Here is a 144,179-nt window from a genome sequence, read left to right as displayed (position 1 = left end):
CATTTTACAAAAGAGGTTTAGGGAAGTTTTTAGAGGAAAAGCCCTTTATCATCGTTTCCATTTGGGGATAACACTCCCTACCTCACTGGTTTGTCCCTGCTCTCCAATACCCTCGTACTGGGTTGAATAGCATCCCCCTCAAAATTCATGTCCTCCCAGGACTTCAGAATGTGATTTATTTGGAAATAGGGTCTTTGTAGATAGAATTAGTTAAGGTGACATCATACTGGATTAGGGTGGACCCTAAATCCAATGACTGGCATTGTTAAAAGAAGGCCATGGGGACCAGGCACGGTGGCTCATACTTTTAACCTCAGCACTTTGGGAGGCCAAGACAGGCAGATCGCTTGAGGCCAGGAGTTCAAGACCAGCCTGGCCAATATGGTGAAATCCTGTCTGTACTAAAAATACAAAAAAATTAGCCGGGCGTGGTGGTACTCACCTGTGGTCCCAGCTGCTTGAAAGGCTGACATGGAAGAATCCCCTGGGCCCGGGAGGTTGAGGCTGCAATGAGATTGCACCACTGCACTCCAGCCTGGACAAGAAGAGTAAAACTCTGTCTCAAAAAAAAAAAAAAATTTTCACTTACTATACTACTAGATGCTGTGGTCAATGCCGATGTGCTATGGACATGGTCCAAGACCTCGCAGAGATCACCTTTTAGAAGGGCAAGCAAACATGAGTTAGAAAACAAGTGCAGCATTGCCACTATGAGAAGTACTGCTGCAGAACATTAACATGGAATTTCGACTGTGCTTTGGCTGAGGACACAAGACAGTAGTTGGCAAGTGCTCCCTTATCCCAGAGTGAATTGCTAGATCAGCTGTACAGGCCTTGCAAAGGAGGCTATGAACTGATTTTGAGACCTTAGCTGACTGTCCTCTCCAGCCTAGGAAAGGGGTTGGAGTTTCTGAGAGGAAGGCTAGAAACACAGAAGGAGGATTTGATGGGTGGACAGTGTGTGGTTCACCCCACCTCCCTACAATGCAGAAGAGGCCATGGGCCTGCAGGAGACCTTCTAGAGCCATTGAATGTGTCGCTGGAGGTGGAGTTTTGATTGGTATCTGTTTTGTGACTGGGAAATCTAAAGGCCAGGAGTCTGACTGAAGCTGCCCACGGCAACAGTGCAGAGGGTACAATTTGGGAAGTTTACTCCCCTGACAACAGGTCAGAGGTGCATTTTGCCATGAAACAGAAGTGCAGATATCCAAAGGATGAGCTGTGAGTTGACCAGGAGGCTCCTTAAAGGGGCTTTGCCCCAAAGGGCCACTTTTAAAGTTATCGCAACAGAAAGCATTAAATCCTTGAGAACAGGGGCTTCAGGGGGAGATTCGAATGGGCACCTGACCCTCTGAGATTTGGGTGAGGGATCACCCGAATCAGGGAAGTACAGGTGAGAGATCCCGGGAGCGGGGTTGCCAAAGAATCTCAGAGCAGCCCATGGGAGAATTCGGAACACCTGCCAGCCCAGAGAGCACAGAGCGCAAGCACTCAGCAGAAGATTTTCAGCCCCTTATCCTACCTCCCCTCTAACGCTGCAGGAGTCAGAAGTTGCACCTGGTGGCGGAACGGGTGTGGAGGTGGAAGGAGAAACTGGAGCGGTAGTGAGAGAAGCTGACCACATCCCCATTTCCTGCTGCAGGTTTCCTGCCCACAATGGGCCAACATTGAATGATTCATAGTTTTTATTATTCCTCCGGACTGGACACAATTAACTACCAAGAGCTAAAGTGACAGAGCACTTTTCATGACCAGATAATCTATGGTGGCTGCTAGAGGAAACTGTCCCATCAGGGTGGTTTACAGGGGTAATCATGGGGAAAAATTAGTTTGTTTTATGACTGGGCTCTTCAAATTCTACACTTTCAATTACACCATGAAAGGGAGGCACATGGCGCTGTAAGTGCATATAACAGAGGGTTGGACCTGAAAGGAGGAGGTGAGGGGAACACAGACAGGACCTCGGGTAGTGGGAAATCTTGAAGGATTGCAGCAGCAGCAGCAGCAAAGGGGGTGTGAAGAGCAAATAAGAAGGAAGGGTAGGAATTGAGCTCAGGGTGGGCTTTCTGAATTACCCTATGGGAGATGGAATGGTTTGGGGTGACTTTCAGGTAGAGACCATGGTCATACAAAGTGGTATGTGGGTAAAAGTGAGAAGAAGGTGAACTGGAGAGAGAGAACTAAAGAGGCCGGGGGTGGGAGCCACTCATGAGATGTGAACTCTAGCCAAGATGATGGCAGGGCTGGAGACAGACAGGAGGGCTATGACTGTAGTCATCAATGAGCAGGGAGGAGCAGATCGGGAAGTCTGCATGAACCACAAAGGAACAGGGCTTCACCGACATGAGCAAGAGTTGGGAAGATAGGAGATTCAGATGGCTCAGTGGAAGGGTTTGGGAAAGAGGAAGTGAGTGGGAAACTGGGAGGAGGAGAGGGAGCACCACGTTTTGTGGGGGTGAGATCATAGAGTGGGGGTTACAACTGTAGGTCAGCCAATGAATATAGGAATGTGAGGGGAGATGGTTGAGTCCCTGATGGTCTTCTATAGCCTTGCTGCTCAAAGGGTGCTCTGAGGATCAGCAGCATCAACATCACCTGAGAAGTTGATGTCAGGCCCCACTGTGGACAAATGGGATCAGATTCCGCATATGACAAGCCACCTAAGTGGTTCTACGCACATGGAGGTTTGACAGCTCTGCTCTAGAGTTTGACAAGCAATCCTGGGAGGAGCACTGTGAGGTTACCATTTGTAGCTGGATATTCCTTATTTTTTAGTCCATAGGAGGCTGTTTACTGGCCTCCTGGTGCAACATCTATAGGAAAATTGATTTTAGGAGGCATTACCAATAAGCCATTTGGCACGTGGCCACTTACAGGCTGCTGTGATGGTTTCAGTTTTGGGTTTTTTGTTTTGTTTTGTTTTGTTTTGTTTTGTTTTGTTTTGTTTGAGACGAAATCTCACTCTGTCACCCAGGCTGGAGGGCAGTGGCATGATCTCAGCACAATGCAACCTCCGCCTCCTGGGTTCAAGCGATTCTCCCACCTCAGTCTCCCAAGTAACTGGGATTACAGGTGCCTACCACCACGCCTGGCTGATTTTTGTATTTTTAGTAGAGACAGGGTTTCACCATGTTGGCCAGGCTGGTCTTGAACTCCTGACCTCAGGTGGTCTGCCCATATCAGCCTCCCAATGTGCTGGGATTACAGGCATGTGCCACCATGCCCAGCCCTGCTGTGATGGTTTTTAGAGACTGATCTATGGCCCAGTCTGTGGATGCTGTTTGATGGGGATACTGTAGCTGAGTGGAATTGAAGTCAGTTTCACATATGAACAGAGTAAATGATTGGAGGGAGTAGGCAAAGATAAAGCCCCCATGTATCTCCCCATCAGTTTGCTTGATTTAGGCCTAACATAACCACATCTCCCACTCCTGTAGCCAAATCCATAGGTATTTACTGGATGTGCACCAAGGGCCAGGCAGGCACGCTTAAATATCCCCTTCAATTTCCACAGCCTTTGCATAAACCAGCTCACATTTTAATTTTTATTCTCATAACTACCTTTTGAAGGTAGAAGATACTTTCTCTATTTACAGTCCTGGAGGATTTACCCTAAAAAACAGAGCTGATCAGTGGCTGAGCTGGGATTTGAATCTAGATTCTCTAACTTCAGCAGATTTCTGCAGAAAAGGCAGGTTTGTTTATGAAGGGGCTTATTATTTATGTCATAGATACTAGAGTTTGGTGGACCTTGACCTGTTACAAAGTGTTTGGTTTCCTAATTACATAAGCAAGAGGATTTAAAATGCAGAAAGAGGCCCTTTCAGTGACAATCTCCTCTCTGGTCCTCTCTGACCCATCTCATGGGATATCACAAAGCAAGAAGCGCCACAGAAAGCAGAGAGGCCCATTTCAATGGGCTTATTTGGGACAATGTGCAAAGAGGCCCTGATGCCCTTTGTGGAGAGGGAGCACTTAGGAAAGCTTGGACATGGCTTTTCTGCTTCCTCACCTGGTGGAGTGGTGGCTTGGCAGCTGCATGGCTGTAAAACACCACTGTCTGGTCACTCTGCTTCTAATTGAATGCACATCACACTAAACATATTGCTTGCAGGAGTCTTAATTTTTAAAAACAAGACAAATGTGGGAGGAATGAGCCGGCTTGTTCCATCACTTTCCAACTCTCTGCACCTGTTCTTCCACGTGATTCTCATTGTCCTCCTCGAGGGACTCCTGTGTAGTCAGGGAGACCGGGCTAGGAAAGAAGTGGAGGGAGGCCCAGAGCTGCTTTTGTCTGTATTGTTTGGCAACCTGAGCTCTCCCTTTCTGTTACACAGCTTGAACATGAGAGTTGTTTTTCAAAAGCCAGGGGAAATAGCACTGGACGGAAGCTGCCACTGTTGATATGGAAGTACCTCTCCCATCAGCCCTCTAAATGCTTTTGAGATAAGGTGCCAGCTAGCTCCCATGGGTCATTTGCCTCAGTTGCTTACACAAGTCTACCAGAGATGGAAGGGATGGCTGTGCAATCGAAGTGAACCAGCCTATTTAAATCTTCATTACTCAGTCCCAGCAGCACCTACCAGAGCCCACAGCTTTTTGCTCTAGCAATGGGCTCAGAGCATCTCACTGGGCTTCCAGCTGTGTTTTGTTTTTATTTTTAAATTGTATGATGTGATGCCCTCAACCAGAGTTGAGGACCCAGCGACGAGGAAAGGCTGTCCTGCCACTGGTCCTAATGTTTAGTCTTTACTTGGCAGAGCACAGGGGCCTATGCTGGGTAAGCCGGTGCCAGCTCTGTGAGCACCATGGTCCCGCAGACAGAGAATTCCAAATCCAGAGAATCTAGATATTGGGAGCTTTTTGTATAATCACCCTGTTTTTGTAGCACTGGCCTCTTAAATCAATTAGGATATTGAATTTCTGAGTTGGCTATTTAAGTACCTTACCAGGAAAACCTCTAAAGAAAGCATGTACCTTAACCTGCCATTCTTACACAGTCTGAAGCCTTCTGATGACTTTCCCATTAACATAACACATTCCTAGAATTAAGGACGTGAGATAAAAGCAGGTCTAAAAAGAATTACAGGCCGGGCCCGGTGACTCATGCCTGTAATCTCAGAGATCTGGGAGGCCAAGGCAGGAGGATGGCTTGAGGCCAAGAGTTTGAGACCAGCCTAGGAAACATGGCAAGACCCCATCTCTACAAAAAATTTTAAAAATTACCTTGCTATACTGATGCATACCTGTAGTCCCAGACACTCAGGAGGCGGAAGCAAGAGGATAGCTTGAACCCAGGAACTAGAGGCTACAGTGAGCTATGAATGTGCCACTGCACTCCAGCGTCAGTGCTAGAGCAAGACCTTGTTCCTAAATAAATAAATAAGATTCCATAAAAGGTTCTAGGAATGAAGTTTTGATGAAATGAAAAATCATTTAACTTTTTTCCTTAGCTACTTTACCCATTAAGAGCTAGAATAAAATTGATTAGAGAAAAATAATAGCACCCATATATTGATCTCTTACTCTGCGCCATGCCCTGTGTTAAGCCCTTTCGTATATTTCTTATTTAATCCCCACGACAATGTTGAGTTCTCTTCCTGTTAATGGAAAGATGGCTTAGATTCACCTAAATTTACAGAAGCCACTAACCAGTGGGACTGGGAATAAAATTCACATAAGTCTATGTTTAAAGTCCTTAATTGCCACACGTCATTCGTAAAAAGATGACTGGAAGGGGTCTTTATTTTATTTTGAGACAGAGTCTCGCTCTGTTACCCAGGCTGGAGTACAATGGCCTGATCTTGGCTCACTGCAACCTCTGCCTCCCCAGTTCAAGCAATTCTCCTGCCTCAGCCTCCTCAGCAGCTGGAACTACAGGCATGTGCCACCATGCCCAACAAATTTTGTATATTAGTAGAGACAGGGTTTCACCATGTTGGCCAGGATGGTCTTGAACTCCTGACTTCAGCTGATCTGCCCGCCTCAGCATCCCAGAGTGCTGGGATTATCACAGGCATGAGCCACTGCAGCCGGCCAAGGTCTTTATTTTTGAACCTTGCATTTTCTATAGCACTTTGTAATTTTCAAAGTATTTTGTGAACAGTATCTTTTTTCGAATCTCTTAATAATTCTGTGAATAAGGCCGAGAAGGCCTTTTTCCCATTTTGCAGATGAGGAAACTAAGACCCAGACAGGTTAAATGATTGACCAAGTTTCCAGAACTAGTAAATATTGGAACACCAATAAAAATGTAGGTCTTCTGACTCTTGTCCCAGTGTGAGATCCGTTCCTCTCACCACCTCTCCATATAAGCAAAGAACCATGTGCTGGAAGAGACCTGAGTGATCATGGAGTCTACAGATCTAATTTTTAATTTTCAGAAACTAAGATCCAGAATGGGGCATTCCTTAACCAAGGTCACCCAACTAGCCAATAACAGAACTGGCCCCAGAAATCAGACCCAATATTTGCCACTCTTCAAAAAAAAAAAAAGAAAAAGAAGCGATTTGTAAGCAAAATCGTCATCATTAAAAAACATTTGAGGGAAACATTTTGCCAGTTGCTTTGGAAGCGTGAAAGTGGAAACTTCAGGATGAAGCATCGTTGGTTCCTGAGTTCTATCCTCAACCTGCACGGTATTTACCAAAAGATTTTGTTTCAAGAATAAATTTGTTCATCAGTCATTAATATTATGCCTGTAAAGTCACAAAGTAATTTTTCCTCGGTGTTGATGTGTAACTTGCTATTAAAGATGGTTTTATGTAGGCTACAAGAGCCTTCAAAGGACAGTGTGCCTTAAATTAGAAACTTGACCTGTTCAGACAGAATGAGTCATTACAGCATCGGACACTAGAGGGCGCTCCGTGAGAAGGCTGGCTACACAAACAGGAAGCCGTCTGGAGCAGCTGGAGACCCAAAAGGGAAGCCAAGAAGAGAAAAAATAAACAGTAAAAAGATACAGTAGTATCAATGGATCCGATGTCACAAGCCACACGATGGGCAATGAAAATGGCTGTGTCTGTGCGTGTCTCTGTATTTTGGTTTTGGTTTTGTTTTAATATAGCCTTAGTCTAGAATAGGATTTTCATGTGGATACCATTAAATCCTCACAACCTTGAAAAGTAGGTATTACTAATCTCCACTTTATAGGTTAAGAAATCAAAGTTCAGTGAAATTAAGTGATGTGCCCAGGGTCATAAATACAAAAGTAGTGTACTATTAACTCCTACCAATAGCATTTTCAAAGCAATAAGTCTTTGATTACTGAAGAATATGTAATAATACCCTATTGTCTAATTAAATGCCTTTCATTTGCAGAATTCCTTAGAATTTCTTTAGTTAAAACTGCTATTCCACATCCTTGTCCTTCCACTCTAGCCAGCACAGTAATTTTTTTTTGTCCATAAATATTTCATTCTGGATTCTCTTAGTGACTTTATTCCAACCTCTTACTAGAAACATCCTCTTTTCTTCCTCCTCCTCTGAGACCACCTAACCTTCATGCCCTAGGGTCTGAATTGGCACCTCCTGTGGCCCTTACACCTCTCCTCTCTGATCCTGACTGAAGAGACTTCTTGAACCGTAGTAGGTGCCTGACAAATACTGGCTAACAATGGTTCTCAAACCTTAATAGGCATCAGAATCACCAAGGGTGCTTGTCAAACTTGAAGATATTCAGACCTTACCCTAAGAAATTATGATTCTCAAATTCTGGGATAGTATCCTTGCATATTTAACAAGCATCTTGGCTGATTCTGACATAGGTAGTCTGTGAACCTCATCTTGGCAAAATACTTCTTGTTGCATTCTTCTAATGATATGATTTGCCATTTGTTACTACTACTTGAAACATTTTCTCAAGCTGCCACACTTCTATACATTTTGTTTCTGAAGGGTAGAAGCTCTTAGAGGGCAGAGACCTCATTTTCTGTTCTTTCCTATTCCTCCCTTTCATAGCCATCAGATCCCCATTGTGTTGGCATTTCCCAGGCACTTCTCTTCACCTACACCATAACTCTCTCCCCATGCCCTTTACCTGTGTAGCTCCCACCCCACTTCATGGCTCAGTCTGGATGGCTCCAAGTGATCTTATTGCTCAAGTCCAGGAATGCACTGCTGCTACATGTTCCCAAGGCACCCTCCACCTCTCCCACCAGGGCATGGCACACGATGCACACGTCTTTGCCTTCCCTTAGAAACTTTATTCCAACCTCACCCACTAGATGCTTGCTGTACCCTCTTTGTGAGGACAGGAGCTTTGATTTTCTTATCCCAACTCTAGGAACAGAGTTCCTAGACATTATCTTATCCCAACTCTAGGAACAGAGCCTGATATTGGAAAAGCCCTTAATGATTGTTTATAGATAAGTGAATGAGCAAACTGAGAAGAATGATTAAAAAGAGAGAAATACAGGAGAAATACACTTTTTTAACTTCTCCTTTCTTTTAAAAAATCACACCAGAGGAGCTTAATGAGCCCCACTTAACTTTTTGTAGAAAAAGAGAAATACACTTTAAAAATTACCTTATTTCATAAAGAGCATGTGAAGTGTGGGGACAATGCCTTTGGGGTCAGAACAGGGCACCCAGGGATGGCCAGGGGGAGCTGAGGAGCCCTGTTTACTTCACTAACTTCAGTTTCCCTGTGAATCTAATACAGTTCAACTTCATACATATTTATTGGGAGTCTTTGATGTGAAAGCCACTATGCTGGACACTGGGGAGTCAAAAATGTGTTAAGATATAGTCCCTGAACTTGAGGGTATGATGTTTAAAGTGAAACCATTTTGTGATGTATACGCCAGTGTGCTTAACTATTAATAGGAAACAAGAGATGACGCTATTCTGCTCTGAGGACAGTTCAAATGATTCTGGGTCTTATAATTGCTACATGATGTAAGGTGAGTCTTAAGAAGCAATGAAGCACAACGGGAAAAAAAAAAAGCCAGGCTTTAAAGACCCACAAACCCATGTTTAATACTGTAGCTCCCTCCTCTTACTAGTTATGCTACCAGCAGCCTGGGCTGCCTGTGTAACGTAGGTCTAATAATAATATCACCACTTCTGGCACATATTAGCGGTGGTCAGCATGATTTAGCACTGTGACAGGCACTCTGCTAAGCACTTTCCATGCGTTATCATATTTAATCCTCTCAGCTATCTAAGTGCCACTTTTATTCACATTTTATTACTGAGGAAACTGGCTATCATAGACTGAAGGTTTGTGAACCCCCAAAATTCGTATGTTGAAGCTCTAAACCCTGCTGTGGCTGTATTTGGAGATGGGACCTCAAAGGACATATTTAAGATTAAATAAGGTCATAAGAGTGGGGCCCTGATCAAATAGGTTTAGTGTCCTTATTAGAAGAGACACCAGAAGGCCAAGCACAGTGGCACACACCTATAATCCCAGCACTTTGGGCGGCTGAGGTGGGAGGATCACCTGAGCCCAGGAGTTTGAGACCAGCCTGGACAATATAGTGAGACCTCGTCTCTACAAAAAAAATTAAAAATTAGTTGGGTGTGATGGTGCACCTGTAGTCCCACCTACTCGAGAGGCTGGGGTGGGAGGATTGCTTGCGCCTGGGAGTAGAGACTGCAGAGTCATGATTGTGCCACTGCACTCCAATCTGGGAGACAGGGCAAGACCCTGTCTCAAAAACAAAAAAAGAGACCCAGAGAAAACTCTCTCTCTTCACCCCCTCCCCTCCAAGAAAGAACATGTGAGGTTTTTGCACCAAAGAAAGGCCTCATGAAGACACAGTGAGAAGGCAGCCAGGTGCAACTTAAAGACAGACCACTCACCAGACACCCAGACACCAACCCTGCTGGCATCTTGATCTTAGACTTCCAGTCTTCAGAACTATGAGAAAATAAATTTCTGTTGTTTAAACCACCCTGTTTATGGTATTCTGCTATGGCAGCCCGAGTTGACTAATACAGCTCAGAGAGGTTAAGTAATTTGCCTAAAGTGACCCAGATATCAAATAGTACAGTCAGGATTTGAACCTGAACCTGGCTGATTAATAAATTAGATAATGTAGGTAAAATTCCTGCATGGTACTGGCAAATAGTAATCCCTTAATAAATGGTTTATAATATTCATATTGCACTCCAGAAGTCAGGCCCACAGAATTATTGCTGTTAGGGTGAGTTACTAGGAGGACGGCTCAGCAAGAGAGCAAGGAGGGCTGGGCTCCAGAGCCTGTGGCATGAGCCAGACACAAGAAAGGAGGCACCTCAGCCACCACCAGTGCTTGTGCAACTCCTCCTGCACTGAGCTTCCTTGGACTCAGGAGCTATCACCCAGATCTGTGGAACTCTAACATCATAGGGTTACAAAGGCCTCACAGGTCACCCAGGTCCACTGGTGCCTGCATACCCCTACCACATCTCTGCCAAGTGACAGCTGCTGCTTTAATCTCTCATCTGATGGCCTCTCAGTATGGTTCTCAGGCAGGGAAGGCGGGGGATAGAGCCCAAGTCCCAGAAGTCATCCCTGGATGACACTTTCAAGATCTTCTAAGTCAACCCCATGTGTTCCACATGGCCTGCCTGGAGGGGGAACAGCAGGGACTTAACCTAGGGAGAGGCTGGAGCTTTTCCCTCCCTCCTGTAGAATGAGTCATTCCTTCTCAACCCACTTTTCTCATTGTCCTTCCAGAAGGCAGTGAAAAGGTTCACATATCGGAAATCCAAATTAACACTGATGCAAACAAAAGGGCCCCTAAGTCATTGGGAACTGGTGTGGTCGGCATCACCACGGAGACCTGGGAGGCGGTTGTCAGAAGAGAGCTGGCTCAGATGTCAGAGATGCACAAACTTGCATATGCTCAGTCCACAAGCAACACCCCCACAGCTGGCATCTAAACCCTGATGAAGCTCTTGGCTACAGAGTGCTCGTTGATGATTACATTTCATCTCCCAGGCTCTCCTTGACTTTCCTTTCACTAATACAATGTACTGCAGCTTGAAGCCTCCTACTTTAGCTTTCAGCACAGGGGGTCATTAGTGAGGGGTAATGCTGTATTCACATGCTGGTTACCTGTTTGTCTTGTCTTCTCTTTTCTGATAACACACAGCAGGCAAGGCCTTATCATCCTTTGATGAGTACGGACAGCTATCTTCTTCAAAGGGCTGGAGTCTCAAAATGAGATGGTCCTTTAGATTTTTTTTTTTTTTGAGACAGAGTCTCGCTCTGTCGCCCAGGCTGGAGTGCAGTGGCGCAATCTCGGCTCACTGCAAGCTCCGCCTCCCGGGTTCATGCCATTCTCCTGCCTCAGCCTCTCCGAGTAGGTGGGACTACCAGGCGCCCGCCACCACGCCCGGCTAATTTTTTGTATTTTTAGTAGAGACGGGGTTTCACCGTGGTCTCGATCTCCTGACCTCGTGATCCGCCCGCCTCGGCCTCCCAAAGTGCTGGGATTACGAGCGTGAGCCACCGCGCCCGGCCCGGTCCTTTAGATTTTACAGTCCCAACTCTTTCATGAAATTGTACCAAGATCCTGATTTCCTAAGCAGGCATGGGTCAGGAACTTCATTATTACCGTTTAATAGCTTATATGTTAGTAGGTGCTTGATAAAATTCACATTGAACAGGACCTGTATGTGAGTCCATCCTTGGAGCCACTGCTCTGCCCCTGAAGCTTTCTCTCTCCTAGCCCTCCAGCTTTCCCTTCCTGCTGGAGTTCTGCCACTCCTGCAGGGCTATGAAATTCAATTGTGAAAACATCTCTCCAGACCTCATCGTCAGTTCTTCCTAACAACTCTAAGCCTCTAATACTTGTGCTTAGACTATTTTTAACTTCTCCTTTCTTTTAAAAAATTACACCAGAGGAGCTTAATGAGCCCCACTTAACTTTTTGTAGAAAAAGAAAATTTGCAGACATTAACCAATAAGTGCTACTGAACACCACGGTTAGCTGGCACGCCTCTGAAAACCTGCCTTCTCTCTGTGCAATATAATAGTTTATTTTTGGACAGCAGCCTCCACACAACATCATGAACACGCAACGCTGGGGTTTATAATGAACTTAAAAGAAAGTGAAGATTTACGTGAGAGGTTTAGAGAAGGAACTCAGGGTTGCAGAGGGCAGGGTGTGGGAAGGAGGGATGAGTTCCTGGGCAATGAGAAGTCCTGGCTGCCCAAAGCAGCTTCCAGCATCTTGCACCTCCAGATTCTTTATCTTTGCTTTGAATCAGCCAGGAGTATGAATGATATGAAGCAAGTGGGAGAAAATAAGCAATATTTCAGATTTTTGTTCATTATCATGTAAAACTAACACACACAGAGACACGCACACACCACCACCACCACCACCAAAACCAGCAACTAGCCAAACAAAAAAGAGCTTGAGCTCTTACAAAGAATAAAACACTGTGGCAATAAACATTTTCGTCACCCATCCATCCAAACTCAAGAGTCCCTTTGGGTCAAAGCTGATTCTAGGGAAAGGTTCTCAGCTGTCCTGTAAGGCAAGAGGTCCAAGTCACAAATTACAGGACTGCCCCCATTCGTGTCATAGCAGTTAGGACATGACCATTTGCCCTCTGGATTTTAGCTGAAGTATCACGGAGGTCTTTCCAGGCATGAAAGTAAAGCCCTATTCTTATTGGTGCTCATACCCAACTGTGCTGGTTGTTCTAAAGTCATCTGATTACTTTCCCTATTATCACCATGACCTTCTAAATTGGGGCTCAGCTATGCCTTTACCTAATGGGGTTACAATAAACCCTCTCTGACCTGGGGTTTGTGAACGCAGTGTGAGGCATGCAAACACAGCTTTATTTAATGGCTACTGGTGTGTCTAAGGTCTGGGGACAAGAGAGGGAGGAAGTTAGACATCATCAGAGGAAGACCTTCCTCTCTGGGTAATTAGCCCATTCTCTCTGAACAGTGTTAGTGTTATAATGTACCATTCTTTAGAATTTTTCTTTAGAATCCATATTATTTCAAGCATTCCATGATAACTCAGAAGATAAAAGTGCTTGCTCAAAGCAGGACAAAGTACTGTCTGGCTGTGTTGGCTAAAAGAAAAGATTTTTAAGATGCTAAGAAATAAAGGAGAAATTTGCACATGACAGGAATAATTTTTAAGTTTATTACCATAGCAAATTACTTGTGATCAAAATGAGTGTGAAGTATTTATTCATGATGTATACAACTTTGATTAATTAATCAAAAGGAGACAGGATAAGAAGAGCAATTCTTTTGAGTTGCCACTCAAGTCTAGTGCTCATAATGAAAAAGGCAAAGAGTTTCGTGTTTAGACTCTTTTTTTTTTTTTTTTTTTTTTTTGAGATGGAGTCTCGCCTTTTCACCCAGGCTGGAGTGCAGTGGCTCAATCTCGGCTCACTGCAAGCTCCGCCTCCCGGGTTCACGCCATTCTCCTGCCTCAGCCTCTCCAAGTAGCTGGGACTACAGGTGCCCGCCACCATGCCCGGCTAATTTTTTGTATTTTTGGTAGAGACGAGGTTTCACCGTGGTCTCGATCTCCTGACCTCGTGATCCGCCCGCCTCGGCCTCCCAAAGTGCTGGGATTACAAGCGTGAGCCACCGCGCCCGGCCTCATGTTTAGACTCTTGATGAGAGGTTAAAAAGTCAACAAACCTCCATCAAAAAAAGCAATTTTCTGAGTTCTTTACTTGCATGTTCGCTAATGAGGCAAAAGCAGCCAAGGCTTTTGCTTTATGCCCAATGTAAACAGAAATTGTGTAATCCTTATTCAATGGCTCATTGAATTTAGGTTTAGAATGGGCCTCATTGCTTGTCCCAGGCTACATGATAGAATGGAGATGAAGACAAGCTCTGTGCCTGTGCTCATACTGTTCCCTCTGTTGGTAGAACCTTCCCTGTTTTATCTGCTAGGTGAACTTCTGTTCATCTTTTGGGACCCAGCAAAAAATACTATCTCCTGTCTGAAGGTTCCCTTGATGCACCCAAGGCGAAGTATAATCTTTCTATCTGAATTTCTGTCTCTCCTCACAGACTGTGGGCTCATAAAGATGCAAGAATATGCTTTATTGATATGTGCATTTCGAGCACAATTGTTGGCTCACAGTAAGCAAGTACTCAACAAAGTTTATCGATCATGTATGTAAATAAATGCTTTTTGAAGGCATGCATATATGGCAATGACAAGGAGAACAAATAATAAAAAGAATTGAATATAGGCATTATTTCATAAATTAATCACTGATTCATCACTGTGCAAGGCAGTGGGGGAGACTGAAGAAACTTAAGACAGAGTCTAGGTCCTAGTTGGGAGAGTTAAATGAAACCTACATGAAATAGCAGGGAACACAAAAAGCAATATGTGATTGCATCTTACAGCTAATGGTTCAGAGTAGTGAGGGTAGGTGTCAGAGCTTTGAGTTCTACCCCTCTCCAAGAGGATTACCCGAATCCAATGTTCACCACTCAAACAGCTGTCAGAATCCTTTTCTGGGTTGTTCCTCACCCTACTTTGCACTTTGTTCTGGATGGTAAAAGGTGCTGGAAATCTAGGCATTTATGTGAAATCTCCTGATTACTAAATATCAGCAACTAATTTTAAAAATCTTAGAACACCGTGTAGTGAAAACACATTTGTAGGCTTTGGGTCTACAGCTTGTCAGCCAGGTGTCACACAAGAAGAGAAGAAAGACTAACATAGTTAACTCATAAAACTCTTACTCCATTTAAAGAGAAGAAAGATCAGATTTTAGGAGACAGGTAAATGTTACTGAGGAAAGTGTCGGGAGAACTATCTGTGGATATGCTGGAGATAAGCTTCCAGGGGATATAATAGAGGCTCAGGAATGGGAGGTAGCTGGGCAACTAGTCTCAAGAATGGATGATTTAGACTCATAGTCTCAGCTCCCTGTATGAGTAAGGGTTTTCTCAAGAAATGGATCTAATACTGTATCTATATAGAGAGATATGTAAAAGAGGATTTATGATGGGAATTCGCTCATGTGATTATGGAGGCTAAGCAGTCCCACGATCTGCAAACTGGAGAACTGGGCAAACCAGCGGTGTAATTCAGTCTGAGGCCAGAGGCCTGAGAACCAGGGGAGCCAATGGCATAATTCTCAGTCTGAGGCTGCAGGCCTGACATCCTAGGGGGGCCATTAGTGCAAGGCCGGGAGTCTGAAGGTCTGAGAGCCTGGAGTTCTGGTGTCCAAGGACAGGAGAAGATGGCTGTCCCAGCTCCAGGAAGGAATTTGAATTTGCATTTCCTTTGCCTTTTTGTTCTATCTGGACTCTCAGCTGATTGGATGGTGCTGGCTTTCACTGGGTGAAGATGGATCTTCCTTACTCAGTCCACTGACTCAAACGCCGGTGTCTTCTGGAAACATCCTCAGACATACCCAGGAATAATGCCTTGCCAGCAATCTGGGTATCTCTTAACCTAATCAAATTGACACTTAAATGTAAGCATCACACTCCCCTTTGGCTTAGGTTCCCTGCCTGAGCTGAGCAAGGGCACCAACTTCGAGAATGATCAGCAACAGGAGACAGGACTGCTGCCTTCTTCTGTGCATCTGTGTTGCCCAGGGAGCCACTCACGTTAGGATAACACTGACTTTTAGTGCCATGGCTACAACCTTTCAGTCCGAACTTTATTTTCAAATCATCTCCAGGTTTTGCTGCTTTGAGAAGCTGTCAGGTGAAATTTCAAACCATGCTCAGATATATTAATCTTTCAAAGCCAGAATGCTAGAATTTCACTCATGAGTAAGAAAACCTCACAAGCTGGCTTCTCTCTTCCTGTTCCTACATTCCTCTCTCTAGCGCAGGCACTGCTCAGCCTCATCTTGACATTTAAGGTTTCTGGCTGTGCTCATCTTCTCTTCCCACAGACAAGAGCTATGAGGAGACATACTAACAAAGTAATTTCCATGTGGATTTCTAAACATTCAACTCACCATTTAGAAACAGCAATAACTCTTCCTCTTTTCGAGTGACCATACAAATCAGTTTGCTTTGGGAGCTTTTTAATTTTTTAAGAATTGCTCAATTCTTTTCTTATGGTGATTTTCTCAAGGATTTTTTTTTTTTTTTTTTTGCCATTTCAACTTTCAATTAGAAAAACTTAGATTCCCACTTGCTATTTTATGTCACATCTGTGTTCTCTTATTCTCACTTAAACCTTTTATTTTAGCCAATTAGAATACATAGCAGCCTTACTGCACATGACAGTTTTAAAGTAAATAATATGTTACAGGAAAATGAATGTTTAATCTGCTCTTATTCTTTTCACTATTGTGTTACTTTGTTTAAATGTTTTCCTTAATTAGAATATAATTTCGGACTTTGGAATTACTATTTAGCAATTTTGTTTACTTGTTAAGTCAGATCAGATTGTTTTTTCTTATAAGAGATTAGCAAAAAGTGGCTAGGCCTGGTGGCTCACGCCTGTAATCCCAGCACTTTGGGAGGCCGAGGCGGGTGGATCACCTGAGGCCAGGAGTTCCAGACCAGCCTGACCAACATGGAGAAACCCCATCTCTACTAAAAATACAAAATTAGCTGGGCGTGGTGGCGCATGCCTGTAATCCCAGCTACTCAGGAGGTGGAGGCAGGAGAATCTCTTGAACCCGGGGAGGCAAAGGTTGCGGTGAGCTGAGATCGTGCTATTGCATTCTAGCCTGGGCAATGAGAGCGAAATTCCATCTCAAAAAAAAAAAAAAAAGGGAGATTAGCAAAAATGGTAATGTTTTCCACTAAGTTTCATCTCCTGCCATGTAAACTACTAGGTGTTGTTTTAGTAATAGGTAGGTATGAATTGGAAACTCTGAATATGAATGCCTTTTTTCAATTAACAAGACTCAGAGAACAGCATGATGTGGAAAAATCTCTTCCTGGGAAAAATTTTCCTGCATTTACTATTGATTAGAAATCTGAAATAAATTCATTAATTCATTATAAAATAATTATTCAGTGTGTACTATGTGCCAGATACTATTCTAAATACATGTGGGCAAAATAGACAAAATTTCCTATCGCAAAAAGCTTATATTCTAGCAGGAAGAGATAGATAATAAACAAAAAATATAATAAGCAAGTGATAAGTGCCCAAGGGAAAGTAATGAAGCAGGGTGATGGAAACAGAAGCAGGCAGGGAGTGGATTCCAATTTTAGATATGGCTGTCTGGGTATGCTTCTCTGAGTGATGTTTGGGTGTGTGATACGCAGATCATGTAAGAACCTCACAAGTCGCCGTAAGGACTTTGGCTTTACTCTGAGTAAAATGGGGAGTGATCACAGGGTTTGGGCAAAGGAGTGAGACAATCAGACATATGTTAAAATGATCACTGGCTGCTGCTGAGAATAGACTGTGGGGAGGAATAGGATAGAAGCAGAACTACATAGACTAATTAGATGACTAATGAGTTAATCGAGGAGAGAGATGATGGTGAATGGGACCAAGGTGGTAGCCGTGAAAGTGCATAGTTGGAAAGTAGAGCAAACAGAATTTCCTATTTCAATATGAGTTGCCTGAGATAAAGAGTCAAGGATAACTTGGGGCTTTTAGCCCAGGCAACTGGAAGAATGGAATTGCCATTTAGTAAGGGGGTAAAGCTGTGTGGGATGCCAAAGTTTTGGGGAGAAATCAGGAGTTCAGTTTTGAACATGTGGAGTTTGAGGTGTCTATTAGACGTGAAAGTAGGAAACCCAACTAGGCAGTCAGAAACACAAGCTGGAGCTCAGGAAAGAGAACTGAGTAAGAAACATAAATGCAAAGTTGTTGGCGTAGAAGGGGAATTCAAGGCTATATAACTGGATGAACTCATTGAAGGGAGTGAGTTTGGCGTCCTGAAAGGCAAGAGAAGTCCACTTGAAGAGGCAGTAGTATTCAATGGTGTTCAGTGCTGCTGAGAGGTCAAGTAAGGACCAAGAATTGTTGACTGCATTTAGCAGTGTGGAAGTCATTGTTTTCCTTGGCAAGATCAGTTCTACTGATGCTTTGGGTGTAAAACCCTGATTCAATGAAGTTTAAGATGGGGGTGGGGGATGAATTGGAGACAATGAGTAGAGACAATTATTTTGAGATCCATTCATAGTAGAAGCAGGCAGGAAGGTGGAGTATATGGGTACAAATTCATAGGCAGTTGAATTTGGTATATTTTCTTTTTTTACAATTTAGTGAAGGGAACACTTATTTCATGGTTACCCATTAAGATGCACCCACTCACTTAGATAGATAACCCTAATTTTACCACTCTCCGAATACATTTTTTATTTTTATTTAAATAGAGACAGGGGTCTTGCTATGTTGACCAGTCTGGTCTCAAACTCCTGGCCTCAAGCGATCTTCCCATCTCAGCCTCCCAAAGCACTGGGATTACAGAGGTGAGCCACCACACCCGGCCCTATGAATCCATTTTAGAAGGCGTAGATCCACTTCTCTCTTCTTTTTGTGGTTAAGACATGTACCCTTAGTTTTTCTAGTTTCCATTTCGCCATGTTATTTCTAACTATAGCAGTCTGGCAATTTCCCTTCCTCTTTGGACTTGATGTTGTGTCATACTCGCGGAGGGTTATCCCCCACACCCTGCCCAGCTCCATTTCCTCCACAGTGCTTCTCCCCTTTCAACCTGTTCATTGCTAGTCTAGTCATTTCAATTTCCTTAGCTGTGAGGAATGGAGACAGTTTGCCTCTTTAGCTACCTATAAGGCTAAGAGTTTTTAAGCCTGGGCAACATAGTGAGGCCCCATCTCTACAAAATTTTTTGTTTTAAAATAGCTGGGCATGGTGGTGCATGCTGTGGTCCTAGCTCTTGGGAGGCTGAGGTGGGAGGATTGCTTGAGCCAAGAGGTTTAGGCTACAGAGAGTGGTGATGGCGCCACTGCACTCCAGGCTGGGTGACAGGGCAGGAACCTGTCTCAGAAAACAAACAAACAGACAAAAAATCTGCAAGAGTTTAAATAAGTCTGAAAAGTGAAATGGGTTTAACCCATATAAAGAAAGTTTGAAATGGGTCTAACCCATATAAAGAATAGAAAGAACATTAAAGTAGTAGGTAGCACAGGGGAGGAAAGAAAATGAGAAAACATTTGTTTTACCATTTACTTAGGCTGAACTCCTACCATGTAATTTTAAAGCATCATATGTATTGAGTTCCTGTCTTTTAACAATAAGGTGCTCTAGATGTTGCATATTATGTTAGTTATGTTATTAAGAGACACACTGGATTGAGAAATTTGGTCACACTTATAATATGTGGTTGTACTTAGGTAACATTTACTGAGCAATGCCTATTAAGCACTTGGCTAAGCCCTTTCCACATATTATGTCACTTAATTCTTTCCCTCATAATCAACTGAGGTACGTATTAGTATTCCCATTTCAGAGATGAGGAAACCGAGAGGGGTGAGAGAGAGGCTCAAATAATTTGAAACTCTTCAGCATTACTACCACTTTCAAGCAAATATACTGCACATTTATTTGTGTATGACTATGCAGGTATATCCACATTTAGCCCTTCCCCCCAGGGCTATTTTTCATTTTACAACGAATTCATCATGACATTACTCACAAGCCACCTCAGTGCAATTTGAGATCAATTTATAAAGTTTGATTGCTGCACGATTTTTCAAAAACATGTTTACAGACTATTGAAACCCATATTGCCTACCATATGTTCGGCACTCTACTAGGTGATAAAATGGAAGAATGCAAAATCACTCCTCCAAGGAGCTCAGATTCTTCTTTTGTAGGAAAGTCAATTATTCATTCCCTCATTCAAAAGTATTATTGAGTGTCTTGGAGCATGCTATAGTTTAGGTAAGAACAAATCAAGTTAGAATCATCATACTTGGTAAGAGGAGATGCACAAATAATGCCCTTTATCTTACATGGTCCTTTTAGGCAGTACTGCGATTAAGTGCTTGGCCCTCTAGAGCCAGGCCACCTGACTTAAAAATCTAGCTCTGTCAGTTTAAAGCTATGTGGTATTGAGCTAGTCACAGAGCCTCTTTAAAGCCTTCTGTTTCCCATCTATTAGATGAGGATAGTATCTCATAGGGCTGCTGTGAAGACTAAAGGTATGCGTAAAGTATTTGGAAGAGGACCTATGTAAGTATTAGTTGTTATTGTTGATACAGATTTACCATGTGCTGAAACAGTTGCCAATTCTCATAACAAGTAGCAAAGGATAGTAAGTGCTCTATTAAGTTTTTGTTGAATGGAACTTCCTAGGAGCCGTGTGTTTCTCTGTAGATATGTCTAGAGTAGCCTCAGATTCCCTTTCCATCATATTTCTTCATTCTGAACCCAATGTCAAATCAGTTATTGTCCTTTGCTGCCTCCGTTCTGTTTTTTTGTGGAAAAGGGGAAACTGATGGGCTGATTTTTTTTGTTTCTGTTTTTACATCGTAGATAATCAGAGTTATTTTTCATTACTTATCATTGGTAGACTTCTTACTAGTTTGATCCATGCTATAGGCTGAATATTGTGTCCCCCGTGCCTCCATTTTATATGTTGAAATCCTAACCCCTAAACTGATGGTATTAGGAGGTCGTTCCTTTGGGAGGCGATTAGGTCATGATGGCAGAGCCTTCATGAATGGGATTAGTGGCCTTTAAAAGGAGGCCTGAGAGAGACCCTCACTCCTTCCACTATATGAAGACACAGCAAGAAGTCACCCTCTCTGAACTAGAAAGAAGGCACACACACACAGACGTGGGATCTGCTGTTGCCTTGAACTTCCTAGCCCCCGGACTGTAAGAAATAATTTTTTTTTTTTTTTTTTTGAGACAGAGCCTCACTCTGTCACCCAGGCTGGAGTGCAGTGGCATGATCTTGGCTCATTGCAACCTCCACCTCCTGGGTTCAAGTGATTCTCCTGCCTCAGCCTCCCGAGTAGCTGGGATTACAGGTGCCTGCCACCACTCATAGCTAATTTTTTTATTTTTAGTAGAGACAGGGTTTCACCATGTTGGCCAGGCTGGTCTCAAACTCCTGACCTCAGGTGATCCTCCAGCCTAGGTCTCCCAAAGTGCTGGGATTACAGGCATAAGCCACCACGCCCAGCCAATTTCTGTTGCTTATAAGCCACCCAGCTTATGGTATTTTGTTATAATAGCCTGAATATACTCTAAAACAATCCTTTCAATTTTTAAAATTATTATTCTGATTATCAGAGTAATATGTGCTCAATACAAAAACAACTCAAACATACAGAACTTGATGAAAGGCCCTAGTAATCCCACACCCAGAGATAATCACCATTAACAGCTTGTTATATATGCTTCCAGATTTCTTCTGAAGCATACATTTAATAACATGTATATCTTAATGCAAAAAAAATACAAAAAAATGGAATCATACTATTCATATTGTTCTGCAGCCTCCTTTTTTTTTCCTTATAGATTTTGGACATCTTTCCATGTAGGTACAAATAGATCTAGCTTATTTTTATTAATGGCTGCTTATGGTTTCCTTCTACAGATCTGGCAAAATTTGCTGAAACAGTTTCCTATTGGGACTTTATTATTTGATGTTTACACCATTACATGTTCCCACTATTACAAACAATGTTGCAATAAGACACACACACACATACATATATATATATATAGTACATGTGTAAATATTTCTGACATAATTTTTGCACAAATACGCTTAAAGTACAAACTCTTAGACATGGAATTACCTATTCAAAGGGAACACACCTATTAATCAAAGATTTCCAAATTGTCCTCCAAAGGGGTTTGTCCAATTTCCTCTTACTTTTACAGTGTGTGAGAGTGTCTATTTCTCGACATTTGACTGTTTTCTGAATATCACTTTTTTCTTTTCTCAATTTATACCAATCTTGAAATCATGTTTTTCAAGTCTAGAATCACAATTTAAAACCCAGGGAAGATCAAAAGAACAAAGTACAGAAGATTGGTTTTTTTGGTTTTTTGGTTTTGAGACGGAGTCTCACTCTGTCACCCAGGATAGAGTGTGGTGGCACCATCTCAGCTCACTGCAACCTCCGCCTCCCAGGTTCAAGCGATTCTCCTGCGTTAGCCTCCTGAGTAGCTGGGATTACAGGTGCGTGCCACCATGCCCAGCTAATTTTTGTATTTTTAGTAGAGACAGGTTTTCACCATGTTGGTCAGGCTGGTCTCTTAACTCCTGACCTCGTGATCCTCCTGCCTCGGCCTCCCAAAGTACCAGGATTACAGGCATGAGCCACTGCACCCGGCCTATAATTTTTTTTTTTTTTTACAAACAGCCGAACATTCCATATTCATTACAATAGTGGGCTGTTTTCAATAAAAATATCCCACCACTAGTTGTTAAGTTTTAAAAGACCTCTCATCTCTTAGATCAGCAAATCTGACACTGATTAGATCACTTACACATACTCCCTGCCCATACACCTCCTTCTTGGCAGTGTGTGGAACAGGAGTGGCTGCTGGCAAGGAGGGTCAGGGAAGGAAAGTGAGAGCAAAAGGGCCGAGGGCTCAGAATCTGGTGTCATCTTGTAACGGGTCTCGGGCGGTCCCTTGAGTGTATTCTGGACCTCTCTGTTCATGTTCCTGTTTGGGCTGCTCTTCTTCACATCCAATGCCTGATGGCCAAGTGCTCACCATCCAAGGGTCAATTCTATCACCTCTCTGAATCCTTTTCTGAAACCCTGGACAATCATTCTCTTTAATGTCTCACTGTCTCTGAACCGACACCTTCCTGAGTACTTGTAACATTTGTGCAGCATGCTTATTAAGAATATTTAGATGCTGGGTAAACGTTGATTGAACATTTGCTGACATGGAGAAATACTGGTAGAAGACAGATTATACTTCCCATGGTTTACAGAAACACATGGATTCAGATAAAAGAAGATACTAAAGCACTGGGTTGAACCACGTATTTTGTTACAAGCAAATAACTCCAAATAGCCCTCCTTAATTTATTTATTGGCCCCTGCCTCTGCTCACCCACAAAAAAGACTGCAAACGAACCCTGATCCTACAGCAACAACAAAAAACAGTGACACTATCGGGCTGCAAAACCCTCTTAGCATATAAGAATCTTTCCATCTGTCTCTTTCAGATGTAACATATTTTTGAAGAAAAGAATGGGATGAAAGGGGCGGACTCAGATAAAAAACAAGAACCGACTTTCCAATACAGCTTCAATAGCAGACGGAACACACGAAGCTGAGAAACTCTCCATGCCAAGAAGTAGTTGTGTGTGCCCCAAAGCTCAGATAAGTACTTTCTCCTTAGAGCTGGAAGGTGCTTAAGTGACTTTTTAACGTAGTTCAACTCCGCACCCACAGCGCCAAGTCTTAATATCAGAGTTTTAGTCGACGGGACAGACTCCTTCGCCCAGGACGGGTGAAGGTTCCTGACCATGCCTCGCAGCTACATGGCAGCTGCGCCTGCCCGGCACCGAGCCCTGCCCAGGTGGACGCTTGAGAGAGCATTACGGCGATGGTTATGAGGCTGCCGTTCTTCCCCTCCCAAGCACCTGCTCGGCATCTAGCAATCGCTCGCCGCCAGTCTCCAACCCCAGGCCCCCTCCCTCGCCACGCAGACCCAGTCTGGTCAGGCACTGCAGGGCGACTGGAGAAAAGTGCTCGCAATCACATGGAGGCCCGGGCCCGCCCCATTGGCTACGGCCGGGCCAGTCGCGGCGCTCGCCGGCTGCGGTTGGTCCCAGAGCTGCAGCGCCTGCACGGGCCCGGAGTCCATGTTACGCTTTGTCTAATTCCCCTCGTTACAGAGTCATGTGCTGCTGCTCTCGTCGCCGCTGCTGCCGCTGCCGCCGCCCGTGGTGCCCCGGCTCCTCCGCCGCGCTTCGAGGTGGCAGCCGCGGGCGGCGCCGCGGGAGCAGGGTCCAGGGCGCAGCGCGCCTTCGCCGCCCCGGCGCGTCCCGGTGCAGCCGCCGCCCGCCGCGGGTGATGCCGCCACCTCCGGCCTCAGCATAAGCCGTGGCTCGGCGGCCGAGCTGCCCCCCAAGGTTGGTGCGCACCTTTCCCGGCAGGGGCCGGGGGCTGCGAGGGAAGGCGACGCGCAGGTGGAGCCGCGCCGAGCCGAAGCGCGCAACCCTGGCGCAGGCGCCGCGGCCCGAGGTGCGGTTGCGACCGGGAACTCATTCGGGGACGTCCGGGGGTCGGGAGGAGGTGGCGGCGAGCGGAGTGGGCTTCCGTTTGCTGCCGCCAGGGCCTGGGAGATTGTTCCGCTTTCTGCAGTCTGAGCGTCGGCCGCTTGGGCCCCGGGCGGCCGGCCCTGCGGGAGGGGAGTGCGGCTGCCAGGCTCCTGGACCCCTCGCGCGCGCTCCCATCTCTCGCCTCCCTCCGCCCTATCGGAAAGGCGGGGAGAGCCGGTTTCGGCTCTGCTGGTTCCTCCCGGAGGTGGGTGTTTGGTGTCTGGCCTTGCTGGCCCGGTGTCCGTAAGGTGAGCCCTTTAACTTCTCCAGAATCTCCTCCCCTCCGCTTCCTTCCTGTGCCAGGTGGGCTGCGCTGGGAGTCCGGCGGGCGGGGGCGGGGAGGTGAAGGCCCGCGCCCCGCCCCCCGCGCCTGTGGGAGGGAGCTGGGGACCCGCAGGTGCACCCAGCCGGCCGCGGGCCATCTCCGGGTTGGGTACCGGTATAATCCGCTTCTAGCTTGTTTGGAGGCGTGGGCTCTTGGGAGCGGGACTTCTGCTCAAATCCTGTCCAGGGGCTTGAAAAGGAGGAGAATTGGGAGTGGTTGCGGGGAGGACCAGCACCTCCGGTTACTGGAGGGTTGATAGGGGCCTTCTCCTTTCCGTCTCCCTTTACTAGGGGGTATCCTTTGCAGATAAATGAGATTTTTTGATTTCTTAAAAAGCCAGCTGCAGTGAAGAAGAACTGCTGCAGGTCGAGGGGAAGAGAGGTAGGTCCTTGCTGGAAAGGGAGAGGTGGGCTGTGAGGTCCCAAGAGCACGCAGTTGGGGTGTGTGTGGCCGAAAGTATAGAGGTAGGGTTGTGGGAAAGAAACAGCCGAGATGAGAGGGAGGGCGCACTCAGGATGTAGGCGGAGAGATGGGGAATAGGTACTGGGGAGTCCTAGCAGAATGTGGGGCCCAGCCGGAGCCGCTTGGCTTATATTTGGCTCCTCGTTGCCTCGCAGATTTCCTGCTCTTGGATCTTGAAAAATATTTTTTGTTGGACAAAGAAAACTCTGAGGACATATTTTGGAAGACAGGACTAAAGAGCTGACTTCTGGAAACTTTCCTTGGCAGCTTTGATAGTAAAATTACGTACAGGCAGCGTTTATTGAGCACCTATTACGTGGTTTGTACCGGACTTTGGAAGAGTCTGGACAGGCAGGGAATCCCCGTTTGCAGTAATGATGAGAGCTGTCTACCTTATAAACAACCAAGGGGCCCCTCCCAGTGCCAAGAATGAGAGTGATCAGACCTTCCTCGCCATAGCATCTGGGGCCTCTGCTTCTTACAGACCTGTGGGAAGAACCCTGCACCATATCCCGTAAATGGGGTCTTCAGGCAGCATTTATTTTTACAGTCCAAAAATAGTGACCAAACACCTACTGTCAGCTAGTTGAGAGTTGGGGTTCTTGCTTCATCTGTCTTGACACCAACTAACTAAATCCCTGTTAAAATCCGAGTGCAAGATGGGGAAGAATCTGAGATGAAAATTAGGTGGTTGAAACAGGGGTCACGAAAAGTTGATTTGAGGTGTTTGGTCTCTGTAGGTTACTTATGGAGCCCCCCCATAAAATGATTAGGTAATCTGTGGAGCCAGGGAAAAATTCCAAAATCTTGAATTGGCACAGTTTATTTATATATTTGAACACTATGTTAGATTTGTCTCGTTTTTATTGAGGGTGTATGTGTGCGTGTTGATTAAAACCTAACAGATTAGAAGGTTGGAGAAGAAACTGTCCTTAGATGACCCAGCCTTCCATTACCATGTGGAGTAGCATATGATGCAACAGTTGAAGTATTGAGCCATATTCATATCATTTTCTCCCTGCTGTGTTTTCCAGCATTTAAAAAACATGGTCAAAACTTGGCCCTTTTTTTTTTTCTCAAAATCGCTAAAGTTTAATGGAAAGAAAAAAAAGAAAAAAACTAGGCCCCCTTTTCCCTTAATTTTTATATTATGCAGCGTTTTTAAAAATTAGTTTTAGAAAATTCTGATGTGTTTGTCATGTCCAAGTAGTTAAATTGTTTTGGTAGCTATAGTTTGGAAACTAGACTTGATTCTGTTCTCAGTACTGTAGACAAAATAGCTATTAAAGTCAAAAGTTTGTCAAAACTTTGTAATCATAATTATTATGTTGTTGAAGTGGTAGCTTGTAAGAGATTTCAGTTATTTTTAATTGGAGCTGGTGTTTGACATTCTAAGAAACACCAGTTAATATTTGTTGAGTGCCAGCAGGAAGCAGAGAACTGGAGTGGGTGCTGTGGGATCTTAACAAGGCAGGAGAGGATTCTCGTAGTAATCACAGAGAGCAGAGAAGACAGGTACACATGAGGATGCCAGCAGAAGCAGACAGTAATAGTTGTCTAAGAATCCAGGGTGTGTGGAACCAGATAAAAGTGTATGAAGTGTGCTGAGGGAGGAGTGGAAATCTGAATTGACTTTTGACAGTGGTCACGGATGTAGAACAGAATATACGACTAATAAAGGAGGGTAGAGGGAACCTAGTTAGTGAAAAACTTAACCACAAGTCAGTGGTGTTAATCATTTGCCTCAAGACCAGTGGCTCTCAGAAGTAGGCAATTTTGCTTCTCAGCAGACATTGAGGAATGTCGGAGACATTTATGGTTATCATAGCTGGGCGGCAGGTGCTGCTGTCATCTAGTGGCTAGAGGACAGAGATGCTACATAAGCATCCTACTGTGCACAGGACATCAACCCCCTTCCTCCTAAACAAACAATGATCCTGTCCGAAATGGCGATAGTGCCTGCCCTTAGATCTCAGAATAGGTCTTGAAGGGAGGTGGTTCTTGACTTGGGAGGAATAATAACACTGAGCTTAGGAAGCTGGTGTAGAAGACTTTTGTGCTCAGATCTGATGTGATTAGGGTCTGGGCAAATCCTTATTGAACGAAAGGGGCAGTTTGGAGGGAGATCATAGCAGACGAGCACAGTATGATAGTAGAGTAAGTTGGGGATCATAGAATCAGAATTGGCATTTTAGAGGGGCCTTATCCAATTTATTTATTTTAGTAAATTCTTACTCTTTCTGGGTAACCTTTCTTTAACCCCAGGAACCGTGAACTTCTCCTGAAGACAGGTTGTTACACCTTTGGACTGTTTGTTGTATTATTACTTGAGCTGAAGACTGTCTCCTTGAATTTTTTTTCCCAATGATTTTATTCTTTTGGAGCTGCCTACTCTCTTTGAATGCACCAAGACAATATGATATCCCCTTGTTAGGGGACAACATGATGTCCCCTTGTCAACCCGCAGTTGACTTTCCTAATGCAAACTAGTCCCAATTCTTTTCACAGTCTTTTATTGGGATGTGGTTTCTTGATGTCTTCTCAGTTTATCAGCATCTCACCTGGAGAATCTGGAATTGAATATGTAATTGAGATGTGATCTGGCCAACAGAGAGTACGGTAAGACAGCTGTTTGCTGAGACCTAAGCATAAATGTCTACTTACTGCACCTTAAGCTTACAACTGCCTATGATTTTCTTAGGCAGTGCCAAGCACAAACTTCTTTATTAGATAATCATGTTTTGGATAGTCAAAACCCCCAGATATTTGCTCTGTGAGCTGCTGCATCCTGTATTTCATGTGCAGATTTTTTTGGAGAAGTTTTTGTTGTTGTTGTCGTTCCTTCTCAATGTTATCCTATTTATTTTGATCCAGTCTTCTAGCCTTTGACATGTTTGAATTTATGTCTTCTAATTATATCAGAGAGGAATGGAGGATGACTTTGTTGAAAACTGTAGTCAGTACTATGTAAAACTCAGTAGTTTGGGGGGCAGTGTTGGTCCTATGTGAGAGCTGGGATCACTGAGTGATGGAGGTGAGTTCTAGGGCTAATTAGCCCTTATTTTGGGGGCTTCTGAGAAATCTAAATGCCAAGCTACATGGCATTTAGCTCTTGAAATGTTTGTACCTGGGGTACCATTTTGAAATTGTTCGAGTCTGTTGCAAGCTTCTGAAATCTGAATTCCTCTGGGTCTTTGTAGTTCTGTTTATGTATCTGGAAGAGAGTTTCTAATGTTTTTTGCAAATCTGAAGCTTGCAGGGTTAGAGTTGCTTCTGAAATTTGTGAGAAGGTAGGATAACTGGCAAAAATCAACTATGGACTTGGTTCCCACTCAGGCTAAGCTTTGTTTTCTTTTTTGCTAATATGCCTCAAATATTTAGTGACAGCCTTATATTTAGGGAAGGAGAGAGGATTGAGGTTTAGAAACAAACCTTTTTCTCAGAGCTTGGCTTTAACTTGTCATTGATGTAAGTTCATACTTAACTTGAATTTTACAGTCTTCACTGCAAAGACATTAGGAAATTACCATTCCCAGATGTCTTCTGAAGCTGGCAGGTAAGAAATCCCAGGTACCTTAGTGCCAAGTTCTCCAAATACTCTAGATCTATCCAGTGAACTAGATTTAATAAATTACTTGATTTGGGTGATAGCTATCTCACAGTGTTGAAGGAGAGCTAGAGGAAAATTTCAAATCTGATGGCCAAATGTGTGTGACCTCTTTGTGATGAATGTCCATTGTGCCCCAATCCTTTGTTAGTGTGTTGGCTGTCCAGATGGTGCAGTCTACTTGGTTTCCCTTCTCTGCCAGTCCTCATGGGAAGCCTCTTTATATCCTCTGGAGATGAAGGATATTCCAATGAAAAGAAGGGTTGCCTTCTGAATATTTGAAATTTCTTGAGGGGCAAAGTGTTGCTGTCCTTTTATATTTTCAAAGGCTGTGTCGAAGTTGAAGTCTTAGAATTAAGGACGCAGTTGTGTCATTTTGAATAGAAGAATATTATAGCTGGAAGGGATCAACCCTTAAATTTTATTTCATTTTATTTTATTTTTTTAGACGGAGTCTCGCTCTGTCGCCCAGGCTGGAGTGCAGTGGCACTATCTCGGCTCACTGCAAGCTCCACCTCCTGGGTTCACGCCATTCTCCTGCCTCAGCCTCCCGAGTAGCTGGGACTACAGCTGCCCGCCACTGTGCCCAGCTAATTTTTTGTATTTTTAGTAGAGACTGGGTTTCACTGTGATCTCAATCTCCTGACCTCATGATCCGCCCGCCTTGGCCTCCCAAAGTGCTGGGATTACAGGCGTGAACCACCGCGCCTGGCTACCCTTAAATTTTATAGTTGAGTGTATCCAGGCACAGGGAGGTGATGTGATTAGCGTAAGTTTACACATGTAGTGACAGAGTAGGCATTAGAATCTATCTGCCTTAAAGACCACAATAAAGGCTAAGGATCAGGATTTCTTCTCTGCTTAGAGGTGTGTAAACAGTGGGGTCCCTCGGGTCTTATTTACATAATTGATCTAAAAGAAGGAGCACACAGTGGAATTTCTAGGTTTGCAGATGACAGCTTTTCTGGATTATGAAATGTCTAACCACTGGGGATTTGCTCCAGGGAAACCACACTAGGATGTATTAGTCATCAGAAGATTTGCAGGTGAGTTTCTTGTGGGCAAATAGGCGGTTGGGTGTGAAGGGGAAATTACAGAATTTTCATAGGATGGTGTTTTGTTGGATAAACTCAGGGAAGGGCTCTGAAAATACCTTCGTGTTGTTGTCCTGACTTGCTGTTGCAGAAAAACAAAAACCACGAAATGCCAGGCTTCATCAAAAAGATTTTGGGGCTGGGCATGGTAGCTCAGGCCTGTAATCCCAGAAGTTTGGGAGGCCGAAGTGGGCGGATCACCTAAGGTCAGGAATTCGAGACCAGCCTGGCCAACATGGTGAAACCCTGTCTCTACTAAAAATAACAAAATTAGCCAGATGTGGTGGTGGTGCCTGCAATCCCAGCTACTCGGGAAGTTGAGGTAGGAGAATCAGTTGAACTCGGGAGGTGGAGTTTGCAGTGAGCTGAGATCGCGCCATTGCACTCTAGCCTGGGCAACAGAGTGAGACTCTGTCTCAAAAAAAAAAAAAAAAAAAAAAAGATTTTGGGAAAAAAAACCCCAGAAAATATAGTCTTAATTGAGTTTTTACTGACTGTGTTTTTTCCCCCAAAGTCGTGGGCACTTAACCTTCAGAAAGACACTAGAGCTGGAATGACCATTGTAATGATACCTAGAATGTTTGAACATTGCTGCTAGAATGTAAGCTTCGTGAGGACAGGGTCCTTGCTCATCTGTTTCTCTGATAAAAATATTAGGATTTCTAGCACCTGGAAAGAGTCATCTGAGAGGAGATGGCATGGAGGCCTATGAAACCACAAGGATAGGGCTGTAGGCAGCCTTGATGGTTCACTTTATTCTAATAAGCCCGAGTGTGCTATTTTAATTGCCTCCTTGTCTTCATGCTCCGGTACTCTTTCAGTGTGGTGAGGGTAGGGATTTATCTCTCTTGTTCTCTGCTGATTTTCTAGTGCCTTGCACATGGCAGGCCCTCTATTAGTATTTGTCACCCAGAGAAATGAATGAAGAGGTATACCTTAAAACTTTACAAGATATAAATTCAGGATGAATGCCAAAAAATAAGGTTTTTCTTAACCCTGGCTGGCATCAGAATCAGTCTGGGGAATATTTTTTAAATACATATATTCAGATCCTTCCCCATGCCTATTGAATCAGAATCTCTGGATATGGAGTTTAGTTTTGAAAAGAGCCCTCCCTGCCTCCAAGTAATTCTAATGGGCAGCTCAGCTCAGAACCACCATCTTAGTAGTTGTGCACGAAGGCTGGGTACTGACTGAAGACACCTTCAAATGGGTTTGAAACATTTGTGGCCAGCAAGCCCATCATTGGTTATTAAGACAAAAGAGAAGCTTTAAGGATATGTCAGTCTTCTTGGAAGGTATAGTGACCCGAACAGCACATGGTCCACCATGGCCCTTGGTGCCTCCATGAGATAGTGCATCCTGGGCTGGATGGATGATGGGACCAACTCCCAGTCCATCCTTGAGCAGTCATTTCCAGAGTGGGTCCCTGATGACAGTTTCACCAGCCCATGAAAAAATGAGAAGAGTAAAGACAATGCAACAAACTTTTCTGTTTCAACTTTAGTGCTAAGTTTATTCAATTACAAGAGTCTGGTTTTTGTTTTGTTTGTTTTGTTTTTGTTTTTGTTTTGTTTAATCTTGGGTTGTCCTTCCTACTGGAGGGTTGGCTTGTTTTTTCATTTTATGAAAGGATGGTGATGCTTTTCTGGTGTCATTTCTAGATCCAGTTTTAAGCTGGCAATTTTGTGATAGTCTTTCTTTTGACATTTTACTGGCCTGTGAAATCAAAAGTCTAGGAACTACCACTCCTCTGAGGTTTTCAAGATGTCTGTGTCTACCCCTTGACACCTCCTTTTGGGGAACGCTCATAAATATGGTGTTAGATTCCATTACAAGCATTTTTTTTCCTTAAAACATTTTTTTTCTTTCCTCTTATGCTTGCTGGTAATAGGAACATTGCCAGAGAAAGCTTCACTTCCCCAACAACGCATAAATCCAGTTGCTACATCTTAGCATCAACAGATAGCCAGCACTGCAATGAGTTCTACAGAACAAGGAGAAGAAAGGATGTACAAGACAACACCTTTTTCTCTGATGGTCATTGGCTGCCAGAAAGCTGTCTCTCAAAATCTCTCATGCTGTAGAGACAGGACAGAACTCTTCAGATTGGGTATTAAATGCCGTCAGTCAAAATTCTCTTCACTGATTGCTTACAACCCAATTTTAAGAAATATTAGAAAATTTAAATGCTTGGAAAAATGGTCCCCGTGATGCTTGCAATGGCACTCTACTGAGTAGGCTTTTAAAATCAGTGTATTCTCAGATATGGCTGCTTTTTTCTTTTCGTATTTAACTTAGCTGGTTAAGAAGTACTTGGACAGCGTATGGAACACCTAAAGTTATTAATAATAACAGCTATTAGGCACTTATTGATTGTCCAAACCTATGCCCTGGAATTTACATGCATTCTCATATAATCCTCAAAACGATTCTTAGTGAAAGATAGACTTATTCCCACTCTACAGGTGAGGTCGTAAGGCTGGAGAGGTTATGTAATTTGCAACAACGTCACATAGACGTGGCGGAGGTGGAATTTGAAACCAGACTCATTTTATACCAGGCTTTTATATTTTAAACCAGACTTTTTAATATTTTATAATATATACCTATTCTCTTATCTACTGTACCCTTTCTCATTTCTGCACGTTTCTTTGTATTTATTTTATAATACCTAGTGATATTTCTGTTACATGAAAAAGAGAATGAGGTTTTGAGGTGTGAAGGTGCCTGATAACTCCTCTGGTTCATGCTGCGTGTTCGAAGAGCAGAGCCGTGGTGGCATCCCGGCGTTTAGGCTTCCAGGCCAATGCTCTTGTCACCCTAAGTTGGTCTTAGAAGTATCAGCCTATTGGTAAAACTACTTGAATGAAAATTTATCCTGGAATTGAGAGGATAACTTTAAATCACTTAATTATTCTGGTGTTTTCTCTAGCCCTGTTCTCTTTTGTCACCCATATTGGTGATAGAATGCCACTTGTAAAGTACATCTTAAGCACCCTCCTCCTAGTTAGATCTCAGCCACAATAACTACTGTACGTAAACATATCATGTAAAGATATATCTAATATTTGCTAAGGTGTTATGTCTTAGCTGGAAAAAACTGCTATAACAAATGTTTGCTGAATAAATGCCATAAATATATTCAATAAAAAATCTATATCCTCAAAGCAAATGAATGAATAAATATCCATATATCTACGTCATATTCATAGGCTGTTTCATTCGTGCCTTTATTTTTTAAATACAAGAAAATTATACTTCATTATACTCAAGTATAATCTCTTTGCTGGAGTGAATTTATTCTGTTCAAGTTTTACTTTAACTATTGAATTATTTATCTTAACATTTAGCCAGTAATAAAGTACAATTTGGGAACTGGGCTGCAGTTTTATACGTCTTGCACAAAACACCCCCTTCCTACAAACACACACACTCAGAGAGAGAGAGAGATGCACTTGTTCTTTAACTTAGCTCTCAAGATATTTTTCGATTCCAAAATAGTTTCTCTTTCACCTGTTCTAAATTCTTTTCCTTGTAACTTATTTACACCTGCTAAGTTCTGTACCAAGCAGAAATTAGATCTGTAATTTCTGTGCTAATCAGAGTTGGATACTAGCAGTAGCTTGGGGGTCTTGAGCAAATAGTGTGCCTCAGAGATGATTTGTGGCAGCAGGCATTCGCCCTCAGGGTGGGGTCATCAGGAGTGGGAGGCCCGTCAGAAGTGGGCCTGTTGAGCAGTGCATTGTTGCCACGTGGGAATGTGGGCCGGTGTTGCCAGTTCTTCTGATTTTTCACTGTAAGCCAGAAATCTGGATTATTGTGTAAAATCTGATTTGAAAGATTGGTTAATTCAACATTTTAGAACTTCCTGTAACCAAACAAAATAGCTTTGTGGGCTGGAAACAGCCTCTTTAGGCCCTTAGAGATAGCCCTTTAGTGGCCAGATAAATGGAAGCATAGGGTTTGAATAAAAAGCACAATACGGCCAGGCGCGGTGGCTCAAGCCTGTAATCCCAGCACTTTGGGAGGCCAAGGCGGGCGGATCACGAGGTCAGGAGATCGAGACCATCCTGGCTAACACGGTGAAGCCCCGTCTCTACTAAAAATACAAAAAATTAGCCGGGTGAGGTGGTGGGCGCCTGTAGTCCCAGCTAAGCAGGAGGCTGAGGCAGGAGAATGGCGTGAACCCTGGGGGTCGGAGCCTGCAGTGAGCCAAGATTGTGCCACTGCACTCCAGCCTGGGTTAAAGAGTGAGACTCCCGTCTCAAACACTTGTTTGTTTTTTTTTTTGAGATGGATCTCACTCTGTGGCCCAGGCTGGATCATCTGTGACTTGGCTTGCTGCAACTCTGCCTCCGTTAGGAGAGCGGGGGTTTCACTATGTTGGCCAGGCTGGTCTCGAACTCCTGACCTCATGTGATCCACCTGCTTCAGCCTCCCAAAGTGCTGGGATTATAGGCATGAGCCACCACGCCTGGCCCACAATACACTTTTAAACATTAATTTAAATTGACATAAATTGAAACTTGATTTCATTCTTTTCTCTCCCAACCCCAGACACAAAGCAGAGCAAAGCAAACCCCAAGCCCCGTACTTTTAATGATAACAATTTCTGACCTTTAAATGTGGCGTATTACATCTGGAGTGGTTGCATTTGAACAGGTTGTCTGGCCTGGGGAGGAATAGGTTTAGGGAGAAATAGGTAGAGTATGAATATAAAAGAGGAGAGGACAGGTGTGACATGCAGAGAGAAGGAAGGGTAAGAGCCACTTGGAGTTGAGTAAAGAGATCATCTACCCCAGGAGATACGGGAAGATTTGTTCATATCTTAAAATTGATTTGGGGTAAATGGGGAAGAAAGAGAAAGAAAGAAAAAATGTCAATATTTAGAAATAGTGCAGAATCTATATTGGTGGGGGGTAAAGAGTGCTATTATTTTGCAATTCCTAGTGTATCATGTTAATGTATACGGTGGCTTCTCCAAAAGGGGAATTGGAATGAAAAGGAAGGGAAAGAGTTTATGTCAGAAAGAAGACTAGGGAGTGAGATAAAGAAGAGGGGTCCAGAGAACAGCTGATAGCAAAAAGTAAACCAAGAATGCTGGAAAATGTTTGCATAGGGGAAAGTTGGCTATGTTAGAGTACAAAGCATCGTTTTTTTTCCCCCACCCAAACGATGACATTGAGGGGATATACACAGCAGTCCCTAGGAAAAAGATGGTTTGGAACACCAGCTTGTTTTGCTTTTGAAGGGCCAGCCTCCAGGGTCCCTTTGTGTGAAGCAGTGTCAGCAGGGCTGCGTCTGCCCTGTCAGGGCACACTGCCGGGAGGATATTGTCTAGTGGGTTTTAGCCCCTCTCCACCATCTGGGTATCCTGGTGCAGGACAGGACCTCAGACCTTTACTGTGACCCCAATAGTGCTCCTGTCTTTAGTTTTATTTGCTTTTCTGGGGAAAATCTAACATTGTTTGTGTAATTTGTTGTATATACACCCTTTTTGAAAGAGAAGAGAGTAATATTTGAACAGATTTCTGCTACTAGCAGAATCCTAGTCTGAGAGGATTTTTAAAAGCATTTTGCTCTTAATCATCCCAAGTATATAGTACCTTGTTCCTGGAATTACAGCATTTTCTGGGGGGCGGGGAACAACGTCTTTTGATCCATCTGCAGGTTTTATTCCAGTCCTAGGACTATCATCCCTGTGTGATCTGAACTACGTCTTTCTAGACTGGAATAACTTTAAATTTCTAATACTTTGGTTGCTTTTTAGAATAAATTCATTTAAAAATGTTCCCTTCTATTTGTTACCTTAATGCAGTAAGGATCTTTATGGATTTCTTTTCCCCCTTATGGAAACCATTTGTAGTATTGAGAGAATGGGTTCAGGTTTTCTTGCACTGTTGGGAAGAAGAAAAATTCTTCAAATTCCACTGCTCAGCCTTCTAGGGACTCTACAGATGGAAATCCTGGAAGATCCTATCAGGAAGTGAAACTTGTAAATAATCTTTGTGCTCATTTGGGGCATTATGCATTAACAAGTTGTACAAGAAGTCTTCTTTAACCTTCTTATAAAATACACTTAAAAAAGAATCCAGTCCTAGTGACGAATCTGGAAATAAGACTAGGAAACACTTCACCATGTACCAGGCACTGTTTGCAGCACTTTACATATATTAGCTCATTTACTTCTGACAACAGCCCCATTTTGTAGCAGAGGAAACCAAGGCTGGGTTCTCTAGCCTGGCTGCTCCTCCCAGTCACCATGAGCAGCCAAGGTCATTACAGGAAGTGGCAGAACTGTGATTTGAATCCAAGCTGCCATGGCTTCAGGAGCTGTGCTTTTTAGGACTGCTTCATTGCCCCCTGAACTCTCTCACAACAATGACGAACACAAATTTGCTTTAGAAACTTCTTTTGCCTTCCACATTACCTCAGCCTTAAAGTCAGCATCAGAGTTTGGTTGAAAAAAGAAATAAAATTATATTCCTTCCCTGATACTCCCTCTCCAAACCAAATGAACAAATGAAATCATGGAGACAGTTTCCATCTAGGAACAGAAACCTGACTAAAGGATCTTCCTGGAACACCATACTAAAACGCTGGACTGATCATTACAAAGGCTGTAGTTGGAGCCTTGTTGCTGTGACAACCCGCATCCTTGGCACCAGAGTCGTTTTTAACAGCACAAAACCCATCTCGTTTTACCTTTACCTTTACAACTGGTAGATTTGGTGAGCTTCTGAGAGCACTTTTTAAATTGCTTTTTGCAACCTATACGGAGGCAGTGGGAAGGACCTAGGATTTGGAGCTTAAAAGACTTGAGTTCTAGTCCCAGCAGTCTCTTCTGTGGACTTGCGTGACCTTAGGTTTCATCTCCTGTAAATGGGGGAGGGGACAGTAACGGCAATAGGATTGGTTTGGTGAGGATAAGAAGCTGTTATATATGACAGTATTTTTTTCACAACAATAGCCATGTGTGTCAGGCAGTGAGCTGACCAGCAAGTCCTTTGTGAGTCTTGGAATGCATTTTCCATGGGTGGGTGGTGAGGTAGGTTGTTGGGGAAGGTTTGTGTTGATCTGAACCCCTTTTCTTTCCTGTTCTCTCCTTACCTGTATTCTAGTGTGAATGATAGTGTGGGTGTCAACTCAGTTTTTGGCCCAAATTCCTTTTCCTTGGTTTTCCCCCCTCCTACTTTGGGCTCTCTTCCAGTTTGCCTACAAAGTGCTATTTGTTGCAAGGGTGAAGCAGGCAATTCTCTGGGCAGCGACACTGTGGCTGCAGGCAGTTACTGTAGTTCAAAGCAAACAGCCAAGCTAGAGTAGGAGGGACACTGACAGGGCTTGTTCATTAGAATTTTGAACATTAATTTTTGAAGGAAAGAAAGGGGAGTACAAATAGAATAGGAATAGAAATATTATGAAATGTTCTTTATAACAGAACAAAATTGGGTCAGGAGAAAGGACTTTAAGAAATCACTTAACATTTATCATTACTTTGAAAGCAAATGCTTTTTTTGAGTAAAAGCAAATGCTTTTTGAGCATTTACTTTGTCTGCAATGCACTCTAGTGGGATGGGAAACAAAAGTTAGCACTAAATATTAACGGCTATCATGTTAGTGCATTTCAGGTGGTCCACCGTGGGCCACTTTTCTGTTTTATACTTATATCAGCCATGAAGGTTGGTGTCATTGGTGTTCCATTTCAAAGATTACAAAACTGAGGCTCAGTGTGTTTAAATAACCCACTCAAGGATACACTGCTAGTAACTAGCAGAGAGAGCTAAACTTTGACCTAGGTCTCTTTCTCATCCACAATATGAAAGATGAGTAGGATATGCCCCTGCTTTGAAGAGAAGACCTGCATGTAAACAGTTTAGTATAATTCAGCACAGTTTGCAGTATGTGTTGTAATTCTTGTGAGAGCTACATTTTTTGGACATTTGCTCAGAAGGAGAGACTGATTTTGACTGGAAAGATCAGGGGAGGTCTCACAAGGAAAAATACCTTGAATAGGGCCTTGAAGGATGACAAAGATGGTGACAGGTAGAGAACTGATGGGAAAGCTGAGGGAACGTTGGAGCAGCAAAGCATGGAGATGTAGAAGTATAGAATGTGTTTGGGGAATGCTGCTGGGGTGGAGTGAGGGATAGAGGAGGAAAAGAAGCCAGAGAAGTAGTTTGGGACAGATTACAGAGGGCCTAGAGTGTCCTGCTGAGGAATTTAGACTTCACTTGGTTGCCTTTGAATAAAGGCTATTCCATTGAAGGTTCTTGAGAAGGGAAATAATTTTGCCTTGATCTCTGCCTTCAGCAATTCTGGTGGTAGCATGGGCTTTCGCCAACTAGGCTGCATCTAAGGATCACTTGGGAGTTTCCTAAATGTGCAAATTCCAGGAGCACCTCTCCACCCCCATGATTTCAATGGTTCACATCTTGGGTGGGGCCCGGGAAAGTGTGTTTTGAAGGCTCTGCAGGTGGTTCTGAGGGCAGCCTGGTGAGGGAAGGGTTCTAGAGGGCATTGGGGCATTCTAGAGAAAGGTCTGAGCTGAAGCTAATTTTGAGTTTGTCATTGTATGGATGATTTTTTAAACCATGGGAGGGGGCTAGTCATCAAACTTTGTGGAAGATCTGTCTGTGTAGGTTCTATGGTTTGCTTTTTGTCCTCTGTGAATATTAAACAGTAATCTCTCAGAGCATTGTCATTTGGCTGAAGTTTTTCACATATATTTCCTGTTCAAATCTAGAATGTGGGGTGGCTCTAATCCTTATGTCTCTGTGCTACATTTCTCCTTTTTTGTTACTGTTTCTTTTAGAAGGCAGAGGAATATATGGGATTATATTGTGGGCTGTACCTGTCTTCAGTGACAATCTCTTGGAGAGCATGAGCTCTGGAGTCTACTGCCTAGGTTTTTACTCTGCCTTTCTAGCCATGGAAACATGGGAAAGTTACTTAACTTTCTATAAAATGAAGATATAACAATATTTACCTCCTAGGGTTAGTTGTGAGGATAGTTTATATAAAATGCTTAGAACAGTTCCTGGCACATAGTTAACATGCAGGTGTTAGCTGCTGTTGCTGTTATTATTGTCATTAATTCTGCAGATACCCGAAGGTATTCCTTGCCTGCATTGTTCACATATTGAGGGCTTCACCTTAAAAAATAACCGTACAAATTATGATTGAGAGTAGTAAGGGTGACGTATTAGAAAGTTTTAATTATTCAGTGACCCTCTTTCCTTTCAGAGCCTTTTATTTTCTAGAAACATATGCTTTCCTCCCATAAACAAGCCTGCTAAGATATACTTAAAACCCATATCTGGTCAAGAATCTCTTCCTGCATATTGGCTACAGAGCTAATAGTGCAGTTCTTCAGTCTCTTGGGAGCTGCATGAAATGATGCTCACTTTTACGTTTCCTAGGACCCAGCCTGAATATAGGTCATTTTTTTTTTTTCAAATGTTTCAGAGCTCTCTTACTCTCATTTGTGAGTTCTAAATCAACTGCTAACATTTAAAATACAATTTTTGCTGGGAGGACAGATAGTTCTACCAAGGGATAAGCTATTTCTCAACATTAAAGCAATTAGAAATTATAATTTATGCTTAAAAAAATAATGTTAGTTCAAGTTTTAGCTTGCTTCTCTCTCCCTTCTCTGCTGTTCTTCGTCCTGCTATGTGTTTGCAAACCATTCTCATGACCTTCTGCCTGTGCGGCATATTTGTAGTGGGGCCAGATTATACATACGCTACTGACTTTTTCATCTGACTTCCTAAACTCAGCCTTTGAGCCCCTTCTTTCCTCTGGGTTTTCCTAACGAAGTCTTGCTGAAAGGAATATTATTTCCCATGGAACTTTACTGATAGTGTATGGAATAATGCAATCCTGCTCTGTGAAGTTCAGACCTGAAGTCTTAACATTTTAAACATGTATCTATGTGCTATTGCTTACTTAGTTCAGTCTTGGCATTTTAGGTCTAGAGGTGGTTACTACCCATTGGACATCCATAGCCACTCCCTGCAAATTAAAGGGGACACAAAAATGAAACTGCACTTCTGTTTTTTCTTCACCTCTCTGCTAATTTAACTAAGTCAATTGGCTCGCCCTCATTTGCCCTCTTCACACCTCCCAAATTAATGTTATGTGCACATTTGATTAAAACAGCGTGAGTAATTTCTAAGTTACTTTTGAATACGGATTGAATTCCGTTCCTTGTGGCTTTTTTCTTCATCATATTAGTAGATGTGGCCAGTGTTTTTCTTTCTAGCCTGCTTAACTTGTGTGGTTCTTGGAACCACACAAGTTTTAGTTGATTTAGGATCCTGATTTCACAGGACACTGTATCAACTGCTTTACCAAGATCAAAGTACATGGGTTCACTGCATTCCTTTCAGTTGCTAATTCAGTTGTGCTGTAGCCAGGCAATCCTGGAGCCTTGAAATCCAGGATTCTGGTCAAGGTGAGGAAGCAGCCCTTCCTCCTGGCTTTTTCATTCTGCAAATATCTTTTTTTCCTTTTTAATATTTATTTATTCAGCAATGTGGCCCAGGCTCTGCATCCCTGACTCCCTAAAGCTTTCAGCCTAGTGCCCCTAGACTAGTGGTTACATTCTTGCTACAAACTGGAAAGTCTCTGAGCCCCTCACCCCACTCCTCTGCACTTCTTTTCTTCTGCTGTACTTATGGCACTGTACCTCATGAACTTTCACACTAGGGAAAGCAAACTCAATCCAATTGGGTCTTATGGGTAAGAAAATGTGTTGGTTAAAATAGATTCTGGTCAGCCAGGCTATTGAAGTTTTAGTATTTACTAGCAGTGTGACTTTGGGCAAATTACTTAACATCTCCATGTCCATGTCTGTTTTCTCATCTGTAATATGGAGGTAATGACAACTCCTACCTCATAGAGTTGTTGTCAGGAATCATTGAGTTAATACATGTAAAGTGCTTGGCATTTATTAAACTAGGGTTAGTTTAAAAATTGATGAATAAGCTATTAAAAGTTCATAATAAAGTTTCTGGAGTTTTCAGGTATGCCGTTTCTCTTTCGTGCCTTTTGCCTTGGCTATTCCACTACAGGCAAAGGAAAGGAGATGAAATTTAAAGTATCTAATTTTGTAACCTTAAATTATTCATGAATTGTTTTTCTTCATGTAGACTCCACTATAATGTATAATGGAGAATTGTATTCAAGATATGATGTGTGTGACTTATTCCTTATGAACTCCGAAAGTCATTTTTAAGAGCACTTCTTAATAATGAACATTATGTTTATTTGACTTTTAAGGATCCAACCCTTTTACATTGTTGGGCTTTTTAATATGTTATTTAAAAAACAAGATTGCCCAGGCCAGGCGCGGTGGCTCACGCCTGTAATCCCAGCACTTTGGGAGACCGAGGTGGGTGGATCATTTGAGTCCAGGAGTTTGAGACCAGCCTGGGCAACATGGCGAAACCCCTGTCCCTTAAAAAAAAAAAAAAAAAGGGAAAAAAGAAAAATTAGCTGGATGTGGCGAGCTTCTGTAGTCCCAGCTACTGGGGAGGCTAAGGTGGAAGGATTGGTTGGGCCCTAGAGAACAAGGCTACAGTGAGCTGAGACTGTGCCACTGCACTCCAGCCCGGGCAACAGAGTGAGACTCTGTCTCAAAAATAAAAATAAGATAAATAAGATTGCCCAAAGAGAATTAAAACAATGTTTCAAATAAGGAAACAGATACTACCACAGGAGATTAACAGACAAAACATGCTTTCCAAAGAAGAATGAATTATAGGACAGTATTTCATCTACATAATACACATCAAAATCAACAGTCATTAAATAACCCAAGGCTATTCATTCCTAGCAGTCTGTGCTGGGAACATTTTGAACAGTCTTTTATACAGGTATTTGCATTTAGTCAGAATTTTGGGGTATCTTACCCTTCTTTCACAGTATTATACTTAGTAAATCCCAGTACATCAACCATCATGTCCTACTTTACATGCGTTTTTTGCATACTAATTGAAGAATGAGAGAGGAAGCTTGGAAAAAATGTGTTAAGATTTTGTTTATCACAGTTTGATCAGTGGATCTGCCTTCTTATTTTATAAAATAATATCCAGCTGCAGCTCAAGGGCATATTTTACCTAATTTATATCTACTTATATTCCTGTGGCTTAAAGTCAGTTGGCCTATTACAAAATACATGTTTATCCTTTACACTTTACCAAAATCTGGTGAGGTGATGAGGGTGTATGATGCACTTGAGAGACAACATTACAAGTTATGTTTTTAAAGTGGGATTTTTTTCTGAGCAAAACATATGTAGTGCAGAATAATATATCCACAGCCAAAATGCACCCACTCATTTCTATTCAATTAAAAGAAGGAAGAACAGACCTAGGGTGAGTTTTCGTTCCATTACCTAAGGCTTTGAGAATATCACTTAACATCTGTGAGCCCTGCTGCTGCTTCTGTAACACATTAATAATGACACCTCCCTGCAAAGGTAGTTCTGAGAATTCATTGAGGCAGGGCCTGTGAGGGTTTGTCCTATGTAATGTTAGTAATTTTGTGCAAGGTGTGTGGGTTCATTGTGTGTGTTTGGAAGCTGAGGAAATTGGAGCACTGAGCTTAGAGAGATACCAGCTCAGGCCTGTAGCCACCCTGGCCCTATGTTTCTGCCTTGTGGCTGGATCTTCTAAGTCATGCTGTGGGATGCTTGAAATAGTGCTTTCCTTATTGCTTGCTCAAAACCAGGAAACTATCTTACAGGCATATTTATTTTTTTAAGATGATTTGCGACCCTTGCTGCATTTTGTCATGTGAAATGACACTTACTCTGGTTCCTTAAAGATGGCTAATAACCCTCTATGGGTAAATGCCAGTCAGGCCAGCCAGTTGGCTCTGCGAAAGGCTTCCTTGAAAGCCATGGTTCAGGTTTTGCAGAGGCCAGGAAGTGAATGTGAGTGCCAGATACCTCCTTTCCAGAAAATCCTGTTGCATGTGCTACCCCGGAGGTGAAGACAAGGTAGGGACACTGCTGTGAAGGCTGATAGTGCAGAGAGGTCATCTCTTTGGTAACCAGACAGCTTGTCATTTTTTATTTTGTTTGCAAAATCCATGTGTAATAATCACAGAATCCTGATATTCACACAGAGAATTGCTTGTGGCAAACATTTTTAACCACCAAACTAAGATCTTTCTTAAGATGAAAGATAAGCAGCATTGTTTTTTAGAGATGAGTTTATCATCTCCTCCTCCACACCCATTAGTCCTCAGAAAAGCTATTTCTTGAAACTGAATTTGGAGCTTCTAAAATGGCTTTCACACTGTTGCTCTCTTCATCTGGGGATTATGGTACTTAGGGAATGGAGACTTTCAAAGTGAACCTTCCACATTTTTCCAAAATCGTTTGTGGCATAATTTGTGCCTACCTGAGAGTGTACTTTTTATGAGGCTGTGATTTTAATATATATACACACACATGTGCACACACACACACAAAAGCATAACAGCGGCTATGAGAAAGAAACACTTCTCCACGAAACACAGAAGGAGCGGGCGAATAGCTGACCAGGGGAAAGTATGAGATGGTGTTCAGGCCTCATGGTAGTTAGGATTAGGAAATGTCAGGGGCTATGTTGTATTCGCCAAACTATAAACTTTGGGAGTCCTACAGAGTGAATGTTAATAAATATTTTTGATAAGGAGGAGGGTTTGGGTTCATAGGGAGCCTAAGAAAGAGAAATGTGGCTGCCCTTCTCCCACAGCTGGCCACTGCTCTAGAGGGGAGAGTATTACACATTTGGGTGTGGACATAGCAGCCTAGGTGAATACCAGTGTTAGTCTCCCACCAAATGCTCTTCTGTATTTTGTTACCTATTAAACCATACAAACTCTTCTATATATCATTAAATTATCACTCAGTATAGTACTTGGACAAAATATCTACTGTTGACTGTTTTTCGATTAGTAACTTTGAATTTTTCCTAAGAGAGATTTTAAGAAGTTAGATAGTCTAATCTTATGAGTCCCAAATATAAAAAACAAAGGCTCTGCAGGTTTAAGTTTTCCTTTGCCTTTTCTTAAGAATTTAAACATTTTTCTTGAGAGGTTTTCCTTTGGGCTGTTAGATAATGAGTAACCAAAATGAAGGAGGGATACCAAAAGATATTTCAAAACATAATTGTGTCCTTAAAAACATGGTAATAATTGACAGGGTTTTTAAAATGAGAGAAGTTTCTAGCTAAATGCCCTGCTTCACACCCCCACTCCCCACACTGAGTACTTTGTGGAAAATATGTGGTAGCTGTTTGGGAAGAAGTATTAAGCTTGTGAAAAGAGATGAAGAGTTGCCAGGACCACGGTAAGCAAAGGACTGAGAAGGAAAAAGGTGGACAGAGCTAGACCCTAAAAGGATGCTAAGATCCGTTGAGAAGTCTTTTAGTAAGAAGCCATCATTAGACTGCAAGTGCCTGGTGGACAGGAATGCATCTCACTGGTCCTTGCAGTCTTCTTGCCAGCCCCTGCCTTTGTACTTGCAGGCCATGGTCATCTGGGTGCGCTACAATTCAGGTCTGTGAGGTGGGGAGAAAAGGGTGGGTGAGGTGTAGTTCATCGTCTGGAGGCTTCAGCATTGTCAAGATTCCCCCCTCCCCTTTTTTTGAGTGCGCAAGACTCTTAATCACCTTTTCATTTGGTTGCATCGGGAGCCTCATAGCAGCATGCTACTGACAGGTGATTGTGAACTAAGTGTTAAAGCAGAAGGAAACAAAATGAGAGAATGTCAACTTGAAACCATGTGTGTTTTTGTGAACAACGTTTGCCACTTTCTTAAAGAGCCCCAGTTAGATAAAAAATAATGCAGGAAGCAAATTTTAGTCAGTTTGTTAGGTTCTGAACTGGACAGACTTTGTGCCTTGGCATATGAGTAGCCATTCTAGAACCTTTTGAACTTTTACCACCAAGTAATTCTGAAAAGGCTAACAGCCAGCAGTAGATAATGGAAAAAGCCAGTGTCCTCTGCCCGAGAACTTAAGGTATGTATTATTCAGGTGGTTAAAGAAACTGCCTAGCACAACAGCAATAGCTGGTAAGTGGCAGGATCATTCAGAGATGAAGGGATGGATCACAGGATGGTTGCTGTGCTGGACTTTCTCTCTAGAAGTCATGATCATTGGCCAGGCATAGTGGTTTATGCCTGTAATCCCAGCACTTTGGGAGGCTGAGGCAGGTGGATCATGAGGTCAGGAGATCGAGACCATCCTGGCCAACGTTGTGAAACCTCATCTGTACTAAAAATACAAAAAAATTAGCTGGGCATGGTGGCGTGTGCCTGTAGTTTCAGCTTCTTGGGAGGCTGAGGCAGGAGAATCGCTTGAACCCGAGAGGCGGAGGTTGCAGTGAGCTGAGATCACGCCACTGCACTCCAGCCTGGCAACAGAACGAGACTCTGTCTCAGAAAAAAAAAAAAAAAAAAATTCGTGATCATTGTAGGAATTCGCAGTGTAGGGGAAATGGTGCAGATTTTGTAATCAGGAAAGACCTGTATTCAGCTCTCCATTTGACCACTTTCTAGCAGAGCCATGGGAACAGTTAGTTAATTTCTCTGACCCTGTTTCCTCACTTGGGAATAGGACTTTTGCAGATCTGTTGGAAAATATTAAGGCCAAGAGGGGTTTAAAATGAGATGTTGTCTAGCACTGAGTAGGAGCTTAATATCTATCAGTTCCTTTCTGCTTCAGTCAAAACTGAGCTTTATATGTAGAATAATTATTGTTTGTATTCCATTCTCCATTTTGAGTATGGAGCCATGAATGCCAACAGCTTGATGATAAAAGGAGCCGTTTGTCAGAGACAGTCCTGTAAGTGCTTTGTAACCTGGTAGACTGTGCATGTAAGGGCAAGCGGGTTACAAATGAGAATCCCCATAGCCAGCACACTCTGCATGCAGCAGATTCTTAAGCCATCTGTGTACTCTTTTTAACACTATACTGAAGTCCACTTAAGTCAGAGTTCAACAAAATGAATGAATGTAATCCCAGGACTATGAACTTCTCTGTGATTACATAGCACAGAGAACTACGGAATCATTTTCTGGAAGAATGCACCATGCGATTATGCTCCATGCGGAATTGGTATATGTAAATGTTGGTAGACTGTGAGGATGAGGTTGACAGGTTGATCTGAGTAGAGACCCTAGGAGGAACCGAGGATACTAGGTAGTTTTGTGGTTGTTACTGTTGTTTTGCGGTTCCTGGCTGCTCTGTGTTGGCAGCTGTGTGCACGCTTTCTCTTTTGAGCCAGCGAGGCACAAGACAAGTAATTTCCCATCCTGAATCTCTCACAGCTGCTGAGCTGTAGTGGATATACTGGGATGTGGCTATGAACTTTAAAAATTTGCATAAATCCAGCCCCCACTCCCCTGCAAAGGCTCAGTCTTGTCTTTACACATTCCCTGAGGTGATTATTTTCTGGGAGTAGGGGTGGGGATTGGGAGGGTGAAGAAAGGAAGAAAAAGAAGGCCGACCACTCTGGGCACCGGCGGAGGAAGCGTGGAGTCCATTGATCTAGGTACTTGTTGGGAGGGGAGAACCCGAGCAGCAGCTGCAAACGGAAGGGCTGTGAGCGAGCGGACGGGCGGGCGGCTGGCAGCGAGGCCACCGGCAGGGGGGGCCCGGGCCGAGGCCGCGCCACCTCGGCACCACGCGGGCAGCCGGTGCGGCGGGGTCGCCGCGGCCGGGGCCGGGGGAGCCCTGGGTGCCCACCATGGCAGTTATGCAAGCGGTGGCCCCCTGGTCATGCCTCCCCGCCGCCCTGCACTCCTTCCTCCCCGCTGCCGACACTCAGATCTGTCTCGCTCTTTCTCTCCCCTGTGTTTTCAAACAGGAAGTGCACGGCTGTCTATAACGTGCTGCTGGGTCTCAGGATGGAGGAGTGAAGTCTCCTGTCGCCGTGGTTCCAGCCTCCGGAGCTCGCCCAAGCCGCGTCCCCAGAGAGCGCCCTGAGAGAACAGGGTGGCCGCTTGGTCCAGGTGCGCGGGGTCGGGTCTGGGTCCAGGGCGCGGGTCTGGGTCCATGGCGCGGGGTCGGGAAGTCCGCGGCACGGAGCGCTGCTGGTGTCGGATCTGCATCTCCAGCTCTGTGCTACAGCTTCACTTGCCCGCGCCCCGCCACTGGCTTCTCACCCGGGGTCTCTGCCAAACTCTGGCTGCTGCCGCCCTGGGTTCGGGCCGGCGGAAGGCCCTGGGCGTGCGCTGCGGGGCCGCCTGCGAGGACTCTACTAGGGCGCTTTCCAGGCTGGGCTGCCTCGGGCTGCGCTGGCGCTGGGGCTGCCAGTGCCCTAGGAGTCTTCCTAGAGTCCCCAGCTGCCCTCTCCACCCTCTCCTCCAGCTGCTGCTGCGTGAAGCAGCAGCTCTTTCAGCTCTTTGTTCCTCCCTTGCTGGTCTAGGGTCATGCACATAAATGTCCTCGGAGGCAGGGTGGTGTGAGAGTAAGGGGTTGGGACGTAGGGAAGAGGAAGAAGATGAGTTGTGGGTGAAGTGTAAGGTGGACAGGAGAAAAGAATCTTAGTGTCCATGCTCAGAAATCAGCTCTTCAGCTGCTGAAACAGAGGACCCTGGTTCCTTGGTTTCTGTTTTGGGAAAGCCAGGCCATGCCAAACGGAGGGAATTAATGATGCAGGCACACACCGGAAAGGTAGGGACCAGGAATGAGGCACAGCAGCGCGTTCTGAGATGTTTAGTCTGGTGTCTGGCTTGTTAACTCCACTGTGGTTTCTGAGCCAGGCTTCCTCGCTGAGACAGAAGGTACTTTAACATATGAGCCAGGCACCTTTATTAATTCCATTTGTCATCAAAGTAAAATTCAGAGTGACTTTTCTCAAATTCACCAGGTAGATTATAATTTCACATCCACATCGTGTTCCATCTCAGATGTTCACAGAAGGAGAATAAAACGCTAGGGCTGGTTTTATGCTACAGACGTTTTGCGTCTTTATTTCCCTGGCAGGTCCACTTTCTCCAGACTAACTCAGATGGACTTCTTCCCCCAGTAAAAGCCTAGCCTTGTTTTACCGCCTGTTTATCTACCTGGTGAAACTCTAGTCTTGGGGAGGACACTAAGGGGAGTGGGATGGCTGAGAATAATCAGTTTGACGGGATCATTATATGGCCTCAAATTAAATGAGCCCTATTAAAGCCAGTAGCATCTTCTTAATTTTTATTTCCAAGGAGGGGATGTGAGCATATGACTAGAGGGGAGGAAAGTGAGACTCTGCCAAAGAAGGTCTCTCCCTGTAGCACAGAGGAAAAGTGAATCTGTAGCACAGTATCACATACACTGCGTGCTTTCACTTTATTGGGTAGCCAAGCCATCTAAGGAGTCAGGGTTAGGTGTAGAATTTACATTCATGACGTGGGATGCTGACTATAGCATTCTGATGCTGAAAATTTTATCATAAAACGTATTTACTACATAATTAAGTTTGCTTTGAAAGGAAAATTTACCAGGGTGGTACAGATTTACCAGCTTGAGTACAAAACATGTACTCAATAAGTACATGGCATTAAGTAGTCAAAATGCACTATGAAAACTGAACAGTTAAACTTATCCTTCCTAGATAGACATGGACTTCTTAAGTTTGAATTTAATTGTGAGATGGCTGTGTATATGCCTCTTCCTGCCAAGTACGTCATGAAAAGTGAGAAAGTAATTGAGAGAAATTCTTTTTATTTTGAGACCGATTTTCATTCTGTCACCCAGGCTGGAGTGCAGTGACGCGATCTTGGCTCACTGCAATCTCTGCCACCTGGATTCAAGCAATTCTCCTGCCTCAGCCTCCTGAGTAGCTGAGATTACAGGTGCACGCCACCACACCCAGCTAATTTTTGTATTTTTAGTAGAGACAGGGTTTTGCCGTGTTGGCCAGGCTGGTCTCGAACTCCTGACCTCAAGTGATCTGCCCACCTCAGCCTCCCAAAATACTGGGAGGCCACCACGCTCAGCCAGTCAAGAGAGATTCTTGAAAGACCTGTACAACCATAGTGTTTTGCATCTATTTATTTATTTATTTATTTATTTATTTATTTATTTATTGAGACGGAGGAGTTTCGCCCTTGTTGCCCTGGCTGGAGTGCAATGGTGCGATCTTGGCTTACCACAACCTCTGTCTCCCGGGTTCAAGCGATTCTCCTGCTACAGCCTCCTGAGTAGCTGGGATTACAGGCACACGCCACCACACCCAGCTAATTTTGTATTTTTAGTATTGATGGGGTTTATCGATGTTGGTCAGGCTGGTCTAGAACTCCTCACCCCATGATCCACCTGCCTTGGCCTCCCAAAGTGCTGGGATTACAGGAGTGAGCCACTGCACCCAGCCACTGCCTCTACTTTTATACCTATGTGTGTTCCATGCCCCCCAGTTTATTAATTTATTTGGGGACTTTCTTTAGCATCTGCCACTCTGCTCTAAGATACAGTAGAACAGCTTTTGTGAGCCTCCAAATCTCTCTCCCATTTAGGAACAGAGCCTCCTTCCATTCTAGTGATATTTAAACTCAGAAATCATAACTGGCCTTTAGATTGTCATTTTCTGTTTACACAGTGTATATGATGTATTTTTTTTTACTCCTTTCGACAGAGCTAAACTCTTCTTGCTCCTTTCAATGATGTAGTGAAGTAGGATTCATTTTCTCCAGTTTATGGAGAGAGGAAACAGGCTGATGAGATGTAACTTGTCAGTGGTCGTATTAGTAAATGGAGTTGTTGGGACCTGAACAAGGTCTTCTGATGTAATCCGTGGCTCTTTCGTAGTCTGGAAAGCCGCTGCCTAAGGAAGAGGTGGTAGTGCTGATTCAGGTGGTCCTTTGCCATTCCAAAAGAAAGCTGGATTGCCTTACCAAATCTCCAGGTTTTTCGTTATTCCTCTTCACTCAGGCTCTGCCCAGAGCTCAAGGTTTGTTTTCATTTTTAAAGCAGTTTTTTTTTCATATTTGAAATTTACACTTCCTGTGTGTCTGTGACTAGATTTAGCTGTGTTTGCACCAGTGTGATTTGTATTCTGCCAAAATTCTAGTAGTATATTTTAATTTACAGATACCTTTTGTCAGGTTTTAGTGAGCAAGTATCTTTCCAAGAGTTCAGATGATCATATTTTACCATATTTTAGAATTAAAAAACCTCTTCTGGCTTACTCCTAGGGCAGTTTATATCCTAGAAAATTAATTAATTAGTAAATGATATATATGACTCTCCACTCCCCATTACTACTGCCACCGTGCACATCCCCTACTCTTTCATTCCAGCTCACAGTAATCCACTGAGAGGTTCACATTACAGGACAATGTGAGCAAACCCATGTAACTTTAAATTATAGATTAAATATTTTTGTAACATTCCTTAAATGCAAGTAAGTTTATTTCCTTATCTTTGTAGCGCTTAAAGTTGAGGCTGTCTTTAGTTACAGTTTTAATGTTGCACCATTAACTAAACTGTAAAATTATGGTTTAATTTGTTGTACTGCAAATTAAAATTTGGAGTACATTTTTCATAAGTGTTGGATAAAATATTTGTTTTCTCTTCAATAATTGGAATATTTGTAGTGGCCTATAACTTTCCCCCTGTAAAACTGTGGTCAAAACCCTCAGGGAGAGGAGAAGGTAAAGGAGGAGCAAAAGAGAGGAAACGAGAGCTCATTCTTTTATAAGGGAGGAATGAAATGATATATGTATGGTTCCTTAATACGCAGTGCATTGCCTTTTCTGTCTGTTGGTGAGTTGCAGTGGCTTGTGAACCAGCCATGTATCTCTTCCAACAGAAAGGCTAAAAATGAAAGGGTAACTAGCTTTGATGTTAAATGCCAAGGAAAAGTTAATGGCCAAGAGGGGACTAGGAGTGGAGATAAATGCAAGTTAAGATTTCATTTTTTCAAAACTTTTTTTCCCTTCGTGTATATTATAAAGTAAAAAATACCTTCTTAGTCAAATTGTAAACTATAATGCAGTGGCTCCTGACACTTAGAAAAATCAGGAAGCTTTTATTTAATATTAAAAGATTTCAGCGATCTTAACTGGTTCACTATTTTACTTCGTATCTCTTATAATTGCAAATGTTTCATGAGAGTTATTTAATATCACTCAGCCGAGTATATATTGCAAGTAATGACTTCGGCATCTTCCTGTATTTGTAAAATAGCACTGCATGTATGTATGAGGTAGGGATTCAGCCTACAGACCTCTTGCAGTACCCTGAAGTCTACAGGTTGGGAATCGAGGCCAAAGCAAAACAACTGCTCCAGACTGAAAATGCTGAAATGGTGATGAAAAATGCATAATATGTTAGCCATCAGATTATAAAGATTCCCAGGTGGAATTTTTCCTCTTTGTTGTACATTAAATGGATTATGTGTTAAGCCCTGATTTTGGATCTGGTCTTGTTTCCGTGCTAATTGTTTTTCATGGTCAGCTTTGAGATCTTTGCAGTTAGTCATGGATAACTGGATTTCTCTTAAGAGCATTTTCCCTACAATACTTCTGCGAATATCCCTTCCCTGTTTTTGTAGAGTCAGGACTCTGAGGCCAGTTTCAGAATCATGACAGCCATAGCCACCACCACCACCACCATCAGCCCTATATTCATTTCCCAGAAGCTAAAAGAGGCTTCCCAGTCTTAACCTTTACAATTTGTGGTAAGTTTAAGGAAAGGGAGATAGGATTTATCCTTGTTCTGCAGTGGGAAAAACTGATGTGTGAATTCATATTGAATTAGTCTTTCTGATTTCTGTGTGCGTTGTATTGACATGAATGTAAGTCATTCTGCTTAAGATAGGTTGAGCAGGGCATGGAAATCTAATAGGGTTATTTCATGAAGTTCCTTTATTTGGTTAAAAGAAATCACTTCCTGTCTATTGAACATCATATTTTTCAGGCACTGACAAATAGACATTGATTATCTCTAATCCTCCTGCTATTATGCAGAGTGGGTAATAACCCTGTTTGTTTTTTTGTTTTTTGGGTTTTTTTTTTTCTGAGACTGAGTCTCGCCTTGTCGCCCAGGCTGGAGTGCAGTGACACGATCTCGGCTCACCGCAAGCTCTGCCTCCCAGGTTCATGCCATTCTCCTGCCTCAGCCTCCCGAGTAGCTGGGACTACAGGCGCCCACCACCACGCTGGCTAATTTTTTGTATTTTTAGTAGAGATGGGGTTTCACCGTGTTAGCCAGGATGGTCTCGATCTCCTGACTTCGTGATCTACCTGCTCTGCCTCCCAAAGTGCTGGGATTACAGGCGTGAGCCACCATACCCAGCCAATTACTCTGTTTTATGTGAACAAACTGAGGCAGGCAGACTCCAAGTCACACAGACAAGCTAAGGCCTGGACTCAGGATCCAGATTTGTGCAGTCTCTAACACTAAAACATTTCCCTCACTGTATATCCTGCTTTCCTTGTTCTTAAACTAGCCTATGTAAAGAAATGATCATGGTTTGTGTAGTCTTACCTGCTTTCAGCAAAGGTTAAGTTAAAACTGTAGACAATATGGAGACAGTACAAATAGGGGCATGAAAGGGTCAACATTTTTATGAATATTTTTGGCTTCCGTGTAGTATGTATTCATTTTTTTCTAAGCAACCTAGGCATATGGAATTTATTGGCCTTCATGAGAATTTCTTGAAACGATATTGACCACAAACAATATTGCTGGATCATAGGATATGTGCATACTAGGAACTACATAATTTTACTGGGAACTGCACCGATAGTTGCCAACTTTATATCTCCACCAATACTGCATAATGCCTTTTTTTTTTTTTTTTAACAAATTTCCTGATTGCTGCCAACCTGATAGATGTTGATTATACCTAATGGTTTAATTTTGCCTTTTTCTGATTGCTAGTGAGGCTGAACATGTCTTCATTTACTAAATTTAATTTCCCTTTTCCATGAATTGTCTTTTTATGTCTTTAGCCTGCCCTTTATTTTCTGTTGGGTCTCTTGCCTTTTTCTTGCAAGAACTTCTTGAGAGAATTTTTGTAATGTTTCTTGTGTATTCTAGAAATTAATTCCTCTTTGTCTTTAGACATTGTGAGTAACTTTCTTCTAGTGTGTCACTTTCCTGATAACTTTGTCTATGGTGCCTTTCAGTAATAGCAACAATAAAATCTTTAGTTTTAATGTAGTTATCTCATCACTTTATATTATTATTATGGTCCGTGCATTTTGAGTCATTTCGGAAATCCTCCCCTATTCTGGGCTCACAATATTGTCTCTCATTTTCTTTTATTAACTTCAAAGGTTACTCTTATCATTTGGGTTTTTAAACTCTTTGAAATTGGAGATACGAAGCATTAACCCAATTTTTATTTTTAAAAATCTGGTCATATTGTGAGCCAGTTTTCCCAGCACTATTTGCCAACTAATACATTCTTTCTCCACAGAGTTTTGGTGCTACCCCTAGGATATAAGTGCATATATGTAGATGTCTCTTTCTGAGATCTCTATTTGGTTCCAGTTGACTTAATTGTATGTTCTTGGGCCTTTGATACACTGTTTTATTTATTTATTTTTCAACTTTAAGTTTAGGGTACAAGTGCAGGTTTATTACAAAGGTAAACTTGTGTCATGGGGGTTTGTTATACAGATCATTTTATCACCCATTAAGCCTAGTACCCATTAGTTATTTTTCCTGATCCTCTTCCTTCTCCACTTTCCAAAAGGCCCCACTGTGTGTTATTGTCCTCTATGTGTCCATGTGTTCTCATCATTTAGCTCCCACTTACAAGTGAGAACATGTGGTATTTGGTTTTCTGTTCCTGTGTTAGTTTGCAAAGGATAATGGCCTCCCACTCCATCCAAATCCCTGCAAAGCACATGATCTTGTTCTTTTCTATGAATTTTTATGTTCTTTTTTTTTTATCAAGGAATACTACTCCTTGGTGTATATGTACCCCATTTCCTTTATCCAGCCTGTCATTGATGGACATTTAGGTTGACTCCATTTCTTTACTATTGGATACACTGTTTTAATTGTTCCATGTACCTTTATATAACATGATCTTATTAGCATGACTTCTTGTTACATGTACATTTATATAACTTGACCTTATTGTTATGATTGATACATTAATATAAATTTTAAAGTTCAAGACTTTAAGATTATTTTGAGGCAGATTCCTTGCCCTTATTTGCATGTGTTAACTTTTTGCAGCTACACATTTTCTAAAAATACTTTTCTAAAAGATACATTTTTCTAGAAATGTGTCGACCTATCTAGGAATATTGTTTAATTTCCTTACTTGGTAACATAATTTTAATATTGCTGACATTACATTTTCTTCTTTTTTTTTTTTTTCTCTTTTCTTTTCTTCTTTTGTTAGCAGTTATGGCTCCCTTTCATACTTGGTCATCTGTGTAGGGCAGTGGTGTCTCACTTCAAAGGCTTGTCCTCCTCTCTTGCGCTGTATGTGCTTATAGAGCTATGATGTACATTCCTGGTATGGCTTTTGAATGAATGTCTTATGAGGTGTGATGCTGTACTGACTGCATGGGTGAATGCTCTTGGAAGTCTCTTAATTATAGATGTCTCTTTATTATTGGGACAACTTTGTCAGTTTCAGCTTGATTTTCTCCAAGTTTACTTTGCTCTAGTCTTCTCAGTTTAGTGGGTCTTATTCTTCCCCTGTCTGCAATTTATGTCACACTGAATGCTAGGTCACTTTATTTGATAAGTGGGTGTTTGTGTGCCTGTGCAGAGTACAATGTATTTTCCCCTTGTCTTTTTTTTTCTTTTTCTTTTTTTTTGAGACGAGAGTTGCTGTGTTGCCCAGGCTGGAGTGCAATGGCACAATCTCGGCTCACTGCAACCTCTGCCTCCTGGGTTCAGGTAATTCTCCTGTCTCAGCCTCCTAAGTAGCTGGGATTACAGATGCACACCACCACGTCTGGCTAGTTTTTTTGTATTTTAGTAGAGATGGGGTTTCACCATGTTGCCCAGGCTGGTCTCAAACTCCTGAGCTCAGGCAATCCACCTGCCTCAGCCTCCCAAAGTGCTAGGATTACAGGCATGAGCCACCGCGACTGGCACCACCTTGGTTTTTAAAATGTGATGAAACCATGTTGTATACATAGCATGGCTTATTATTATAAATAAATTTGCAATCATGATGGGGACAAATTTAGGTCTCAAAATAGATATTGTGTGACAAGGTTAGGCTAAGACAAAGATGTTAACCTTGGCCAATAGTTACAGGATTACATAGATAATAGCTGTATTTTTTTTTTTTTTTTAGTGTCTGTAGTTCTTCAGGTGCTTTATGGACACAGGAGAGAGTTGCAGTCTTTTTAGTTAACTGCTGAGATTTACCAAGCTTTCACAAAGTCTGATAAAATCATAATATAGAATGTTCTAGGGTCCAAAACCTGCTGAGATAGATAAGACTGATATCTGTGGGCTGTTGGAATTGTTCTCATATTGTGCTTTAAATGGGATTTATTAGCTATTCTCTTGAGTTTGATTATAACAGCCCTAGCTAGTGACCTGACTAAACTTACATGCTCATTAGAGGACTTTATCAGTATGGAAGTTCTCCATTTCTCATTCAGATTCCTCTGTGCTCCCCTTAGCAGCTGTCCTACCAGCCTTCCCTCTTATTCAATTATTGTAATATAATTGGCAGCCAAACTACTTCATCCATTCAACAGGAGACATTTGCTGAGCTCCAAATTATTAAATCTTAGTGCCCGCCCCTCCCCATCATCCCCCCACCTCCTGTGTACTGGTCATTTTGTTAAGTTCTGAGGATGCAATGTGAGTATCAAATGGTGCCTAACCTCTGAAGATAGACTCATAAACCACTAACTAGAACTTAACTTTTTTATAACTTAAGGCACTTTATAGCAATATATTGTGGTGATAATGATAGAGAGTAGGGCACATAGAAGGGAGTGATTTGTTCTTTCTTGTTTGTGAGGAAGGAATTCCTGAAGGAGAGGATTTTGGTGCTGAATATTGAGAGGCTGAGATCATTTACCAGGCTGAGGTGGAGAAAGGACAGACAGAGGAAACAGCCCAGGTTCAGAGCCCGAAAGGGCTCAGTGAATGTGGAACATGGACTATGAGTGAATGGAGCCAAGCGATGGCGGTGCAGAGGGGAGAAGAGGCTGGAGGTGCCTTCTGGCTTGGATTCTTGGTCAAACCCATGTCTAGGGCCATGCATTTCATTTCTGGAAGTGTAAACTTTATCCTGACAGCATTGTGGAGTCATTAAAGGTAAAATAAGTGTTCCAATCACTGTTTTCAGGTATGTGAAAAGAAAGCAGGGAGCAGTCTAGTGGCTACCATCATAATCCAGGCAGACGACATGAGGATCCGAACTAAGGTGATGAAGGTGAGAAAGGAAAGGAGAGACTGGATTGAAGAAATGATGAGGAGAAATAATTAGTTATCGATTAGATGGAAAGTAGGAAAAGAGTAAGAGGTAGGAAAAAGATGATTCTTGATTCTTCTGGTTTTGATGACTTATGTCTGAAGGTGTCATTAGTAAGGATGGAAAACATAAGAAGTTTGGGGACAATTGTGAGTTCAAGTTGAAGTGGAGTTGGGGTGTCTGTGGGGCATTCTTTTGACCTTAAGAGGCCTGAGCCCCAGGAGAGAAGTGAGGGCTGGAGACAATTATTGAAGAGTGACTAGGATTGATCGTGGTAGCCATGAATGTCGTTGAAACTCCACAGGGATGACCAAAGGATCAAAGACTGAGCAGACAAAAGAAGAGGAAAATCTGAAAACAAAAGTGACAACACTGAGTACCAGGTGCTTTTTGTTTGTTTTTATATATTACACAATTCTTACAACAATCTCCTGTGAAATAATTATGTTATTGTCTTTTACAGACAAGGTGTCTAAACCTCAGGTGAGCAACTTGCCACGCTGCCCAGATTGTAAATAGGGAAAAGCTGTCAGGTCCTATCAGGGCACAGGAAGGTCTGGTAGAGTGAAGATTGAATATAGGAGATTGGATCTGACAGTTAGGTATTCAGTGGGTAGTCAGAAGACCTCTAAAGCCTAACGCTGGATTGTCACCAGTGAAGAAAGAGGAGGAGTTAAGAAGTGGGGGAAGCAAATGGAGAGAGAGTGAGAGAGCACAGGCAGGAGAGCGAGCAGATGCACGCGGGTGTGTGCACGTTTGCGAGGAATTGTGTGTATGTGTGTGATAGTGAATAGAGCTTATAGTTTGGCTGAGAATAGTGGGGAGGAAGTGACTACAAGTAGAAGAGGAAATCATTAATGGAGTAAAGTTCCAGAAAAGATAGGGGGGCCAAGTTCTGGAGCACAAGCATACTCAAAGGGGTTGTTATAAAGGGGAACTGGGACGTTTACTCCATTGGGACAGGAGAAGACGAGGAAGAGATATGTGTGGCTGTAGGTGAATATGCAAGTGGGTGGGAAAGAAGTTGAGAAAGTTTGTTCCTGATGGCTTGGATATTTTCAGTAAAGGAGAAGATGAAATCTGCTGAGAGGAGATAGCTGGAAGTTAGTATACAGTTACCTTTGTAAGAGGAGCCCAGTGCTTTAGGATGAGAGATAGCTGTGCATCATTGAAGGCCCAGTTGTAGTTTTGTCAGTGGTGGTTAGGTGCTGATGGAGGATTTTTTTTTTTTTTCTGTTTGATAGAGTACTGTAAGATGAATAGCATGAATGACCTTTTAAAATAGAACGCACAGGCCCTGCCTGAAACATTAAGTTTGGATGGTGATTTAAAGATCGGATGGGAGGAGAGAAGGAGCAGCAGACTTAACGTTAGGGAACTGAGTTCTAGTTCTAGTTCTTCCATTTAATGGAAGACGGGGAGTTCTTCCTCTTCATCTTTCAATGGAGGAAGTTGCATTTAATGTCCTCTCAAGTCTTCTGTAGCTCTCAGAACTTCTGTGAGATTTGCACATCATTAGACAAAAATGAGTGGAGAAGAGAGTAAGAGCAGCTAGAGTCCTATCACTTATCATTTATGGGTTCTTCTGATGGCAGCACTAATCCCAGAGCCTTTGGGAAGTTACAGCATGAACAGCAGGACGGCTGTTAGATAACGGTACCCAGGTGTCTGCAGTTGTGTCTGTGCATGGCAATGGGAGAGGGGTAGCAAGTCAGAAAAGGGGAAGGACAGGAGCATGAATCTGTGATGGGATTTGTGCGTGGGGTAGACAGTGTGGATTTACCCTTTGCCCCTCCTGCTGAGTGCCATGGTTTCCTGAGGAATCACTGGTAGCAGATAATTTAGTCCTTTCATAAGAGGAGGTGATGCTCTTTGCATTCATCTCCCTGTGTTGTTTCTCTCTCCCTCTCTGGTTGCATTTTCTTTTTTCTAGGCTCATTTCTCTCTTAGTTAAAAGTGTGGTGTTGTAGAAGAGAATCGAACAGTTGGAGAAGGCTAAGTATTCAGAGGATCTTACCTTAAAGAGTCCTTTCTCCTTTCCGTTTCCATCACTGCACCTTGAATGCCTTTGCCTATAGATTTTGAAGGATTTCATCACTCTTCTGAGTTGGCTATATTCTTCCTCTGGAAGGTGTACTTATTCTTCAAAGCCATTTAACTGTCTGAGCCCCCTTTTAAGAACAGGTATAACATCTTAAAGCCCTCAAGGTGTGGTTAGCATTAAAAGGTGAATCCAGTCAGATGAGTGGCTCCAGAGATTATTGTAATAATAACAAGCCTAAGCAGGTGATAGGACACTCCTTTGTAAATTAAGCCTCTAATCTTTCTTTATGCTCATGCCGATTTGAGAGAAACCTGGGAATTTCCTTTTCCCCCATTAAGCTATTACACAACTTAATGCTTGGAAAATTCTTCACAGGAAGAAACAGGGTGTAACAGTTTTCGTGAGGCATCTTTTAAAAATGCACCCTTTTAGCTGAAGTCTGAGAATACAATTGCCTCTCCACCCCCCTTGCTCTAGTTTCTTTCTGAAAGTCTTAATTTCTCCACATAATTATGTACTCTTCAAAGTGAAAATAGTTAAAAAATTAAAACCACTTAAACTGAAAGTTAAAACATTGTTCATAAATGTGTTCTTCCATTTCCTGAGAAACAACAGGAAAGATTTGCTTTCTCAAAATAAACTAAGTAGCCTAAGTATGAAGTCAGACCAATAGAGATCAAAGATTCACGCATCATCACACAATGGGAAATTTTTAGTCATTTTTCTAACCACAAAAATAAGTCTAAATGCTAGTTTTGGGGTTTGTTTTGTTGCCTGTGGCTTCAAGATATGTATGTGTAATTCAGAATGTACCTTTGGCATATTTGAAATTGACTTAGCCTAATGTGACTATCTAGTGTGTCTGAAAGAATCTATTTTCAAGATATATTTGATGAGTGTGAACATACTACATATGCAGCAATGGAAAATAGCCTTCTTGGGCATTAAATTTAGGAAGAATGTAGAAAACCAGCTGACTTTTTGTATCTGTTTAACATCTAAAATTAAAATTAAACTTGCTAGATCAGTAAATAATTGCATAGCTATGCTAGTAGCAAAAGTTTAGCAGCTCATGTTGCTGAACCATATTGAAAAAGGCATCTGCTACAGTAATCTCTCACACACACATACACACACATAACTCAGGTAAGAATAACAGCATTTGTTAATATTTCTCTATTTCCAGAAATAAGATATGAGAGGTTATTTTAAAGAAAGAAAGTAAATGCTCTTATGATTGGCAGATTTTTATTTGTGGGATACAAGCAAGATGAGGGAGCAGTATATGCATGCAGTATTCATCTATCATTAATTTGTGTCAAATAATGTGATTCTATATTCCTCAAATGGTGTAAAATAGGTCAACATTTTGTCTTTCACAGAAAGATAGAAAATCAGATCTCCAAGCAGTTTACTGCTATGATCTCAGCTTCCTTTTCAAATCCCTTAGGTATTTTAAACCTAAGTCTTTATATTTAAAATGGGTTTCTTGCAGACAGTATATATTTGGGTCTTGTTTTCTTTATCTACTCTGACAATCTGTGTATTTTAATTGGTGTGTTTAGATAATTTACATGTAAAGTGGTTATTGATATAGTTGGATTAATATCCACCGTGCTTGTAACTGTTTTCTATTCATTGCATATGCTCTGTTTCTCCCTCCACTTTTACTGCCTACTGTGGTTTTAAGTTAACATTTTATGTAATTCCATTTTATCTCCTCTTTTAGCATGTCAATTATACTTTGTTTTTAAAAAGGTTTTAGTGATTACCCTAGAGTTTATAATTGATTTTAGTTTCTTAAAACAAAAAAATACCCCAAATCGTATATATGTGTATGCATAGAAAAAAATTTGAAGGCTTTTCAACAAGACATTAAGAGTAATTATCGGGGCCAGTCAGGGTGGCTCACGCCTGTAATCTCAGCATTTTGGGAGGTGAGGCAGGTGGATCACCTGAGGTTGGGAGTTCAAGACCAGCCTGACCAACATGGAGAAACCTCGTCTCTACTAAAAAATACAAAATTAGCCGGGTGTGGTGGCGCATGCCTGTAATCCCAGTTACTGGGGAGGCTGAGGCAGGAGAATTGCTTGAACCTGGGACATGGAGGTTGCGGTGAGCTGAGATCACACCATTGCATTCTAGCCTGGGCAACAAGAGTGAAACTCCATCTCAAAAAAAAAAAAAAAAAAAGTAATTATCTCTGAGTGGTAAGATTATAGGTGATTTTGACTTTTTATAATTTTCTGTATTATCTGATTTTTTTAAGAAAATAACAAGCAGGTATTTTATAATCAGAAACAACGAAGCTTTTTCCATTTTAGTGAGAAAGAAAGAGGTAAATCACAGCAAAATAAGCTGGAAATCTATGGTTCTAAAATGTATACCCTCTCTCTTCTTCCACCTTGAGATAAGCACATTATCCCATAATTACCTGCACTCCACTAGTGGGAAAAAGGAAAGGGGTTTACTGCTTTTAAGCTTGCATTGGAAAGGTTGTCAGCCCCTGTCCTATACCTTCTGTGCCTACAAAATGAAAATTGAATCCTCAGAATGCCTTGGAATCAGTCCACCCTGTGGTTTGACATAAAGTTTTCTACATATGTAAAGTTAACCAGGCCCCACTATTTCTGCATTATTGAGGTTCTCCCCTAAGTAGAATGTCTTTTTGCCTATTCACTATCTTTCAAAAAATAATGAGTAGAATTAGAGCACTTGAAAACCACTTTAAGGTATAGCCTTTGCCAGGCACGGTGGCACACGTCTGTAATCACAGCACTTTGGGAGGCCGAGGTGGGTGGATCACCTGAGGTCAGGAGTTCGAGACCAGTCTGGCCAACATGGTGAAACCCCATCTCTACTAAAAATACAAAAATTAGCCGGGCGTGGTGGCAGGCACCTGTAGTCCCAGCTAGTCAGGAGGCTGAGGCAGGAGAATCGCTTGAACCTGGGAGGCAGAGATTGCCATGAGCAGAGATCATGCTACTGCACTCCAGCCTGAGCGACAAGAGTGAAACTCCATCTCAAAAAAAAGTATAGCTTTTCATGACAACTTTGTAATACTTTTTTTGTTTGCTGTTATGAAATGTCTCCTTTTGAGTGGGATGGAGGGGGATGTCAGGTAGTATCTGTGGTAATAGGTGAAGAGATTATAGCTAATGTGAGGCTGTTGGTCCATCTGGATTTCAGGGAACTCACCTCCCCACCTTGTGAAATATTAGAGAAAATTACCATTACTGTTCTCATGATGTTAATTATATCTTCTGAAGTTTTAGAGGTTTACATATAAACCAAACCCAAATTAAGGTTTAAGAAAGTTGCATGACTTAGTGCAAACAGATGAAATGTTGATTTCTTTAAAAGTTGTCTTATTACTAATGGATCTTGCAGGTGTTTTCAGGAAAGTTATAAATTTTGTAAGTATAATTTTAGTAAATAAAATTTTGTAAATATAATTTTAATTTTGGACTTTTATTTTCTTCCTTACCTGCTGCATTAAAGTGAACAAATGACGAGTGAAATTTTTTTGAGTCTTCTGAGAGAAGGAAGTTTATAAAAGCAGATGCCTTTTTCTGTACTTCCAGGTCAAAAATTGTAGGCCTCCATTTTAATATAGCTTATTGTTAGAACAAGGAAATTTCATTTAAGACAAGAAATGAAGTCATAGTTACATTCTGTTTAAAACTAATAGAATTAAACATTTTGACATAAATAAAACAATTAGAAAACTTTACAAAGTAAGTGTAAAACGAATTCATTCACAATACACTGATTATTACAGCTATGTTAAAGTCTACAAATATTGAACACAAAATATAAACAATTGTTATTTAAGGGATTATAAGTAAATTTAATAAATTTTCTTTACAAAATTTTTCGGTGAGATATCTTATAAGAAGTAGAGGGGTCAGAAATCAAATTTCTGGGATGCTTATTAAGATAAGCTTGAAATGTAATTGAATTTTTAAATTCGCATTACAAGTCATAATAGTAGACTATTCGGTTGATGTAGGGAGTAATGGTAGGTAATAGCAAAGCTAGGTAACTTGACTCTTTTTTTTTTTTTTTTTTTTTTAAGCTCATTTTCAAATGAGAGACTCCATACACGGAGATAGTAGTGTCAAACAATAATAAAAATTCTAGGAGTTGTTACTATCTTAACAGATTTATCTAAGCATTTACCTATGTTGCCTTGGTGCCTTTGACTGCTGACATTGGACCCTTTCCTCTGTTTTTAACTTGTCCAAATTGTCGTTATAGCATCTATCTGCCTCTTTGTTCCTCAGGTATGGCTGTGAAAATACTTGAGTGAGAAATGGTTTGGGGTTAAGGATTGTGAATGGGAGGAAGAAATAATCCTTTCATTATTTTCAATACAGGGAAAGTGGATTATTTGTAACCCTGAGCTTTTACCCCAAAAGAACATAAAGTATAATAGGTGATCTTTGCTTTTATAAATGTGAACCATAATAACTACTCTTGGGAAAGGATTGGTAGGCCCTATTTTCTACTTGCCTTTTCATCCATTTATTTCATGATAATTCTTCTATGTTTCCTAATCATTTGCTCTTTGAAAAAAATGAGAGCTTGTGATCAGTCCTGCACGGAAGCCAGTACACAATCTAGGTATTAGAGCAGTGCATTGACAGAGAGGCTGCCTTCCATTTTGTGCTTCCAAGAGGTGGTTGTAAACAGGAAAGTGAAAATTGTTAAATGACAAAAATTACTTTGAAGTAAATTTCTCTGCCTCTTTTAGAACTTAACTCTAGATGAAGAATCAGTATATTTTGGGGGGCAGTAATAGTAAGACCAAAAAGCAACGTTTTTACAGCAGTCTCAGAATATCTATTTGCCAAGTATTATTTCCACTTTATGGATGGGGCCTAAAAGCCAGATAGTTTGTTTGACTTGAAGGTCACTGGTTAGATGAGCCTCTTACTACTAAGTAGGTTTTCATCTGTGCTGAGCAAGAAAGCTTACAAATCTCCCACTTAAGGCAGGCTTATATCTGAACCATTCCAAGATAAAGAAAATGTACAATTTAAGCTTTTCTGGAAGAAAAGAAAACCTCAACACTTTCTGATCTCTCTCAGATCAATAGCATTTTAAACTAAATCTTTTATGTGCAAAGTTAATTAAGGCAACTCCAATTCCTTTCTTAACAGTAACGGTTTTACATCATCCTCCATGAAGTAACTAACCAAAGACAGGCCCACCTTCATCTTTCTCCTTAGTAAGTTTATTGATCCCAGGGCTCTTTCTCTTACAAGTCCAATTTTAAAATGTACACGCGGCCGGGCACAGTGGCTCATGCCTGTAATCCTAGCACTTTGTGAGGCCAGGGTGGGCGGATCACGAGGTCAAGAGATCGAGACCATCCTGGCCAACATGGTGAAACTCTGTCTGTACTAAAAATACAAAAATTAGCTGAGCGTGGTGACGCGCGGCTGTAATCAAAGCTACTTGGGAGACTGAGGCAGGAGAATCACTTGAACCTGGGAGGTGGAGGTTGCAGTGAGCCGAGATCATGCCACTGCACTCCAGCCTGGCAACAGAGCAAGACTCTATCTCAAAAAAAAATATATATATATATATATACATATATATATGTATGTGTGTATATGTATATATATATAGTATATACGTGTATATATACATATATAGTATATACGTGTATATATACATATATAGTATATACGTGTATATATACATATATAGTATATACGTGTATATATACACATATATAGTATATATGTGTATATATACATATATACACATATATATACATATATACATATATACACATATATATACATATATACACATATATATAGTATATATGTGTATATATATACATATATATACACACACATTTTGTACATATTTTTAAGATTTTCCTTGAAATTCTTTTTAACATTCTCCATTCCCCCTTTTAAAGTTACTTAGAAGGGCTGTTATAGGAAACCTCATTTGCTGCAGATCTGATAATCTTCTGGGATAACGATAGGTAGAAGTTGCAGGGAGACATACTTTAGGTTAATGCAAGGAACAAATCAACTTCAAAGCCATGCAGAGCTGGGCTGAATTGCTGGGTGCTGTCCAGGGCCTTAGCATCAAGGGCACCTTTGAGAGTCTGTCCATCCTTGGCCAAGGCAGTAGAGAGATTTGAAACTCCATGGGAGGGTGGGGCAGAGATGCTCTCTGAGGTTACACAGTGTGTACATACCATTCAGTCACAAGCTTTGTGCTAGAAAAGCCCATGCTTAAACACCACCTCTGCCCCCTGCTAACTGTGTGACCCTAGGAAAGTAAGCTAAATTCACTAAGCCTCAGTTTCCCCCTCTTTAAAATGAGGTCAAAATGATAAGAGGATTATCGTGTGACTTTAACATACATAAGGCACTTGGTTTAGTTGTTCCTTCCCACTGACTTTGTGATTCTATAGTTTTTCATTCTGTGCCTTTTTTCCTTTCTCTCTTTCTTCTTTTCTTGCTTTCCAGTTCATTCACTGTAGAGCCATTAATGGTTTTTTCACCTTGTATTGTCCTCTTCTTTATTAATACCTGTGCCTTAGGGCCTACTAGTGGTGCCAGGGATTCCCTGAGCTCCTTTGGTAGTTATCACTGCCCATGTCACATATCTGGACAAGTTAGCGAAGAGTTATTGGTCCTCTGTATCCTTTGGACTTGGCATATGGGCATCCCTGAAGACTTCTACAAAGCCAAGATTCATTGCTACTTTAGCTTTCCTGTGATGTGTACTGTAACACGTTCTGCTCCATGAAAGCATCAGATAGAAGTTGGATATAGATGGAGAAAAAGGTTTTGTACAGGGACTTATGGATGTAGAAATCCATGCTGGTGACATTTATTTTTTCTTCATTTAAGTTTCTGTTTTTGGAGCCAGGCTTCTAATTACAAATAATTGTATTTGACAGAGAAGAAGAATATTAGATCCAGAAGGGCCAGAGTGATTCATCCTCTTTAAGGGGAACATTTAACATAACTTTGGGGAATAGCTCTAGATACTAAAGGGGCAACATAAAACATTTATTGATTACAAAGTGTATGAAGACCCACTTGCTTCATAGAGTGATGTCATTTAGAAAAGTGGTAGAATCTCATTCATACACACTTCATGACTAAAAGAGCTGGTTATAGCGTTAGATTGTTAGAGCTAGAAGGAGCCTTTCAGGTCACTCTATGCAGTGATTTTCTTCTATTAATAATAAAATGGAGATCAGAAAAGTGAAGTGACTTTTTCCTTGAAACATAACTCTTAATACTAAAAAAGGCAAGTCAGGGAGATGTGGGCCCTAACTTTGTTATTTTCTTACATCTACTGTACCACCCTGACTCCAGCCTCTGGACCTGGGAGTCATTTCATTGTAGCTCAAAGAAGGCTATATATACCCTGTTAGCCCATACTGCTTACTAAGTTGTTAATGAAAAAGTTTTTGTTCTTCATAAGAGACCCGTCTTTTGTCCATGTTAAATGATGTTATGAAATTTTTGGTTTATTTGGTTGTTCTAGGTTAGGAATAATTGAAGTAGGCCAATCTTTGGACAGTTTAGTTCTCCTGTGTTTAGCACTTTTTGTATTTCTTCTCTGTGCTGGATGTATTTATGTTTTTCAGTCTTTCTGTGAGTTAACCCTAGGAGATGGGTATAACTGTATCCATTTTTGTCAGATGATAAAAGAGGCTTGAAATGCTTAAACAACTTGTTCCAGGTTATATAGCTTATAAATTGGAGCTGGATCCCAGGTGAGTTTTCCAGAGCACATGTTCATAATTGCTGTCTTTTTTTTACATTTCCTGCTTCCGTTACTACCTGAGTATTGGGGGAACAGTATGTGGAATTGAAGATTTTACTGTAACAAATGATCCAAGGAAGATCATCTGGCCTGACCCCTTGGCTTCCAGTAGATAGGGTGTTTTCTCCCGTGATTTCATGGATGAGATATTCAAGGCCTTGTTTTTATTTATTTTTTGGTTTGCTATTTCAAAATAAAAAGGCTTTTAGTTCTTTGTTACTATAAAAGTAATAAATTCTCATATAAAGAAAATATAGGAAATAAGGAGAATTAAAAATGACCCTTTGTAGTTCCCTAGTCAGATGATGAAGAGTGGATTCAGGTAGCTGTATCCCCTCACTAGCTGTTTGACTTTGGGCAAGTTTGGTAGCCTTTTCATGCCTCAGTTCCCTGTATGTAAAACAAGAATAATAATAGTGCTTGCTTTATATAGTTGTTATGAGGATAACATGGGCTCTTATTTGTGAAGCATTTAGAACAGTAACTGGCACATAGCAAGTGCAGCACAAGCGTTGGTTGGATAAAATAAAGGGCTGCCCATGTAGATAGTCTTCTGGTCTGTGGCCCCTGGAGGAGGAGGCAGAGGCAGACCCAAATGTAGATCATGCAGTACACAAGTGAGTAATGGGCTGAGCTGTGTGTTGAAGCAGAGGCAGGAAGAGGCAGCCTGGGAACCTCAGTTTCTATTTGCCTCCTTAGTGATCCTAATAACCTGGAATATTAATAAACTTATGTCCCTCACTTTCAAGATGCTGAAAATGATTATGCTTCTTTTGTTTTCATCCTAGCTTTCAGAGAGCCCATGGAAACTAAGCCTGTTTATTTGAGATTTTGCTGTTGCAGGGTAGACCAGACATGAATTTCCTTTCATGTGATATTTTCTGTGGTCTGTGTTAGTTTAGTTCTTCCTTTGTTTTCTTGTGCTTTGGTGTGAGGAAAGAAGATGCCCGGTTTATAAAGCCTGGGTGTCTTTCATGTATCATGCATTCTTAAACTAATTCCAGTTGCTGTGACCCTTTGAGATTTTAAAATTGCTTTGTTCCGGTTTTTAAGTACTTTTGAAATATTAAAAATGTTCATGAGGGAGTGGGTCATGGGAAAAATTTCCCAGGGTTGTTTGTTCTTAGAAAATTGTGGATTTGCATGGAGAAGTTTTATGCTGGGTTAAATTCTGCCAGGTGCATTGGTCACTTGAACTTGAGTCTGGTTCTTTTGATATTTAAATCCCTGTTTTTATGGCATAAAGTGCAGAGCTGGAACCTCTTAAAACTAAATGCAAAAAAAAAAAAAAAAAAAAAAAACTAAATGCCTGCTATGTTGAGCTCTTACCCCATTGTCCCATCAAAGAAAGGTCTTAAGTAGTACTTGGGTTTGCATTGAGGCACCATGTCAATAGTGAGGATCGAAAGATTGGTCTGTTCTGTTTTTTGTCTTTGAACCAAGACTTTCCAAAAAGAACATAGACTTGTTTTGGATATTGCCGCCTCTGGGTGTGAGTGATTATGCAAGTCAGTAGTATTTTTGTTTTTTTGTTTTTAAAAAACTGTTCATCATAGATGCAGAGGTAAGAAATTGCAAGAAAAACAAAAACACTTTTTCAAACTTGTACAAAGCAGTCTTTGAATGCAGGTGGTCCTCAGTTTACAAGAATTTGTAATTCTTCCTTCATCTGATGAAAGACACCACTATCCACCAGTTACCATTTGAACACTTTCCATGATGTATCCTTCTCATTTAACTCCCAGATGCAGTGAATTGCCAAGCCCTCTCAATTCTATCTTAAATTTTATCTGGTATCTCTTGACTGTCTCCTGTGTGCTGCTGCAGTCCACAGCTCCAGCTGCGGCCCCCATCATGTCTTGCCTGGACTGCTGCAGCTACCTCTGAACTCCAGTGCTCTCTATACATTGGAACCTTATGTCAGTGACCTCCTTAACACCCTCCAGTGACTTCTCATTATCCTTGGAACTCCTTAATAAGGAGTTAAAAGCCAGAGTCCTTAAGACATCAAGACCTTGCCCCAGGAAACCTCAGCCTCCATCTCTGGTCTAGAGTACTAGCTTTACCTCCCCCTGACCCCTCACCATCTTCCAGACACAAAAAACTTCTTCCTGTACTTCTTGTTGGCCAAGTTTTCATGACATTAAGCTTTGACTACAGGGTATGTCTGATGCCTAGCACACTTTTTCCCCTTTTGCTCCTTCACTTTTGTTTGGCTAACTCCTGTGTCTTCTTTTGGTCTTAATGTCCTTCCAGAAGCCATCTAACCCCTAAACTGGATTAGGTCCCCTTGCGATTTCCATAGAACATTTTACATCTCCAACATTTCACTTATTACATTGATTTGCCTTTTCTAATAGATTTCAAGCCCCATAAGGGCATAAATGTGTCTATCTTGTTTCCCACTGTATCCCAATACCCAGCACACAGTAGGATCTCCAGTGTTTTTGAATGAATGGATGTGGTCCAGATCATTCCCTTATTATGACTTGTAGTAGTGCTAAACACACAACCTGTGAATGAATTTCATTCCTTTAAAGGGAGTTTTCAAAAACCATTCTTGTTGACTTTACTTTGCTTAATTGTACTAAATATGTATAAACATGAAATTTTATATATGTATATATACTTTCTGTGCTTACAGTTCTTATAAAACTATTAAAACATTTTAAAATCCCAAATACAAATAATATATTAAAACCATTGAAATTTAAATTAATAAGATGAATGCTTTTTTGCCAAAGCTAAATCACTTATGTTGATTTTTTAAAATATGAAGTTGTTCCATTGGGTCCAAATATGTACTTAATGCATATGAGTCTTTTGACTGATAGTAGTAATACAGAGAATACTTATTTGCATAAATAAATTATTCAGAAGCACATTATGAACTCGAAGGCCTTGCTTGCTAGCTCAGGACTATCAGAACTTATCAGACCGTAAGTCTGCCAGTGAATAGTTCTTTAGTTACAATTTTAATGATTTTAATGACTTACAGCTTTTTTGTTAGAGCTGTAAATGTCCTGTTCATTCAAAGATGATGTTACCATTTCAGAATTATTGACATCAACTCCAAATAGATATCTAATTCAACTATTGGCAGAATCAGGAACAGGAATATGTTTGTAAATTTTAGTTCTTAGAGATATGGAAAATTTTTAAGTTTTTCAGCATGCAGCCAAGTGTCAGACTGTTGAAGGAAGTCAATAGATTATAGAAATGACTCATTCAGATTATTTTGAAAACAACTTGAACAGAACTCTTTGTTGTCATTGCCTTCTCTTTATAATTTTTGAACTGCTAAAACAAAACCTTTGCTCTACAATACCTTCATGTGTAGCACATACCTTCATGTCATTTGACCTTCCCTTGGTGTGTTTCTGTGGATTATGTATCAAGTCTGCCTCTGTCCTTTCCTCATCAGCCTGAAGCAGTTACTACATTCCTTCACTGTTCGTCATTTTATGGTGCCATGAAATCAAAGTCTTGCTCAATGACAGTCTTAAATTACATTTTATCATGGCCGTGTGTGCTTATCAGCACCCCAGGAGTACTAATCACTGATGAGGAATGCTCAGTGATGTGGCAATTATAAATATACACTTGGGCATGGTATTGCTAAGGGGGTCGTTCAGGTGGTCCAGTGTGCATTTATATCAGTTTCCTTTAGATTAACATTAAGATGAAAACACAAATTGAAAGATTATTCTGGAGAAGTCATAGACTCTTGAATGTGTCGGTAGTTTTTTAGAGATCCTTAGACCTCTGTTTGAGAACACTTGCTTACAGCATTCATAGCAGACTGTGTACAAAAATACAGCCAGATTATTGTGTTTCTGGAAGTGTTCTGGCTTTTGTAGGCCATTCCTTTAGTTCTCTACTTTTCTTTAACCTTCGAGCCTATCCTTACATCTTATAAAACCCCTTCTTGGTGAGAGGATTGTCAAGCTTTGTTTTCTGGTCTCATGAAGGCCCAATAGGCTCTCTGTTGGGGTCTCTCTCTGGCTATTTCTGGTTACCTAGGTAACCCTGCAGCCCTTCCCCTCAGGAGCATGGAGAATACACACCTGTTGAGGAGGGAATAGAGAGAGCAGGGCGGCAAGGAGAGTTAAGGGCAGCATGAGGATTTCAAGTGTATCAATCAGATAGATACTTATACTTAACATTAAAAGGAAAAATTGGTGTGATGTCGACCCCGAAGTTGAAGGTATTTTATTAAGCCAAACAACATCAGGGTAGCAAGTCACTTAGTATTTGTGTATTTTTTTTAACTGTTTTATTGAGATATAATTCATATACCATACAATTGGCCCACTTAGAGTGTATAATCCAACAGTGTTTATAGTACATTTAGAATCATGTGACCATTACCACACCAATTTTAGAACATTTTATCACCCGAAAAGAAACTCTGTTCCCAGTTAACATCATTCTCCACCCTTTTCAATCTCACCAGCCCCTGACCAACATTAATTTGGTCATTTGTAGATTTGCCTATTAAGGACATTTAGAATAAATGAAATAATACAATATATACTTTTTCATAAATTATGTAGTCACTTTTTGACTGGCTTCTCTCATATTTTTAAGGTTCAGCTACATTGCAGCATGTGTCAGTATTTCATTTCTTTTTATTGCCAGATCATATCCCATTGTATAAATATGCCAAATTTTAAAGTGTACCATTCTGTAATGTTAAGTATATTCACATTGTTTTGAAACAGATCTCTGGGACTTTTTCATCTTACAAAACTGAAGCTATATACACCACATTTTATTTACCCATTCTCATAGATTGAGTTGTTTTCTACATTTGGACAGTTGTGTATAATACCGCTGTCAACATTTGTATGCACGTTTTTAGGTGGAGATATATTTTCATTTTTCTTGTGTATATTCTGCCTCTAGGAGTGGAATTGAAGGGCTAGTCATCTGGTTATTCTTTAACATTGTGACGAACTGCCAAGCTGTTTTCCAAAGTGGCTGCACCATTTTGCATTCCCACCAGCAATGTCGTTTTTGACTTGCATTTTTCTAATTAAGGATGTAGAACATCTTTTCATGTGAAGACATTTAATTAAAATTTTTTCCTTAAAATAATGTTTTACTAGATTCTCAGGGTTATAACTTAGAAAGGAAACATCCTTTTGGAATTCTTCAGGGATACAAATTGTAACCCAAATTCTGAGGATTGAAAGACGAAGAGTAAATGGCTGCCCTCATTGTAAGGACTGACTGTTGGCAGGTTAGGTTTTAAGTAGAAGTGGTTTAGCAGTCTCATTTTCAGGAACATAACTAAATGGAGTCCTGAACTTGGTTATCTATGATAAGCAAAGGAGGAAAGAGAAAAAGAGGCAGATGGGCCAATGTAAGCCATTCCCTTTCAAGATGCTCAATTACTAGCACAATCAAGCCAAAGAATGGCCTTCAAATAATGAGAAAATACGTAAGCCATCTATGCATTTTCTAGTACCTTCTTTGGTGTCCGGCACAAAATATTTGTTCTGGGTTTTGAAGAAGATAGAACCTTGAATGCAGCTGACACACCAAGAGTTTTGAATCATAAAACGTAAGGATTAGAAGCTAATGATTCCCGCAGAGAACATTATATTAAGTAAAAACGGGCTGTGCAGACTATCCCTGGGTTAAATTCTTAAAGCTACTGGACCCCCTCAGGTTATGCAAATTTCGTCAAAACTATGTCTGATCTCTCCCATGATTCCCCCAACACATGCATGAAAGGTATATGTGAATGCCATGACACCAATGAGGTTTATTTATGTAAATATACCTCAGCGTATTCCCCCGCCCCCACCAAATAAGGCACATCAATTTTTTACAGTAATAAAGAACTAATTGTTGAGTTCTAACTGTATGCCAGGCACGTGCTAAGCAGCGTACATTGTGTCATTTAATTGACATAGCAACTCGATGAAGTTGATCCTACTCTTATTCCCATATTACAGAAAAGGAAATTTAGGTTCAGCAAGACCAAGTAACTTGCCCAGTATCATACCAGCTCTAAAGACGCTACCGGAGGATTCTAGGCTTCTGGTCAGTGCTCTCAACCACTGAACACAAAAATGTCTTTCTTATTCCTCTTAGTCTGCTGCAGTAATTGGGAGGATATGGAATGAGAACTTTTTAAGTATTGGCGCTGTATTTTTTTTCTTTTTTTCTTTTTTTGTTTTTTTTTTTTGAGACAGAGCTCACTCTTATTGCCCAGGCTGGAGTGCAGTGGTGTGATCTTTGCTCACTGCAACCTCCACCTTCTGGGTTCAAGTGATTCTCCTGCATCAGTCTCCCAAGTAGCTGGGAGTACACACGCACGCCACCATGCCTTGCTAATTTTTGTATTTTTAGTAGAGATGGGGTTTCGCTATGTTGGCCAGGCTGGTCTCGAATTCCTGACCTCAGGTGATCAGCCCACCTCGACCTCCCAAAGTGCTGAGATTACAGGTGTGAGTCACTGTACCCAGCCAACACTGCATTATTTTGACTGAGATTTTTGTGATTGCTACCTTGGCCTGTGCTAACTAGAATAACCAGTTTAGAGAAGAACATAAATGACCTGATGGAGCTGAAAAACACAGCATGAGAACTTCGTGAAGCATACGCAAGTATCAATAGCTGTATCGATCAGGATCAACTTAATGAAATAAAGGGAGAAGACAAGATTAGAGAAAAAAGAATAAAAAGGAACAAACAAAGCCTCCAAGGAATATGGGACTATGTGAAAAGACCAAATCTATGTTTGATTGGTGTACGTGAAAGTGACAGGGAGAATGGAACCAAGTTGGAAGATACACTTCAGGATATTATCCAGGAGAACTTCTCCAACCTAGCAAGACAGGCCAACATTCAAATTCGGGAAATACAGAGAACACCACAAAGATACTCCTCGAGAAGAGCAACCACAAGACACATAATCATCAGATTCACCAAGGCAGAAATGAAGGAAAAAATGTTAAGGGCAACCAGAGAGAAAGGTCGGATTACCCACAAAGGGAAGCCCATCAGACTAACAGCAGATCTTTCGGCAGAAACCCTACAAGCCAGAAGAGAGTGCGGGCCGATATTCAACATACTTGAAGAAAAGAATTTTCATGGGGCGTGGTGACTCAAGCCTGTAATCCCAGCACTTTGGGAGGCTGAGGTGGGCAGATCACAAGGTCAGGAGTTTGAGACCAGCCTGACCAGTGTGGTGAAACCCTGTCTCTACTAAAAATACAAAAATTAGCTGGCCATGATGGTGCGCACCTGTAGTCCCAGCTACTCAGGAGGCTGAGGCAGGAGAATTGCTTGAACCCGGGAGGCAGAGGTTGCAGCGAGCAAAGATTGCACCACTACACTTCAGCCTGGGTGACAGAGCAAGACTCCATCTCAAAAAAAAAAAAATGTTCAACCCAGAATTTCATATCCAGCCAAAGTAAGCTGCCTTTTAGTTTTTCTAAAAAACTGATAGAGACGCTGGGCGTGGTGGCTCACACCTGTAATCCCAGCACTTTGGGAGGCTGAGGCGGGTGGATCACAAGGTCAAGGTCAGGAGATAGAGACCATCCTGGCTAATGTGGTGAAATCCTGTCTCTACTAAAAATACAAAAAATTAGCCGGGCATGGTAGCACGTGCCTGTAGTGCCAGCTACTCGGGAGGCTGAAGTGGGAGAATCGCTTGAACCTGGGAGGCAGAGGTGGCAGTGAGCCAAGATCGTGCCACTGCACTGTAGCCTGGGCAACAGAGCGAGACTCCGTCTCAAAAAAAGAAAAAAAATTGATAGAAACTAAAGGTGTTTCCTGGCCTCAGTTTTCTAAGTCAAGAAGAGAGTCTAGTTAAATTTTGTATACTTTTACTACAGATTTCCTATGTTTTTGCAAAATTTTCTCTGAAGTTGGTGCATTTAGAAGGGAAACTTAATAAATATTTTGTCACTGAAGAGATGAGAGACATTTGGCACCCCCTCCCCAACTTCCCCTCAGAATTCAAACTGATAATGTGGAGGCTTTCACAGCCATCTAGTCCCAACATTGTCTATAAGATGATTCAAGATAGAACTTTAAGGAAAACAGACATGTAGGAGGCAGTGACCAGGGGTACTTGGAAATAGGTACCCTTTCCAGTTTAGCTTTGTGAACATTTGTTCAATTAGGTAGTTTTTAAGCCAACTAATAGCATTGTGGGCATTTTATTCTTGGATTTAAATTTGGGTAATTTCTATAGGACACTGAAATAACTTCTACCTAGACATAGAATTCAACTTTAAATAATTCTACTTTAAGTCTATTCCTGGGATGAGGTACTTAGTAATACAGTATTGAAGTGGTAGATGATGAAGTTACTTCCTGTGGTGGTGTTTCATTCATGTCTCAGGTTGCAAAGTTATGTAAGTTGTTTACAGCAAAATACTAGTGAGGAAAAGTTCATTCGCCACTGCTAGAAGGTACAGACTCCCCGCATTTAGTATGATGACTATCTTTGGTCTTTTCTTGCAGCTGTCTTGTTTATAGAGTCAAATTATCTTATGTCTATCTAGGGTTAAATGTCACAGTCTCATGGGTAATGTAACAAAGTTTGTATTTTGTGCTTTGTTAAAGAAAGCTAGTAGGTGATTACTTGCGGTTGAATCGGTATTTGGAGACTCATTAATGATTAATTGAAAACACACACAAGCACTTTTTTGGTAACCGCCTGTGCGTAGTGGTCTTTTGGGGTTCAGATATTTAGCAGATACCCCCTTCCCGCTCCTAAAAATATACATTTATTTTATATTCTGTTAGACTTAAAGTATATTTGAGCAGAATGTGAAGTTTATGATTCTTAAACTATTTGCATTTACATATGGTATAATTACTCTTAGGTCTCTGATAGTAATAGACGTCCATTTTTTTTTCATTAATACTCTTGTTTCTTTCTAGTGTTTACAGGAATACTAACAAAATACCTTAACTATCATCTCAAAAGTTAATGATAAATGTTAATAAACTTCATTATAAAACTTTTTGGTGATTTACAATTTGAAAATATTGGCAACCTGCAGTACCTGGTACCAGTGGTTTGGAACATATGGTGAATGGATTTATTTCAATTCCTTCAGTGGCTCTTTTCTGAAAAAGTGCATTGAAAATCTTATGAGGTAGGCTGGGCACGGTGGCTCACGCTCGTAATCCCAGCACTTTGGGAGGCCGAGGCGGGCGGATCACGAGGTCAGGAGATCAAGACCACGGTGAAATGCCATCTCTACTAAAAATACAAAAAAAATTAGCCGGGCGTGGTGGCGGGCGCCTGTAGTCCCAGCTACTCAGAGAGGCTGAGGCAGGAGAATGGCGTGAACCCGGGAGGCAGAACTTGCAGTGAGCCGGGATTGTGCCACTGCACTCCAGCCTGGGCGACAGATCGAGACTCCATCTCAAAACATAACAAAACAAAGCAAAACAAAAAAAAAAAGAAAAGAAAATCTTATGAGGCCTTTTTTGTACTTTTGCCTTTTTTTTTTTTTTCTGCTTGCTTACTCCTAAATACTACCTCATATTTGTCCACTTTTACTTTTGGGCACTTACAGCTTTTACCTTCATTTGGCATTGGGGTCATTATACTTCTGTTGACCTAGTATTGCTCAGTTCCTTGGATGATCTCTTCCTCATTACCTGGCAATCTCTGGCAAAATTTCACATTTACATTTTATAAACTGGGATATCACTTTCCTGAGAGTGTATTCTGTCTGCAACTGAAATGCAGGTTCTTTTGGGACAAGTGCCATAGTTTAAGTGTAAATTATTCATTGACAGTAGCAAGTGTTGTGCAAACTATGCAGTGCTTTCTCAGTAAGTGCTCATTGAGTTGCCCTGTGTGCATGGTGGCCAGCTGTGTTATCTGGATGTGGAACATAGAGAGTGTTCTGCTAGCTGTTTTCAGAAATGTCACATATCCCTTCCAGGGCAGACCACTCATTGCCAAGGCGTAAGGTTGAAAACTGCCCAGTGGGATGGAAAGCAAAGGCAGTTGGTTAGCAGTTGGTGCTTTCTTTACTCTCTATGAGGATCTTTCAATGGCAGTGACCAGGACTTCTTTCTGTTATTTGTTATAGAAGAGGCAAGATATGAACCAACCCAGTCATATTCTGTACCAAACACATCTGTGGTCCGTTCTGCTTTCCCCAGCTTTGGTTTCTTCATTTCACACGTCCAAGAGAATTAATATGTCTAATTGATAATGAAATGTCTGTATTTAGCTATTTAACTTTCTTCTGGGTTCTCTCTGCTTACTTAATGTGACTGCATTTCCCTGAGATGAATGCTGTGGGTTTTTGCAGTCTCTCCCCAACTTTGCCCCTCCCCTCTTAGATGAAGGTGCATCACTAGAGAACCTGCACCATTGTGTCTCCTACTCTGTATCAGGTAGACAGTATGTGATTAACAATGTGTGTGCAAAGCTTTCATGAATGCTTTTAAGAAGTCGAACTGTTAATATTTTGCTTAATTTCCACAAGTTTAGGATAGGATTAACGTAGAAATTAAGATAGCATCTTGGGAATTTTAGATAGGAGTAGTTTGTGACCCAAAATGAGTAAAAATTGATATTAGAAGCAGGCTTTTAATTCAGAAAATTTATTTATTCTGTCCAGACTGTGAACAGTTGTCTTGTTCTCACCAAAGGCAATTTTGGTGAAATGTTCTTAGAAACAGTGTGTACAGGCTTCTGTAATTGTACAGGGGAGAGATCATAGAGATCCAGGGAACATCAAGATACTAATTCAACCTGTCCTCTTTGAAAAATTTGACCCCCTCCCCTATAACTCAACAACCCCTCAAAGCTGTCAATGCAAAGTTGCAAAATAGCAAAGGCTTCTATATTAATTACTGTGTTACAGCCTTCTGGGAAGAGAATGCTGGGAGAAAAAATCTTTCTAAATATGTAATTGCATATATACACTTTTTAGGTTCTCCTTGTATTTTTAATGACCGAATACTAGAACATTTTGATAAGTTTAGTTCTTAAACAGAACTACCAAACACAAAAGCCAGCTGGAGGCAGCAAATGACTAGGTCGATATTGAAGCTCATGACTTCCTTTCTGTGGCCTCTTCTTTGTATACAGCTCCATGTTTATGTCCAGATGGACTGACTGTATTGATAGGTTCCAGATAAACAATGGACACATTAGAAGAGGGGTGTTATCATCAAAAACTAACAACTGAAGAGTTAAAATATGAAATATATCTTTGTCATCATGTAGGATTGAAAACTATCATATTTTATTGGATCAAATTTATGGCATGTTTCTTGTAAACCTAAATTTTATAATCCTATCTGTTAAGTTGGTTGGCAAAGCCCAAATATTTTCCCTTACATTCCTGAAACAAGTTTATAAAGTCAAAGAATCGGCTATATCATAGCAAATTTAGAGTGCCGTTTGATAATGAACGACCTAGCAGGTTATTAATATTTTCTATGGGCAGTGTTTTTTTTTCCTCATCAGCTGCCTAAAGTATTTGGGAAATTGTATCTTGTGGGAGTTGCCATTCATCAGGAAATGCTTGTTCATAGATGTAAGCCAGACCACATGTAGCAGTAAATGTTATGTATCACTATGGAAACCAAAAATCACAAATGGGATAGTCTATGTGTTAAGCATTCTGCTTCCTATGGCAATAAGTCATACCCAAATTTGGTTCACTTCACTCAAATATTTATGGGGCACTTACGATTAAAGGGTTTGTAGGTACTTTGTTTAATGAATAAATTTCTCCTACACAAAGCTGAAAACATCATAAAGGGAAAAACTAGGAGGAAGAGTTGCCAGTTTATGTGGCTTATCAAGCTCATAATTATAGACCCCTAAACTGGGAGGCAGAAGACTAGAGTTTTAGCTGTGGTGCTGCCAGAAGCTAGCTGTGTAGCTTTGAACTAGTCCTCTAACTTCTTTGGAACTCAGTTTTCTCATCTATAATGAGATAGAGTTGGACTCTATGACCTCGAAGTGTGAATCTGTTTTCCTTTATTATTCCTTGAGAAGTAAGAAACTATTTGTGTGTGTGTGTGTGTGTGTGTGTGTGTGTGTGTGTGGTAAGTGGGGCGTAATATTTGGATTCATTATGTTAGGAGTAATGAAGATTACTATTACCCTTCAGTGACTTTATCGCCTAAAAAAAGAACAAAAACCCATGCTTAATAAGGTTAGGGTCCACATGTTGCCATTTATCTATGGATTCTGCCTTCCTCTCCACTCAGTATGTATTGACAAAGGATGTCATTATCACCTAGCAATGATGAAGTATTGCAATAATCTGAATTGTAGATGTTGAATTGACTCATAGCCAAAAGGTGGCATTTAAGGAGCATAATTACTGTTCATAGATAAAAGTAAGCATAATGACTTAAGCAGTAATCCAAAAATGTTAAGAAGTTGGTGGAAGAAGAGGCTGGCTGAATAGATGAGTGAGAATGTTTATTCATAAATTCATTTAAGTCTCAGTTCTACTGAGACTTTACCATGATTGTCATTGCAGTAGTTCCTATACAGTGGGAATATGTTCCTATAATTGGAATTTGAATCATTCAGTGTTGCTGATCTGGTTGTATCTGGACAAGGCAACTTCTCTTACCTGTTGTCTCATTATTTAGTGGGAGGAATATCTATCCCATCCTTACTTCTCAAGAATAATATGAGGATTAAAAAAACCTACGTAAAGCTATAAACCAATATTATTTTGTACAGGTTAAGTAGCCTGGTAGAATCTTTTGGAATTGATTGAAAATACAAATGCCTTTTTGACAGGCATTGCTGTTGGATTTTTTTTTAACATGGGGGAAGTTTACTAGATTTCAAATTTTAAGATATGCATGTGATTAAAAGTTAGAAGCTCTAAAACATTTAACTATCTAGTCTTTACAAAATATCATAATAGGTGTCTATTAAATGTTCTTCATTCACTCATTCATTTATTTTATAGTTTTTGATCATTTTCTGAAAGCCAAGCACTGTTTTAGAAGCTAGATTATACAGTTGTGAATATAACAAAATCCTTATCCTTATGAAGACCATATAGTAGATGAGTCTGATAAGCATGCATTTCATGGATATCTATTAGATATCCTTTAATAAGTGCTAATAACAAAATTAAGCAAGATAAAGAGATGGGGCAATGAGAGAAGGGGGTGTTACATGGTCAGAGAAAGCCATTCGTATACAACAGTGTAACTTCCATCTCATAAGGTCTTCTTTATTTCTATATGTTTTCATCTGACACTGTACCCAACACATAGAAGGTGCTTATTAAATGTTAAAGGATACTTTTATTTATTTAACAAACACTTATAGAGCACTTACTCTATGCCAAGCAGTGTTCTAAGTGCCTTGCAAATATTATTTGATTTGATTTTCACGAGAACCCTTTGTATACTGTTTCATTTTATGAGGAAACTGAGGCACCAGGATGTTGAGGAACTTCCGCAAGGTCACAGCTAATAATGAATGAATCAATTTGTAAAGGAATTTAAAAAATAAAGATTCTTAAAGGTTCTTAGTGCCACCTCTGGCTTTCAGGAACACCAGATAGGGTGGGACTCCATATTTTGGGAGCATGTTGGGTATGGAGCATGTCAGCCCCTGAGGTCCTTTTGAAAAGCTCCTAATACCCCTGCCTCCCAGGCCAGGGAGATACCACTCTTCTCCAGGCTTCCATCCACTCAGAGCTCTTTCCTGCTGGACCCGTTGGAAGCTTCAGTTGTACCTTCATCTGCTCTGCTGACACCTGGACTTTCCTGGGGCTGAGGTTAAGTGATAGCTTTTTCTCTGTGGTTGGGGAATTACAGCTACTAGAAAAGAATTTATCCACTTCATCCTTTCTCCTGCCTACTATTTAAATGGCAAGTAGTGTTTTTATACTGTGGTCCACAGACCCCCAGGATTAAAACCGCCATGGGGCTCATTTACCGTACAGATTCCTGGGCTCCACCTCAGACCCGCTAAATCAGGCTTTGCAGATAGGGCCCAAAAATCTCTATTTTAAGCTTCTTAAAAACTACTGCGTTAGAGGATGTGCACTTCCCATGTGAGGGGAAAGAGATGAAATAAGAAAAGAGTTACATAAGACATGTTTCTCTCCATTGAGAGTGCAGAGAGGTTCTATAACTCTGATAGAATTCTTTCCCTGCCTGGTTAGGGCAGAGAGGTGGCAGAGTAGTGGGAGATCAGATATTAAGGGAAAATCCATGTGAAAACTCCACAGTCATTTAGAATAATGGTTAGTTAACCGTGGCCTACAGGACAGCTGCCTGTTTCTGCAGTAAAGTTTCTTTGGAACATAGCCACGTTCATTGGTTTGTGTATTGTCTGTGGATGCTTTGCACTACACTGATAGAGTCGAGTAGTTGTTACAAAGACTATACTGCCTCCAAAGCCTAAAATATTTAGCATTCGATCCTTTATAGACAAAGTTTGTTGGATAGCTGACCAAATAACTGCATGAAGATTGAAAAGTTTCTATCTGCTCTCCAATTTGGTAGCCACTGGCCCTTGAAGTTTGGATGGTGAGCACATGAAGTGTGGAAAATGTGCCCAAGTAACCGAAAGTTTCATATTATTTAGTTTTAATCAATTTTAAAAATTAGTTTAAACCTCAATAGCCACATTTGGCTGGTGGCTACCATGTTGGATAATGCAGAACTAAAGTGAAGCTTTCAGATTGGGATTGGCTGTAAAATGTCAAATATGACAAGGGTCTGCTTTAGGCCTCTGGAAAGAGGGAGTCTAAGGAAAGGAACATCTAGAGAGGATATATTTTAGAAGAAACTTCTAACAGCTCTTTCTCTCTCTCTCTCTCTCTTTTTTTTTTTAAATTTGTGTTTATTAAGAGTTACTTGTGAGGATCCAGTTCTGCCACTTACAGCTTTTTGACCTTGGTCAAGTTACTTAGCTTCTCTCTGCCTCAGTTTCCTCATTGGCCAAACAAGGATAATAACAGTACCTTTTAAAATTTTTATGAGCTTTAAGTGTGTATGTGCTTTAAAAATACCTTGCACATAGTAAAAGCTTTGTGTTTGCCATTCTTAATTATTGTTATTATTACTTCATGATTTTTTGTGGCCTAATCTAAGAAAATAATCCTTACATATTTGCCCCACTCCCCCTTTTCTGTTTTAAGGAAAGTGGATTCTGAATTCCAGGGTAATTTGTATATTAACCTGGCTAATGCAGCCTGTTCCTAAAATGTGGCTAATGCAGCCTGTTCCTAATTTAGGGACCAGCGGTGGTTCATCTCCTTCCATGCAGGTTCGTTACAGTTAACACGGTTGGGTCCAGCACGTGACATACATGGTACGGTATTGTCTAGGTTTTATTGATGGTCGCTGTAAACTTTTATAGATAACTGAAACTCTTCAAAAATAAACGAGGCATTTTTATTTAGAAGCAGGCTGTTTCTTAGTGTTAGTTCTTGTTCCTAAGCAGGAGTCATAGTAATATTTGAAAGGAAGTATGTTTCTATTTTATCTTGAGACGTGTCAGAATCTCCTAACATGAGTATGCTTGGTGCCTTCCCTTTTATAGAAGCTGAGCAGGACTGGCAGGAACTGTTTGAGAGGTGCGAGTTCCCTTTGTTTGTGTAAATGATAGCAGTAATAGAAATTGAAAAATGAAAGAAAATTCAGAATCATGTCACTATGGGTTTTTAAAATCCAGTGGCTATTTCTTAACTCTTTCATCTTCAGTATTTTTTACTAATTAGTTCCATAGACTTGCAGTGGATAAAGAATATCACTTAAAAACTTCCGAGAAGCCAGTGAGTGCAGCTTCTTGAAAATCTGCTTTTAAGTTTTCTGAGACAGCAATGATGTGAAAATACTTTATAGTGCCTAGATCTGTTATCCAAGGCTCGAAAAGCAGAGTGTTCAGCAGATATTATGTGCTCAACAGTTGCTCATCAGGCTGCCTTTTTGACCTGTAAGATGGCGTTGCCAACACCCGTTGATCAGCACATAATATAAGAAGAAAGCCCTTGGCTAGATGGCAAGAGGTATTTTCTTATGCAAGTAGTCCCATTCTCTAGGCCATATTGTTCTGTTGGTTGTCTTTTCTATTCTGGATTATGTTTGAATGTATCTGAGATGCATTGAACTTGCTTAGAGTTTCCATGGACTCGTTGTACTTAGAGCAGAAGAAATGAGAACATGGTCAGCTATTAATATCCTCTAGCTTGAAACCATCTACAGTCTGAAACTTTAGTCATCTCAGGGAAGGAGGATATGAAAGTATAGAAGTCTGTGATGAGGCCGGGCGCGGTGGCTCATGCTTGTAATCCCAGCACTTTGGGAGGCCGAGGCGGGCGGATCATGAGGTCAGGAGATCGCGACCACGGTGAAACCTCGTCTCTACTAAAAATACAAAAAATTAGCCGGGCGTGGTGGCGGGCGCCTGTAGTCCCAGCTACTCGGAGAGGCTGAGGCAGGAGAATGGCGTGAACCCGGGAGGCGGAGCTTGCAGTGAGCCGAGATCGCGCCACTGCACTCCAGCCTGGGCGACAGAGCGAGACTCCGTCTCAAGGAAAAAAAAAAAAAAAAAAGTGCGGGTGGATCACCTGAGGTTAGGAGTTCAAGACCAGCCTGGCCAACATGGTGAAACCCTGTCTCTACTAAAAATACAAAAAATTAGCTAGGCATGGTAGTGGGCGCCTGTAATCCCAGCTACTTGGGAGGCTGAGGCAGGAGAATCACTTGAACCCAGGAGGCAGAGGTTGCAGTGAGCTGAGGTTGCACCATTGCACTCTAGCCTGGGCAACAAGAGCGAAAATCCGTCTCAAAAAAAAAAGAAGTCTCTAATGAGATGTGGCCCATGAAGGACTGGATTGCCCAGTAAGCACAGCTGTTTGGCTGCAGGCCCTATTTTTCTGTGCACATCCGTGCACCCCCCGCTCTGTATCTCCCTGCTGCATTTGCCTGCTAGACTTCATCTATGCTTTTCTAGCACTCTTATCTACAGCCGTTGACACCCATTTGTATCTCTTCAGCTGAAAAAGAGTAAGCAATGAAAGAGTTTATCCTGCTATAAATTCATTGTGTGTTCTTCTCCTTTTGTTTGGGGATGCAGCTTGCAGTTTAGAAGGTGGTTCCAATTATCAGTTTCCTGGGGGTATAAACCTTATTAATACAAATTGCAGAGCTAGAATTAATGAGGAGAGGTTTTGAGCACACTGACATCAGCTCACTGTAAGGAAACAATTGTTGACAACTAGAGCCGTCCAGTAGTTTGCTATTGAAAGACCTTGGAAAAGCTCAGATGATTGTGGTAGGGATGTTGAAATGGATAGGAAGCTGGTGAGATGGTTTTGTACGTTGGGATATTGTATACTTCAAAGATATTATAACAAAAATACTTTCCTGGTAAATCTGTTGTGTTACCTTATGTATGATATTGTGTATAAGAAACAATTTCTTTTTTCTTAAATCATAGGTGAATGAGACTATCAAATGTGGCACACTAGTAGGCACCATTGTTCTAATGATGCGTGTTGTGTAATCATTTCTTCCCTACAAATTTATTTGAAAATTAACAATTTACTAATTATAGTATACTCGACTGTATTCAGTAGTTATTTGTTTGGGACCTGCTGTACCCATTACAGTGTGCTAGCTTCATGAGGGATAAAAACATAAATATGGTGCTGCTTTTGCATTCTAATTGGAAAAAGAGACATGTAGGTTAGCTAGAATATAAATGAAACTATGAAATGTATTAAAATTGAATTACAAAAAGGTAAGTAGGAGCCATTTAATTCTTCCTGGAGCAATCTAGAGAGATAGTGTGGACCGAACTTCCAAAGAAGTAAGGTCGAAATAGGCAAGGATAATAATTATTAACATTTATTTGGTATTTAGTATGTGTGAGACATTTATCTATGTGCTTTGCCTGTCTCTATGACGTTTGGTACTGTTACCCTCATATTACTGATTGGAAATTGGTTAGGGGCAAGGAGGAAATTTGATATAGATGTGTAAGCAGGGAATGTTGAGTAGTCTCGTGTAGCTGACTATAGAATTTGTGGGGACAGGGAACTGGATAAGAGATGAGAAATGTAGACTAGGGTCAAATTACCTAATCCAAAAGAAAAATTTGACTTTCCAGATTCATTTCCAGGATCATCTGAGGCAAAGTGTTTAATGCAAAATACATTGGCATTGGAGTGATGAGCTTTAGATTCCAGTGCTAGACTGTAATAATGTGAAATCTCATTAGGTTGGACATTTGTCATAAATCAGAAAGAAGAGACCTAGGTTTGATTTTTTTTTTTTTTGGCCTACCATTTACTTGCTGAGTGTTCTACATTCTGCAGAGATTTAGGTTCATTATCCATAACATGAGTAATAAAATTTCCCCATGAGTATGTGAAAGTTCCATGCTTGGTGCCTTATATGTATATAGGAAGGATGTAATAAATATTAGTGGATCTAAATCAGAAAATAGGATTTAAAGCAGCAACTCTTGCCCAATCAGCTAGATACCCTTATATATATTTCCTTTGTATCACTCTTCAACCTTTTGAATTCAGCACCTTATTTCTTCTTGCATGGACTGTTGTGCTAGTCTTTGAACTGATCTATTCATTCTATTCCAAATACAGAATGTTAGATTAATTTTTTCAAGCACAACATGTTATTGCTAACATATGTATGTCACTGTATTACATAATATAATACAGTGTACATATTACATAGTATATGTAATATATAATATACCTATTACATAGTATATGTAATATATAATATACCTATTACATAATATATGTAATATATAATATACCTATTACATAATATATGTAATATATAATATATATTACATAATACATGTCACTAGCACTGGAATCTAAAGCTCATCACTCCAATGCCAATGTATTTTGCATTAAACACTTTGCCTCAGATGATCCTGGAAATGAATCTGGAAAGTCAAATTTTTGATGGCACTCCATTTCCCACAGAATGAAAAGCAAGTTCTTACCTATGGGCTCTTAACTATTCCATTATTAATCTCTTCTTTTTACTGGCCTATCTCATTTCCAGCTCCATTTCTATCCCTAATCCTCCCAGCCCAATGATTTCTCCTTTGTGGTTCTTTACATCTTTGGACATTTTTCATCTAGTCATCTATTCAGCCAACAGGAAGGCTGGTAAAAGTGGGAGTATGTGGAAATTCTCCTTCGATTGCATATTTTTTGGAAAATACAAAGCGCAAGGTTTTCCAGCTGAGGGTGGGGAGGAGATTTCTAAAGAGAGGAGAATGTATGAAACAGTCATATGAAAAAGGGAAGAATGATGGACTTGGGAAATATGCTAGGATTGCTAGGCTAAACTAAGGACCCACCTGAGATTAGTGGTCATAAGTTTAAAACAGTACTTGTCAGTCAGCATGGTGACTGATTTTCTCCAAACATGTTCAGCAGCCCGGGTACAGTTGCAGAGTAGGTGGAGATTTGGACTTAACAAAACTGTGGTTTGTCAGATGAGTAAGATGGAGAAAAGAAGAAGCAAAGGGAGCTATGGTGTAAGGAAGGAAGGAAGTGTTTATAGTAATAAGGCAAGTGGAAGGGAGAACCTAAGGGGTCTCAAGACATGAATGGCCTGAAAAGGCATGATCACGCCTCTTCTTAGGCATGAATTGTGATTTCCATCCATTAACCTGGAACAGCCTCACTGAACTTCATTTTTAGCTTCTGTTTTTCATTTCCAAATTCATAGTTGAGTGGTCATTGGCCTGATGACCCTTGGCCCAGAACAGCAAGGCCATGCTGAGGGTGCCCCTGGCTATGAAGTAAGAGATGGAGTTGGCCCTGTTAACTTTAACTCTGCGAGCTGTTCATGAGTCTTCATCTGGAAGCGGTTCATCCATATCCACTGCCTTGGTGATGGAGTAATGCACTGGGAGGGGCTGGGACTCCTGAGGCCCTGCCCAGCAGAGCAGCTGCCAGAGAGAGGAAGATAAGGCCTCACTGCCATCAGAGTTCGGACCAGGACCTATGTTTCTTGTTATACGCTGCCTACGGAGCTTTTGGATGCACTCTGGGACAGGAGACTGGAAACTTTGGCAGTTGTTTGAGAAACAAATTCCTATAGAACAGTAGCTATGGCTATTTAGCATATGTTTGTTAGGTCCCCTTATGTGCTAAGCCCTGTGCTGGGCCCCAGGAACACAAAGGTGAATAAGGTAGAGATATCCCTGCTGTCATGGTGATTTATTTCTTGCTTCCTGCCATTCATTTGTTTCATTAGCTTTGCTGTTTGAGTACTACGTGCCATGCACTGGACTGGCTACTGGAATTTTAAAAATTAATATGAGTCTACTTAAGGATAAGCAGATAAATTATAATACCTTTATATTTACTCTGTGAGATACGCTGCAGGTGCTGTGAGTCCACAGATGGTAAATGCTGTGGGAGATAATGAATGCAGAAAAGGGCTCATCCCCTGTCCTCAGGGAGGTTATAGTCTATCGAGGAGAAGAAAACCACAGTACCTCCAGAAGCATATCCCGCTATTCAAATTTTTCACTGTTTCATTATTTGTATGTCAAACTCCAAGTGTTTTTGTATTCCCAGCAGAGTTCTGGTGCCAAAGTGCTAATAAATGTTGATTGAATTAATGGATAAATAACTGTGTATTGCAAGACAGAAATTGACACATTGCTATAATAGAGAGTAGTTCTTTTAGAAAGAGTGACATTTGAGCCAGGCCTGGGAAACTAGATGGCCGTTCCACATGAGAAAAGAAGAGGCATGCCAAACACCAGAAATGGCCACTTGTTAGGCCCAGGGAACAACCTCCGGTTCTGGCTGGTAGTGAGCCTAGGGCATATAGAGAAATGTGGACAGATTAGGAGGGAGGACGAGGGCAGATAGTGGATGGGGCTTCAACTGCCAGTCAAGGGAGTTTAGACTTTATTTAGCAGGTAGTGGAGTTTTTTTAAAGAGGAATTCCAGGGCTGGGCATGGTGATGCCTGCTTGTAGTCCTGGCTACTGAGGAGGCTGAGACGGGAAGATCCCTTGAGGCCAGGAGTTTGAGGATATAGTGCATGATCACGCCTGTGAATAGCCACTGCACTTTCACCTGGGCAACTTAGTGAGACCCCCATCCCTTAAAATACATGTGTATGCATGCGTTCGTGTGTGTGTGTGTGTGTGTGTGTGTGCGCGCGCGTGTGTTCAGGGGGCAGTATTTTCAGAAACTTATTTCAGAGGGTACTTTGAGAAACTACTTTTGATAGCAATGTAGCGGGCAGATTGGAGCAGTTAGATCCAGTTGGATCAACTAAGATCCAATCTGATCTTAGTTGGATTAAAATAGGATTTTAGTTTTGAGAATGGGGGATATCCAAGCATGACCAGAGGGTAAGGGGAAGAAACCCTTGGGTTTTCTGAGTGCAGGATCACGGCGAGATGGCAAGGGAGGAGGAGATGAACAGCACACCTCATTGGGGGCCTGGTCAGCACTGGTATTGGAACCTCTCAGTAAAGTACCTGCTGAAGAGAGACGCCCTGGAGGAGCTGGCCTAGGCTGTGGATTCTGGGCCTTTAAGGCTGCTGTTAAAATCACTAACTGTGGGGTTTCAGCTAGGTAGGGAAACAAGAAAGAAAAAACAAGAGGGGCTAATGATAGACCCCTTGCATGCTGCAGAACATCTAACATGTTGTTCAAGTGGTATAATTGACATACTGACGATCAGACAGAAAATGCAGAGCACTGAACGTTCGTCTCTTAGGACCCTAATTACCTCCTTTGTAAAACAACCCTTCAGATTCTGTTCAGCACTGGCAGCCTGTGAATCTGTCAGTGGAGAAACATAGGGACTTTAGAAAATCTGGGTGCTTTCTGAAAACCCAAACACCCACTGCCAGCATCCAACTCAGGAAGGGCATCCGATCCTGTCAGTGTGGGTACTTTGATCCATTTATTTCTTATTCATTATTACTGATTCTTTGTAGGTAAAGTTTATAGGAAAGTAAACCAGCTAGGTTGGAGCGTGTTTCATGTTAACCTTTTTTTCCTTTCTCATTGCTGAAGAAAGTAGGGCACGTTGTTTGAACAGCATCTAGTCATGCTACAGCCTGCACCTAAAATTGCAGATGGGCCTTTCTGCAAGAATCTTTAATGCGTGAACACAGATTCTTCATTTGTTCTTTATATCTTGTTATAAAAGAAAACGATCTCACAGTAAGCCTTAGGGTGGGCTGTAGATGAGGTAGACTTTGTGTATAATGGAGCCCTTTCTATTTCCTGACATTAGTCACTGAAGGAAAACGCCCACATAATAATAAAAATAATACCTAACATCTGTTCAGCACTTTGGAGCTCCCACTTGCTGTATATATTCACATCCAGATATCAGAAGTCATATATGCAATGTTACACTCTAACTAATGAAAGCAAAGATAAGTATTGAATACTTAGGGGCATGCATTTATTTAGGTAAGGATTTATGGTGAAGAGCAGGTTCCTTGTGTTTTTTCAGGCGTTGACACTGGGGAAGCAATAGAGTGGATAAGAACCGTGGAGTTAGACAAACATGGGTTCAAACCCCAACTCTAGAAGCAGGGTGACCTTTAGCAAGCTGTTTAATGTCTCGAAGATCCCAGCTTTCTCACTGTAAACTAGAATTATAATTCCTCTCCGACTTGATGTGACAATGGAAAGAAATTAGGTTTATAAAACTCAGATACGCTTGGAACCAGAGAAGGGCACAGTAACTGGTAATAACAATTACTTAAATGGTGTACTGTTGGATCTTGGCATCAGGAACCTTTTCTTGCCTTTGTGCCTTATACCCAAACTATTACAGTTCCCACCTACATTTCTCCTTCTAAGATACTGCACTTGCACTTTCTACCTCAGTCCCACTGATACCAGGCTTGATATTGCCTCCAGCTAAGTTATGACAGCAACCTCCCAGACAATCGCTAGTATCTCTCATCCTCCCATCTCCCCACAACCACACCACAGATCTCATATACCATGGTATGACTATACATTCTAAACCTATTTTACGTTATTGTGAATCTGTACCATCTGTCCGCTGCCTATTAAATAAAACTACACTCCCTTTAAATTTTGATGTCCTCTGAAATCTGGCAAAATCTTACCCTTTGACTTTATTTCTTATGACTACTCAGTACAAATTTTTGGCTTCATCCAGGGATCTTAGCCTTAAACACAGAATGAACTCAGTTCTCCTCAGTGCCTTTGTTCATGGTGGTCTTCCTGCCTAAAATGCTGCATATAGCATTGTTTATAAAGTATGGATGCATGGATACATGTATTATGAGTCATAAAAGAAACATGAGGGCCCAGAAACACATTTTCCTTTTAAAGAGTGATGAGGAAATTCATATCTAGACACATTCCTCTGCTTTCCATTTCATTTCCACCTTGATAATTAATGTCCTGACAGTGTTAGAATGCATTAACTTAATAATGGTGTGTATACATCCTAGTAAGGATAGTACTAGCGCATTTAACAGCCTGAAGGAAGACATTTTTAAGTTAGGGTGTTTGGAAAGGGCAAAAAGGCAGTAGTAAGTTTCCTATATATGTGCACTAAGAAATATCTGTCTGGACCCATCAGAGAACCCTAATTCTACTGTTGGCTGGTGTTTACTGTCTTCCTTAACGTTGTTTTCTTTGAGGGAATAAACACATTGTGCTTGGGCATCAGTGAAGACCTGGTGTGCAGAGAGTGCCCTGCTGTCTTTCACTTACAAGATCCCCAATTCCTCAAACCATGGCTTCAGGCTGCAGGCTGTGGAGGCAGAATGGGCAAGGAGTCATTTTAAGTTTACTCCCTGGTTTCCTTTACATCGGTTTTCATAAGATGTAATCTGATGTGTCTTGGACCTATAGACAAATGCTATTTTGCTTGGTCTTCACAATGTAAAATTATTCTGGTTTGTCGAGATGCTTTACCTCACTTACTTGCATTTTTCCTTCTATTCCTTTACTCCTTAAAGAAAAGTTAAGGGGTGAGAGTGGGGAGAGGAATAGTAATGGGAGAATCTGTTCCATATCATACCTCATCCATGATGAATCTCATTGCCTTCGAAATTTTTACTCCCATTTTTAAGAGTGTACTGCCTCATCCGTGGCAGTTAGTGGAAACTTAAATATCCTAAGATTTATCCTTTGCCAATTCATTTAATCTCTGAAGAGTGAGAGACTCTTCTCAAGTCTCAAGACAGGGAGGTGCTCTTCTCAAGAGCCCCAGACGGGGGAGGTCATTTGTAACTTCTTAAGGGATAGAAGTTACATTTAGGATTTTCTTTTCCCTCCAAGTTTCTTCTTAGAAGTTTAAGTAGTGGAAGAAGGATCTAGTAGGTCTTATACTGTAGCTCACTCAGTAAAATTTTTCCTTATCCAATAAGGTAAGTACTTGTTAAAGCATAGTAGCATTTAAGAGGCTGCTTCTCTCTTTCTGTTGGCATTCATTTATTGTAAAGACAAGAACATCTTTTTAGAAACCTTAAAGCACTTAATAATAAGCAATTTAAATAAGGTGAGAAGGAAGAAACATTTTCCTCAGTTTTTATCTCATATGGTGTATTCACAGCCCATAAATTGGCAGTAACAGCAGCCTATTTAATAAAACGGAAATATGCATGTGAGGTTAATCAAGTCAAATACAAATATGCATATGTAGAATGATAACTTCAAAGAAAACTGCAAATTTATTCATAGCAAAGAGTGGAGGGAAATGCCATAAATATTAACAGTGGTCAGAAACTTACCTGATTTTTTATTCTTTTACTTCTATGTATTTATATTTTCCAAATTTTCCTTATTGAATGTCATTAACTTTATAATCAAAAAGTCACTTTTTAAAAAGACATTTTTAAAATGTGGCATTTTAATGTTTTTAAAACTGTTTTAAAAAGACATTTTTAAAAAGCGATGCCAAATGGTGGGTGTGTGCTGATTTGGTGATTTGTTATTTAAATTTTATTTCTTAGAAAAAAATGGGAGAAAAGTATAAAATGTGGGAGAATAAATGATTAAATATGACTTGTTGAATATATTAGTCATTTACATGGGCATAAATCTGGAAACCTCAGATATCTGGAAGGGTCACAAAGAGCCGATTTATTTGATTAAGTTAATTAATACATATGAAGTCCTTTGAGCAGTGCTTGGATATGATATGCTCTTTTTTATTGTTTTTATTTTCGTCATTGTCACCCTTGGACACTAGCACATATCATAATACCTTGTACGAATGGTAGTATTCACTAAATGCTTGTTGAGTGAATTTTTCTAGACTTTTCACAACTCTGGTTCATTTAGTAGTTGTGTCACATTTGGACTTTGATGCCCGGAACTGAACGGAACACAGAATGACACACATGATCTGACAAGTGCAGACTGACTGTCTCCTCCCCTGTCCTGGCCATTGTCCTGGTAATGGTTTTTTTGATGAGCAAGTCCCTTTGTTGCCTCATACCAAGCTTTCAACCTATGAAAACACTGAAGTATCTCATAGATGCAGTAACTAAACTAGTTCTCTTTCCCTGATCTGTACTCTTGAATTTTTGAATCAAATTATTAACTTCCCTGGTAATCTAACCTTTTTTTTTGTTTGGCCCACCTTTCAGCCTATTAAGGTGTTTTCATTGCCAATTCTTTCTGTCCTATATGCTATCCTCTTAAGCTTTATGCAGTCAAAATTTCTGCACAGTATCATGAATTTAAAATATGAGATAGGACGAGAGCCCTATGGCATGGCATTCTTCTTATTATTTTCTTTATAATGTTATCACCTCAGTTATTTAGTTTCTTGGCTAATGACAGATTAGGGAGCCACAGGGAGGGAGGTTTCTTAGAGAGGGGTGGACTGATCATATCCTGAGTTTATTATCTGATGCTGCAGGAGAAAACAGAAAAGATGTAAAAAGGCACCAGGGGAGACGTGACACTATGCATTTGTCAAAACCCATAAAACTTTACAGCACATATATTGAACATTAGTGTATCTAGATTTTTTTAAGTCATTTAGGAGGTTGGAGGATCCCAGGATGAAATTCAGACTATGACAAAAGAATCCAACTGTATTGCAAAGTACAGAATAAGCTCACTGAAGAAAGTGAATGAAAAAGGGTACCAACCTAAGTAACTTAGGAACTATATGCAAGCACTATACTCTATTCGATAAAGTTGTTTCCCATGAGGATATAAGTTAATGATTCTGAAACTATTATATATGTACACTGGAATTGAATAATAAGTAAATAGATAGTGGATCATGAGGGCCTTGGTTTCTCACTTTGGAATGGAAAGTTATAGATAAGCAAGGAGAGAAATGATCCATGTGGTAATGGATTTGAATTGGAGATATCGGTATGAATTCATGTTTGGCTTGATATAGATACAAAATACAAAGAAATATTTATAGATATGTGTATATACACAAGTTAGTATTCACACAATTTCTTCGCTGTGTCAGCTGAGAGAGCCTAAAAGCAACAATGTCCCAGCAGCAACAAGCATACCTGGCATCCAGATCTTGGTTTCTAATACCATTATCCTGTAAAAGCAACCAGGACTCCTGGCCGAATGATGGATTCCAGATTCTAGAGCAGGGACTGGGAATGTGCAAGATGAACTTGGAGCATCTTGTAGTGCTGGAAAGTAAGGAAGAGCTTAAAAAACCCACAATGACGAAGGTTTATCAGAGGGACACAGGAGATACTGAAATAGCTCACAGTGGCCAAAGATGAAATAATTTGAGCAACAAAATAAAGTAGTAATGAACTATAACCCAAACTACGAAATGTGTACCCATCCTGATCTAAATATATGATTGAATCAATAAATAAATGAAGGAGATAGACAAATCTGTGCAGAAAAATTCCAAATGACTTATGTAGGTATTCTCTCAAAGAAATGGGTTATAACAACTTGTCATTTCCTTAAGTGTGGGCTGTGCATGGTGACTTCCCTCCAAAGAGCAATGTGGGAAGGGCTAGAAACCTGACAGATACTGCTCTAGTCTGGTGAGCGAGGTTAACATCAACAGTGGTAAGTCAGGCTAGTGTTTATGCTTGATATGATGTGATGAGAATGGCACTTTACCTCTGGGGTCTTCCTCCCAGAAACCCATAATTTCAGGCTAATCATGAGAAAAACATGAGACTAATTCCAATTGACGGTCATTCTATAAAATACCTGACCAGTACTCCTCAAAACTGTCAAGGTTATCAAAAACAAGGACAATCTGAGGAACTGTCTCAACCAAAAGGAGCCTAAGGAGATATGAGTAATAAATGTAATATGGTATCCTGGATGGGGTCCTGGAACAGAAAAAGAACATTAGGTAAAGTCCAAGGAAATCTGCAAAAAGTGTGGGCTTTAGTGGATAATATATTTTTATTGGTGTGTGAATTGTGACTAATGTATGATATTATTAATGGGTGGAGTACATTGTAACTCCTGGCAGTAACTTCACAAATTTCCTCTAAATCTAAAACTATATTGTTAAAATGTTTGTTAAAAAAAAAAAAAAAAAGGCAGGCTGGATGCACTGGCTTATGCCTGTAATCCCAGCACTTTGGGAGGCTGAGGCTGGCGGATCACTTGAAGTCAGGAGTTCGAGACCAGCCTGGCCAATGTGGTGAAACCCGGTCTCTACTAAAAATACAGAAATTTAGCCAGCTTTCTTGGTGAGCGCCTGTGGTCCCAGCTACTTGGGAGGCTGAGGTAGGAGGATCCCTTGAGCCTGGGTGGTCGAGGCTGCAGTGAGCCGAGATTGTGCCCCTCTACTTCAGCCTGGGTAATAGAGTGAGACCGTGTCTCAAAAAATAAAATAAAATAAAATAAAATAAAATAAAATAAAATAGGCCAGATGTGGTGGCTCACGCCTGTAATCCCAGCACTTTGGGAGGCCGAGGCAGGTGGACCATGAGGTCAGGCAATCGAGACCATCCTGGCTAACACAGTGAAACTCCATCTCTACTAAAAATACAAAAAATTAGCCAAGTGTGTTGGCGGGCGCCTGTAGTCTCAGCTACTCGGGAGGCTGAGGCAGGAGAATGGCGTGAACCTGGGAGCTAGAGCTTGCAGTGAGCCGAGATCGCGCCACTGCACTCCAGCCTGGGCGACAGAGCAAGACTCTGTCTCAAAAAATAAATAGATAAAATAAAAGCCTTCAGGATTCCAAAAGCATTGTAGGAGAGGGTAGCATACCACGCCCTAGGAGCCTAGGGGCCTCCGTGTTACAAAAGTGTTGACTGATGCTCTTGATAAGGGAGCTGAGTCACCAAGAACAGGTTCAACTTTGTCCTGAGAACCAACTAATTCAGGGATGTTCTCACTACATTTTCCTGGTTACAGCCAACTTTTTGGTATTTATAGCCCCAGGCTTTGTATGCTATATCATTCATTCAGTCTTTTTCCGGACATGGTTTAACCTAGGAGTCTCAATATGTAGAATTCATGTCTGAGTCAGCCTCTCCATATCCCCTTTATCTCCTGGCAGAATCTCTGGTTCCTGGCTCAGGCACATCCGTGTTTTTGATTTTTGATTTTGGAATTGTCTTTTGACTTAAGAAGTCACAAAAATAATACAGAGTTCTCCAGTACCCTTCACTCACCTTCCCTTATGTTAATGCCTTACATACCATAGAACAATTCTAGAAACCAGGAAGTCAGCATTTATACAATACTGGTAACCAATCTAGAAACCTTATTCAAGTTTTACCAGTTTTCCTACTAATGCCCTTTTTCTAGTCCAGGATCCAATTCAGAATCCCACATAGTACTTAGTCTTCTCCAAGCCATGATGATAGTTCCTCAGTTTTTGTCTTTCTTCTTTTTTTAGAGACGGAGTCTTGCTCTGTCGCCCAGGCTGGAGTGCAGTGGGGCGATTTCGGCTCACTGCAAGCTCCGCCTCCCGGGTTCACGCCATTCTCCTGCCTCAGCCTCCTGAGTAGCTGGGACTACAGGCACCCACCATCATGCCCAGCTAATTTTTGTATTTTTAGTATAGATGGGGTTTCACCATGTTAGCCAGGATAGTCTCGATCTCCTGACCTTGTAATCTGCCTGCCTCAGCCTCCCAAAGGGCTGGGATTACAGGTGTGAGCCACCGCCCCCAGCCTCAGTTTTTGTCTTTCATAACATCAACATTTTGGAAGCATACTGGCCAGTTACTTTGTACCTTGTCCATCCATTTGGGTTTTCTGGTATTTTCTCATGATTAGATTGGGGTTATGCATTTTTGGCAAGAATGCCACTTAAGTTATGTGTTCTTCCAAGTTCGTCATATCAAGATGCACATGATGCTGATATGTTTTATTACTGGTGGTGATAACTGTGATCTGTTAGTAAGGATGATGTCTGCCACTCCGTTATAAAATTATTGTTTTCTCTTTTGTAATAAATATCTTGTGGAGAGATACTTTGAGACTATGCAGATATCCTGTTTCTCATACTTTTGCCCGCTACTTTTAGTGTTTATCAGTGTCTTGTGCCTGCAACAGTTATTGCTGTAATGTTTGCCTAACGGTGATTTTTGTCTTTCCATCATTTCCTCTACATATATTATTTGGAATTCTACTTTAAGAAAGAGCTGTTGGCCGGGCGCGGTGGCTCACGCTTGTAATCCCAGCACTTTGGGAGGCCGAGGCGGGCAGATCACGAGGTCAGGAGATGGAGACCACGGTGAAACCCCGTCTCTACTAAAAATACAAAAAAAAAATTAGCCGGGCGTGGTGGCGGGCGCCTGTATTCCCAGCTACTCGGAGAGGCTGAGGCAGGAGAATGGCATGAACCCGGGAGGCGGAGCTTGCAGTGAGCCGAGATTGCGCCGCTGCACTCCAGCCTGGGCGACAGAGCGAGACTCCGTCTCAAAAAAAAAAAAAAAAAAAAAGAGCTGTCAAGGTGCATTCATTTTTAGTAATAATGATAACCACAATAATGTTGATTATAATAATAATGGTACCCAACATTGTTATTATGACTTGCTTTGTGCCTGGCACAGTGCTGAGTTCTTGGTTTCACTTTTGTAACACCTTCTTAATTAGCTCATCTGTCTGCAGGAGTTATATTTCCTGGAGAACCCTCTCCAGCCTTTCCTTTCCCTTTGTTCCTGTAACTTTCATTTGCCCCTCTGCCATCATCCCCTTGCCCTCTGTAGTAACAACTCTGGGTTCTGTCACTCCACACTAGACTTTGGTCTCTTATCTCTGTATCTCCGGTTCTATGTGTAATATCCATCACATCATAAGTGCTCAGAAACTGTTATTGAATGAAATAATTTGTTTTGAGCCTGTGTAACCCCAGTTCATCCTACCTGAGCATGCTACATTGTTCCGTTTCACATTCTGATAATTGTTCTTTAGTAGTCAAGCCATATGTTTGCCCCATATGAAGCTCACAGTGATAAAATGCTGGATATTTCACAGTGCTGCTGCTGTTAAGCCAGGTGTCCTGAACGCCCTCTCTCCATGTTTGAGTTTTTAAATTATGTACAAGGCTTTAGGCTGATCCCTGTTAAATATCATCTTGTTTGTTTTAGCCTGCCTTTCCAACCTATGGAGATCTTTTTGATACCAGATTCTGTTCCCCAGCCCATTTGCTATCTTTTTCAGCATTGTGTGATTAAAAATTTTTCATCTTCCAAATGATTGATAACAGTGTGGGATAAGGCAGGACCAAGTTCCCCGCTTGGCATTATTTAGCACTCTAGGTGCAGTGATTTGGCCTGTAAGGAATCTACAGAACTGTCACTAGATTGACATTTCCTTTTTTTTCTTTTGAGACAGAGTCTTGCTCTGTCGCCCAGGCTAGAGTGCAGTGGCGCGATCTTGGCTCACTGCAAGCTCCACCTCCCGGGTTCATGCCATTCTCCTGCCTCAGCCTCCCGAATAGCTGGGACTACAGGCGCCCGCCAACACGCCCGGCTAATTTTTTTGTATTTTTTAGTAGAGAAGGAGTTTCACTGTGTTAGCCAGGATGGTCTCAATCTCCTGACCTTGTGATCCACCCGCCTCGGCCTCCCAAAGTGCTGGGATTACAGGCATGAGCCACCGCACCCAGCTGTAGATTGATATTTCTATCAAATTCACAAGGTTATTGTATGTAACTTTGTTAAAACTTCCTTGAAATCAAGTAAAATTCAATCAGACAAAGTTTATTTGAAATTACATGTCCTCAGCTCTCAGTTGACATGTGGTTAATTTGTTCTTTCATTCATTCATTTATATATTTATTAAACAGATAATCTGTAAACATCTCTATGACAGGTACTGTCCTAGGTGCTGAGAATAGAGTGTGAACAAAATAGACAAGATCTCAGCTTATGGATCCAAAAGCAACCAAAAACATAAACAAGATAATATAAAATAGCTGTAAAAGCTATGAAGACAATGAAATGAGATGGGGACTAATCAGGAAAGGCCTCAATGAAGAGGTGCCAGCTGAGCTAGGGCAGGAGTGATGAGCAGAAGGGAACAATGAGAAGATCTGGGGGAATGAACAGTCCTGCACAGGGATGAGCATGTGCAGAGGTCCTGAGATACAGGTGAGCTTGGCATATTCAAAGAACTGAAGGGCAGCCAGTGGGCGAAAACATGGTTATAGCCTTCAGTTCCTTGAAAAATATTCATATCACTTTTTTCCTAGAAAGCATCTAACTTCATGCTTAAAATTTGACTTTATTTGCTCATTTAACTAGGAAAAAAAAGGTAGACCAGAATTGCAAGAGAATTAGCATATTTCCCCAGGAAGAAAGTATTCTGAGAACAAAACAACAGAAAATACTGGAAATGATGCATTTTCAAGATTGATAAGAATGGTCTTGTTTTCCCAAGCGTACAATTTTTCCCTGAAGTAGATACAGTGGAACCCATCTATATTGTAATGGGACATACATTATTGTTCTGGATGCTTTAATATCTAGTATTTTAGAATGTCTTTTATACTGGATAGTAGTGTAAAATGCCTTGAGACATGCAGTTGGCTTTTAGACTGAAGACCTCTTGATGATTGCAGACTTACTCTTTTTTCAGTACAGCATAGTGGAAACTAAAGAGTTTTTTAGATGTATATCTGGAGTAATTTAATTACCATTTGAATTGTTCTGTATTTGTAGATAATTGGTGGTGTAAGCTTTTGACTGACTTGAGATTAAAATGTGCTAAACCCTTACCTGATAGCTCTCATTAGAGCAACATATGCTGGAAGCAGAGGGCTCTTGTTATAGACTAAGTGTTTATGTCCCCCACAAAATGTTGAAATCCTAACCCCAGTGTAATGGTGTTAGGAGGTAGGGCCTTTGGGAAGTAATTAGGGCATGAGGGCTCTGCCCTCATGGATGGGATTCATGCTGTTATAAACGGGACCCCAGAAAGTTCTCCTGCCCCTTTCTCCCCATGTGAGCATAGACAGGGAAGTCAGCTGTCTGCAATCTGGAAGAAGGCCCTCACCAGACTCGGCTGTATTGGTACCCTGATCTTAGATTTCCAGATTCCAGAACTGTGAGGAATAAATGTTTGTCCTTTAAGCCACCCAGCCTGTGTAATTTGTAATAGCAGTTCAGACTAAGACAGCCCCATATTACTCACTCCTCATCTTAGAGTGAGCCGAGCACATAGCATTCTTGGCATCAGTAGCACAAGGGTATGAAGGGAAATGCTTGAAGATGACTGGAATGTATAGTAGAAATGTGATTCCTGTTTATCTCTGAGTGTTAACTTTCAGAACACAGGAAATTGAGATGCTCCCTTAAACGTTCTTTTAGATAGCAATTTAGGGAGGCAAGTTGGACTTAAATCTTTTAGGAAATTGGACAGAATCATAGCCCATTGGGTTTAGAGATAGTATAAGAAAGGTTGCTGACATTAATTGGCTAAAATGAATGGAGAACAGAGTAAACCAAGAAGATAGTGTTCATGTACATTATCAGCACAATATCGAGTAAGCTGAAATATAGAAAAATAACGTATGCTTACTATTATTGGAATGTGAGTGACATAAGTAAATTTCATAAAGGGAATATAAGTCACCACTCAAATAGTTGTTTCTTTCCTTTCCTTAAGATACAAGTGTTCTATATCTTACGGGTGAGTACAGTATTGGCTGACGTGTTATGGAAAATTCTGTCAAGTTCGGAGATAGCCATAATGTTGAAAGTTCTTAGTGCTTTCAACACTATTAAATAGTGCTCATGTTCTTTCATTGTCAGATTCCATGACCCAAGCGTGTCTGTAGGTGAAGGTCTCCCACGCCCACCCCACCCACTGATCACTCGGTAAGCAAGCAGGCTGATATGTCAGTGCCTACAGTGAGCAGTGTACTTGCTTGTCTGAGGACAGATAGGTGTGCTAGATAATTAACATTTTTTAGAAACAAAATTATTACATTATCTTAAAAATAGATCAATGTACTGGGAACACAGGCGGGACTTTTATATTACTACCCAAGAAAAGATAAGCCTACTATATTTATATAATATATTATGAAGTCTGTTAGATGGCCTTAAATTTGTTCATTTTTCTTATTTGACAAGAGTTTTAAATCCCTATATATTTACAGATTTGGCAGACTTGGTATGTTTTCTTCAAGCTATCATAAACAAGCAAATGGCTCAGAAAAATTCCCAGCTAGGTAATTTTATCTCAAATATCTGCTTAATTTCAAAGGCAACTTGAGGTAGCCCTGTGCAAACTCAAAACACTGTGTGTAAATATATGTGTAATGGTTTTTTTTCTGTGTACCACATGTATCTTCTAAGTAGCACAATGTTGCTTTTAAAGATGTACCTGTTTGTTTTTTTACTTATCTTTTAATTTTCTATGTGAACAAATTTGACATGTACTTTTAAAAATTAAAATATCTTCAAGTTTCTATTCATATATAATATTTCACTTTAGGCAACAATTGAACTTCTGAAAAGTTGATGAGACATTGAACTTCTGTAAGCTAAATTATTTTTAGATGTCTTGAATAATCATACCAATTTTTTCATGATTTTAGTAATCTCTTTATCATGTTTCTTAAAGCAGTTTACACCTATGTATAATTTGTGAGGCCCAGTATAGAATGTCTCTGAGTCTGATACTCCAGAGTAGCATACTCAGCTCTGCAGGGAAAACTTTTCTGTAGGAAACATCAGAAAAGGAAAGGTATGACAGCACATATTTATTAAACATATTACATAGTATATATGTCTCCTCCTAAAAGGCAAGCGTTAGAACCTTTATTAGACATTGTCATCTTAATATAATGTCCACAAATACATTCTCTAATAGACAAAAAATGGTACATAAGTTTTAGGTTTCCAGACTAACAACCCAAAATCTATGGCTTAAGTGGCTTTGTATAAATACATGGCCAATAATGGCATATTTCCAGGACTTGGAGCAGAGTTAAGAGTGTGGGGAGAGGATCAGCCTTGAAGACTCCCCTGTGGGTGAGTGGGAGGGTAGAGGGGTGGATGAGGGTGGTGAAGGATAGATGGGAAGAGGCCAGGAAGTGGGGAAGGGAGAGGTCGTAAACGTTGGATCTAGAGGAGCCCTTAGAGATCATGTCGTCTGACACCATCATTGCACAGAAGGGGAAGCAAGATAAAAATGTTTATGTGCCTGGCTCGTGGTCACATAGCTAGTGGCCAAGCAGGACCTAGAATGCAGGTTTCTGACTCCCAGCACACTTTACACACTGGGAGTTTGCTAAGAGTAGCTGAGAAATACACACAGTGGCTTGGCAGGGAGAGAGAGGCTGTGAAGAATTAACACAGGTGAGGGGTGCTGAGGCCGAGGGTAGGGCAAGCTCCTGTATGAAGATCAGAGTTTACCACCCCTGGAGGAAAAAGGTGGTGAGAACCCAGCACAGAGGTCAAGACTCTAGCCAAATAGATTAGCATTCAGGACAGAGTCCAGTCTAAGAGCGGGAAATCGCCATACCACACTAGTGATGATAATAATTACTCTTTCTTTCTCCCTTTCTGTCTTTCTCCCTTTCTCTCTCTCTCTCTCTCTTTTCTTGTGAATCGTAGTTGTTAATAAACAAGCTAAATCTATATAGTGCGAAATAAACATTCACATATTCTCAAAAAAAAAATTACTACTTGTTGGATACCTATTGTGCATTAGACATTAGGCTAGACACTTTATTGCAGCATAATCATTTAATTTTCATAATAATCCCTTTGGAAAGGTGTGGTGGTTCAGTTTTTGCAGATAGGGGTGCTGATTGATATTCAGAGAGTTAAATGATTTACTTGAAGTCAGCAGAGTGTATTAGAACCTATTCATTACGTTGGGACCAGAGGGGCAGAAGGAAATCCAAAGGAAGAGAAGTATGCAGATGTGTTCACATACACATTTTGACGATAACTATTGATGTATGTACGTCTCTCTTGGATATACTATAGGAATACTTTAAGTAATTCAGTGGCAATATACCTTCTTGTTAGTATTTTAATAGTATAGATCTGTTAATGAATTACCTTAGAAACATTATACATGGTGTATTCTGTTGCTTTATGGTTTCGTTTTAAGTTGAGTATTAAGGGAACACAGTATTTTAATCGGAACTCTGCCAGTGCTTTTATCTAGAGGCCTGTTGCCATTTTTGTCTTCTGTGAAATTTTTGTTGCAAGAAAGGCGGGATTATGTTTTTTCCTAGCAGATTGAGTTGGTGTAGTATATTCTTGGTTATCAAAATACTTACATAGATTTGAGATTTTGAATTGGTAAATATTCATGCGGTGTTTAAAAGCATGATACTTATTGCACAATCTTAATCCCATTAAATTGGATGCTGTGTCTATACACACGCAGGACCTAGGAGGACATGTCAAACTGTAAACTGCTTGTGATTGTGGATAACTTTGTTCTTTGCTTCTTGTGTTTTTCAGTTTCCTATTAGGCATATATGAACTTTTTAAAAAAAAGTTTATTTTTAATAACCTGAAAAAAAATGATTTGCTGAAAGTCAATAGTTTGCTCTGAGAGAGGACACCATGATTTGAACTGGTCTGCCTTAGCCAAATCTCATTTGATTTCTGCAGTGCTATGTTGCCCTCCCAGAATCACAGATAAAAGTGGTGGGCAGCAGAGGTGCAGTGGAGGTGGAGACTGGGACAAGGTGCATCCCGGTGAGTGCCTGGTACAGGGAAGGAGAAACATGGTCATCGTGTAATAATTGGAGGCCACCTCTCCTAGCACAGCAGAAAACAGAAGGAATTCCCACCTAACCGCTATACTCGCTCCTAAGCAGCTGAATAAAGATGTCTCTGATATGTGGCTGAACTTCTGTATGTGGTTTAGTGCTCACAGGCAGCTGATACTGGGAGGAAAAATCTTGGGTTCCTAAAACTTTGAAAACATTGAATATGAGCCAGTAAGCAGTCATTGGTATACTGCAGTTATTGTACCAGAGTTAACTGATGCTGTAGAAGTGAGGCCACCACATTTATCAAATCTAAAAGCAGTTAATGGGAGGATGGTGAAAAATGGAAAACCGCAACCTGACGAGGAATCGTGAAATATCTATGTGTGGATGTTTAGCCTTGTACTCCACCTCTATGGGGAAGGGAAGGAAAGCATTATTCATTGAGCATCTCACAGTGTTCCAGATATTAGATGCTTGCCAATCCTCACAAATTCTACAAAGGAAATACTCTCACTTCCTGTGGATCAGGACATTGAAGCTCAGAAAGAGCTCATCTGCTGTGGATCACATAGCTAGTAAATGGATTCACACCCAGATATGCCTGAATTCAGAGTCAAGTGGAAGAGGAATTAGTAAATCTGAGTGGCCCCAGCAGCAAGGCTAGGATCAGTGAGTGTAAAGGAGAGATCGGTTAATTTCATAGAATGATCCAAAAGAACTTTCTTGTAATAAGTGCTGTTCCCGAAATCAAGCAAAGTACCATAAAACACAGATATACATACACAAACAGCTTTACTAAGATTTAATTTACATACTGTAATATTCAGCTGTTCTAAGCATACAACTACAAACTGCCTTTTAAGGTAGTACATTTCCTGTCATTAGAAATATTTGTGCAGAAAAGGCTGGAAAATCTCCCAGATAGAGTAGAGGAATGTTGTGTTTCCATCTCTATGAAAGCCAATGTTGAGTAACTCAAAAGCAGTGTCCATAGTGCGATGTGCCGAGTGGCTGTTTACTTAAGTGTCGATGGATGTAAAGGAAAGGAAAGTTCCAAAAGGTGTTCCAGTTGTGCTTTTCATCTTAAATTTGGATCAACGAGATGAGCTCTTCAGCTTCGGAACCACCCAGGCCTTTCATTCTGGCTGCACACTACAGTTGCAGAGGAACTTTTCAACAATTCAGATGTAGATTCAAGGGCCTACCCTAGGTCCACTAAGTTGGTACCTCCGGGGGTGTGGCCTAGCATTACATTAGTTTTTGAGGCCACCCCGCATTATTCCAGGGTGCAGCTGTGCTGAAAACCACTTTCTTTGGCTGAGGAGAGGCTCAAGTGTGCCAGAGGGTCAAAGTTACAAACCAATCCCGTTCTGCCGGTGACCTGTCTTTTCTGCCTGGTCAAATCAGCCACATGCAAGTTACTTCTAGTTCGCCAGCCATTGCTGCTGTGCCACGTCTGGCTCGTTGAAGATGTCCGACAGTGTTGGCAGTTAACCAGAGACAGTTTTGTGACCTAATAACCAGATCGACTTTGTATCTAATTCATGTCCACCAGACATTTCTGCAGAGCTTTAGGATGGAGAGGACCTTGAGGAAAGAATTAATGTAAACTCCATCACCTTAGCTGATAATCATTCCTGCTTTTAGAACAATTTGAACAGTTACACTCACATTTGAAAATTTTGTGCATTGGTTCTTCAGTTGTGCAGGTCACAATGTATAGGCCCACATCAAAGGATCAATGCTTTCAGATTTGTCTTCTATGTGGAACTTGTATGGTTAAATTATTGTAGTAAAGTGAAAATCTAGTCTGGGAGCTAGAGGGTGTCAGAACCGATGGTCCTGGGGATCCTTTGAAACCTCTCTGAGCTTGTTTCTTTGTCTGTAAAATGTGACCAACAATTCCTGCCTTGCAGTATCATTCTAAGAATTCAGCTGAAGAATAAGTGTGATAATGTCTTACAACTGTGTATTTATTGCACCCCTTCCATGTGCTGGGTAGTATACTAGTCCCTGGGGAAACAAACTTGAATGAATTATGATCCCTGCCCTGGGAGAATCTTACAGCTTTAGTGAAGGAGATAGACTCAAAGCCAGATAATTGTATGAGAGTGTAGAGGGGCAGAAATGCACAGGATACTCTGGGAGCATCAAGGGAGGATTAAAAGGATGGGATTATTGGTGTAGAGATTTCCGGGAAGGCTTACCATAGGCACTGATGGCAGGCAAAGACAGGAAATTAACAAGGTAAATTGGAGAAAACTGGGTACTTTAGGCAGAGGAAATGCAATAGGCAAAAGCCTGTGGATGAGAACCTGGTAGAGGGATGATGTGTTACAAATGCTGATGGTGTTTTATTCAATTCTTGCTTTCCCCTGGGAGAAATGACTTTTGGGTACAGTGCATCAGAGAAGATTCAAAAGGTAAAGGTGGTGAGAGATATAGGTTAAAAAGTCATCATCTGTTTTCTTAGTTTGCCTGATTTTGTGTAGGTATTTGGAATATACCTACACAAAATGAAGCGGAATGCAGTTGAGTGATTTATGTCCATCATAAAAAAAAAACAACTGTGACTAAAAATAAATCTTTGTTCAGGCCAGATGTAGTATATGTTTACCACTTGAGGTGAACATCGAAGCATAGTGGCACTTACTGGAAGTATCTCTCAGAGAAAGGAGGCTGATTTTATAAAGAAAGTCTTTGGAGCTCAGGAAGTCTGAAAGCTAAGAGTTGGTCCACAGAGCACTTGAAGTTAAGCTTGTTTAGCCTCACGGTAATTTTTGTCTGTCCCAATTTTTAGGCAGCAAAACCACAGCAGCATCTCATCAAGACTATTGTTAATGCAGCTGTCTCCATTGGTTTATGTGTCTTATCCTTACCCTGTTTCCTTCACAACTGTACCATCTTAGGAATCACAAAGCCAGGTATCCAATAGTGATTTCAGTTCTTTGCCATGGCGAGTGGAGGCCAGAGGGGTCAGGGAATGTAAGGGGTGGTGCATAATTCTTGTGCTGTAGGCTTTCCTGCCATACGTTATCAGGTGTACTCTACAGCATCCTGATACCAGCCTCTGCCCTGGGAAACAGACTGTGACCATGCATTTCTAGTCCAGCAAATCTTATCAGAAGACCAAATGGCTTCATCAAAAACAGAGTGACAACCTCTTCTCTTTGCCTCTTCTGCCGATTCTTAACAGGCAGCACTGGGGCGGGAGAGCCTGCAGGGCCTTTCACGGCTGCTTGAGTCCTCACCTGTTTGTCTGAGCCCTGATTCCTTTGCCCTGTAAGCGTAAAGGAGATGTGCTGAGTGGAAAGAGCTCTAAACAGGCAGCCAGGAAGCCAGATTTCAGGTCTATCTCTGCCTCTAACTGGCAGCCTTGCCTTGGGTAAATCATCAGTGGGCAATAGTTTCTCTCCTGTAAAAGGAAAAGATTGGGTTTAGATTGTTTCTGAAGTTCTCTCTAGATTTAACCTGGCAGGAGTTGAAATTGCTAACCTTACTCTTAACTGTGCCACTGCCCAATCCCCAACTGTCTTCACCTCTGCCCCACCCTTTCATTGCCACTGTCTCCTTCATACTTCCCTTTCCACCTGACCTGTCCCTGCCAGACCTGTCCCTGCCAACTCCATTCTTTCATGCCTGCCTCTCTGTATCTGGAGGGAATCGTTTGGTGCCTAAGCAGGGCTAGATTACCAGATACGCAGACTGAACATGTGTTTGGGGCACCAGAAAAGCAGACACCGTGCTCAAATATGTTTTTAAAAAAAATAATTTCCTATTTGCTGCTTAAAGAAATAAAGCCGTGACCATGAGAAAAAGCAGACCTTAGCTGGACTTTCTTATACTTATTTTATGGTTTATTATTTAAATTTGATTTCTATTTGGAGGAACACTATCATCTTTGCAGTGCTTCGTGTCTCTGAAGGCTTCATCTTCTTCCTCCTCCTAAACTTCTTGACTCAGCCTTTCCACCGAAGCCTCACAGACAGAGGTAGGGAGATGCTGCTTTGCTCTGCCCTTTTCTCTGTACTGGCCTCATGTGTGCTGCTTTTAGTATAGTAACACATTTCTCTATAGCACTTTCTAGGTGAGCATCTCCATGCTGGGGCTAGGCCCTGGGGCAGAAGTAGGCCAGGGAGAGAGGCACAAGGTGTGAGACACACTCATCCTACTCCAGAGTTTATAATTGAAACATATGTTTTCTCCACAACAATTAAATGCCAGAAATGGCCATACTATGTATTTGAAGGAGTGCAGAGCAGTCTCTGGAAGATGCTCCTGCAGCAGGGACCTTGAAGAGAAGATGGAGGAAAGTTTAACCATATTAACAAAGTGTGCATATCTGAGTACTGTTACTTTATTTCTAAGCCCTAAATCCCATGATTGTGGACTGTTGGCTGTTTCCCATTTTCAGAGCTGCCCGAAACCAGTTTCTCCCAGACTCAGGCATTCTCTCTGTGTCTTCATATCTCTTCTGAACTGACTTTTGTCCTTTGAGCCTGCCCTCTCTGATAAGCTGCCGTAGCCACTGAGAAGAATGACCAAGTTGAGTCCCTGAGCCCACAGAATAAAAGGATGTTTTCTTTTTCTTTTTTTCTTTTTTGAGACTGAGTCTCACTCTGTCGCCCTGGCTGGAGTGCAGTGACACCATCTCGGCTCACTGCAAGCTCTGCCTCCTTGGTCCATGCCATTCTCCTGCCTCAGCCTCCCGAGTAGCTGGGACTACAGGCGCCCACCACCACGCCCGGCTAATTTTTTGTATTTTTAGTAGAGACAGAGTTTCACCATGTTAGCCAGGATGGTCTTGATCTCCTGACCTCGTGATCCACCTGCCTCAGCCTCCCAAAGTGCTGGGATTACAGTCGTGAGCCACTGTGCCCAGCCAATAAAAGGATGTTTTCTAATGGGTTCAGTCTGGTTGCCTAGAGGGAACATTTGGCTTTCGCATAGACTGTAAGTAATCCCCATTTCTTTATTTTCATAGTCTGGTTAATCCCATGTCATTGCCTTTGAAGTTAAATAAATTGATTGCTTAATGTGCACTGGGCTCTGTGCTAAGTGCAGACATGTATGGGCTCACTAAATCCCCACCACAACCTTTGAAGTGAGTGCTGTTGTTTCCCACTTATTGAGAAAGACAGAGGGAAACAGAGATGTTAGGTAACACACCTGACATCACACAGCTAATAAATGGCAGAGCCAAGATTCTTGGCTCTGGCAGTGTGACTCCTGTGTCTCTTCTCTTAATGATTGCACTGTATGTTCTCTGAGTGCAAAGGCAGACAGGGTAGAGTTGTGGGTGTGCTGGAGACAGCATGGGGAAAGTAGTAGCACTCTCCATTTGAGTTATTGAACTGATTTTGAGTTTCTTTCTTTCACAATGAAAGTTGTTTGAATTGTTAGTAAGAGGAAATTTTAGAAAATGCTTCAACTTGAATATATTAGGTTATATCTCTTCTCTGTAATGGCATCTTTTCAATTCTCTTCATCACTTTTTTTGTTTGCCTAGTATGTGATCAAAATTAAAGTTGTCTGCTGTGGATGCCTTTTCAATGAGGTACACAGTATCACATTGGCACATGTAATTTCCACTCAGGTGACACTGTTCTCACTGCTGAGAGAAATGGCAGGATTAGCAGAAAGGGTGGTATTAGATATTTTATCTCCCTTAATCTACAAGCAAACATGGTTACACATACTGGAATATGTCTTTTCAGGATTCTGGTGGACTCGGTTGGTTTATTTTAAGGATGAGAGTTTCCTCCAGAAAGTTAAGCATTATTACATCTGCTGCTTTACCACACTTACTTTTTGGGGTGTTTGCTGATGTTCATAATTAGTAATAGCTGTGATTCATAAAAAGGAATCTCTTATTTTTATGAACATTTCAATCTGGTGTCTTGAGTTGAGCCCAGAAACTTTATAGCTGGCTCTGAATTTATTTCTCCCAAAACATGAATGTATTTTTGAGATCCTCTTAATACCTCTAGTATCTGGTATCACATCATTTTATTTAGTGATTCTAGAGGCTTGGAAGGCTGCTAAAAGTCATTGTTTTCGCCTTTGAGAATAATTACCATCCTGGAATCCCCAATTTAGCCTGAGACCACCTAACCTCCCCCTACTCAGGATTCAAGCCAGTTCTGTCCAAGGACAAACCAGAGAGGGCCTGAAGAATTAAAGTGGGAGGGGCGGGATGAAAACACTAATAGTAGAGATAGCTTTCTGAGCTATCTGGAAGGATCGTCCTCACCCTCTCCCAATACTTCTGTCAAAGTTAAAAACATTTCCCCCTTAGCTTGGCTCCTTCGGGAATCCCCAGGCTCAGTTGCAGTTTTCATTGCAGCTGTAAGTGACCATCTGACCACTGGTGAATTCAAGAAAGTTGGACCTTCGAGCTCTTTTTGGAGTTAATGGAGCATCCTGTAGTTTAACAGATGTGAAACTGTTTTTAGAGATATCAGCTGCCTGCTGGTCTGGTTCCTGGGCTGTGCCTTTTCGGTTCAGCCCAGGGGAAAGGAAGGAAGGAAATAAAATGAAATGAGTTCATTCACTTTTCTTCCTTAAAAGGACTGCAGGAATACAGGAGAAGGATCAGGGGCATCTGAACTCAGTGAATTAACTTGTTCTTCTGCCTGCTCCAGGTTATTTCCTTTGGTTCTTGCTGACATGCTTTACCTGGAGCTCTATTGGCCACTCCTGCACTGCACACGTATTAGGACCAGACTCTGTAAAGCTGCAGGGAGGGATGTAAACACCTTAGCATCCAGAGTCATGACTTAGTAGAAAACACGTCAGTTTTATTGTGAGACCTAAGTTTGAGTCCCAGTGCCACTACTATTAATTAGCTGGGTAATATTGGGCAATCTTGGAGTTGAACTTCTTGAACAGTTTTTCCCCTAACTTGAAGTTGGTAATAACACTTACTTTACAGGATTGTTGTATGGTTGTGAGGATGAATTAAAATGTTGACCATGTTAAAGTCATTTTGTAAGCCATCCACTATCCTTGCTGTTACAGTTCTATGCACAGCTGATTTTTTAGTTGCAGGCAAATGAATTTTTATGTGGAAATACTTGATTTTGGAGGTTTTAAATAACCCTTTTATAAACGATTAATAGTTTAAAATAGTTGCTCATAAAAATGAAAAGGAACTTGGAAAGAAATGTCATGATACCCTTCAGATTTATTTCAGCACACATAAAAGAAGCCTCTTAAGAGTTAAGTTTTCACCTGTGTCATTTGGCTTAGAAAATAGTTTGAAGAAACTTTCCATGGGGTTAATGCTCTACAAGGGTCAAAAACCTATTTCCATGTGCTAAGACATCAATAATATTTTTAATAGGGCTGTTTCTCTTTTGAATATATGTTAATTGTTTTCCTCTAAGAATTCACACAGAAATTGGATATCATATTTTGGACTACCTCCCAAGACTTCTGTGGGATGGAATATGGTCAAATACTCATTCATGAACAAATAAAACCAAACAGATTTGTTTCCCTCTCACCACATTTTTGCACATATATCTTTAATAAATATTCACTGAAAGCTGTAAGCTATACAAAGCAAGGAAAACTGCCCACTATTGAAGTTTGAGAGAGCCAAGTGAATAACCCCTCTTTCATGCCCAGATTCCACACCAGTTAGAAAGATAAAGGAATCAGGCTGGTAGATAGCAAAATACCATCTTTATTACTGATGATGCATTTTGGAGAATATGGCTTTGGGTCTGCAGCCAAGTAGGCCTCCAGAAATTTTATCCCTGAATTAGATAAAACTACCCACCTTTTCTTGGCATGCCAGGATAACGGAAGCTGGTACCCTGCAGGGGAAAGCTGCCTACCCCCAGCAGGAGAGGAGTCCAGAATTCATGACTTTTGCAGACAGGCAAATCTCAAAGAGAACGAAGAGGAGGAATTAGTGAGGGGGCAGCAAGGAAGGCCCAGTGTATTATTGTAAGGAATTCTCTCTTGGCAATGTAACATGAAGAGAATGAGTAAGTGTCCTCTTACCTCAACACCTGCAGTAGGGTCTTCAAAGGTAGCTGAGACCTGGCCTCTGCTTGCCAGGGACATTGAATGGGGAAGGAAGAGAAGACATCTCTACAATTGTATTTGAACAGTTGTCCTTCGCAGCTTTAGCTAAGGCTCTAAATGCAAGTGGGAGCACATTTTTATGGGGCAGCCACCTTGTTCCCTGGTGTTTTAACTGCCCCCCAACTGCTGTTTACTTCTCACATCTTAATCTTCTTTCAAGCATCACTTTTAGGCTTAAACAAATCCCTATTTGACTAAAAAAAAAGAGAGGAATGATTCCTTTTCATAAAATGCTAAACAGAACTAGACATCTGGTACTGTACACACTGTAGCCCAAAGGTGAATTTTACCCTCAATATAAGCAGAGTATGCTGTATGGCAACAGTCAGCTCAAACACAAGCTCGAGCATCACTGTAGAGCAGCTATCATCACTGAAGGGAATTCATCATTATCCCTGTTAGTAATTTCATAGCTTTGGAAACTGGTTTATAGTACTTAACTGACACAACCCCAAAATCCCACCCCTGACTCTGCCTTTTGTACTTTCCCCAACTTCTGTCCCCTTTCTAAAGAACAAGCTTTTGTGGAATTTAAAGTAGACTGTGACTGGCCAGGTTGCTGCTTGCTCACAATGCCTGTCCTTTGTGTTGGCTTTCTCAGCCAAACTTTTGGGAGCCAGTTGTCACCCAGGACCCGGGGCTGGCATTCTTTGGAAAAACCTGCCTGTGTGTTGTGCCAAGTTGTGTTAGCCACTCCATGTTATTCTGGAGTACGTCCAGAGTCCATGTCGCTCTGGAGTACGACCACCTGTGTGTATGCCATTAGTAGGCACTAGATAAGAACTGGAGTAATGACTCCAGAAGTGAAGGGTCACAGCTCTAACCTGCTGAGTCATCTCAGCTCAGCCTTGCTGGCAAGGCCTCCCGGGCTGCATATAGTTTGCTTTTCCTGTTGATTGCATTCCAACCTGTCAGCGGCTATTTTCTGAAGGTCTGTAGGGGCTCATGTAGAAAAGGAATAGGTCTGGGTGGAGGCCAGGAATCTGAATTTGTATCGTGTACCCTAGCTCATCTTAATTCAAGTGTTAGTCTATAAGAAACACAAGAACGGGTAACTTAAGCTCCTCCAAACAAATCTGTCAGCATTTACTCATGCAGGAAGGCTATTGTCATGTATCACGTTCAGAACACAAAGGGTCCCAAAGGGCTTCCCATCCATCTTTCAGGTGCTGGGCTTCCTGTCTTCCACTGTGTCTTCTTTTTTTTTTTTTTTTTTTTTTGAGACTGAGTCTCGCTCAGTTGCCCAGGCTAGAGTGCAGTGGTGCGATCTTGGTTCACTGCAACCTCCGCCTCCCGGGTTCAGGCGATTCTCCTGCCTAGCCTCCTGAGTAGCTGGGATTACAGGCACAGACCACCACACCTGGCTAATTTTTGTATATTTAGTAGAGATGGGGTTTTGCCATGTTGGCCAGGCTGGTCTTGAACTCCTGACCTTAGGTGATCCACCCACCTAACCTCGCAAAGTGCTGGGATTACAAGTGGGAGCCACCATGCCCGGCCACTGAGTTGTTTTAAATCATGTGTTGGCTATGAGCAGATGAGGAAGAGGAATCACACTGTGTATTGAGATTACTGACAACCTTTCTAAGCCTCATTTTCTCAGAGTTTTAGCCTCAAAAGGAACATTGATCAATTTGTAGTCTGATTTCCTTCTTTTCTCAGTTTACAAAGAAATTACAGGAATTCTTTCATGAGTCCCCACAAATTAGTCATTTCCTGCTTTGTGACCCCACAGCATTTTGTTCATACTCCATATTTTAAGTAAACACTGTTTGTAATTAATGTGTTTATATGTCACTTCTTTCCACCATCACCACCAGCCCCCTTGCACCAACTGATTTCTTCAAGAGATGGAACCAGGTCTAATTTATGTTGGTCTCCCATCAATCCAGTGACAGATAGATGAATCATGTTGCCTGGAGAGTTAAGGGATTTGCCTAGAGTAGCAGCCCTGAAATGTGAGTGGCTTTCACAACTCCCAGCCATGTACTTATCACTCGCATGTTGCCAGAAATGTTTTTAAATGGTACGAATTCATTCAAATGAGTTAGGACACAATTTTCCCATTATGTTCCTCTACACTAGCTCATTTATAAAACATTCATAATAGTGATGATGATGATAATGATGATGTCATCACCACCCACCCAACTGTATCATTTTAAGGATCAACCTAAATAATATTCATGAAAGCTTTGAAACTGGCAAAGCCACCTTATGCAGGTATATAGATTGCTATTACTCTAGTCTGTTATTATTTCTGTGTAATTTACAAAGTATTTCATATTCATCATCTCACTTCTCATTACACCTCTGTGAAATAGGTGGTCTCATTGTCATTTCATAGACACGAACTGAGGCTGAGCGAGACTAAGTATTTCAACCATAATCACAAATGGATGAAAGACGACTAGAACCCAGCCAGCGCTCTTGCTTTCTTCCAGTACAGCCACCAGATCAAGGCTGCAGAGTTCCTCAGGGGTGTTGTCATCATCATCTTCTGTTGAATCGGTTGCATCTTCTGTTGTGTGTTTGGGTCCTCAGGTCCCTAAAGCCCTCCTGGGTGAGCCCAGGAAAGAGACATCTTCATGAGAAATTAGAGTGAGGCCCTTCTAAGACCAGTTATGTATGTGTGTTTAAATGCTAGTCAGGTTTTTCATTTTATCAAAACGCAGGGCTTGGACACAGAATGCTTTATAAGACAAAGCAAGTTTGATTTTGAAGTGGCCGACCATTGACCATGTTGGACCAGAAGCAGCAGCATGTGGATATGTGGGTCCAGGCAGGAGGGGCTAACCTCTCCATGGCTTTTGTCTCAACGGGGAGTTCCTTACCGTGACTCTCAGAGGAAATGAAGGATGATAAATCCAGCTGCTGCTTCCTGTTTCTATAATTTGGGGATTTATTTTTTTAAAGGGTAGAATGCTTTATTTTTAAACCAGTGGAAAATACCCTCAACGTGTTCCTTGTTAGTATTTCCTTGAAATCTAGATGCACTCATTTGAGCTTTAAAGGAGTGGGGGTGTGTGTGTGTGTGTGTGTGTGTGTGTGTGTGTGTGTGTGTGTCTGAAATTCCCATGATGCTGCCTGAGATGGCTCGCTCGCTCTCTTTCAGTTTTTCAACAACAACAACAACAACAGAATGAAAACCAATTAAGGCAGATTTCACTGGGCAGGAAGCTCTATGTGAGATTGATGACAGTATCTGATTTAGAGGAGGCCTGTAATTTATATCTGTGGTATTACTATCTCTCAGGCTATGCTTGTGCAATTCAGGTCTGGTTTTTCTTCTGCTTGTGATTGTGTCATTAGTAATAAAGACCTGAGTCATTTAGGAAACACACTGCCTCCTCACATATCATTGTTTACAGACAGTAGCTGTTTGGTATAGATGATTAGGATGCCACTTTTGGAGTTTGATTATGTAGCCCCTGACTCCATAACTAAAACCAATAGGTAGAAATATATTTTTCCAGTGCCATTTTTTTTTCATTTCCTAATTCAAGAGACAGAGAATGTATATGGGGTTCCAATGGTACATCATTCAGGAGCAGCATAGGAAATTTATCTGGCAAAGTAGAATTACAAGAATTTAGTAGGGCCGGGCGCGGTGGCTCATGCCTGTAATCCCAGCACTTTGCGAGGCCGAGGCGGGCGGATCACGAGGTCAGGAGATGGAGACCATCCTGGCTAACATGGTGAAACCCCGTCTCTACTAAAAATACAAAAAATTAGCTGAGCGTGGTGGCGGGCGCCTGTAGTCCCAGCTACTTAGGAGGCTGAGGCAAGAGAATGACGTGACCCCAGGAGGCAGAGCCTGCAGTGAGCCGAGATCGCGCCACTGCACTTCAGTCTGGGCAACAGGGCGAGACTCCGTCCCAAAAAAAAAAAAAAAAAGAATTTAGTAAATATTCCAAATCCCCTCACTGAGTAAGAATCTTGGCTCTAATTTAAGCCCCTCAGCCCCTCCTTTCATATTCTTAAAATCACAGCTAAGGTGCTATTCTGCTTATAATGGGTGATCAGTACATATTTTGTACTTATGAGCCAGTAGGCCTAAGTGAGTTGTTTATTCTTTTAAGAATTACGGTTACACTTTAATGAATTCAGAATAAAAAATCTTCACAGCCTAAATTTAGTGAAGAGATTATACTGAATATTTGGTCTGACTTTGTTAACAACTTTTTGAAGATAAGATTAAAAAAATTTGAGACTATGACACTTACTGGAGGACTGTTCCAGCACACTGGATGTTATAGAAGTCTGGAATTCTCATCTCCATTCTGCCATTTCCTTGTTACAAGTTTCTTGGCTATAAAATAAAGTTGATATTATTTCTTTGTCTCCTAGTAGTTTGTGAGGATCAGATTAGTTGGAATCCATGGAATTGTCTTTTAAAAAGTGAGATTATGATAAAGACCTTAGGTAATATTGTTGTTAAATGACAGTTGGGTTGTTAAGTTGTTTCATTTTTTTTAGACTTTACTCCTTGTGCCCTTAGGCAGCCTTTGAGTGCCAGCATTTTGTCACCTTCACTTTGAGGGTTCCTTCTAATGATTTTTTTTAATTTGTAGAAGCAAATTTAATTTAATTTGAGTTAATCTCTAGTTTAAAATAAACTGAGGGGGCAAGTATGGGCTTCATAGTGTCAGTCACATCTGGGTTTGAATCCTGGTCCACCTTGTATTAGCTGTGTGATCTCGGTCGAATTACTCAAACTTTCAAAACCTGTTTTCTCTCCGTAAAACTGGAGCAGTAATACCACTGCTCAGGATGGATAGGACAATTTAATAAGCTCAAGTATGTAAGTGCTTGGTTATTCAGGAGGGGTAATTTTCTTCCTGTCTTCCCCTGCCTATTAGCAGTAGCCTCAGTGTTGAATGGCAAGATACAGCCCAAGATTTCCCTGTAAAGACGCCAGCAGTGCACAGCTCCTCCCCTCTCTACCTCATCTTTGTCCCTGTATACCATGGTCAAGGAAATGAGAAGTAAACTAGACGCTGTAGGTCACCGACACTCTCCTTAGAAATACTAAATATTTCTTTTCCCACCTTATTTTCAGTGTAATCTGACCTGAGTTCTCTGAATGCTTGACCTTCCCAGGGAGTTTCAGCGGGTGAGAAAGCCTGACACTGCTTGGATTTCTTGAATATATACAGAGCTACTCACTCATATGTCCGTGCGTTTTTGGGTTTTTGTTTTTTTTTTTTAGTTATGTAGTTTGTGGAATTATTTTGCAAGTTACCTTTTTGCCTTTAGACTTTTCAAAAAAGAACCTTTTAAAATTTTATGATGGGATAAGCAATATGGTGGTTAGCAGGGTTAATGTTTACCAGTTTGCTGAAGGGAAAATCAAACAACATATGTCCAAACTCTGTTTAAGAATTTCCATGGGATTCTGAATTCCTTAATCTGTGTAGTTTTATGAAGTCATAGCAACATGCTGTATGCTTGAGTTATAGCTCCTTGTCGAAATGTGTTTGTATAATTTGACTTTATGTTCAAAATAAGAAACAAGTAGCCATAAGAAAGGCATCTCGGTACTGTCTCACCCTGCTATTTCCAACTTTTACCTCCCTACTCCTTTCCCATCCTGAAAAATACACCCTCCCATCATACCTGCCTCCCCCCCTTGCCGTTGTACCAGCCTTTTGTTTCGTCCCCAGCTGAGATTTGAGAGGTGAATATTCATACTTTCCCACATACCCTTACACATTGTGAGCCAGGCTTCTTCACCGAAAGTGCTGAGGCCAAAGTGTCAAGTGACTCTCAGCTGCCAGATCCAGCAGTCAGTTTTGCCCCTTAATGTGCATGACTTGCTTTTGACACCTGCAATACTGCTTACCACTCTCTTCCAGAAGGGGTTGCCTCCTTTGGCTTCTAGGCCAACATTCTCTTCATAGTTCTCCTCGTCCTCTGGCCCACCCTTCTTTCCTCTGCTGAATCCTTTTCTTCTCCCAGTTCCCTAAATGCTAGTGATCCCCTGGATTCTGCCATTGGCCTTTTTTCTCTCTGTGTGTGCTCTCCTTGGATTATCTCGTCTTGCATGTGTGGATTAGTCATAAATCTGTAAATCCCAGATCTTTCTCTTAGGATTCAGGACAACCAACTACTAGATACCTTGACTTAAATTTATTATACCAGCACCAGCTATTCCAACTGAAAAACTGAATTGACTGGAAATCATGTTGACTATAGAGTAGTTTTCTCCTTCATCTCCCTGCCTCCAGTCTTTCCTGCCTTCAGTCTTGCTTCCACATTCCTGGTAGAATTCTTTTTAAAACGGAACGGTGACCTCATTGCCTCACGTGTTAAAACCCTTCAGGGGTTCCTTACTGTCCCTTTCTAATTAGGATCTTACAATATTGAACTTTCCCTGAGTTGTACTCTGGAAAATCTCCCCATCCTTCAATTTTCCAACCCTCACCCCCCACCCCCACCCTTTGGTGTTCTGGAAAACCACAAAGGGCTATCTTGCTCTCCAATATTCTGAGATTAGACCCATCTCTGTCCTTCCTGACTCCCAGATGACTTCCTTGTTTACCTGCCTCTATAAAACTCCAGACCCCTTCCTTTTCTTTGAGACAGCCCTCACTAGTGTTTTATTGCAATAGCTTGAAGAAAATCACCTCTTTAATTGTCTGGTGCATTTTGTCTCTCACAAGTCTTACCCTGTTAATTTATTATAGTTATCATTATATCATGTTATGTTTGTTTGTAATATAATCTCTACATTCTATTATTTATAATAAATTACAATATATTGTTCACAAATTGTTAGTATAAAATACTATTTTATGTTTATACTTCCACTTTAAGTCCTTAGTGTTTATAAAATACTTGTATTTATAAACAAGAATCAATTATAAAATAAGTCTGTCCAAATCTATTTCTAGATGCTTTTAAGAGGTGTTTTTTAGTAGTTGGATGTTTTATTAATTATGTTACCAACTAAACTGCTGAGACACCCAAATAGAATAACTTAAATAAGATAGATGTTTATTTCCTCCTCACAGAACAGTCCAGATATGAGCAGGATAGCACTGCTGTGCTACACACATGATTTCTAAGGTTGTCCTGCTGTCATTTCTAGCCCTCAGGAAAAAAGGAAAAGGAAGGCCAAGTCAAGTAGCCTTGTCTTTATGAAGGTTACCAGGAAGTTAGTTGAACTGCTTCTTACATCCTGTTGGTCCCTCCTCATTAGGTGGCCACATCTGGCTGCAAATGAGGCTGGGAAATGTTATCTCTAGATGGGCTCCTTTGCACCTAGCTAAACTGGGTGGTGATGGTGGCAGGTGTCTGTTACTAAATAATGGTTTTGGGGGCACACTTAGTAGTTATCATAGGAATGGAAGACTATTTTGATTAAAAAGTCAACTTGGGAGGAAATGAGTGATTAAAAATAAAAAACATCTGGACCTACCCTAAAAGCTTCAGTACTTGCCATACGTAAGTAACAGGACTCAATACTTCTTTCTTTTTTCCTTCTAGAAAAGTATGCCATGCAGAGTTAAGAGTATGTAAATTTAAAAGAGTTTGTAGCTCTTATCCTCAACCAGTGCATTTGTGGTGAAAATGGGCAGCATAGGATACATGTGCATATTTCAGACAAATGCTTGCAACATGGAATCCTCGCTACACTTTTTTGTCTCATTACTTATATTTTCAGATTCAGTACAACTTGTGATATCAGTTTATCACCGTCTTCAAAGTATTTTCTGAAAGATAATATTGATATATTTTCAAAGTGGAAGAATTATTCCTTTCGTACTCTCTTGTATTCCTCACTCTCAAATGTGTTACGTAATTTGGGTCAATTTCCTGGCTGATGTCCCCTGGCATACTAGTAACGGAATGAATACATGCTTGCCGACATGCACATCCTCTCAGCCCATGGTACAGGGCAGCCTCTAACCATGAGCAGCTTCAGCTGTTTCCTGCTTTATACAGTACGGATACTGTCATGTTGTACATATATTCTGATACGGAAAAGTGTGGGAAATGCTGTTTTAATGGTTTATGCCAATTTCATCTCTTTTTGTACTCCAAATTTTTTACTAGAAAATAATTGTAATATGTAACATCCTACCATGGTAAAAGGTCAGTCCCCTTGGTAAAGAAGTAAAAATTGTCTTTCTATGTTATCCACTTTGGATGGACTATAACTGTAAAATATCTAAGATATGATGTGACTACAGATTATTTGCCTAAAAATATCTATACTTATGTTTATATATCAGCCTTACATAATGGCATCAGACCTTTCTAGCCCATGTGGCCTATAATTAGGGTGACAGTAACACTTGGTTTTCCTGGAAAAGTCCCTGGTTTTTGTTTACTGTTATTGCTTATTGCTGGTCTCAGTTATCACAGTTTTTTGTTTTGTTTTTTTTTTTTTGCATTTATACACTTTGTTGTCTTTTTAAAAATGTTTTACATATAGTGAAGATGGGGTCTTACTATGTTCCCAGGCTAGTCTCGAACTCCTGGGCTCAAGCAGTCCTCCCAAAGTGCTAGGATTACAGGTGTGAGTCACTACACGTGGCTGTGTCATTTTAGATATTAGCGCTGCCTACCCTAAATAATTCTGGGCAGAATGGTGGTAGTGGTCCATGGTCCATCTTTTCCAAACTACTTAAGATAAGTATGGGTGGATCTTTAAGTTATTGGAGGGCAAGGAGTCTATCTATCTTGCTCTACTCTGTGTGTGTGTGTGTGTGTGTGTGTGTGTGGTGTGTTCAGCACCTAGCACACTACTTAAGCTAAGCATTTGAAAATGTAAATGATTATGAGCTTGATGGCTTCATGACAACGCAGGTTTGGTAAAGTCTATGATGGGCAAGATACGTTGTTGCCAGCTACAAATCCTAAATACCTAACACAGTGTGTAGTGTTTAGGAATGAGTAGATGAATGATTGGTCACCTCAGTCTTATATATTTCTTAGCATTTGCAGTCTCTATCTAAAGGTATTGTGGTCCATCAACACATTAGACAATCCTACAATTACAGTTGTAACATGTTGTATATAAAGTCACACAAACAAGCAACTGTTTCTTGGGTATAATGATCTGTGTTTACTGTTTTTTGATTTTATGAGGAAAAAAGATGGCATTTAATTACTCCAATAATGATCACATCATAGATAGATAAATTCTATCACTTGTAAGATTTAGACCTTAATTTATAACCAATGTATGATATTTTAGGCTGGAATTCCCAGTGGAGGTGCCAGGAATGGCTACTGGATGGCTGAAATACTCACTCCTTTGGGCAGGTCCGGAGACCCTTTCCCTGATTGCATTCGCCCTCCTCAGTTTACCCCAGGGCATATATAAATGTCCTTTCCTCTGTGGGCCATGAAGTGAAACAGATTGGGAAGCACTGTTAATGACCTCTACAACCAAAATAGCAGGTGCTTAAATAAATGCATTGGCACCCTTGACATTTGAGTATGCAAAATAATTTTTCAAAAATGTTATCTTGGGCCATTTTTTGAGAGTTAAATAGGTGTGCTTTATCAGAAAGTAAATATCCAAGATTAGCAAAGTCAAAGACCATAATCTTCAAAGAAGCAATTCATCTAAAATAAGTAACAACATACTGAATTAGAAAGCATGTTCTCACATGAAGTTCACAAAAAAGTCCCACAAAAAAAGAAAGAAAGATAGTATGTTTGTTTATATTTTGGACCTTCCCACCACAGGAAGGTTTAAGCGTGTTTATGAACTGCAGGCTGCTCAATTGCGATTCAGCCCTACATCTCTACTAATGCTTTATTGCAGGGGGAAATGTTAGAAATTATAGCATCATAACAGTGGCTCTCTACTAAAATTCTGCTAGTTAAGATAATTTGGGGAAAGGGAAGAGACCATTAATTCCAAGCACACCTTAGTTTGTAAAGGGCTTCCAGTTAAATGTCCTATCAGATCTGCTTTTCTAAAGATCATTTGTTATTTTCATAAGAGCTGCACAAATAGATGCTAAGTACTTAGAAACAGAATTAAATAAATCGAATATGAATAAAACATTTGTTTGCTTTATCAAATCCTTTGAAATAGAACAAAAGTTATATTTAGCCAAGTTTACCAATTTATCACTACATCGAAAATAAGGACTTGTTTGTATTACTTTGAAAGGCCAACCCTTTAGGGGAATTTTTATTTAGCTCTAAAGTGTTTTTTAATGTCAATAATGAATTCCACTACACTAGCGATTATATTGTCAAAGGTCATTAATGATATTTGTCTTCATTATGCTTTAATGAGATTGAGATTAAGATCTCTGTAATATTTGACTGATACATAGTTTAACTCTATGTCTCCTCATCTATTGATTTTCTTGCTTTTCTGTTCTCTCTTTTCTTCGTTGATTTTTTTTTTTTCTTCTCAAAGCCTTCATGATCTTTATTTCTCCCCTGTCACCACCACATTTCAAATCCTGGGTTTTCCTCAAGGGCCCCCACCTTCCCCAAATTTTTCTGGACATTTAAATCCAATTTTGTGGAATTTTTAGGGTAGGAACATTCAATGAGCGGGCCTACCATGTGTTCAACATTACACTGGGTGGTGTGTGTACCTTGTCACAGTGGGGTTTTATTTCCATTTCATTGATAAGGAAAATGAAGGCCCAAGTTTACACAGTGATGTGAAACATTATCTATGTTCCTATTTTACAGGTGAAAGGTGGAAACGGGTGAAAACTCAAGCAAGCTAACTCCTTAAGCCACATTCTTATCCATTATACTACCAACTTCAGAATTGAATTTCTAGTTTAAATTATCTCTATAATAGAGACTGTAGGCTATTTGTGTTTAAATTATTCCATCTGTTAGCTGTCTTTATACAGGTGTAAACTATTTGCTCTAATTAGCCCATTAATCTATCCATTTTACTCAGTACCTTTTCTACCACTCACAACCTAGTTTTAACTACCTACATATATCCTTTGCCTGGAGTCATGCAATAGCTGCTTTCCTGATCTTATATCTTCCCTCACTAACCTGTATGCTAAACCCAGAGTAATCTTTTAAAAGGCACAAATTTAATTTTCATCAACCTCCATTCTGCAGCTAAAAACACACCAGTGACTTAAAACTGCCCTTAGTTTGATGACATCAAACTACACTTCTAAGCATCATCTCACACTGCATGTTCCTGTGACTCTTCAAGCTTTGGGCACTAGCCGTCTTTCAGTTCTCTGGTCATTCTTTGTTCCCCTCTCTCCACAGGGCCTTTGTACATTCTGGGCCACCATACCCCTATACTCTTTCTTCACACCTCCCTTCCATCATGATTCCTCAGAAAATTCCTCCCTGATCTTGCCAACTGGAGGAAACACCCCCTTATGCACTTTCATAGTACCGTGCAACCGGGGGAAGGTCCAAGCTTCCCGGGATCTGAAATTTATGCAGTTTGAGGGGCTGTCTTTAAGAAAAATAAAATTAGAGATACAAATATGAGTACAGGGCCTTGGAAGCGGTCAGTGCGAGGATAGGCTCCTGACCCTTAACCTTCTTTCACTGCATGGCAAATCTACCTCAGCCTGTATCTCTTGTTGGTAGCTCTTCATATTGACAATTTAATTTATATACGCAACTGGGTGAATATTTCTTTCCCCTACACTATGCACTGTGTGAGAGAGGAAATATGTCTGAATTTACTCCCGAAGCTTTCTCCAGGAGTTTGCATAGTGTTAACACTTGAGTATACAGTATATATTTCTTGGGTAAAGGAATAAATGAGCAAATGAATAATTAAAAGAAGACTTAGAGTTAATGCTTATAATGCCTGTATAAAACTGAATTTTTTGGAACCCAAAGCCAAGTGGAGAACATCTGGGTTCCATGGCTCATACCATTTCATCATGAAAGACAAACTTCTCAGTATCGGGTGGTAAAGATGAATGTTGATAGGTTTATTTCTATAAAGCACCTTATTCCACACAGTGAATAATAACCAGCAGCTGTTACTCAGTGCGTACCATGTGCTGGGCACTTGCTTAACACTTGCACATGGTATTCTGCCTTAACACATATGGCATTCACCACTAACTCCAGGGTTACTCCCAGTCAGAATTTCTGCTTCCATTGTCCATGCAATGCAGAAGGGCAGAAAACCCCATGCAGGACAAGGAAAAGGAGGCCTGAGGTGCCGGCACCTTCACTGTCTCAAGGGTCTTCCCTCTCTGGAGCTCCTTCCTCTCTGCCGCTCCTTCCTCTCTGCCGTTTTATATCACCTGTTATGTGCTAAGACGGTGTTTGCTTGCCACTGCCCCAGAGATCATACTGGCTTATCACCTGCCCTCTGCTTAGTTCTTGGTATTGTCTCCTAGTGAGGGTATGCCCAAGCTTACCTTTGTCTTTGTTTTCCTGTAGAGTGCTTAATTATGAGTCAAACTACATGCAGGTGGTCTATCCGAATGAGTTAGCATCAGAATAACCTGTTTTTTTAGAGTTCTAATATGTTGCCCAGCTGGACATTGAAAAATGCCTGTCAGAGTTGATCATTTTGACTTTGGTATAATTAATAGTGACCTTTTCTCACTGCCAGTATTTGGTTCAGGTTGGGTGCCTTCTGAGCACCCTTCTGGAATGCTGTACACTTGTGAGTGATTCATTCTGTTAACAGACCTTTATTAAGTGCCTAATCTGTGCTGTGCCCTGAGGATATGCAGATAAAAGAAACTGTCCTCCCATTAGGTGGAGGCATTGAAACCCAAGTGGAGGAAGACAGGGAGACAGAACTGATAGTTCTGCTAGTGTCATGAGCAGTCATTGTCTGACTTTGCATTCATTTCTGGTCCTACTGGCTAGAATCTCCCAATAAACTACGAAGTAATCCTTTTAACTGAATAAGCTACCTATCCAAGGATGAGAATTTGTATCTGAGTATTTTTCTCTCATACTAACTTTGAGAACTTTTTGAGGGTTAGTGAGGTAAGCACCAGGGCAGGATACTCAGGTACTTTTCCAGCAGTTTGTACCAAACCAGGAATAAGGACTGATAGGCTCCCAGCTGTCTGTCACCAGAGCAGATATTTATGGGTTTATGATCAGAGGGTCTTTTGGTCCCAAAAAGTAACTGGAAAAGAATGTGGCAACTTCCTGGGGCCATGGAAAGCTGCTTGGGTGTCAGGGATATGCTATGCCAGGTATATGCTAGAAGAAATACTATTAAATGTCAGTAAACTTGAAAGGAAAATGGTCAAGTTTAATCTAAGATGTCCATTTTGCAGATGGAAAGAAGCAGGGAATTTAAAAATGCAAGCAAAGTTCCCATTAGAAATCCTACTGACTGTCTCATAAACTGGATGAAGTTAGGCGATAAAGTTGGACCAAATTCTTCACTCAGTTTGGGATGACTTTCTCTGGAGCCTTTATTAAGGTCTTTTAGCTGCCAGACTCTGTTTTAGGGACTAATGAAACTATTGTCATTATCCCTTGCTCTTTTTATGCTTCCTCTAAGTTGCTTTCTCAGTAAGGACAGCTTTTAATTTTTTAAAAAATTATTTCCCTTTTTAATCCCCAGAACCGTATAGCAAAAACTCCATAATTATTTGTTAAAGTTTCTAGTAGAGGGTACACTAAGTGGGGTCTATAGAAACTGAAGCTCTTGTGAAATTCTGCTGGCCTGAGTTCATGATTTAAGGGAATGCTGGTGATAGCTTGCAGAAGAAACTGAGATTGTATGGAATAAAATGTGGAAGCCATTGATTTTAGAGCCTCTTTTTTATTGTTCTGTGAATAAAATCTCATTTGTAAGCCCTCAAACGTGGGCCTTGACTTTTAGAATTGAGAGCTAGAAGTAAAAACAAATTCACAGCAGTGTGCTAACACATTTTTGTTAATTCCTAAGATATTTTGCTTTAGACCTATTAACATATTTGAGTTATGTTCCTTAGCTCTGAAGCAAATTTGCTTTGTGAATAGCACTACACTAGGAAGAAATCCTAAAAGAGACACTAAAATGTAATTTGTGTAAAGTTCTTTTATATTTCACAAGTTATGAATTTTCTATAGTCCTCTTCTTTTAAGTGTTAAATGGATTTATAAAAAGCTTTTGGTGGTTAGCAAAATGGGTGGTTTTTGCCCAATGCAAAATTTGAGATTGATAAGTTTTACATAAGGAGTGTTTTTTAAAATCTTGAGACTTTTTCTGTAAAAAAATTGTTTCAGTTATTTTTGAGATATCTAAACCAAAATAGCATTAGAAAGGAACTATTTTTAAAAGTTTAATTTCTTATCATAATCTTTTAAGAGGGAGTGACACCAGTGACATTTCATTTCTATATAGAATTATATCGGTTATAGAGTATATTGTATACTTGTAATACCCATAACTATTAACACTTAAATAATACAGTAATACAGAGGCCTATTGGGGGAAAAAAAAAAAAAACTAAATCATTCCTTTTTCCCCTATTGCTTCTGAAGCATTTGTTATTTTCTTTAACTGTATAAATTTTTGATAACTGATTTGGGTGTGCTGTGTGAGTATGTGTGTGTACATACACATATGTGCTTACGTGTCTGTTGAGTGTTAGGGAAGGCTTGTTGTAGAGATGGTGTAGCTCATTATAAACTTTAATTTGTTCTCATTTGATTTATTTCAATGAAAGATTTGAGAATTTGATCCTCGTAAGTCTCTTGCATGTTCTCCCATTTGCCCAGATTGACCAAGAGGGCTGACTTTTTTCTCTGCAGAAAGAAAGTGAAAGTTGGTATTTGATTGGGTTAGTTAATTCATGCCTACATGAAAAATTACAGGCCAGATGTGGTGGCTCATGCCTGTAATCCCGACACTTTGGGAGGCCAAGGCAGATGAATCATTTGGATCCAGGAGTTCAAGACCAGCCTGGGCAACATGGTGAAACCCTGTCCCTACTAAAAATACAAAAAATTAGCTGGGCTACTCGGGAGGCTGAGGTGGGAGAATCACCTGAGCCCAGGAGGTCAAGGCTGCAGTGAGCTAAGATCACGCCACTGCACTCTAGCCTGGACAACTGGAGTGAGACCCTATTTCAAAAAAAACAACAAAAAAGAAAAACTAAGTATAACTGAGTGTTACATTGATTACATTAATCAAGCCATTTGCTTCTTTATACATTAAACTCTCATTTAAATAATATTTCAAAGCCATTTGGCTTCCTTCTTTTAATAGGGGTACTAAGACCTCCTAGTACAGATAAATTTTTAAAGTTTTTTTTTTTTTGAGAGAGAGAGTCTTGCTCTGTTGCCCAGGTTGGAGTGCAATGGCACAATCTCAGCTCACTGCAACCTCCGCCTTCCAGGTTCAAGCGATTCTTCTTCCTCAGCCTCCCGAGTAGCTGGGATTCCAGGCACCTGCCACCAAGCCTGGCTAATTTTTAAATTTTTAGTAGAGTCAGGGTTCCACATGTTGGTCAGGCTGGTCTCGAACTCCTGACCTCAGGTGATCTGTCCGCCTCAGCCTCCCAAAGTGCTGGGATTACAGGCGTGAGCCACTGCACCTGGCCAACTTTTAAAGTTTTAATTTAGGTGATTATATTTTTCTGTTTTAATGCTAAGGTTTCCTTTATTGCTCATAACAATCTCATGAATATATGTTTTCCAGCAGTCACCAAGCTACCCACATTTACTCTGGCTAACAAATGTGAACAAAGAGCATTTTTGCTCTTTTTTTTTTTTTGGAGATGGAGTTTTGCTCTTGTTACCCAGGCTGGGGTGCAGTGGGGTGCAGTGGGGCAATCTCAGCTCACTGAAACCTCTGCCTCCTGGGTTCAAGCTATGCTCATGCTTCAGCCTCCCACGTACCTGGGATTACAGGTGCTCGCCACCACACCTGGCTAACTTTTTGTATTTTTAGTAGAGAGCAGGTTTCATCATGTTGGCCAGGCTGGTCTCGAGCTCCTGACCTCAGGTGATCTACCTGCCTTGGCCTCCCAAAGTGCTGGGATTACAGGCATGAGCCACTGTGTCTAGCCAATAATTTTAATTTAAATGCATCTAAGAGAATAAGTAAAATTGAATGCCAAATATTTATCATCAGTCATTTATTCCAGGATTACTCTGTGTACATGGTGCTACATGCTAGTTCAAAATTCAACGAATTGGTCTAGTCATCTTCAGTTAGAGACTAAGACAGACTTTTCTCCTCAATGATTCTTTTTTTCTTTTTTAAATTCAGATTCAGCAAACATCTCTGGGGGCTTACTTTGTGCCAGACCCTAAACCAGATGTTCCTAATACATTACACTATGAGATGGTTTTTATTATTAAGATTTTACCGATGAGGCATGAATGTTAGAGAGGTAATAACATAAGCAATCATTTAAAAACATACTTGAACTTAGAATGTAGTCTAGCATGAATAGCTACAATAGGCTACAATCATATCTACCTTCACTGTCCTATTTTTGTTGAAAGGCAGTTTAGGCAGTAAAATAAACAAAGGTTGAGATCTGGTTTCTTTAGTTTAACAGCTTTATGGAGATAGAATTTACATACCATACAATTTACCCATTTGAAGTATATAATTCAGTGTTTTTTAGTGTAATCACAGAATTGTTCAACAATCATGTCTTCTGATTTTTGAACTGGTATTGATTTTTTTTTCATTACTACTAACCATACATTTCAATAAGAAAACAGGATCATAATTCTAAAAGGATTTAGATTCAACCCTGTTATTTTCAGATTTAGTTTTGTTCAACCAAAGTCCAATAACTTTCCCTTTCAGTTCTAGTACAAAAAGCTTCCTTGACTTCCATGAGAAATGTTTGCTTACAGGAATGTTAAGCTGATTTTCATGTGTGCCATTGACAAAGAGAAGCTTTGGAATGTGAAACCCACTTCCACATAATGTAATTATTTAAGTCTTTTGCAATAGACATACTATAAAAGAGAAATCAAAGAATATATGCAATTAATACTTACTAAATATACCTTTCTCAAGTTAAAAAACAAAAGTCCCTTGATAACCATTTATAGCCATTCTGAGTCCTGATTCACTAAGATCAAACCTCAAGATATGGATAGGATGCAGAGAAACCAGGTGCTTGATCTCTTCTCTCATTGGCTTAACTACACATTAGAAAGAATTATATTGTTATGATGGCCATACTTCCCAAAGCAATATATAGATCCAGTGCTATTCCTATCAAACTACCAGTGTCATTTTTCACAGAATTAGAAAAAACGATTCTAAAATTCATATGGAACCCAAAAAAAGCCAAATCACCAAAGCAATCCTAAACAAAAAGAATAAAGCTGGAGACATCGCATTACATGACTTCAAACTATACTACAAGACTACAGTAACCAAAACAGCATGGTACTGATACAAAAGCAGACACACAGACCACTGGAACAGGACAGAGAGTCCACAAAATTACACACATACAACCACCTGATCTTTGTGACAAGGTCAACAGTAACAAACAATGGGGAATGGACTCCCTATTCAATAAATGGTGCTGGGATAACTGGCTAGCCATATGCAGAAGATTGAAACTGGACCCCTTCCTTTCACCATATACAAAAACTAACTCAAGATGGATTAAAGGACTTAAAGGTGAGACCTAAAACAATAAAAACTCTAGAAGAAAACCTAAAAAATACTATTCTGGATGTTGGCCTTGGCAAAGAATTTATGACTAAGTCCCCAAAGGCAATTGCAACAAAAACAAAAATTGACAAGTGGGACCTAATTAAACTAAAGAGCTTCTGCACAGCAAATTAAACTATCAACAGTAAACAGACAGCATACAGAATGGGAGAAAATATTTGCAAACTATGCATCTGACAAAGGTCTAATATCCAGAATCTATAAGGAACTTAAATCAGCAAGCAAAAAGCAGTCCCATTAAAAAATGGGCAAAGGACATGAGCAAACACTTCTCAAAAGAAAACATAACATGCGGCCAACAAATATATGAAAAAAATGCTCAGCATCACTAATCATTAGAGAAATGCAAATCAAAAAGTCAGTGAGATACCCTCTCACACCAGAATGGCTATTATTAAAAAGTCAAAAAACACCAGATGCTGGCAAGGTTGCAGAGAAAAGAAAACACATATGCACTGCTGGTGGGGATGTAAATTAGTTCAGCCACTGTGGAAAGTAGTGTGTAGATTTCTCAAAAAAGTTAAAACAGAACTGTAATTCAACCCAGCAATCTCTATTGTGTATATACCCAAAGGAAAACAAATCATTCTACAAAAAAAGATGTGTACTTGTATGTTCATTGCAGCACTATTCACAATAGCAAAGACATGTGATCAACCAAGATGCCCATTGACAGTGGACTGGATTTTTTTTTAATATGGTACATATATACCATGGAATACTATGCAACCATAGAAAAAGAAGATACCGTGTTTTTTGCAGCAACATGGATGCAGCTGCAGGCCATTATCCTAGGCAAAGTAATGCAGGAACATAAAACCAAATACCACATGTTCTCACTTATAAGTGGGAGCTAAACACTGAATACACATGGATACAAAGAAGGGAACAGTAGACACAGGGGCCTGCTTAATGGGGGAGAGAAAGGAGGGGAGTTGGGTTGGAAGGCTCCCTATTAGGTACTATGCTCATGACCTTGATCAGGGGTCCCCAACCCCTGGGCCACGGACTGCTACTGATCCATGGCCTGTTAGGAGCTGGGCTGCACAGCACCAGGTGAGCAGCAGGAGAGTGAGTGAAGCTTCATCTGTATTTACAGCCACTCCGCATTGCTGACGTTACTGCCTGAGCTCTGCCTCCTGTCAGATCAGCAGCAGCATTAGATTCTCATAGGACTGTGAACCCTATTGTGAACTGTGAATTCAAGGGATCTAGATTCTGCTATTCTTGTGAGAATCTCATGTCCGATGATCTGTCACTGTCACCCGTCACTCCCAGATGGGACTGTCTAGTTGCAGGAAAAGCTCAGGGATCGCACTGATTCTACATTATGGTGAGTTGTATAATTATTTCATTATATATTACAGTGTAATAATAATAGAATTAAAGCGCATAACAAATATGATGCACTTGAGTTAGCCCAAAACCATCCCCCTCCCCCATCCATGGAAAAACTGTCTTCCATGAAACCAGTCCTTGGTGCCACAAAGGTTGGGGACTGCTGATCTTGGTGATGGGATCATTCATACACCAAGCCTTAGCAACTAGTTTACCCATGTTACAAACCTGCACATGTATGCCCTGAACCTAAAATAAGTCACTAGAGGATCATAATGTACTTAATATACTATATTATATAAATATGTGTTCAATATACTTTATACATATACACAGTATATATGAAAAGCTACTTTTGTTTTCAAAGTGCTTGTGCATCTTTAATTCAGTTGATGGTTGAAATACCCCCCTGGTAGAAAGGACATATGTCATTATCCCCATTTTTGGTGGGTAAAATGGTATAACAGATGCATTAATTCAAGTCCTGTGGCTGACATTGCTGGAAAGTACTGGTTTTCTGCCTTATGGCCTGGGCACTTTCTTAAGCCTATACTTAACATCCATGCTTTGGTTTCCATACTTTGGCTTACCCATGAGATGTGATATCTGTACAGGGGTATACTAGACCAATAACTGGGATAGCATTAAAATTATTTATAGTTTCTCTAACACATCATTTATCTCATGCTATGCCTTTGCCCTTGCTATTTCTTCAGTCAAAATTGTTTTCCCTACTCTCCCCACCACTTCATGTCTCACCCTTCCTTCATCTCTCAGCTCAAAACCACACCTCTGTGAAGTTCTCCCAGTTACTACATGCAGACTTGGGCTTGCCCCGTTCTGTGCATCTGCTATACTTTGTATTAACTTCATATTACTTTGTATTAAGGTGAGAGCAATGCCCTTACTATTAGGTTGGTGCAACTTTTGCCATTAAAAGTAGTAGCAAAAACTGCAATCACTTTCACACCAACCTAATATGTTGTAATTGTACACTTACTGCTTATCATCCTGCATTAGACTGGGATCTCCTTGAGGGCAAGGATCTATATTAGATCATCTCTGCATTCCCCTCCATGGTGCTTGGCACAAGGCTGGTGGCTTTCTTAAATTCCCAGTGAATGTCAGGAAAGGATGGTGGTGATTACATAATTTCATCGCTTTGTCACCTCTAAGCCAAGGACAACAGTAAGGAGTTTCCTCCTTCCATAGCCAACCCTTAGCCAATAACACAGGCATTGGATGATGTGTGGTAGAGAAAAAGATTTAGAGATGAAAGATTCTGTTAGCTCTCTCACTTAATTAGCTCAGAGAGGTCATTTAAGCTTTTTGAGCCTCAGGTTTCCTCATACTGTTGGGCAGTAGTAATGCCTAGACCACTGGGTTATTATGAAAATAAATAGAGATCTTGTATAGGAAAGTAGCTTGCAAACTGAAAAGCACTGCAAACATGAGAAATAAAGAAGAAAAGGTAATCCGGTAGGAAGAACATGTGCTTTGGCCTTAGGTGGGATTTTAAATCCAGACTCTGCTACTCATTATTTAACGTCCACAACTTCTGTGAGTCTATTTCTTCCCCTCTCAAGGGCAAATAACAACACTTTGGCTGCTTAGAGTAATGTTGTGAAGGTTAAATAGGATTCAGGCAATGTTCCACTGCGCTCCACCTGTGTTCAACTTTTTCCACCCAGAGCTTTCAGATATTGTATGTTCCTACCTCTGCACCTTCTTTTCTATGGCAGAATCAGTCCTTTGTACTCCAGAGAAAGCAGGCAGCTACTCTCAGGCCAGGGAAATAAATAGTGAGGGGAGACCACCAGAGGAAGAGACAGGCTTCCCTGGCATGTAATCCCAGCCAGCTGGGGTGTGCCTTGGGACAGGGCGGAGGCACAGCCTCAATGTCATGTCACAGCACATTCCTAGGACAGCTGTTTCTGCAGCAGCTTCTTTTACTGAAACTTTTTATTGAAGTGAAAGCATACATACCAAAAACATTTTACTGAAGCGGAAGCCTGAGTGTACAGATCACGTTTTATAAATTGAACACACCCATGTAACCAGATCATTCATTCTTATTGCTGCCTAGTATTCTATTTTGTAAATATACCACATCTTTTATTCTACAGTTGATAGGCATTTGGATAGCTTACAATTTAGAGCTAATACAGATGGTGCTGCTATGAGCATTCTCATACATGTTTTTAGATGAATATATACCCGTGTTTCTTACAGGTATACACCTAGCAGTGGAATTGCAGGGTCATAGAGTGTGCTTATGCTCAATTTTCGTAGATAATACTAAAACATTTCCCAGAGTTGCCCAACATTGACACACTCACCAGCAGTATTTGCATTCCATTTGCTCCAGCATCCCCACCGGCACTTAGTATTATCTGTCATTTTAATTTTAGGAATTCTGGTGGATTTTATAATTTCATACAACATTTGGAAATAGAGCCATTCTCTTAGCCCCCAAAAGCTTAAACTAAACTTTTGTACATTCATTTTCAGGAATGTGCTCTGTATAAAACTGGGAGGTTGTATCAGATGTAAAGCCCCTAGTACAGTGCTTGCCATGTGGAAGGCAAATGACAAGTGATAGCCACTATTACTGTCACCATTATCATCACTAAATGCCATCTGTGTTCTTCAAGGGTGAGAGTAGGTCATGGTGGATTACAAAGGTGAATGAGACATATTCTCTGCCTACAAGGAGCTCAAGATCTAGTGGAAGAGACCAAGATTAGAAACAGATTTTGTTTTTGTTTTTGAGACGGGAGTCTTGCTCCGTTGCCCAGGCTGGAGTGCCGTGGCATAATCTTGCCTCACTGCAACCTCCGCCACCTGGGTTTGAGCAATTCTTCCTGCCTCAGCCTCCTGGGTAGCTGGGATTACAGGCACCTGGCACCAAGCCCCGCTAATTTCTGTATTTTTAGTAGAGACGGGGTTTCCCCATGTTGGCCAGGCTGGTCTCAAACTCCTAACCTCAGGTGATCTGCCCACCTCGGCCTCCCAAAGTGCTGGGATTACAGACGTGAGCCACCATCCCGGCCTACAAGCAGATTATTGTTAGACAACATGATAGCAATTTGAAGGAAAAGGTAGTGCTTGAGCTGGGACTTAATAAGGAAAAGTTCAATAGAAAGAAAAAAGAGAAATGGGCTGGAGAAAACAGCAAGGGCACAAAACTTCTGGTGGGGGGTGGCAGAGTAGACAATGTACTGGAAGACACGAGCTCACCTGAGGTTGGAGTGGTCGTGTGCTGTCTGTTATTCAGTGTTACCATTCTTGCGGGGAGTCTGGGGCCAGAGCTGGTGACCGTGTGTGAAGTTACAGTACTCTGTACTCTGTTGCTATGCCCACTGCCACTACCTTTGAACATTTGTTTTCCCACTGGGAAGGTGGACAGCCTCTTCTATTTCCTGGGATCAAAGCCTGTCCTGAGTACAAGGTGCTTGAAAACTACCATTGACACTTCAACAGCTGCAGAATAACACTGGTTGCAAGAATCCAACAATGTCTCTGCTGTGTGGTCCTTTAACTATTTATTTTTATGCTGAGACCTGGCTTAGAGTGTTCATTCTTGCATAGATCCAGGTTGCTTTGTGGTAGCAATTCAGGTTAATAAAATGCTCCTCTGCCCAATACCATCTGTGGATGTTAATAAATGTTCTCAAGGAATTTTTAGGATGCTGAAGATGATGATCAAGATCTCAAAATCATTTCATTGATTGAGCACCTACTATGTGTCAGGCATTGGATACATAGGACAAAGAAGGAAGTTAGACATAGTGCATATCTTCATTAAATTGGTAATCCAATGGGAGATCAGACAAGTAAAATACAGTGTGATAAGGGCTGTGATGGGCGGAGGTACAGAGTTCTGTGAGAACACATCGAAGAAGCACCTCACCCATACTAGGGGATCGGGGAAGGCTTTCTGGAAAAGGCTGCAGAAACCTGATAGCCTAGTGAAGAGGGGTAGGGAGGAAGTAATCAAGGCAGAGGAAACAAAGTGTTGGAGAGGCTGAACACAAGGGAGAGAATGGCTTGTTAGAGAAACTGGCAGAAGTTACTGGCCTGGAACAGAGAGAGCCTGGAGAGTTTTTACCAAGGGACCCATGGCAAGATGGAAAAGGGATTAAAGGAGGTAAAGGCTGGCAGCAGAAAGACCAGTTGTAATAATCATGGTGTAAAAGGCAAATAACCAATGTCCTCAGTACACTCGACTTTCAAAATTCACTTATCTCTCAATCTGCCAACCCAGACTTCCTGGCCTCCCTAGAACCAGATACAACCACAGTCACATGTCACTTCATGGGGATACCTTCTGAGAAATGTGGTGTTAGGCAATTTCATTGTTGTGTGAATATCAGAGTGTACTCACACAAAGCTAGATGGTGTGTGTGTGTGTGCATGTATGTATGTATTCATATGGAAAACCAAATTCCCAACATCATTACTGAATATCAGTCCTTTCCCCTACTTCAGGAGTCCCCGGGCCCCAGGCTGCAGACTGGTACCTGTCAAGGGCTGTTAGGAACTGGGCTTCACGGCAGTAGGTGAGCGGCGGGAGAGTGAGCATTACTGCCTGAGCTCCGCTTTGTGTCAGATCAGCAGCAGCATTAGATTCTCATAGTAGCGTGAACCCTATCGTGAACTGCCCATGTGAGGGATCTAGGTTGTGCACACCTTATGAGAATCTAATGCCTGATGATCCAACCAAGATGAAACAGTTTCATCCCAAAACCATCTCTCCCCTCAACCCCCATTTCTGGAAAAATTGTCTTCCACAAAACTTGTCTGTGGTGCCACAAAGGTTGAGGACCGCTGCCCTACTTGATCTGTAATGCCAATGATTAGTGCTCTATATCAGGTTTCTATGTACTTCATTATAAAATGGAGTCTCACTCTGTCACCCAGGCTGGAGTGCAGTGGCGTGATCTTGGCTCACTGCAACCTCCTCCTCCCAGGTTCAAGCAATTCTTCTGCCTCAGCCTCCCAAGTAGCTGGGATTACAAGCGTGAACCACTATGCCTGGCTAATTTTTGTATTTTTAGTAGAGATGGGGTTTCACCATATTCCCCAGGCTGGTCTCAAACTCCTGGCCTCAAATGTCCACCCACCTTGGCCTCCCAAAGTGCTGGGATTATAGGCATGAGCCACCATCTTGTATCTTATGGGACCACCATCATATATGCAGTCCATTGTTGACCAAAACACCATTATGCAGTTAATGACTCTATTTAAAAAGTAAAGAAAAATCCTATTTGAAAGAACTATTACATGCAAAAAAAATCTATTGTTCCTATTACTCATGCAGATGGCCCTTTAAAGCCAAAAGCCACGGTCCCCAGGTATGACTGTTACGTTCCTTGCCAGAAATAAACCTGTGCAAGGTGTACTCTGTAGTCTCTGTACGTGAAGTAAGAGTCATTCTGTGCTTGATGCTGTGTTTTGTGCATTCTAGATAGGAACTGAAGAGCTCAAAATGACATGAGGTTGAGCTGTTTCTCATTTAGTTTAGCTTGCTGTGATTCCAGTAGCCTTTCTTCCTGCTTATCCAAGCCATTCATGAAAGCAAAACCCACACAAGATACAGGAGCTCAGAATAAAAGGGGTTCAAGTGGGCATGTTATCTGCCACTTCCCCTACTAAGGGACAAATAGTTATTTTTCTTTTTTTCACTTCCTTGGTAATTTTCTTTTCTTTTCTTTTCTTTTTTTTTTTTTTTTTTTTACAAAGACTGGATACCAGGCGTTTCATACTTAAGCCCTGAAGTCTGGGAATGTGATTTCTAACAATTTTATGTTTAGAGTTCTTAGGCTTGTGTTTACCTGCTAACATAAGAGATAATTTCGCTTACAAAACTAACTACAGATGTGATCATTGCTGTAGTATTCATTGTATTTTATTAAGAAATATTATGTACCTACTCTGTGCAGTACTAGGTATGTGGAAGGGTTTCAGAAAAAAAAAAAAGACCTGGTCCCTGCTTTCAGAAACTTAATTTAAAACAGAGCAGAATCAAAGTACTAATGCCACCTTTCTTCACTGTGTCATCCAAGGAAGACATGAGTAATCAGTCACGACACTGTTTCCTACTGAAACCAGGATCAGCCTCAGAATCCTCCTCAACACAGCATTCCAGACAACCCATGAATAGATAATTCATCTTCCTGGCCGGGTGTTGTGGCTCATGCCTGTAATCCCAGCACTTTGGGAGGCCAAGGTGGGCAGATCACAAGGTCAGGAGTTCGAGACCAGCCTGGCCAATATGGTGAAACCCTGTCTGTACTAAAAATACAAAAATTAGCCGGGCATGGTGGTGGATGCCTGTAGTCCCAGCTACTCGGGAGGCTAAGGCAGGAGAATCGCTTGAACCAAGGAGGCAGAGGTTGCAGTGAGCTGAGATCGCACCACTGCACTCTAGCCTGGGTGACAGAGTGAGGCTCTGTCTCAAAAATAAATAAATAAATAAATAAAAATAAAACATTAAAAATTCATCTTCCATCCTTAATTTAAAAAAATACATGCATTTCCAAAACTCTGGGGTACTTGCCTTGGTTTTTATTGCTTGGTCTTTTGCTAGTTTTTAAAGAAATAACATGATTTATTTATTTAAAAAAGACAAAGCAATATGAATATGGAAACCAAGAACCTCCCAAGAAAGCAAAATATGGTCATGTGGTTTTTCAAGAAGTTGAAACATTCAGTTCATGCACATAATTAGAGCAGCGTATTCCCATTACTTCCCACTATAAACACTGTTTTTCTTGGTTACTTCCAGGATGATTGTCCTCGTCCTTTATTATTTGTATAAACTAGTTCCAGTGCTATAAAGCTGCCAGCTGATAGCAAATAATAACCACATTTTCAAGTTTCCTGGCACCGGGGCTTCATTCATGGCTGCTCAGGTCACCTGCTTTGGTAGAGATCATATGTCTTCCTGGTGCTGACTTATTCAGCACCACCATCATTGATTATTTCATGGCCACCTGAGTCTTGAGCTGTCTTCTCAAACCACGTGCTTTCCATAGGACTGCATCAAAGGCCAGAGTGTCAGCTATATATATTGATACATCCCAAGTGTGTATAGTAAGACTCCTCCTAAACACCAGACCCTTACTTTCAACTGTTCACGGACACTTCCACCAGAGTGATTGGAGCTAACGTAAACAGCTAACAAACACTTGTGGCCAGAGGGTGTGCTAAGAGCGTCACAATCATTACTTAATTTAACCTTTCCAACAACCCTTAGACGTTTTCATCCCTATTATACAGATGGGAAATACACAAGGCTTAAGGAATCAACCATTAGTAAGTGTTAGAACTAAGTCTGGAACATAAGACTATCCAGAGTTTAATGGTATTTAATGGTATACACAGACCCTTCAATTTTGGCTTATACAAAGTAAGAGTCATCCCACTCCTTGACCTCCAAATTTCAGTCTTAACCTTTAATGAGTCCACAACAAATGGCATCCTGCTGTCGTATCCTCCTTCAAGGTCCACTAAGTAACCACTATGGACTTGGTGCAGTCTGTCATCATTTCTTACCTAGAATGCAATTCTTACTCATTCTTTCCCTCTTCCCTTGCACTAGGAGAGAAAAGCTATATATTCCCCTTTTAGTTTGTTTTCTACTACATTTATATTGGATAAAAAGATAGGACCTGAATGAGAAAACTTTAGTTTGGAGCAAGCATAGGGTTTTTCTCATTTATTCTTTTCACTTGCATCTCTAGAATAATGTCTTTTGTCTTCTTGTTTTCTAGGAATGTTTACCCTTGCGGAAGTTGCATCACTTAATGACATTCAGCCAACTTACCGAATCCTGAAACCATGGTGGGATGTGTTTATGGATTACCTGGCTGTTGTTATGTTAATGGTAGCCATCTTTGCAGGAACCATGCAACTTACCAAAGATCAGGTGGTCTGTTTGCCAGTATTGCCATCTCCTGTAAATTCAAAGGCACATACACCACCAGAAAATGCCGAGGTCACCACCAACATCCCGAAGATGGAAGCAGCCACCAACCGAGACCAAGATGGGCGGACAACAAATGACATTTCCTTTGGGACATCTGCTGTGACACCTGACATACCTCTCAGAGCCACATATCCTCGCACAGATTTTGCACTTCCAAATCAGGAGGCAAAGAAAGAGAAGAAAGATCCAACAGGTCGAAAAACAAACTTGGATTTTCAGCAATATGTATTTATTAATCAGATGTGTTACCATCTGGCCCTTCCGTGGTATTCTAAGTACTTCCCATACCTTGCTCTTATACATACTATTATTCTCATGGTCAGTAGCAACTTTTGGTTCAAATATCCCAAAACATGCTCAAAAGTAGAACATTTTGTTTCAATATTAGGAAAGTGCTTTGAATCCCCTTGGACTACAAAAGCATTGTCTGAGACAGCATGTGAAGACTCAGAGGAAAACAAGCAGAGAATAACAGGTGCCCAGACTCTACCAAAGCATGTTTCTACCAGCAGTGATGAAGGGAGCCCCAGCGCCAGTACACCAATGATCAGTAAAACTGGCTTTAAGTTTTCAGCTGAGAAGCCTGTGATTGAAGTTCCCAGCATGACGATCCTGGATAAAAAGGATGGAGAGCAGGCGAAAGCCCTGTTTGAGAAAGTGAGGAAGTTCCGTGCCCATGTGGAGGATAGTGACTTGATCTATAAACTCTATGTGGTCCAGACAGTTATCAAGACAGCCAAGTTCATTTTTATTCTCTGCTATACGGCAAACTTTGTCAACGCAATCAGCTTCGAACACGTCTGCAAGCCCAAAGTTGAGCATCTGACTGGTTACGAGGTATTTGAGTGCACCCACAACATGGCTTACATGTTGAAAAAGCTTCTCATCAGTTACATATCCATTATTTGTGTTTATGGCTTTATCTGCCTCTACACTCTCTTCTGGTTATTCAGGATACCTTTGAAGGAATATTCTTTTGAAAAAGTCAGAGAAGAGAGCAGTTTTAGTGACATTCCAGATGTCAAAAACGATTTTGCGTTCCTTCTCCACATGGTAGACCAGTATGACCAGCTATATTCCAAGCGTTTTGGTGTGTTCTTGTCAGAAGTTAGTGAAAATAAACTTAGGGAAATTAGTTTGAACCATGAGTGGACATTTGAAAAACTCAGGCAGCACGTTTCACGCAACGCCCAGGACAAGCAGGAGTTGCATCTGTTCATGCTGTCGGGGGTGCCCGATGCTGTCTTTGACCTCACAGACCTGGATGTGCTAAAGCTTGAACTAATTCCAGAAGCTAAAATTCCCGCTAAGATTTCTCAAATGACTAACCTCCAAGAGCTCCACCTCTGCCACTGCCCTGCAAAAGTTGAACAGACTGCTTTTAGCTTTCTTCGCGATCACTTGAGATGCCTTCACGTGAAGTTCACCGATGTGGCTGAAATTCCTGCCTGGGTGTATTTGCTCAAAAACCTTCGAGAGTTGTACTTAATAGGCAATTTGAACTCTGAAAACAATAAGATGATAGGACTTGAATCTCTCCGAGAGTTGCGGCACCTTAAGATTCTCCACGTGAAGAGCAATTTGACCAAAGTTCCCTCCAACATTACAGATGTGGCTCCACATCTTACAAAGTTAGTCATTCATAATGACGGCACTAAACTCTTGGTACTGAACAGCCTTAAGAAAATGATGAATGTCGCTGAGCTGGAACTCCAGAACTGTGAACTAGAGAGAATTCCACATGCTATTTTCAGCCTCTCTAATTTACAGGAACTGGATTTAAAGTCAAATAACATTCGTACAATTGAGGAAATCATCAGTTTCCAGCATTTAAAACGACTGACTTGTTTAAAATTATGGCATAACAAAATTGTTACTATTCCTCCCTCTATTACCCATGTCAAAAACTTGGAGTCACTTTATTTCTCTAACAACAAGCTCGAATCCTTACCAGTGGCAGTATTTAGTTTACAGAAACTCAGATGCTTAGATGTAAGCTACAACAACATTTCAATGATTCCAATAGAAATAGGATTGCTTCAGAACCTGCAGCATTTGCATATCACTGGGAACAAAGTGGACATTCTGCCAAAACAATTGTTTAAATGCATAAAGTTGAGGACTTTGAATCTGGGACAAAACTGCATCACCTCACTCCCAGAGAAAGTTGGTCAGCTCTCCCAGCTCACTCAGCTGGAGCTGAAGGGGAACTGCTTGGACCGCCTGCCAGCCCAGCTGGGCCAGTGTCGGATGCTCAAGAAAAGCGGGCTTGTTGTGGAAGATCACCTTTTTGACACCCTGCCACTCGAAGTCAAAGAGGCATTGAATCAAGACATAAATATTCCCTTTGCAAATGGGATTTAAACTAAGATGATATGTGCACAGTGATGTGCAGGAACAACTTCCTAGATTGCAAGTGCTCACGTACAAGTTATTACAAGATAATGCATTTTAGGAGTAGATACATCTTTTAAAATAAAACAGGATGCATAGAAGGCTGATAGAAGACATAACTGAATGTTCAATGTTTGTAAGGTTTTAAGTCATTCATTTCCAAATTTTTTTTTTCTTTTGGGGAAAGGGAAGGAAAAATTATAATCACTAATCTTGGTTCTTTTTAAATTGTTTGTAACTTGGATGCTGCCGCTACTGAATGTTTACAAATTGCTTGCTTGCTAAAGTAAATGATTAAATTGACATTTTCTTACTATATCACCTTTTTTGAGGGGTCTTAATTTACTTTGCTTAATTGGTGCAATATTGCTTTAACTCAGTTCACTAAGGACAGACACATCAAGTCCAAATTGTAAATTTAGATTTGCTAAAATACTGATTTATTTCCTGTTTTAATTTAAAGTGCCTCAAGTAAGCAGCTCTCACAATAGTTGAGTGGTACTGCTGCTCCCGAGCACCTCGTGTCATAGATTTTATGCTCTTACGGACTTGGAATGCAGTAGAGGTATGTGGATTGTTAGGGGTCTTGTTTTTTAAGAATAAGTAACAAGAAATAACACATTTCTTAATAATAGCTTTTTTGACATAGTTTGGAGTTCTGATTATATGGTACATTTTTCTACCAATAATATAGGGTTGCCAATAAATAGAAAATGTTTTCTAAAAATAAATTTTATTACAACAAAATAAAAATTTTAATGACTTATTAACACAACCTCCAGTATCACCACCATTTGGAAGATAACACAGAATCACAAGTATCATTTAATTTCTTGCCCTTTTCAGTGTTGTTCTGGTGTTGGTGGGAAAATAATAGGAAATGTAGTTCATCGCATAGGGAAACTGTTACCTTTCCCTATCTTAGTGACAAGCTGTATTTTCTATGTTTTTGTGCAGCTAGAAGTCATAGCCAGACAAATGCTAGGAGAATACACTTTTTAGATAATGATTTCTTTATCTAACTGACCAGTGTCTAATCAATCTCAGAAAAATCCAAAAAATTCCCTGCCATCTGTTTAGGTATTAGTTGGCAGATGTTTCATAGGCCTTCTACAGGACTCTTTTCAAGAGAATAGAACAGTTTGGCACTCTGACAAAGTAGTGTCCTCTCGCTACAAAACTGGACTCACTTCAACACTGGACTTTTGTCACTTCTAAGCACAGCTTGAAGGATTTTGCAGAGATTGGGCAAAGATGGACTCATATCTTCGCTTTCCTCCCCAGAACTGAACTCTGGGAGTGCTGGTCTGTGGCCAATGGAGGTGAATCTTTGCCTGCAGTAGAGCCTGTGAATGCTCTGAGAAGTATTATCACAAATAGAAAAGGCTGCATCCCCTGTAGCTGAGTCAGGAATTGACGCTGGCTCTGGCATCCTGGCCGTTCCTTCTCCTCAAAGGCTTGAGGTAGGGGACTAGCTTATTAAACATTTTTTAAGCTTAAGTTTGAATAATCAGACAAAAAGCAGTGGCGTATTTTCAGTACAGCAAATTCTCTTCTATGCATCTTCCAGTTGTCTCAGCATTCATTAATGTATTCACTAGGATTAATGATGTACCCTGGTGCCTGTCTAACACAAGGAACTTGGGATTCAGTGTTGGAATAAGTTCTGGCTACATCGAGGTTTATATAGCAAAGTAGAGAGATAAATATTAATTATGTAAATAATAGAAGTGTTTAATTACAATTATAGAAGGTGTAGGTCAAGTGCAGTGGCTCACACCTATAATCCTAGCACTCTGAGAGGCTGAGGCAGGAGGAAGGCTTGAGCCCGGGAGTTTGAGACCAGCCTGGGCAACATAGCAAGACCCCATCTCTACAAAAAATTTTAAAAATTACCTGGGCATGGTGGCCTGCACTTGTAGTCCCAGCTACTTGGGAGGCTGAGGCGGGAGGTTCACTTGGGCTCAGGAGTTCGAGGCTGCAGTGAGTTATCATCGTGCCATTGTACTCCAACCTGGTGACAGAGCAAGACCTTGCCTCAAACAAAAAAAAGTGTACAAAATCTGTGTAAATGAATAATGGCAGGGGTGGAGTGAACTTAAGAGCTTCAGGGAAGTTTTGTACTTGTAAACAGTCCTGAACATTTCCCTTCCACCAGCCATGTAGGGCACTGTTCTCCCTGCTTGGTAATGCCACCACCTGAAATTAGCACAGTGTTTTTAGAAGGATGCCACTCCATCTTAGTTGTGAGATAAGGAGTCCAGATCTTAGGATCTTTGCTTTTAGGACTGGAAAACTTGTCTTCCCTTTTTTTAAACAAAACAAAACAAAACACCTTATTGAAGTATAATTGGCATATAAAAGGCCCTACATATGTAAGGCCTTTACATATGTACCTTAAATGTGGTAGCAAACTACATCTCAATGAGCTGCCTTTCTTAAAGCAAGTGTATGTTGTTTTTGAAGGGCAGGGGTGGCAGGATGCCACAGTTCACTTTGCTTTTCAGAGAAGAGCCATTCTGTAGGAACCACAGTCTATGAGATAATCCCTAAGTTTGGCCACTGGCAGCTCTGCCCATAGGCTCCTGTTTCCTAAACACTGCTTGAGATTCAGTCACTTAGAACTGGTTGGTGTTAGATGCCTTCAAACAGTATCAAGGGGTACCTCTTTTACCCAAATTTCTGTTGACTATCAGCCCTTACAGATTTCCTTGAACTCTGAAAAGTTCACGGTCGGTTGATTTAAATGTCACATTCCATACCACTGTTTGCAAATAGGAATACTCTAAAAGAGAGTTCCTGAGAAATGCTGACTCATTTAACAGACTTTAAATATACTGGGTTTTGACACCTCAACAACAGAAAAAGAGTTGTGGGCCCAAATAGACTGTCCACCTATGTGTCCTCTTGAATGTATGTTGGCATCGCATGGACCAGACACGGGAGAAAAACAAGTTAGTATGTATACGCTTTGGCTTAACATTTTCGTATCTTTCCACGAAGTCCGTTGAGCACCGATCTGAAGAAGAGTATTGAAAGTCTGTTTTTAAATATGCCGTGTCTGGGGGAGTCTCACGAAGTCTGAAAGAACTTGGTTTCCTTGTGGCTGTTCGATTTTTTCTCACTGCAGTTAGTTGTCTTGACAGGATTGGCTTTTTCAAAGGTTCAGAAAGATGAGCCAAAATTGTCACAGGGACCTCATTCTTAATAGTACAGATTTAGTAATTTAATAGTAGGCAGGAAGAGTTCATTCTATAATTCATGGCCAGCAAAGTCCTGACTGTTTGACATTTTTTTAATATAAAGAAAGAAATCATATTCTTTCTTAATATCCGTAATACTTTCTCTGTCTCCCCTGGTCTCTACTTCAACCAGTAACCAAACTCTCTTAAGTTGCTGATGGCAGCAAACTCCAAAGTGCCCTTGAGGCCAACGCCCAATAGTTATTTCCATTCACCTTGTTGAATAAAAGCCAGAGTGCTGTCCTCTCGCTAAGATTTCTGGCAGCACTTGCGTCAGTAATTCATTCCAATAAAATGGTCCCTTTATCAACTGAATCCTCAAACAAAGGCTATACTAACAAAAAGCTCCTTTCATGAAAAAAAAGAAGGGGGAAAAAAGAGCAAGCTCCTGGAAACCAGTTTTCAAAAGTCCTCTAACTTGTGACTGCAACACGAAGAAGTGGCCCCCTCTGATCCTGGCCAGCTGCAGCTTTCTTAAAGGCTCCGGGTATTCAAGGCGGTATCCACTGGGGCACAGGGAAGGCTGAAGCCAAGGGGGCAGAAGGGCAACAGGCCAAGAACCATCTGCCTCTCAAGCCTGGCCTAGCCTATCCTGGAGTGATAGTCACAGCTGAAATCATGGAAATAAGTCCCTTCACTCACAAAGCCAATAGCGGATGTCCATTCTTCATCCTTGTGTCTCTGGACATAAAATGTATAAACTGTTCCAGGTAAGCATCACCTTTCTTGTGGAAATTCATGGGATTATTTGCTGAGAGTTAATCCTGAAAAGTTTCATCCCATAGTCTCATCCACCCTGCTCCCACTGCTGTGGGACCCCTGATGGTAGAAACTTCCCCAGCTCCACCTGCTGCCACTGTAAGCTGTCCTTCCTTCACTCCTAAGATTCCAGGCTCTGGAGTGAGAGTGCCTGGATTTGAATCCTGCCTTGGCCCCAGCTGTGTGCCTGTGCGGAAGCTACTTACCTAAGCCTCAGTTTTTTGTGTGTTTTTTTTTTTTTTTTTTGAGACGGAGTCTCGCTCTGTCGCCCAGGCTGGAGTGCAGTGGCGCAATCTCGGCTCACTGCAAACTCTGCCTCCTGGGTTCACGCCATTCTCCTGCCTCAGCCTCTCCGAGTAGCTGGGACTACAGGCGCCTGCCACCACGCCCGGCTAATTTTTTGTATTTTTAGTAGAGACGAGGTTTCACCGTGGTCTCGATCTCCTGACCTTGCGATCCGCCCGCCTCTGCCTCCCAAAGTGCTGGGATTACAAGCGTGAGCCACCGCGCCCGGCCAAGCCTCAGTTTTTTTTACTGTAAATGGGAATAGTCGTAGTGCCTACCAAATGGGTTTCATTGTTTGTGACAGTTGAATGAGGTGATTCATTTGAGGCACTGTGCCTGGCAGATAGTAAGTACGCAATAATACTATTGTTACTTTTATCCCCAGAGACTGTTGGCCTTCCCTAATATGCATTATCTCCTTCCTTGGTAATGGAATTTCAGTGGA

At 41.1% G+C, this 144,179-nt stretch overlaps 1 protein-coding gene across 3 annotated transcripts; it reads left to right on the top strand.

Annotated features, from left to right (window-relative positions):
* Positions 1-23,859: 23,859 nt before the first annotated feature.
* LRRC8D (leucine rich repeat containing 8 VRAC subunit D) lies at positions 23,860-140,185 on the top strand. Of its 3 annotated transcripts, none has more exons than XM_032155407.2 (3): positions 23,860-23,949; positions 46,496-46,640; positions 136,840-140,185. In XM_032155407.2, exon 3 carries the CDS (start codon positions 136,842-136,844, stop codon positions 139,416-139,418), a length of 2,577 nt encoding a protein of 858 aa, XP_032011298.1. In that variant the 5' UTR covers positions 23,860-23,949; positions 46,496-46,640; positions 136,840-136,841; the 3' UTR covers positions 139,419-140,185. The 3 variants fall into 3 exon arrangements, with proteins under 3 accessions (XP_032011298.1, XP_032011300.1, XP_032011299.1); XM_032155408.2 differs by lacking the exon at positions 23,860-23,949 and adding an exon at positions 23,976-24,061; XM_032155409.2 differs by lacking the exon at positions 46,496-46,640 and having other exon boundaries at positions 23,883-23,949.
* Positions 140,186-144,179: the final 3,994 nt, after the last annotated feature.

This window comes from Hylobates moloch, unplaced genomic scaffold (genome assembly GCF_009828535.3).
Source record: "Hylobates moloch isolate HMO894 unplaced genomic scaffold, HMol_V3 SCAFFOLD_5, whole genome shotgun sequence".
NCBI lineage: Eukaryota > Metazoa > Chordata > Mammalia > Primates > Hylobatidae > Hylobates > Hylobates moloch.
The sequence above is the reverse complement of the archived record's forward strand: the minus strand, read 5'-3'. Positions and strand labels throughout refer to the sequence as shown.

Bases quoted from the DNA above. Each gene is read 5' to 3' on its own strand.
- LRRC8D (XM_032155407.2), top strand. From the start codon at position 136,842: ATGTTTACCCTTGCGGAAGTTGCATCACTTAATGACATTCAGCCAACT.